At 47.0% G+C, this 127,792-nt stretch overlaps 1 protein-coding gene across 1 annotated transcript; it reads right to left on the bottom strand.

Annotated features, from left to right (window-relative positions):
* Positions 1-5,847: 5,847 nt before the first annotated feature.
* Positions 5,848-55,477, bottom strand: GPR137B (G protein-coupled receptor 137B). Its single transcript, XM_055147229.1, has 7 exons — positions 54,867-55,477; positions 30,142-30,191; positions 18,948-19,170; positions 18,143-18,292; positions 14,132-14,260; positions 9,903-10,027; positions 5,848-8,871 (listed from the first exon to the last, which is right to left on the bottom strand). Exons 1-7 carry the CDS (start codon positions 55,278-55,280, stop codon positions 8,760-8,762), a joined length of 1,203 nt encoding a protein of 400 aa, XP_055003204.1. The 5' UTR covers positions 55,281-55,477; the 3' UTR covers positions 5,848-8,759.
* Between the last annotated feature and the right edge of the window lie 72,315 nt (positions 55,478-127,792).

Consider the following 127,792-nt stretch of genomic DNA (forward strand, 5'->3'; position numbering starts at 1 on the left):
TATTTGAATCTGCAGATTCTAAACCCCAGCAGGGGACTTGGAAGCCAAGTCAGTCTTACAGTGAGTGACCCCATCAGTGTGGCCACATCCTAAGAATCAGGACAAATCAGGTTGGGAGTACAGAAACATCAGTGGCTGCCGTAAAAGTCTTCTGACCCTTGGATGCAAAGGCTTTCCAATCCCTGCTAAGATCCAAGAATAGAACCACAGATACATGGTAAGTACCAGTTTGTCTAGGTTAGAAGAGGCACTTGAGAGATGTTGAGGACATTCCCTTCACTTCATTTCTCCTCTGAAATGTTTCTTCTCTTTAGTTTATCTTCAGTCTGATGGCAATTCCCCTGGTTTAGCCTGATCCTTTCCAATTCTCTTCCATCTAGACTCTGTAGTTTAAACTGGGGGTTGCAACCCCATATGGAGTCATATAAATGAGATGGTAGTTGTGAAAAAAATTAGGAGTAATGAGTGGTTTCTAAACACACAGCAAACAAAACTAATTCGGAAACAATCATGCAAGAATTTGAGGTGTTTATTGCAGCACTAGCCCCTTGTTGTTGTTCTTGGGTGAACAGGATTGCAGGTGGGAAAAAAAGTAAGTAGCCCTGATCTTGACCATGAGAGGTCCTAAGAACCATCAAAACAGACCATACTAATACATCTCTTTAAAAAGGATTTTTTTAAATAGAAATGCACTTTATAAGCATGTCTCTGATTAGACCTAGTCTATCTTATTAAGATGAGCAAAATGTTACAAGTTTTGTCCTAGTTGGAAACCTTGAAAGTTTCAAATACTTAGACCCATTTGGTCATAAATTCACCATATAAAAAACTTATTCTAGGGGCCAGAGAGATAGTACAGGGTTCCAGGTTCTTGCCTTACATATGGCCAACCCTGGTTTGATTGCTGGCACTGCACAGTGATCTTCTAAGCATTGCCAGGAGTCACCCATGGTCACAGAGCCAAGAGTATACCCTGAGCATCACTGAGTGTGACCTAATCCACCCCACAGCCATCCCCACAAAAGAAACTTATTCTACTAATAGCCACTCTGTAAATATAAAAGAGCCTTTCTTATGAAGCATTTCTCATTCTGTAATTTTCCCAATGCCTATACTTAATAGGAATTAATGTTCAAAGCCAACAAAAATAGTTCTCTAGGATTTTAGTGAAAGGAAATGTGGAATGCACTAGCAAGGGTACCTGATCTAAGCAGCAAAACATAACCAGCAGTTACTACAATGTGCTCCATGCATTCAAGAAAGAATTTTCTTAACTGTAACCATCTGTGTAGTTGCTCCCTTATCCATGGTTTTTATTTTGAGCAACCATAACCTAAAAGTATTAAATGCAAAATTCCACAATTTAAGAACTAGCAGTTCTTAAATTGTGTATCATTCTAAATAGTGTGATGACACACCTAGATGTGAATCATTTGTCCAACATATCCACGTTGTCTCTAAGCTTTTCAGATCAGTAGAGTATCACTCTTCCGGTCTTCAAATAACCCTTAATAATGGCTACCCAGATGCAAGCTGGTGATGCTGGTAATTCAGATATGCTAAAGAGTGCATCCTTTAAGTGAAAGATGAAAGTTCTTGACTTAAGCAAAGAACAAAATTGTATGCTTATGTTGTAAGAATAAATCTGTGAAATTGCGATGGAAAAATAAATTGGCACTAGTTTTGCTGTTTAACATCTCAAGAGGCAAGTTACAGGCATCGTGCTTTGTTAAAGTGGAAAGTCATTTCATTTGTGGACGACAGAAATAAAATGTTCTGATTGACAGCAGTGGGGTGCATCATAATGCAGTCTATATGAAACTTCAGCAAGGGATCCCCCTAGCACCAGGCGACTTACTCCAAATAAGGGATAGATATTCAGGAATATGTTTGGATTATTTTGTAATTTTTAATTACTGGAGAGGGAGCCTTGGATATGATTCAGTGATTAAGTTCATGCCTTGCCTGTGAGGCTCTGAACTTCAGTTTCTAAAACCACCCCCAAAGTGACGGAATGATGGTGCCTAGAAATGGAAAAGCTGTCGAATTTCCCACTTAGTTGAAAATGTTTAAGGAGAGAGAAAACATCCATAGTAAGTCTCTTCAGCGGTGGAGATTTGGGTGATAAAATCAGGCTTTTATGGAAGAAGATGCCAATAAAACCATGATAAAGGCACCAGGGCACAGATTAACTCTGGTCCTATGTGGTACAGCTGCAAGACATGATAAAGCCAGGTGGCGAGGTCTTGTGAAAATCTCAGGAGCTCTCAAAAAAGCCAAAAAAAAAAAAAAAAAACAACTTCCCATTTAATGGCAGATGTACTAGAAAAAATGGCTGATACCAATTTTATTCTATAAGTGAAAAAAAGTGCTGGAAATGAAATAATTAGTAATAGGCTTTACCTGATTATTCTGAATGTCTGCTACAAAGATGTTGGGGGATAGTGGCAGAGACGGTTCAGAAAGTAGGGCTCCTGCCTTGCATGGGATTGACCCAGGTTTGATCCTGATATCCCTTAGGGCCCCTCAGCCTCTCCCTAAGTGTAGAGTCATGGGTAATCCCTGAGCACCACTGGGTATGCCCACCACCACCACCCCCCCCCGCGCCCCGCCAAAAGAAAAAACACAAAAACAAAAATGTTGAAGGGAGGATTTTTATCTCCAAAGGATTTCTAGCTCCATCCATTGGTCTACTATCACTGTTATTCTATATTATGAAAAACACATATAATAAATCCAGTTGGTTTGCCAGCACTATATATATCTAGCTGGTATATGTCAGCAATTGATTCAGACCACAATCTGAACTTAACATGACGATGCCATTCCTAGCTGTGGCAGTTCGGGGTCAAGTGTTTTAGGTTTTTTGAGTTACATGAGGCAGTTGCCAACTTTGTTCTTCAACCAACTGTAGAACTCTTCATTGTCAGCAAAGCCAAGAGCCACTGTACCAATGAGAGTTCAGAACTTTCATACTAAACAATTTACAACATGCTGTTATTTTGGTATATGTTTAGAATGCTGAAATGGTTTTCAAGTTCATTAAACAGTATTTAAAAAAGAAAATCAAAATGGGTTTAGACCTTGACCTGACACCATGCACAAAAGTCAGATCAAAATGGATTAAAGACCTCAACATTAGACCACAAACCATAAGGTACATTGAAGACAAGGTCGGCAAAACCCTCCACGATACTGAAGATAAAGGTATCTTCAAAGGTGACACGGAACTAAGCAATCTAGTAAAAACAGAGATCAACAAATGGGACTACATTAAACTAAAAAGCTTCTGCACTGCAAAAGATACAGTGACCAGAATACAAAGACTATCCACAGAATGGGAAAGGATATTTACACAATACCCATCAGATAAGGGGTTGATATCAATGGTATATAAAGCACTGGTTGAACTCTACAAGAAGAAAACATCCAACCCCATCAAAAAATGGGGCGAAGAAATGAACAGAAACTTTACCAAGGAAGAAATACGAATGGCCAAAAGGCACATGAAAAAGTGCTCTACATCACTAATCATGAGAGAGATGCAGATCAAAACAACCATGAGATACCACCTCACACCACAGAGACTAGCACACATCCAAAAGAACAAAAGCAACCGCTGTTGGAGAGGATGTGGGGAGAAAGGGACCCTTCTACACTGCTGGTGGGAATGCCGACTGGTTCAGCCCTTCTGGAAAACAATATGGACGATTCTCAAAAAATTAGATATTGAACTCCCATTTGACCCAGCAATACCACTGCTGGGAATATATCCCAGAGAGGCAAAAAAGTATATTCGAAACGACATCTGCACATGTATGTTCATCACAGCACTGTTTACAATAGCCAGAATCTGGAAAAAACCGGAATGCCCCAGAACGGATGACTGGTTGAAGAAACTTTGGTACATCTATACAATGGAATACTATGCAGCTGTTAGAAAAAAGGAGGTCATGAATTTTGTAGTTAAGTGGATGAGCATGAAAAGTTTCATGCTGAGTGAAATGAGTCAGAAAGAGAGAGACATACATAGAAAGATTGCACTCATCTATGGTATATAGAATAACAGAGTGGGAGACTAACACCCAAGAACTGTAGAAATAAGTACCAGGAGGTTGACTCCATGGCTTGGAGGCTGGCCTCACATTCTGGGGAAAGGGCAACTCAGAGAAGCGATCACCAACTATAATGTAGTCTAAGGCCACGCGGGGGAAGGGAGTTGCGGGCTGAATGAGGGCTAGAGACTGAGCACAGTGGCCACTCAACAACTTTATTGCGGGCCGTAGAAGCTAAATAGAACAGAAGAGAATGCCCTGCCACAGTGGCAGGGTGGGGTGGGGGGGGAGATGGGATTGGGGAGGGTGGGAGGGATGCTGGGTTTACTGGTGGTGGATAATGGGCACTGGTGAAGGGATGGGTTCCCAAACTTTGTATGAGAGAAGTATAAGCACAAAAGTGTATAAATCTGTAACTGTACCCTCACGGTGATTCTCTAATTAAAAATAAATAAATTAAAAAAAAAGAAAATCATGGAAGGATTACCACCTCTGCAGCAACACGAGTTACTAAGGCACTTTTGATTGTAATATTCTTCCGAAAGATTTTGCAAAAGATTTTATCGCATACTAGTCATAGATTTTATGACAATTTTATTTATTTTGCTAAAAGGTAGGATCTAGCCCTTATGCAAAGCTTTTCTAAATATTATAAACCAATATTTTGGGGTTTCTTTTTTGGGGGGCCACACCCTTGGTGCTCAGGGCTTACTCCTGGCTCTGAGCGTAAGGATGACTCCTAACAGGGGTTAGGGGACCATATATGGTGCTGAGAATCAAATCAAGGCCAGCCACATGCAAAGCAAGCACCTTAACCCCTGTACTCCCTGGACCAATTTTTGATGGAAAAAAAGGGTCACGTGGTGACAGTTATGTGCTGGTGAGAATTATGTGGTGCAATACAATTGCCTGTTAAGGATCCCCACCCATAGTTTCCACTCCACACACCCAGACCACTGGTAATCAAGGATCACCTAAAATGCCTCCTCTTCTGTAGCACTGGAAGGTCAGCAGTAACCTAATACTACATTGCTGTGATTATGTCATTCATCTTCATCTCACCATGTACTCCTTGGTCATCTCACATCACGAGAATGGTGAAGACAGTACCATCAAATATTTGAGATACACATGCTGGGGGGAAAAGGCAGCTCAGATAGAGAAGGGAACACCAAGTAGAGGATGTTGGGAGGACCCATTCGGATTGGAAGATGCGAACTAAAAGTAGACTACAGACTGAACATGAAGGCCACTCAATACCTCTATTGCAAACTACTACACCCAAAAGGAGAGAGAACAAAAGGGAATGCCCTGCCGCAGAGGCAGGGTGGGGCAATGGGGGATGGGGTGGGGGTGGGGAGAGGGATACTGGGATCATTGGTGGAGGTGAATGGGCACTGGTGGAGGGATGGGTAAACGATCACTGTATGAGTGAAATGCAAATACACAAGTTCATAAGTTTGTAACTGTACATCACAGTGATTCTCTAGTAAAACAATTTAAAAAAACAGTAACAGTAACAATAAAAAACTTTGAGATATATTCACATAACTCACTACCATATACTGTTATAACTGTCTTATTTTGTTGTTAATTTTAATTCTTACCATGCTTAATTTATGGATTACGCTTGGTCACATGTAGGTAGGTCTGTAAAGGAAAGAAGCTATGTATGGGGTTTGGTGTTGTCTGGTTTGTGGCATCCACTGGGGTTTGGAATATACTCCTGATGAATAAGGACAGACTACTAACTGTATTGAAGAATCAAAACATACGACAGTTCACAGCTATGTGTAACACAGTTTGGATATTTTAATCAAGAGCTCAATTAAATTGGTTAGTTATAAGGAGAAAAACAAAGGACACACATAAACTATAAAATCAGTTAAAATTCTCAGCCAACTCCATAGGTGGAGAGCGACATGTGGACATCCAACAGATGCACAGAAATATTCATACGTTGTCTATTAGTGTTGAATCAGACATAATGATAGTGATCTTCAGTGACACTGTTGCTTCTTTCAGAGTTAAATTTTAACTCTGAAATCATCAGGGTTTTAATTTTACCATGTTGCTTTAAAGAGGACTTCTGGGCCTTGTAAAACCAGTAATTACCATTCCTTGCCTTCTCTGAGCATTTATTATTTTACATCAGGAGTAGCCTTGCCGGTGTTTTTAGCAGCACAACAAGTAAATGAGGTGACTGCAGGAAATTTTAATTTCCTTCTGCTTTCTATCCCTGCAACAGGCCACAGAGTATACCTGGATGTTTACTATGAAAGATTGTTCGATAAAATCCTAGTGGGATTTTCTTATCAATGTTAATAGCACTTGTCTGCTAGCAACACTTTTTAAAAAGAATAAGGGAAAAAAATAGGCACTTAGGACAGTTTTATCCTTTCCCATAAAAAAAGGTCAATAGCAGCTTTATTACCCAAAATAGAGCTTTTTATTCAGTTAACGCCTGGTCTTTCTACTCTCCTGTCAGCAAAAATAAAGTCTATGTAACAATCACATGATTTTACTGACTCTTTTTTAGCATGCTTTAAAATATTTTTTTTTTTTTGCTTTTTGGGTCACACCCGGCAATGCACAGGGGTCATTCCTGGCTCATGCACTCAGGATTACCCTTGGCGGTGCTCAGGGGACCATATGGGATGCTCGGATTTGAACTCGGGTTGGCCGCGTGCAAGGCAAACGCCCTACCCGCTGTGCTATCGCTCCAGCCCCTTAAAATATTTTTGTATCTTCAGCTGATTTGAGAGGTTCTGTCTTTTTGTTTGGTTTTCAGTTTGGGGGTCACACCCAGCAGTGCTCAGGACTTACTCTTGGCTCTGTGCTCAAGGCTAACGCCTGGTGGGCCTGGGAGACCATATAGGGTACCGATAGTCAAACCCAGGATGGCCATGTGCAAGGCAAGCCGCATTACCTGCTGTACTGTCACTCTGGTCCCATTTGAGAGTTTGAGGCTCTTGTGCTAAGTGGGTCTCCCTTTAAATTCTTGTATTAATGACCAAGATCTGTGATGTGACCAGTAAGGTGTCTTGAAGCTATTTAGAATAATAGCTTACAATATTTTGAGACTAACTGAATAACCCACAGTAATAATACTTTGCTTCCATATCTCTGTTTCCCTGATAGTAACTGTTAAGTGGTGAGTGACTCAAATTCTATCTACTGAAAGTTCATAAAAAAATGTTGGTGTGTGGGATTTTCATGTGAGGTAAAATTATTCTATGCAAATAACAAGTCAACCATAATCCATTTAAAATTTGGGATTCCCATTTGAAATATTATCAAAATAAACAGAGAATTGTCTAATCTCTCTGAAATCGATGTCTGAAGGCAAATTAATCCTAGAGAACCAAGTGGAAAATAAAAAGACAATTTTAGTGTGTTTCATCATATAGATAGGATTTAGCAATGTAAGTTTCTTCTTGTTCGTCCCTTCGTCTGTCCCTCCCTCTGTCTCCACAGGTGAGATTTCTTAGCAGAGCAAAATGACACTTTTCCCCTGGAAACAGGACTTCCTCTGGTACCTTATGTGTTTGGGGAAAATTAGACAGAGCTGTAGAGGCAGATTCTACAACTGCAGAACTGAAACTCAGGCTTGGGGAAATTCATATTTCATGACAAATGTTTTTCATTTAAATAAAAGATGGCTTATAAGCAATTGTCTGGAACAAGTCCTTTTAAATACCTAAAAGTCAGGAGTCATTAGAGAAGAAAATGCTTTCCTATTTTAAACAAGCAACTTCTAGGAGGCTGCTCTCAAGAGTTAAAAAAAAAATTAAAGCCATAATATTAAATGTGATTGAACAACACAAAGGAAATCATTAGATTCCATAAATTATTAGGATTCCAGAATTTTAGCTCAAAAAAAAACTTCCATTATTAACTTCTTTTAGGAAACATTTTCTCTCTGAATGTAATAACTGTGAGTAATTTGAGGGTAGTTCTGCTGAACTTCGAGGTAATGGATATTAGATTTCAAAGGGCTGAAAAAGTATGCAAAAATCTCTATTAATATAGTAGAGCAGGTTTTAATAGCTTAGTCAATTCTCTCCATCAACTTATTATCAACTTACTGAAGCATACATATTCGTGACCTGTGAATACCAAGCTTTTGGCAAAATTCAGGATTCTTTAAGGCCCAAATCTGAACCTTAAAGAATTTTAAGGAGTCTGTTCCCTTATAATTTGCTGATATTCCATTAGGCTTTAACACTGGAGTTGCAATTGGCTTTCTAGTATCTACCAGTGTGGAGGTGAGATTCTCAGAAAAGGCAAGGATCTGAGGAATTCTTTAATCTAAAAGCCTCAAAAATCCACCATCTTTTCTACTTTTAAAGTGAATTATGCATAGAAGTTTGTGCAAACTACAACATGTATTTCAATAACATTCTCAAAAACACCTAATATAGTTTAGCATTATTATTTAAGTTATATAAAATACGTCTTTATAAAAGTACAGGTTTTTTTTTTTAAGTTTAAATTATACCCACTGAAATAGGTAGCCGGGCTCGCTTTTTAGTACTAAAATAAGGCTATATCGATCTAAATTATTGCTTGGTCCTATGAAGTCATTACAAACTTGTAACATAAAAAAAAAATCCAGTCCTATTTCTTAAGAGAAAGTGCCCTAAAATTTCAGCTGTCATCGTCAGTCCTCTAACGAGTGGCCCAGAAACCTGGGAACTGACACTACTCGCGACTTGCTTTATCAGGATCCAAAACTGAGTTGGCTGGTAAAGTCCCAACTTGGGCCGAGAAGCTGTTCGTTTGTTGTCCCCAGTCATAGTAGTCAGGAGCAAAACTAGGAAAGAAAACAAAAAAGAAAAAGTTCAGTGACTTGAAACCTTGTACTTTTCTGGATGTCAGGTTTATTTTTGGGCTTTCTCTAAACTACAAACCATCACTGTATCACTGTCATCCCGTTGCTCATCGATTTGCTTGAGCGAGCACCAGTAACGTCTCCATTGTGAGACTTGTTATTACTGTTCCTGACATATCGAATACGCCACGGATAGCTTGCCAGGCTCTGCCGTGCGGGTGAGATACTCTTGGTAGCTTGCCAGGCTCTCCAAGAGGGATGGAAGAGTCAAACACGGGTCGGCCACATGCAAGGCAAATGCCCTACCCACTGTGCTTTATACCCGCTCCACTTTATAGCAGAGTTTTTAAAAGTAGCTTCTTCAAGTAGCAAGGAAGCTAAAAGTCTGTCTGCAAAAGTCTACCAAACACTGAACACTGGAGAACCCAGATGTAAGAGCCCTAACCCAAATATTCTGTGGAAGGAACTGTCTGGGCAACAAGCTGTATCTGTATCTCCTCGAAACGCTGCATAGACTGTTTGGAGCCTCTAGCACAGTGAGCAGAGTCCTGCGCGAAGAGCCTGAGAACCTTAGGAGCTTTTATCTTTCCCTCGTGCAGCCCAAACTCCGGGGGAAGAGTCCAGCACCCAAGCTCTACGCTGCTGCTAGGGCTGTTCGTCTCACACACTCAGTGGTGTCGGCTCCTTTTCTCTGGGGCTCACCCTACCTCCAGCTCCAGAATTTTATTTATTTTATTTGCTTTTGGGGTCACACCCGGCGATGCACAGGGATTACTCCTGGCTCTGCACTCAGGAATTACCCCTGTTGGTGCTCAGGGGACCATATGGGATGCTGGGATCCGAACCCTGGTTGGCCACGTGCAAGGCAAACGCCCTACCCGCTGTGCTGTTGATCCAGCCCCATAGCTCCAGAATTTTTAATGAAGGAATTTTCTTTCTATTTTCAGATCTGGTTGCAGTCCTTGCCCCTCTTCAGCATGTCTCTCTCTTTCTCGAGAGAACTCAGGCCTTACCTTCCTTGGAGCCCCTGAGGGGCAATATTCCATGCGAGGTCATCATCACTGTCATATCTTCTAGGGTTGTCAAAGAAATAGGATCGGGGACTGAATCCATGACTTGGGACCATTCCAGGGCTGGTCTGAAAAGACAGTTACTTTTTTCAGCCTACTTTCAGGAGCTCTAGCTGCTCGTTATTTGAGCAGGAGACTAAAGAGATTTGATGCAACTGGATGAAGGTTGCATCTGTTTGACTGAAGTGTGTATGTGTGTACGCGCGTGTGTGTGCATGTGTGTGTGTGTCTGTCTGTCTGAAGGATGAACCCAGATCAAGTATTCTATTGCCAAGCAATATCCTTGATGAGATTTTCATATATTAACTTTTTCTTTTATCAGTAAGACCAAAATCTTCTCATTGTTTTAATTATTCTTTCAAAGTCAGATAATGGCTAATTTGAGCAAACTAAATAATCCCAAATTGGTTATAAGTCTGCCTATCTTTATATGTCATTTCTTCTGTTTTCAATTCTCAAGCTAAGTGCACCTCAAAAAAAGTCAAATGACTGGTTCAAGTAAGCAGATCAGAGCTGTATTATGGCACCCAAATCTTGCATAAAATCAAGCAGTTGATATCAATACATTCCTTTGACATCCTATGACATCACTGGTGATCTTTTTATAAGTTAACCAATAGGGTGCTGGAGAGATAGTAGAGCAGGCAGGGTCCTTCCTTCTCATGTGGCTGATCAGAAAAGGTTTCATTTCCCAGAACCACATACAGTCCCCAAATCACAGCCAGGAACGAACCCTATGCGCAGGGCCAGGAGTAAGCCCTGAGAAGAGCCAGCTGTGGTTGGTCCCAAAACTAAAAACAACAACAAAAATGTTAACCAATACAGGGGAAAGGCTATTATATAAAAGCTGTGAGATAATTCTCTATGTGAATTCCTGCTTTTCAAAAACTATGTCTGGCCAAATATAGGTGACAAAGTGAATTTATATAATGAGATGTCCTAAAATTTATGACTCAGAGCTATGTCTATGCAAAAAATTCTATTGGACCCTTCCCTCACATCAAATACAGAAACTAACTACACTTAAGAGAAGTAAAAATTTCTGAGGATGAACTATGGGGGGAAATCTACATGGTCTAAGAGTTACACAAAGGATTTTTTTTTCTTTTTGGATCACACCTGGCGATGCACAGGGGTTAGTCCTGGCAGTGCTCAGGGGACCATATGGGATGCTGGGAATCGAACCCAGGTCAGCCGCGTGCAAGGCAAACATCCTACCCGCTGTGCTATTGCTCCAGCCCCACACAAAGGATTCTTAGAGATGATACCAAAAGTGTTGAGCAGGAAAAGAATAAACAGATTCACAGGGCTCCATCCAAATTAAAAACATCTGTGCCTCGGGGCTGGAGAAATAGCACAGCAGGTAGGGCATTTGCCTTGCACGCGGCTGACCTGGGTTCGATTCCCAGCATCCCATATGGTCCCCTGAGCACCGCCAGGAGTAATTCCTGAGTGCAGAGCAAGGAGTAACCCCTGTGCATTGCCGGGTGTGATCCAAATAAATAAATAAATAAATAAATAAAATAAAACCATCTGTGCCTCAAAGGATAGCGTCAGAGAAGTGGAGGACAGGGTCCTAGGAGGATCCGTGGAGGACCATCTGCCTTGCGGGCATGAAGCCAGGCGTTTACTTCCTTGCACAACCCGACAAGCTGTGTGCAATTGCAGTGACACTACCTGCCCTCTCCCTGTGAGCATCTCAGTCTAAGAATGGAGTGATGTACACAACTGAAACAAAGTGTATGCCCCCAGCCCACCCTACCATGAAAGCACTGCAACCGAATGCACAAACCCCAGACTGTGCAACAATGATTAACAAGGATGAGGGGACTGGTGGAAAGGGGATGGGGAAGTAAAACAGAAAGGGGGAAACAGCTTCTCATTTGTGATTATGCGTCCTTTATACTCAATTTACTTCCTCATGGTAAATTAGGGAGATACCATTCAGGGTATAAAAGAACCACGTAAGGGGCTGGAGCGATAGCACAGCGGGTAGGGCGTTTGCCTTGCACGTGGCCGACCCGGGTTCGAATCCCAGCATCCCATATGGTCCCCCAAGCACTTCCAGAGGTAATTCTTGAGTGCAGAGCCAGGAGTAACCTCTGTGCATCACTGGGTGACCCAAAAAGCAAAAAAAAAAAAAAAAAAGAACCACTTAACTCACTAAAGAAAGATATCAGTTTGATCCACTGGGACTGATGGAGGGCTTCAAGGTGCTTTTAGGAATATCCAAAGTCATAATTGTTCTTATAATTGGTATGTTAAGTTTTTATTTGCCTGTTCCATTGTGGCAACACTTGCACAAATGGTGTGGCTGCTTTAACACCATCAAAGCTCTGACACCAGCACACAGTTTCTTAAAAGAACCACCTGAGATTGTCTTTGTTAAAGCAATCAAATGATTACACTAAATAGAGGGAAATTCAGCTATTCACTTGTATATTATGCACACTTTTTTCCTTTTTTTCAGGTTTTGGGGTCACATCTGGTAATGCTCGGGCCTTACTCTTGGCTCTGTGCTCAGGAATTACACCAGGCAAGCTTGGGGAGACTATATGAAATGCCAGGGATTGAACCCAAATTGGCCGCATGCAAGGCAAATACCTGACCCATTGAACTATTACCTCTGCCCCCAGCACATGTTTTTTTCTTTGTTTGTTTTTTCCTTTTTGCTTTTTGGGTCACACTTGGTGATGCACAGGTCCCCGAGCACCGCCAGGGGTAATTCCTGAGTGCATGAGCCAGGAGTAACCCCTGTGCATCGCCGGGTGTGACCCAAAAAGCAAAAAAAAGATTTTGTCCAGGAAATCCCGTCACATTTATTTGTTAGATGTCCTGGTGTGGATTGGAACCAGGGTGGGTCTTGTGCCAGGCAAGCGTCTTAACCCCTCTACTGTCTCTCTAGCCCCTGAACTTAGCGACATTTTTTGTTTTTGTTTTTTGTTTTTGTTTGTTTTTGGGTCACACCCAGAGATGCACAGGGGTTACTCCTGGCTCATGCACTCAGGAATTACCCCTGGCGGTGCTCGGGGACCATATGGGATGCTGGGAATTTAACCCGGGTCGGCTGCGTGCAAGGCAAATGCCCTACCCGCTGTCCTATAGCTCCAGCCCCACCAGCACATGTCTTAATGGATCATTAGTAACTATTCAGAAATGCATAGACTGTATTATCAAGATAAGACAATAGGTTGTTTATTATAGCTATACTTTTTTTTTTTTAAACCACCTGCACTTTGCTCATACTGGCCCAAAACATTCACTATTCTTTTCTATAGGTAAGTCAGTGACTCAAAATTCTACTACTTGTTAATGTGATTAGAATCATTTATGGAGCAAAGTTCCCAGGAACTACCTCTCAACAATGCACTGTACCCCCAGAAAACCTATAAAGTTGATTGGCAGAAATGTGAATTAGGGAAATGATTTTTGATTTTAGTATTACCTACATTTTTATTTCCCTGAGTCACATTTCTGCCAACCAAGTTTATAGGTTTTTCAGGGGGTAGGTAGGGGTTTAGGGGTGAGCAGGACAGAAAATGCGAAGCCTTCTATTCCCATATCCCACCATTCATTAATGCCTGTGGAAGGTGAAATAAAGAACAGAATTACCATTCTGCTTTCCTGTGCTGGGGGAAAAAAAGAGTGAACTGATTCTTAATAAGTTTAGGCTAAAATACTAGTGGGCCCGTGCTGGTTCCAAAATATAGTTAATTACTATCTTTGGGTTTTGAAATTCAACAATCTTTTATGTAAAAAAAATTAAGCTACGCTAAACAGATATTTTCTTTACACAGAGAGAGAGAGAGAGAGAGAGAGAGAGAGAGAGAGAGAGAGAGAGAGAGAGTGAATATGTAAATAGGTGTGAGATAGTACAGGGGTAAAGGCATTTGCTTTATATGCAGCCAACCAGGTTAGATCCCTGATACCACATATGGTTCCCTGAGCAAGGCCAGGAGTGACCCCTGAGCACAGAGCCAGGGGTAAGTCTTAAATATCATGTGTGGCCCCAAACAAAAGTAAAAGCAAAAACAAAACTTCAAATAGACACATACATTTTTTAGATCACTATTAAATGAATGAGGCGCTACTAAAAAATCTAAGAAAAATTCTGATTGCTTTGTGATATGAATTATGTGGTACTTTTGGCTCAGATCAAATGGCTTACTTACTAGGTCCTTCGTGGGATTCCTCACTCGGAAGAAGTAAACTACTAACGTGGTAGGTAATAGTTCCCACACGAAAAGGACGACTCCAAACACTACGTATCCAGCATCTCCCAGCTGATTCTTCAAATCTGCCTGTGGTGAAGAGAAAAGAAAAAGAGGCACTAAGCCAGAAGCAGAGGAATTAAGTTTGACTCTTTCAAATACTGAGACTAATTTTATTTATTTTTTAAAGTTTTTTATTTTTTATTTTATTTATTTATTTTTTAATTGAATTACCATGAGAAAAGTTACACAGCTTTCAGGTTTAAGTCTCAGTCATACAATGATCAAACACCCATCCCTTCACCAGTGCACATGTTCCATCACCAAGAACCCCAGTGTACCTCCCATCCCACCCCCCACCCCCTGCCTGTGTGGCTGATGATTTTCACTTTACTTTCTCTTTACTTTGATTACATTAAGTATTTCAACAGAAAACTCACTATTATTATTTGGAATTTTCCCCCAACAATCAGACCTACCGAAAAGGCATCATTTGATAATTATTTGTTTTCCATTGCTGAGAATGAAGAGCATATGAGGTTTGGGGTTTCTGGTATTTTACTAAGTTCAGAGAAGTTTCTGCCAGAAGTCATATCACTGCAAACTCGTAGCTCCGGTTAGTGGGCCTTGTAAGATGGCGGTCACCACGCTGCCTCCAAAAGGAAAGGCCAAGAGAGGAAAACCTTTCCCTCCCGTGGCTGCACGGGGCCGTGGCTTAGTTCACAGTCTAGAGGCATTTCTGCAAGAAGCCGCTGGGTTCCGAAAGTAGTTAGTGGGCCTCCAGGATCATGGGCATTCAGGAACAGAGGAGCCGTTCATGTGCGACCCTACTAGGGGTCTCCGAGACTAATTTTAATATAATATAAATATATCCCCCTAAAATGTACATGCAAAAATAATGTAATACTAATGTTTCGGGCCTCAGGTGAGAAGTCATTTAAACCATGCAGATTAGATGGTTATCTTCCTCAACACATTCAAAAACAAGACACCTCCAATCTGACTATTTCACTCTCCAGAATCTTATGTGCAAATTAAATCTCTCACTTAAATTTAAGCTGACTTCAACAGTTGCATATGCCTCGATAGCATAGTTTGTTTTCCATCCCACATGAATAATACCTGCACCTTGTCACTTGTTTTCCTTGCACCTATGGATCTAGATATCTATAAATAAATATCCTCTTAAAAAAAGAATTTAATGATAAGTTTTAAACCCACCATAATTAAAAGCTCTTAACTGAGGGCCGGGCTGGAGCGATAGCACAGCAGGTAGGGCATTAGCCTTACACGCCACTGACCTGGGTTCGATTCCTCCGTTCCTCTCGGAGAGCCTGGCAAACTACCGAGAGTATCTTGCCCGCATGGCAGAGCCTGGCAAGCTACCTGTGGTGTATTCAATATGCCAAAAACAGTAACGACAAGTTTCACAATGGAGACGTTACTGGTGCCCGCTCGAGCAAACTGATGAGCAACGGGGTGACAGTGAACTGAGGGCCAGATAACTAATTCAACGAGCTGAAACATGCCCTGCAAGCAGCAGGCCCAGGTTCCAGAGCAATGCCAGGTATGGCCCAGAATTGAAAAAAAAAAAATAGTGTAATTTCTGAGTTGAAAGAAGAAATAAAATTATTTTGTTAAAAGCAAATCGGTGAACAGATAAGGAGTTTCATTTTTGCAAGTTGAAAAGCATTCTGCAAGAGCATGGTGTTGGGAGTTACCCAGTGTGAACTGTGTGTGAAAAGTAACCATTTAATGCTGCTGAAACATACCTCACAAGTGGCTCACAACGCAAATTATGTATTTATACAGAACAAAACCCCCTCTATTGTGAATGCCTCTCAAATACCACTATGAAACTGAGATGCTTATGTATTTGCTTTTCTCAAGCAGGGCATCCATGCAGCAGCGCTCACTCAACTTTCTTTGATTGTGTGTCTGTGGTATTGGTCTGGGTTCAGGCTGGTGGTGTCTGAATCCTTCCCAGCGACACCTTCTGAGCCTCTTCTGAACTTCATCTTCTCTTCACAGGTTTAACTGATCATTTTTCTTGCCTTCAGTCTTGAGTCAGCTCAAGTTTTGAAGACTGTTGGGATTTTAGGAGATCTGGGTCCACTGGCTATCCAGGACTTTTCCAGGACAGGCTAAGGAGTTTTTGGAATTCAATCCAATAAACTCCTATCAGAAAAGTATCCTTTCTTTATTGTGATTGATTTTCTCTGTCTCTCTTATTCAGTGAACATGAATTTATACAGGCAGGGACTGGAGCAATAGCACAGTGGGTAGGGCGTTTGCCTTGCACGCGGCCGACCCGGGTTTGATTCCCAGCATCCCATATGGTCCCCTGAGCACCGCCAGGGGTGATTCCTGAGTGCTGAGCCAGGAGTAACCCCTGTGCTTTGCCAGGTATGACCCCCAAAAATAAAAGCAAAAAAAAATTATACAGGCAAAGAGTGGGTCTGTTAATTCTGTATCCTCTGCACTTTGTCCAGGGCAAGAGACAAATAATTGGTATCTATCGAATGAGTGAGAGCTAATTTATTCCTTTTTATTTTGAGCTTCAGGAACATGGATGCCTGATGCTACTTGTTCATTTACTTTGCAATATGAGTTTACAGTATGATTTAAAAAAAAAAGTATTATGTTAAGGCCATTGGTACAATGAGCTTTATATCCTCAGACACTTTTGTCTACATTTCCTCATCTTGTTAATTAATATGCTCCACTAATTTTTAAAAAAAATTCCCAGTAGCCAGAGTGATAGCACAACAGGTAGGAGGCTTGCCTTGCAGGCCACTGACTCAGGTTCTAGCCCCCTACAGTCCATGATCCCCACCAAGAGTAACACCTGAGCACAGAGACAGGAGTAAGCTCTGAGTACCAGTCATGTGGCCCAAAGACTACCCCCCAAAATCTCCGTAAATTGAAACTTTAAGTATTTCCAGAAATCTAAATACTAGTTTAGATTTGTGTAGAAATTATCCTACGTAAAGAAACTTCTTACATTTATATGGAAGTAATTTTAACAAAATTATGTTTAACTTGGAAGTGCCCCAGAAGTGGTATAAAGAACGAGAGAGAGCCGCCAGGATGTGATCCCGGGGGGCACACGTGTGTGCGGCCTCTCTGCAGCTGCACAAACGTGACTCCAGATGCCAGCTAAATTTTTCGGCATGGGCAGCTCCTCGCAGAATGTCTCTAGACTGAGAACTAAGCCGCGGCCCATGCCCGCCCAGGAGGGGAAAGGCATTTCTCTCTTGCCTCTTCCTTGCCGGGGGTGAAGGACGTGGTGACCGCCATATTATGAGGACCACAGACAGGATTTATGACTGCAGCAATAGGACGCGAGGGTGCTCTTGGGAAGGTGAGTGGCACTGGCTCTTCCTGAAGACCTCATATCTCTTCACAACAGGTCTGACTCTAGTGGGGTACTCCTAACAATAATAGTGAGGTTTGTGTTGAAATACTGAATGTAACCAAAGTAAATGGAAAGTAAAGTGAAATTTATCAGTTACAAGGCGGGGGGGGGTGCAGGGGGGCAGGATGGGAGGTGTACTGTGTTTTTTTTCTTTTTTTTGGTGGTGGGATATGGTCACTGGTGAAGGGATGGTTGTTTCAGCATTGTATAACTGAGACTTAAGCCTGAAAGCATTGTAATTTTCCACATGGTGATTCAATAAAACAAAATTCTTAAAAAAAAAGAATGAGAGAGAGTTGAGAGAGAGAGTTGAGAGAGAGTTGAGAGAGAGAGAGAGAGGTATGTGTGAGAAAGAGAGGGGGGAGGGAGAGAGAGGTGTATGTGAATGTGTGCATCCATCCCACTTTATTTAGAAGTAAACTGAAATTATAATCCCATTTGACAGCTGAGATCAGATTCCACAAGATATTGCCCAGCTCAGTTGGAGAAGCATGTAGTTTCTCCTGCGACAGAGCACAGGCCTGCTGCCCAGGTAACGCCCGGCCCCTACTCACCTGGTCTGAGACATTGTACCAGTCATAATCAAAGGAGTGGACACTCTTGCTCTGAGAAAACGACAAGGTGAATAGGTTGTAGCAGGCTCGGGAGGTGTAGAGCAAGATGACAGTCACGCCGATGGCCGTCACTTGACACACAGAGGAGCCCTGGAAAAGCAGGAGCCATGAGAGAGACCCCAGCTCAGGTCCAGGATGCCAGGCTTAAACCATAGATCCTGATATGTCTGGATCACACAGCCACATGTGTGGCCACATAACACCTCCTAATTCCTCAATGCTGAAATTCCAGCAGGAGCACACTAAATTAGATGGGAAGGAAACATAGAAGCCAACTACACGCAACAAACAAAAACAGTAACTGACAACACACAGCTTAGTAAATTCTCAAATAAGGACTGAATAGTCCTATGATGAGATATAACAATTGCAACATGAAAAATTGACTATACATCTATACTTATAAATTTTGATACTAGAACTTTAATCAATCTCAACTCCAGAATCAAATCTCAACAGTTGTGGCTTTGTCTACATTAAATTTTTTTTTTAAGAAACTGTTCACAAAAATAAAATTAATCAAGTACCTGAAACACGGTTTAGTGCTAGATGAGTGTTTCTATTATTCACACAGCTTCTGAGCCCAAGACAATGCCAGTTAAACCACTCCACGAGTAAAATGGAACTTAACAGCTTAATCATTTGCAGGCAGAGCTGGTGCCTGATTGGTCGAGTCATGTTTGCAAAGCAGGAGAGTTTTCAGTACAAGCTCACTGGCGGGCTCTTGGCTGCATTTCCACCTCACCTTAGATTCCAAGTAAATGTTGGCCAAGGACATCTTCGAGATCTTGTAGAGACAGATGGAGAGAGAGATGGCACACAGCACAAAGAGCGTGTCATTAATGGCCACGCGCACGGATACGATGACTTTCCTCTCCCATGTCCCTGTCTTCACCAGCACGGCACAGGTCAAATTCACCAACAGGAAAATGAGGCTGATGAAGAGTGAGGCCAAGTAGAGGGGTAACCTGGAAAGGACGAGGGAGATCCGTAAGACTCTGTTCCCTGTGCGCTATGCGGCATGTTCTGGGTGATCTAGAACTTTCTGCGTAACTGCCAACAGCAGAAGATGCCAAAGGCAAGCACTTTCAAACACAGACTCTGGAGGTAGTACTTTCCAGATTCAAATTATGCACACGAGACGGCAGTTGTGCCCTTGGGAGGGCGGGGGATGCCCCCTCCTCTGAACCTCCTTTCCCTACGTGGTCTCCAGAAGGTGACTATGTGTTAGTGGCAGTGTCATGGTGCACTTGCCACTCAGGAAGACACAGAGGGAAGACTAGAGATCAGAGAAGGCTGCGAGAAAACAATAACCATCCTGCCCCCTAGAAGGCTCTGGAACCTCAGGGTCAGCATTTTGGAAAACAAACAAACAAAAAAAACCAAAAAAATCACTAAATTATGCTGACCTGCAGGCTACTTTGAGCACTGAGCTGATGTTTAGAAAAGACTTTACCCCCCAAAAATGTCACTGATGAGCAGAACACTGATAGAAACGCAACAGGAGTCAGAGACTTGAACACGCCTCTCTTACTGCTGGATAGAACGATGAGGCGAAAACTCGACAAGGAAACATGGTCCTTGAAAGAAGCAATGGAAGACATGGGCCTCATGGACATAAATAGGGACTTTAACAACGCCGAAAGTGGAATACACATTCTTCTCCAGTGTACATGGAACACTCCCCAAGACAGAGCACATGCTGGGTGACAAAGTCTATGTCCATAAGACCAAGAAAACATAAATCATGTCCACTATCCTCTTCAGACCATGATGCTCTGAAAATGGAAATGTATTACAAACAAAAATGCAGGAAGGTCTCAAATCACTGTATCACTGTATCACTGTCATCCCGTTGTTCGTCAATTGAAATCGGGCACCAGTAACATCTCTATTCCTCACAGCCCTGAGATTTTAGCAGCCTCTCTTTACTCATCTTTCCCAATGATTGGAGGCTTTTTCAGGGTCAGGGGAATGAGACCCATCATTACTGTTTTTGGCATATCGAATACGCCACAAGTAGCTTGTCAAGGCTCTGCCCATGCAGGAGGTCTCAAATTTATTTAATTTACTTATTTTTAATAAATTTATTTCTTTATTTTTAGGTCTCAAATATTTGGAAATTAAACAAAAAATAAATAACGATTTTCTTTAATTTTCTTTAATTTTCTTTAAGAAGGATTTTTTTTATAGCACTGATGAAGGGAAAGTCAATCTCACACCCCCTTCACTTGGGAACACTCACGGCACCTTCCTCCCCTAGACACAGACTTGTTGGGCTTCAAGACAAAGTAGTTTAAGCAACTAGGATATGTCTCCAAGTCCCAAACAGTGGCAAGTGATTCTGAAGCTACAAAGCAATACTGGTGTTTCCAAAAGCCAGCAGTTGCTAGGATACAGATGCCTGGGATCCAGGCTACCTCAAAATATTGTGTCATGGACAGGATGCATGATGGGGAGACAGGGCAAGTTTGGAAGCAGGGCTTTAGTTCTATTTTCTGCCTGCAGATGACAGGTTGATATAATAAACCTCCGCTGAGCCTAGCAAACCTGCATGGGATTCAATGTCTTGCATTTAGTAATTTTATTATCCACTGATAAAAATTCTCATGTCATTTTTCAGGACACATTCTATCAAAAGAATATTCCCTGCCCCTCACCCCTTATCTTTCAGCTCTTAGCTCAAAAGTCACTGCTTCCAAGTATAATATTCCTCAACTCTCTCCCCTGTGCACATATGTGTGCATGCGCTCTCTCTCTCTCTCTCTCTCTCTCTCTCTCTCTCTCTCTCTCTCTCTCTCACACACACACACACACACACACAAACACACACACACACACACACACACACACACACACACACACACACACACACACACACACACACCCTGGTCTCTCTGCTGTTTTTCATGGCCCTGCACCTGAACTCTGCAGGTGTGACATCAGTCTACAATAAAGTAAGTAAGCAGACAAAGTCTGCTGCTGCGTCTCAGGCAGTGCAGTCCAGGAAGACCAAGGCTGTGGTTCTGTCTTTCATCACCATTAGGCAGCAGGAGCTCAACAGAGGGGTTCCAGAGGGAGAGATACCCCGGCACTGCAGGGCCCAAGCAGCATCATACCCTTGGGACCTTGTACCGACCCATCAGCCCTATTGGCCGAGAGTAGGTGCTGGGGGCCCCAGGACCTCCCCCTGCAAATGAAGGGGGAAAGGGAGGGAGAAGAAGGAAAGGGTGAAGCTATGCTTTCTGCCTTCTAGAAGCATGGCATGAGCTAGGTAAGCAAGATCGGCCCCTTTCTCGGGGGCCCGGTGAAACCTCAGGAGCTGCATTTCTCAAGGGAGAAGAACTCCTCCCTCCCAGCCTGCGGGCCAGTTCCTCCTCAAGGTTGACTCAGTTCAGGGCAGAGGGGTGGTTCTGGGAGTAGCAGTAGGAGCAGGAGAGCCAGGGAGCGCGGGCAGTCCTGGGCCACCGGGTGGGCGAGGCCAAGGCAAGACTCCCCTGGTGAGGAGCTCGCACGAGGCTGGAGAGCGGAGGGGTGACAGCTATGGCCTGGTTTGTGCTTCAGAAAGACCATCTGGGGCACAGTGAAGACACGGATGGGACAGAACCTGAAGTGAGGGGAAAGGGTGGCCCTGACAGTGAGGGGGGTGCACATGGAGATCAGAACTAGGGGCCCAGACTCTGGGGTGCCATTAAAGGGCACAGGGACCTGCTGGGGGCTCAGGTGTGGCCAAACAGCCAGACTTCACCCCAGAAGTGTGAGCCAGATCCCAAGAGTTGTGCTGCAGGTGACAGTGGCAGGCAGTGCTCTGAGCCCTAGCGCTGAATTCCATCATCCCTGTACAGGGAGACACACAAAGCTTCACAGACAGAAACAACTCGTTTTGGAACAAGCAACATGAATCTGTTGTCACAAGCAGCCTCTTTCTGAGGACGCGCACAGGGGTCAATCCTTCCCAATCCACTGCACCCCCCTTGTTGGGGTCCCTGCTCTTCCTGCTGTGTGAAGGACCCAGCCCAGCTCCTTCTTCCCGGCCGGCAAGTTTCTCCCTCCACAAGGAGCCCAGATGTGGCGACTTGTCTCTGACATGACCTCTGACCTTTGGCTCTTGGGTAGGTTCCTCGAACATACGGACAGCTGTGCCGCTCTGGCAACAAAGCATCGTCCAGCAGACTACTCAGAAAGAGCAGCATGGCCCGGCCTGGCAGTCCCCAGCACCCCCACACCATGGCGCTGATGCTCGATGCTCTGGCTCTCTTCTCCACAGCCAGGGCTGCCCTGAGTCCTGTTCCTGTGTGGCGGAGTCGAGGATCTTCTCCCAAGAAGAAACTCTGCATTTTCCCTGGATCCTGGACTCCACCATTTCCGAGGAGTATTTCTCCCCGCGCTGAAACCTACTGTAAAGCCCAGCGTGTTCCCGAAGGGAGGGAAACGGAGAGCCAGGGAAACGCCTTCTGTTCGAGGGCCAGGTCCCGACTGCAGCTGGTTCTCTCACGGCCCAAGGAAAGAGACCTGGGCCACCTCGAGGGCCTGTGTGAGCCGGGGGAGGAGGCTGAGGAGCGGTTCCCACCGCGTCTGCTCTCTCCGGCGCATCAGAAGCGTTTTCTCTGTGACCTGCCATAGACACGCCACAGCTCTAGGGCATGTGGACATGGTGACAGACAAAAGCAGGATCTTTGGGGAATCCCAATTTCTGCATTTCGGTTCCTCAAAAGTCCTTTTTTGGGGGGAGCACACCCAGTGGTGCTCAGGGCTTACGCCCAGCTCTGCGCACAGGGATTACTCATGAAGGTGCCCCGGGGACCATATACGGTCGAGGAGATTGAACATGGGTCAGCTGCAAACAAGGCAAGCACATTACTAGCTGTACTTTCTTTCCGACCCCAGAGCCCGTTTGGGGTTGTCCTATATAATGACATATTTCTTATGCAATATATGACAATTTTTTTTAAAATAGGAGTTCTCTCTCTTTCTTTTTTTGAATTGTGGAGGTGGCGACCTCTACACACACTTAGGTGAAAAACAGGGACCTCAGCCTCATTTGTGTGGGGAGGACTAATCGTCTATCATTCCAATTTTAGCATCTGTGCTACCAAAGTGAGCACCATGTTTGTTATTCTTATGTATTAGGCTTATCTGTTGTGCTTTTGTGAAAACAGATGGAACCGTCCAAAACCTGCTGTCACCCGTCCCATCTCTGGCCCCTTGCTATTTGCACACACTTTCCCAGCCTCCAGGAAAAGCACAATCTGGACTTGCAGCTTTCCCAAGATGACTTGTCACGCGTGTTGTTTAAAATGCTACTGTGCTGAGGTCCATATTTTTTGCAACAAACTTAGTCACGTTTATTTAAAAGAAACATTACAGGGGCTGGAGCAATAGCACAGCGGGAAGGGCATTTGCCTTGCACGCGGCCGACCCGGGTTCGATCTTCAGCATCCCATATGGTCCCCTGAGCACCGCCAGGAGTAATTCCTGAGTGCAAAAGCCAGGAGTAACCCCTGTGCATTGCCAGGTGTGACCCAAAAAGAAAAAATAAATAAATAAAAGAAACATTATAAAAAAATGTGCAAAATTCAATTTTATGATTCAATACACAAAAAAAGTAACATGCATACTTTATGCTGAAATCCACATACAAAGCTAGTTGATTACATGACAGTAAAGGAACTGAAAAAACTGAGAACTGGCTTCTATAGGTTTTAAATATTTGCAACCTGAAATCAAAAACGTAAAAAATTAAATTTCTTTAAAGGGAAGTCAAGAAAATTAAATATATACCTCAAGCAGTGCTAACAATAAGACAGAGCCCATAACCTATTTTAGTTACCCTAATGTTAGAAAAATGTTATGTGCCTTTTGTTCTCAGCATGTGAGCGTGCTATTCTTACAAACTTTTGGGAAAGAGAGATGGCGCTCCATGCCAACAGCACTGAGCAGAGACACGTTGAACGGTTCCCTTCATAAGCCTGTAAACGAACAAAGGCACGCTCACTGCTCTAAGTTTGAAAGTCTGCACAGGAATTTCACCAGAGGTGGAAGTCACATGACCCTCAGCCTCTCATCTCAGTCCTCGCAGCCCTGAGAGCGAGACAGGACCCAGCACTGAGCACACACAATCAAACCTCAGGCTGCACCAGGCACAGGCCATGGCTGGGGCCCACTGCGTGTTCTCAGACACAGCTGTGTCATTACCCTCCATGTTCAGATAGGAGGAGGCATTCCTTTCTCCCTTTCTAAGGCAAGCTGTTGGTATTTAGGATTCTACTTAAATCCGGTTATAAAGTCAAAATAATTATGCATGCAGCCAACCTGGGTTCAATCCCCAGCATCCCATGTGATCCCCTGAGCCCCACCAGGAGTGATACTAAGCACAGAACCAGCCCCTGAGTACTGCCAGGTGTGCCCCCAAACCAAAAAAAAAAAAAACAACTTTTAAAATGCCACTGCAGGTGGCATTTATTCTTCTCCTGGAGGTGCTCGGGAGACAACATGTCATGTAGTACCAGAGAATGAACATGGGTCAGCAGTGAACAAAGCAAACATATGACTAACTGTACTTTCTCTCTGACCCAAAGGCTGGTATAAATTCTGATGCCTTTCTACTGAGCACGACAAAGCCATAAACGATGGCTAGAGGCTGGATCAGGAAAGTACCAGCACTCGCAGCCCGCATGGCTCCTGTCGTCCTTGTCCACTCCACACCGTCACCAGCGATGACAAACCTCCAAGTTCCCTCCTTCCTTGGGACCCAGAGACTACAGATGAGCGAGACAGAAGGCCCGACACCTTTCCAGGCTCGTGGACATCTGTCCTGCCTCCCAGAGCTGCTGCTCTGGGGAACCCTGACTCCGGTACGTGCCAGGGCAGCTGCCTCCCCTCCCACTCCCCCCCTGCCCTCACTCAGAGCTGCTCACTCCTTCTCACTCGGCTACTCTGCTCTTTCTCAGCCATCCCCTGGCTCGGCCTTCCTACAGCTCCCCCTTTTCAGACCTGAGCCCCCCTCATTTTCCTCTGTCTAAACTTGTCCCTGGAAAACCTGGCTTGAGGGGAGGGCAGAGAAATGGGGCGAAAAATGTAATGAACCAAACCCACAATAAGGAGAAAAAGCCATAAAGCAAACTTAGAAATACGATAAACGTCAACTCAGGGCCAGCAATGTGCTTCAAGCAATAAAGCACGTACCTCCTCAGGCATGCCTGAGGCCCTGGGTTTGACTGGACCACAGAGAAACACCCAGTGTGACCCTGGTGACACAAATCACTTGCTGGGAGTGGCCTACCACAACCATAACAAAAACTGTTGCACATCAATTTTGTCTTAGAAAATGGAACAATGGAACAGACATTTTCCCTTTGGGTTTGAGTTTTTTTTTTTTTTTTTTTGCTTTTTGGGTCACACCTCGCTTTGTTCAGGGGTTACTCCTGGCTCTGCACTCAGGAATTACCCCTGGTGGTGCTCAGGGGACCATATGGGATGCTGGGAGTCGAACCCGGGTTGGCCGTGTGCAAGGCAAACACCCTACCCGCTGTGCTATTGCTCCAGCCCCATACTTTTTCCCTTTGGGTTGGGGGCAAGGGCTAAGTTTCATACAATCAGCTCGCTTCCTTTCCACATGCCTAAACTTACAAACTCTTTTCTCTGTCTTCCACCCGCAGCAGTGGCTACATTGGTGGTGGGAGTGGGGGTAGGCGTCCGTGCAGTAGTGCTGGGGGAACTGAACCCCCCCACCTCCTGCCCTGTATTTTACAATTTGTTTCCGGTGTGCATAGAAAATGTTGGCAAGGGGGAAAATAACAGGTGCTAAACTTAATCATTCCCCCTTGGTCTGAAGCTTGGGAAAAGAAAAGCTAAGGAAAACAGAGAGCTTTAAAGGTGTGTGTGTGGGGGGGGTGTTAGGGCTGGAGGCAGGAGGGACACAGAAAAAGAGCCCATCACAGGGTGTGTTCCAATGAGAATGATGCTTCATACAGTGCCCCAAAGCTACTCAACCCAAACTACAGGCTGAGGATGAGAGAGAGCCAGGAGTGAGCAAAAACAACAAAGGAAAAGGAAATCAGGCGGCTGTCTGGTACCTGGGCAGATGAATTTGCAGTTGAGACCAGAAGGATGAGCGTCTGACTGATGAGCAAGTACAGAAGAGAAGACAAAGGCCAAGCAAGCCCCTCCCTACCAACTCCTGATGCTCCTGCTCTTAGGACAGAAGTCCTGGACACGAGGACGGAAGTGCAGGACCCAAGGCAGGAAGGACTAGAGGACCCGCAGCGAATCCAACATGGTGGTACTTGACCATCTCCTACCATGAGGGGGAAGGTAGTAAAGAATATAAAGACTCGTTTATGTTTCTTAAATAAGAAACATTTAAATTTGGCAAATATGGCAAATTTGCCAAAAGACAAATTTGGCTCATTTTACCCTGTATAGAGAGGGAAAAGAACTGAAAATGTTTAAAAGTCATAGTACTCGGAGCGATAGTACAGAGGGTAGGGTGTTTGCCTTGCATGTGGCTGACCCGGGTTCAATTCCCAGCATCCCATATGGTCCCCAAGCACCACCAGGAGTGATTCCTGAGCATCGCCGGGTGACCCAAAAAGCCAAAAAAAAAAAGTCATAGTATTCTTTTTTTGGGAGGGGGCGGGGGGGCAGGTGAGCCATATCCAGCAGTGCTCAGAGCTTACTTCTTGTTCTGTGTCCTGGGGTCACTTCGGCTAGGCTTGGGGGACCACATATAGTGCCAATGATCAAACTTGAGTCGTCTGTATGCAAGGCAAGTGCCTTCCCCACTGTCCTATCTCTCTGGCCCTCATCACAGAACTTTTAAGCATGCCCAGGGCTAACCAGGCCAGGACTAAGGCTCCGGGTACAGTGTGCACATGCAAAGCTCTGAATTCTACCCCAGGCACTAAGAAACAGACCAAACAATAAACAAATAAATAAATAAATAAATAAATAAAAGCAACAGGAAAAAATCAAAAGGGTACCACCAATTCCATAAAAATTCAAGCATAGCTGCTGTTAGTGAAAGGGGGTCAGGAAGTCAAACACTAAAGTGCTTCTTGGCCAGATCTGACATGGATCATCATCAAAGACACTGAACTGCTATAGGAGTGGCTCAGCATGAAATATTTAAACAAGTTTAGAGTAATGGCTTGCGTTTCAGTTCAAATGAGAAGTAACTGAATTATGGAAGCTAGTCTATTTCACTGTCACTGTCATCCCATTGCTCATCAATTTGTTCGAGCGGGCAGCAGTAACATCTCTCATTGTGAGACTTATTTGTTACTGTTTTTGGCATATCTAATATGCCACGGGGAGCTTGCCAGGCTCTGCCGTGCAGGCGCGATACTCTCGGTAGCTTGCCGGGCTCTCCGAGAGGGGCGGAGGAATCGAACACGGGTCAGCAACGTGAAAGGCGAACGCCCTACCGCTGTGCTATCGCTCCAGCCCACTAGTCTATTTAGAAGCCAAAATAGCGAAGAGTCTCAAGGAATAAACGATGGACTGAAATGTCTACTATGGCATCTGCTTTAAAAGAAATGGGAATTTAGCAGAGGAGACTGACATGTGCCTAACCACAGGATCTCCCTAGACTCGGCAACTAAGCCCTCGGATGTGAATGAACGGACTCCTTCCATAGAGGACTCCTGGTTTCAAGACACTGCCTTTCTCTGACCTGAGCAACTCACCTTCATAACTGACCCCTCTTCTCCCTTCATGTTCACAAGTCCCCTCTCAATAAAAAGAGTCGCACATGCCAGCATTATCTCCAGTTAATTGAGACTGAGTTCAAGAACCGGGGACCACACCCCATTCTCACATCATCTCACCTGCAAGATCCCAGCCCTCAAATGCTCAGAGGTTCCACATATCGAACAATCTTGGTGATCCAGGCTTTCATATCTCACTTTTATTTTATTCTTTGGTGTGGGAGGGACTACATCCCAGGGTACTCAAGGCTTCTTCATGGTTCTGTGCTAAGGATCACTCCTGGCATGGCTCAGGGTACCCATATGTGATGCTAGAACTCCAACCTAGGTCGACCCTGTGAAAGCAAGTATCCGCTGTACTATCATTCTCACCCCCATAAAACATGCTTTCTTGCAGTGGGGTCATGCAACCATTTCTGAGATCTAACCGGCTCTATAAGCCAATCAGAATATTCTTCCCCCACCACCACCTTCACTCAGTTTTTGTCCCCCCTCTATCCCTTACGTTCCCCCAGCTGACACACATTTACAGTTAAGGCACTAAGGGCAGAGATTATGGAGGTAAGAGAAAGACTACAGTTAGACGTGGACCGGAGCTGTTCACTGGGACCTGTAACTCAAACCTGCATTTCTCGGGGGCCAAAGACACAAGACAGCGGTTAAGGTGCTTGCCTTGCAAGCAGATGACCTGGGTTCAACCCCCGCCGTCACATACAGTCCCCCAAGTTCTGCCAGAAGTGATCCCTAAACAAAACCAAGACTAAACCCTGAGCACTGCCAAGTATGGCCCTCAAACAAAACAAAACGAAAAAACAAAAGAAAACATCATGAAGCAGGAGCCGTACAGCCCAGCCGAATAAGCCAAGGAAGCACAGGTGAGAATCATATCAATGGGGGCAGGAGGCAAAGCGAGAGACTAGGGGCCAATGAAGGGGGGTGGGGAAGGTCACAGCTGCCCAGCGACCAATTCGCTCCTCTTGCCACGGGCTGGATTATGTGCACTGGCATCATCACAGACAGAGCATATGTCCCTCGAGGACACCCACAGACCTCACGGTGCCCAGGAAGGCAAGAAAGAGTTACAAGTCGATTTCCTGGACTTGGCGGAGAGTCAAGTAAGCAGCAGTGGAGGAACTCTGTCTAACAGAGCGCAAAGTTCTAGAAAACAGCACTGCCACTGTGGGCAGCAGATAGGTGAGGCCTCGAGGCGAGGGGGGAGGAGCAGGGCTGGGGCAAGGCACCAGGACCTAGACGTCGGGGCGGCAGACTGCAGCCCCTAGTTCCTCAAACGCCTCCACAGCTTCCTACCCCGATTTCACTCCATTTGCCTCTTACCCACTACAGAGAGGCACAGGGCCCTTAGTTCTGAACAAGGTAAACAGGCTTTCTGTAGGCCCAAGGACTGGTGTTGGAGGGTGTTGACTCTAAGGGCAAGGCGGAAAAGATGTCAACACTCAGCAACACTTTGCCATTGTTACCGTTTGAAAAACAAGGTCCAAGATGGAGTTCTTCAGGCCAAGTCGTACCAAGACAATGCCCCAACTCTAGTCTTCGCCTCTCCCCGAAGTGGAATTTGAAACCCAACAGTCTCCGGTTTCCTGGTCACATGAGCGAGGTAATCTGCCTCCTCTGAGGGAAAGTGGTTCGGTTTCTTTTCCTGCCTGTTTCCCAATTGTAAAGACTTCGCTTTGTTTGTTTGGGGGCCACACCCAGTTGTGCCTAGCACTTACTCCTGGCTGTGGGCTCAGGGATCACTGCTGGCCAGGCTCGGGGACCATACAGGGGCCCGGGAATGGAGCCTGGGCCCGTCATGTGCGTGGCAAGTGCCCTCCAGACCCCAACCCTTCCATGTCGTACAGTTCCTCGCAGAGTCCTGCACTGAGACCACATGCTGCCCAAGCTACGAACCACGTTTTTGAGCCAAGGAAACCTTTCCCAAGAACTTGGTTGGATCTGGGCTAGTCTGTGTGTTTCTCGAGAAGAACATCCCCCATGACCACCCATCACACCAAACTCCCACAGGTGGAGTAATCTCTGGGCTAAGAGGGCCGGCGCAGGCATCGGGCTCCCGGCGAGCAGGGCCTCCAGGGAGGTGTAGATCAGGGTATGAACAGTGAGCAGGACGTGGGGGGGAGGGGCGCGTTCCCAGAGGGGCGTCTGGGCAAAACTCAGCTGGAGAAACAGGCTCCTGGGTGAGTCTCTCCCCATCACACCCTGCCAGGGATGACTTACCGGTACTTGAGTAACTCGGGAGAATATTTAGACTTGGCTTTGAAAATCACCTGCAACAAAAGAAAAAAACACAGAAGGTTGCGGATAAGGCAGAGTGACGCTCATGAACCTAAATCATTATTTAGGATCTTTTCCTTCCCACCAGGAGCTGGAAACTGCTTCTGATGCCCACAGGATTCACCAGAATGAAAAACAGTTTAGGTCATGCAGACTATCTAAAAAGCAAAGGTGTCTTTGAATGGCCAGAATGGGAAGTTTTTAAATATAAAAGTAGGACCAGAAAGATAGTACAGGGGTTAAGGCTCTTACCTAGTACACAGCTAACCCAGGTTCAATCCCCACTACCAGATCTGGTCCTCTGAGCACTGGCAGGAGTGAGCCTTGAGCAGAGCCAGGGGTAAGCCCTGAGCACCACTAGGTGGGGCGCCGGAACAAAACAAAAAAGCAAAAGCTTTATTTGTTAGCTGCAACCAAGGGTTTTTCTTATTTGAAACTTCCTCTCGGGCCTCATTAAAATTGTCACTGGCATCAATTAAAGTTGTTTGGATATAAGGCTTCCCTTCTAGTAAAGCACCAAGCTCTGCAAATACTTAAAATGTCTCTGGGCCGTATGAAGTATAAAACCCATGCAACAGATATAAAGAACTCATACAAATTAACAACAAAAAAAAATCAAACAAAATGACGGGGGGTTGGGGGGGAGAACTGATCAATGTTACTAGTTAGGGAAAAGCAAGTCAAAACCACAATGGCTCACAGCCCTGAGCATAACTTGTATTAAAAACAAATGTTGGCGCGGTGTCGAGAAAAATGAACCTGATACAGGGCTATTTGGGAATGTAAACTAGAATAGCTATAATGAAAAGTGGCTGGAAATTAAACGGCAACGAAAAGATGAAAATTTCCAATGTTCCTACACTCCCAGTTGGAGCCACGTACCAAAGGATGCTGAATAGAGGATCTGAAATAACGCCTGAGCAGTGCTGGGTGTGACCCCCAAACAAAAGCAACAACAACGGTGGGTATGAATGCACTGACTCACAAAAGGCGCTGGCTTCCCTATATTCACAGAAGCATATTCACAACTGCCAAGGTCTGGAAATAACCTAAACGCCCAGCAACGGATGGTAGAATAAAGCCGTTGTGGAATATTGACTCTGTGGAATACTGCTTGTATTGTTGGAGAGATGACATTGTGTCATTCTGGACCAAACAAGGTGACTAAGGGAAGTGAAATGAGTCAGGAAGTCAGGAAGTGAAAGAAAATTACCAGATAGTTCACTCTTCTGTAGAATATAAATAAAGAAAAAAAAAAGCCTATCAACACCCACAAAATAAAACTAACTCTTAGGCTGGGTCAAAACGATGCTGCTTCCCAGTCATACAGGGGGGCGGGTGAGCAGAACACTGGTTTGGAAGTGGGTTGGTATGTCGCTTACGCCTGGGGGCAAGTGACTCTGATTCTTGTACAGCGGTGTTATGTCACCACCCACCAGAAACACTGTAGCTGTATAAATCTAATGAAAATCCACTTTAAAAGGAAAACAACCAAAAGAGCGTCAACCCAATCATCTTCTACAGGGGGGCAGTGTTGGGGATTCTCGAGACCTTTAGCCCCTTGTCTACACCCAGGCAAACAGTTCCCAGTACGCAGTGTGGAGTGTGGGGCATGGCGGGGCTGGTGGAGCTAGGGGGAGGGAGGAGAAGAGATAGAAAGTGGGTGTCAACAGATCTGGCTGCCCAGAATCCACGGCGCATGGATGGGGCCACGAGGGGCCCACAAGAGGGGGGGCAGGAGGAAGCTGGAGCAGCCCGCCCTGAGCCCTGGGAGGAGAGAGGGAGGACAGAGAAAGGTGAGACTTTCCCCAGAGAGAAGTGGGTGTGCCTGGAGCTCTGCAGCCCCTACTTCTAAACAGGCACCACGGCACCATGGCAGGAAGCTCTGCCAAGGCCTTCTGTCTGTCTGTCTGTCTGTCGGTCTGTCCTGTGCTCGCCCAACTGTCCCTGTGCCTCTGGGCCCCGCATCCTGCACTCCCCATCCACCTGCCATCACTGATGCCGACCACACGCGCCCACCCTTGCCTCTGCTCTCTGCACTCGACGTGCATCTTGTCGGGGGGCTTCCTGGACCCCAGCGCCATCTGAGACGGGAGGCACAGCTGCCTAGAGAGAAAAGTGCCCGAGGGGACAGGCCTGAAGGGCCACAGGGAGGGCAGGGTGCGGGTTCTGGGAGGAGTTCCACGGTGGGCCCAGAGGGGGCGCTCGGGATTTCCAGGCAGGGGCTGGTCCCAGGAGGAAGCTGCATGGAAAGCCTCTGCCCCAGGGGAATTTAAACGCGGCCCAATAAATCCTATCTTGGAATTCAAGTCCCCAGCCATGTCTGCTGATGCGGATTGTCACCAAAGGGTAGGGACCCTCCCATGTGACTCCCTGGGCCGGTTCCCAGAACACATGGGACGCAGAAGCCATTTGTTGGCCACTAGGAGCTAGTTTTTGAAAAGACGTTTCATTCTTTGGTGAGACTGGAATAGGCGGGTGGACTATTGGCCTAATGCGTTTGGGACAGCCAGGCTGCCCTCAGAATTGGGTAATGGGGATTGAGGTGTGAGTCCAAAGCACATGGAAAGGGGAAAACAACTGCGCCCCAGAGACCACGCCCCGCCCCACCCCCCTCAACCCCCGCCACTGTACCTGTGGGGGAGTTGGCCAAGTGGGTGCCTGTGCAGGATTAAAGTCCCACTTCTGACACTGTCTTAAAACGTGCCAAAATCCCCTCTGGCCTGGGTGTTCCAGGGAAACCCTTGGTCAAGAGGGGGTGGGGTCTTGCAGTTCCCTGGGTCAGTTTTCTAAACACGCTGCCCCAGACCTTTCATTCTTGCATGGGCAGAAGTACCACCTGTTACATGCCCGTTCAAGAGGCAAATCCTGGGGCGGGGAATACCACGTTCCATATCCCGAATAGATTGACCTGCTGCCCACAGCTACAGCTACACCCGAAACAACACAGATGCAAGACCTAGAATCCCACCTTCACAGATGCCAACCTGATGGACCGGGATGAGCCCAGGATTCTGCATTTACGATGATGATGATGATGATGATGATGATGATGATGATGATGATGATGACGATGATGATTGCACCAAGGATCAAATCCAGGGCCACACATATGCAAGGCATGTACTCCACCACTGGGCTTCATCCCTGACCCAGGAATCTGCATTTTACTAAGCTCCCCACTCCTTGTGATGCTGAGTCATCGGGCCCAAGGCCCACCTCACTGCAAGAGAATGGAACTGCCCAAAACGTTCTCCAAGAGCCTTGCAATCACTGCTTTAGAGAGACAGAAACAGATGGTCGTGGCACTCTGCAGAAACCCAAAGGGCCGGGCAACAAGAGCAGAGATGTGGGCAGCCTGACATGCACGAAGAGCCTGCATACAGGCACGTACCCCACCCCATAAAATAAGTGAAAATAAACAAAGGGCCAGAGCACAAACAGGTGGTGTGAGGACAAGGGCCTGCCTTTAGGAGCACTGCCTTCAGCACTGTCAGACGGGTCCGTGGGGTTTGATCTGTGACAGCTCCTCTGGGATTTCTGGGCAGACTAAGGAGGGAAAAATGTTCTCAAGTCTCCTCTTTTAGGAACAAGGAAGGGATAAGCAACCAAGTCCTGTTGCAAACTACAAGACGGGTTCCCGCCACACACCATTTCAGAAGAACGCTCTCTGTACTCTGAAACAGTATGTCAGAGATGGTACTTTTCAGTAACTGAAGTCCGCAAGAACATCTCAGTAAGCAGAAGAAACTAAAGCTATTTAAAAAGTATTTGATGGGGCCGGAGAGACAGCACAACGGGTAGGGCGTTTGCCTTGCACGCAGCCGACCTGGGTTTGATCCCTGGCATCCCATATGGTCTCCCCAGCACTGCCAGGAGTAATTCCTGAGTGCATGAGCCAGCAGTAACCCCTGTGCACTGCCGGGTGTGACCCAAAAAGAAAAAAAAAAGCGTTTGGTGTTGTTAAGGAAAAAAACACAAATGCTGGGCTGAAGCAGTAGTACAGCAGGTAGGGTGTTTGCTTGCACACTGCAGCCTGGGTTCAATCCCGGGCATTCCATGTTTCCCTGAGCATTGCCAGGAATTATGCCTGAGTACAAAGCCAGGAATAAGCCCCTGGGTACAGTGGGGCGTGGTTCAAAGAACAAACAAAAATGCTATTTAACAGTTTTGCTGCATTTGTGGGGGCTTACTCAGGAGCAGTCAATTTAAGCCAGGGCATGAGGTTGACACTTTTTTTTTTTTTTTTTTTTTGCTTAGGGATCACAACAGGCAGTGCTTAGTGGCTACTCTCAACTCTATCCTCCGGAAGGATGCCCAGAGGTGCTTGAGGGGCAGTGACAGGGACTGAATGTGGGGTGCCAGCACATAAAGCATGCACTCAGCCCATTCAGCTGCCCCTGGCTCCAGTGCCGTGGGGCTATGCTTACTCAGTACCGCCCACTGGTCCGCCCAGAGATGACAGTCCCCTTCCAGCACAAGATGGTCTCAGCCCTATGGATTCAGCTCTGTGCAAAGCACCATTGAGAATGAAAAAATAAAATAAAATTGTAGCACTATAGCACTGTCGTCCCATTGTTCATCGATTTGCTCGAGCGGGCACCAGTAAGTCTCCATTGTGAGACTTGTTGTTACTATTTCTGGCATATTGAATTCGCCATGGGTAGCTTGCCAGGCTCTGCCATGCAGGCGGGATACTCTAGGTAGCTTGCCGGGCTCTCCGAGAGGGACAGAGGAATCGAACCCAGGTCGGCCATGTGCAAGGCAAACGCCCTACCTGCTCTGCTATTGCTCCAGTCCATGAAAAAATTTAAAAAAAAAAAAGACCAGATCTGCCTTCAGTGTGTCCCACTGAATACTGACAGAAGAAACTATGAGAAAATTATGCACACCAGAAAGCCACGGCTGGCTGCAGCACAGGGAGCTGATGAGCAAGCAGCGGGCTCGGGCTCCTGAAGGCAGCAAGGCAGGGCCGGTGAAAGGGGTCACGGCACGCTCCAGGCAGGCCCGGCTCACTCTGGGCCTCGGCCATGGCAGGCTGTCCAGCCTGGGTGACCTATCGAATAATGCACCCACCCCAGAGTTGCCAGAGAGCGGAGCCACTTCTCACGAGCCTCCTAAAAGCCATGTTCCTCGGTCTTCACAGACCCCACACCTGGTCAGTGGGACGGGCGTGGGGATGGACACGAGTCAGATATGGGCAGGACACGCTCTCGGCCAGCCTGGTGCCAAGAGGCCTTTCCCGCAATGCGTGAAGAAAAGGCGTCCAAGCCATTAGCGCCAGCGGTGGGTCAGTCAGTATCGGAGTCACAGTCTTAGCCACCAATACCACCTGTCAGAACTTACTGAGGGGCCAGAGAGAAAGCACAAAGGGTGGAGCATGGACGAGACCCTACGTTCAATCTCTGGGACCACCCGGACCCACACGCACCAAACCATTAAGCCCAAATTGTAGGACCCAGTCTGGCTGACCCCTAAACACCACTAGGAAAACCCCTATCAAAAAAATGTATTCAGAGGCAGAGTTTCTCAAGGTGTTCCCGTGGAACTGGGAATCAATAGATGGCACTAGAATTAAGTGTCTTATGCCTCGACAATCTTAGAAACAAGAGGGAGAAAGTTCTCAAGGTGTCAGGGCTGGCGGCTGTGGTTTCATGAACTCGAGGCATGGTTACTTGCTCCTTATAAAACTCTTAAATAGCATCTTTCACCTCAGGGCTGCAAGGCAGCCTTCAACAGTCTTCCTGGATGCCGAACCAGGAGACATTGGTGCAGAGAAAGAAGGTCACACTGGTGATAGGATTGGTGCTGAAATGTTGTGAGATGAAAACAGCTGTATTATGAAGAACTTAGTAAGTAACAATGCCCTAATATAAATAAAAATTTTTGAAAAGAATCTTCCTGGATGCCTGGTGCAGCGCCAAACCAAAAAATAAGGTGGGGGGTGGTGCAGTGAATCTTCAGCAGGGTGAGGGTGGTGTGTGTTTCCCCTCTGTCCACCACGGAACCGGTTCAGTTACACTATTTTGCACTAGGCATTCTTGGAGTTCTGAAAAGGCGCCCATGTATGTAAGGAGCTTTCAAGTCCTGGGCGGGCAATAGTTTTCAAAACCCATCTGGACCCCTGAGTTTCTCCAGGCTTCCTGTGAACTGAGTTCAGAAAACAGTGTCCTTGGTCTCCGTACGAGTAATGGAGTAATGAAGACCCTGGACAGCCACTGCCCCCAAGCAGACAAGAAATGATGACAGTAAGGCAAGTCTTCTCCGTCTTCACCCCATGACCAGGGGCCGTGTATATTACAGAGGACCCCGGGCTGGGTTTTCTACCCAGAAAGGGACTCAGCCCTTTCCCTCCAACGACTGAGATTTAACTGATTTATGTATGTATCGTTCGTATGCATGCAAGGCAGGGCTTTCTCCCCTGACCCGCACCCCTGGCTCTGGTGGACTGTGTCTGAACGTACTCAGGAAGTTCCACCCACCGGTCATTTCATCATCCAGTCCACATTCCAGCCTGGAGGAAAGCAGGCAGCTTCAGCAAAGTCACAATCCGATATATATATATATATATATATATATATATATATATATACATATATATATATTTATATAAAATCATCATCTGGTCCTCTCAAGCATCTTTTAGGGAAGGGGTGGGGAAGGAGAGCCAGGGGTGGAGGCAAGGATGGCATCCTGGCTGTGTTCAGGGGCTACCCTTCCTGGCTCTGTGCATAGAAGGCAAACTCCTGTACAATCTCTCCAGCCCTTCGAGCTGTCTTCTGCAAAGTGGGTGATAACCACCCCTGCATGGGTGTGGGGGATACTGCACAGGAATGATGGGCATCGGAAGTTCTAACATCAGGTGGGACCGAGGGACATTTTGTTTATTCACTAAAAGACAACAGATTTCAAAAGGAGCAATCAGTTTTGTTTTGTTGTTGTTGTTGTTTTCTGAAAAGTGGGTGGTAGAACAATTAAGTTCGGGGATCCTTGCCTAGGCTAAACCAACATCAAAATCAAAGCGCTGACCTTGATTTATAAAAGCTCCCCTGCGCTACATAATTCGCGTCCAGTGTCTTGACTTCTGCCTGGCCTGTTCAAGCTGTGCTCAGAACCTCTTCCTGGAACCTGCAGGTTAATCTTTAAACTGAAGTTCCTTCAAGCTGCCCTTCAATTCCTGGCCTTTCAAGCTGGAACTTCTGGCAAGTGCAGGATGCAGAGGGTCAGTGCCCGTTTGGCCCCCAGTAATTCAAGTACACAAATGTCTGCACAGACCTTTTAGTGAGCTAATCCCAAACTTTCCGACCCACCCTTCACCCCCCACTTCATCTATGCCCGTGAGGATTGCTCAGGCCCAGAACTGCAGCGGACCCTCCTTTCAGACTAAACCCTACGCCCTGCCCCTCTGCTGGGGCAGGGACTGGGGAGGCTCTTATCTGGCCTCCCCTGGCCGCCAGCCTGGGCTGGCGCTCACTAAGCTCAGCAGGAAGAGGACCAGGAGGACTGGGAGAAGGGGGGGCAGAGTCAGCGGCAGCTGCGGTTACTCCTTCAGATCTGACAGTGCTACTGACTCGTGTGCAGTCAACCGAACGCCCAGAAAGGAAGGGATGGCGGGCAGCTGTGAGTGGCCGAAGAGCCAGTGAAGCCAGAGAAATTTTCCACCCCGCAGACGGGGCAACGGAGTCCGCATTTCACCGACCCGAAGCGCCACTTCTGAACCCGGGAATCGTGAAATCAGGGAGAAGCCGGTGTCCAACCGAAAAGAAACTCACACCCAGGCCCCACACATCCCTAGCATGCAGAGGGTGAAGGTGAGGGAGCACCTGAGACTCCAACCCGTCCTCCACAATGTGCCCCTGTGAACATCTCTTCCCCCCCCCGCCCCCGCCCGGCCTCTGCCCTGTCTCTGGTTCTTGAGGATGTTCCTGTGTGTTGATTCATGTTCCACCGGTTCCTCAGTGGACAGAGGGGACACCACCCCCACCCTGCCGAAGACTCGCTCCACTCCCTCCCACCTTACTTTGTGGTGTGGGGCTGCACCAGGCATCCAGGAAGATCCTTTTTTAAAAAAATTTTATTTATATGAAGGCCTTGTGACTAAGTTCTTCATAATACAGCTCTTTTCGTCTTACAACCTTTCAACACCAATCCTACCACCAGTGTGACCTTCTTTATCTGCACCAATGTCTCCTGGTCGGCATCCAGGAAGACTGCTGAAGGCTGCCTTGCAGCCCTGAGGTGAAAGATGCTATTTGAGAATTTCATAAGGAGCAAGTAACCATGCCTCGAGCTCATGAAACCACTGCCGCCAGCCCAGGCACCTGGAGACTTTCTCCCTCTGACCCACACCCAGTTTTACTCTTTTTTTTTTTTTCATTGGAGTTTTAAGCCACAGCCAGCAGTGCTCAGAGCTTACTCCTGGCTCTGCACTCAGGTATCACACCTGTCAGGCTGGGGGGGATGGGGCAGGTCACATGGGTTGTCGGGGATCAAACCTGGGTCAACCGCATGCAAGGCAAATACCTTATCTGCTGTACTATTGCTCTAGCCCCACTCATTTTTACTCTTACTGTCCCAACTGTGTAATCAGATTACAAGGGCCGTGTAATCCCAGCAACGGCCAATATCCAGAGATTATAAAACCAAGCTTCCAGAAGAGAGCCATACAGAGTCTTGGGCACCATGGGCTTGATAGACCCATGCTCTGAACCGCAAAACTGCCAAGAAGGGCCTCTGGGTCTCCTAAGCACCGTCTGTAAGATTCCAAATAGGTAAGTAAATAAGAGGGCAGGTTAGGTGGGGGTTGGAGACACAGATGACCCTGAAGTAAGGGTTGAGGGAGAATGGAAAAGCAAAAGTGCATGATTATGTTTATTTGGTGGGGAAGAGATCTCCTCAATAGGGCTCAGGAGCCCAGGAACCAGCCACATGGGCCTGAGGGTTCGACGTCAGGTACAGGGTACGGTGACCTGACGGCTGTGAGGTGGCAGGGGTCTCACACGCAGGACCCACGCTCCAGTCCCCTCTGAGCTCCCCGCAGGAGGATGCTCAGGACACAGTGGAGACAGGGGGCAGGGAGAGGGAGTGGGGTGGAGATGGTGGCTCCATCAGACCATAAAGTGTCCCCAGCACCAAGTCCCTCAGGGCTCAGTGTGGCGGCCACGCTTTGCACACCCCTCCTGGTCGCTGCCCCGGACGGCTGGGTGGGCTGAGGGCACTGGGCAGGACCAGGGCCAATCCTGGGCAGTCCCGCTCAGCAAACAGCAAGGCAAAGGAACGGGCCCAGGTCAACCCGTGGGCCAAGGAACGCGGTTACCGGAGTGGGGAGCCCTGAGCTGAGGGCTCTGAGGCCGGAGGTAGAGGCACGCTGCACTTCACTTCAGAGGTGGAGTGGTACCCACGTTTGAACCCGGCCGCGTGGCCTCTATTTCCAAAAGGCCCCGCCCAGAACTAAGGCCAGCGACAGGAGCTACCGGCTCCACGCAGCTCTGGGCCCAGTAAGTGCTGCAGGCGTCTCTGGGGTAAAGCAGGGAGACCCCCAGCCTGGCTGAAGGAGGCCGCAGAGGGACGTCTGCCAGGGGCGCCCCACCCCGCCTGTGTGGGGGCTCACAGTCCCTCCCCGCGTCCAGGCCCTGTCCACACCTCACAAGGATGAGGAGAGCACCCAGAACAGCACGGGACAGAGGCGAGGCTGGACTCTGCCCCCTGCCCCTAGTAAATCACCTTCGGAATGTCTGGGGTTCGCTCCTGCCCATCTGCCTGGCGCTTCCCGACCCACTCAGCCTGCTCTTTGCTTTCCTGCCGACAGTCCTCTTTCCTGCTCACGCTGGCTGTTTCTGCCAGAAATACCCCAGGATCTTCTTTGTGGCTATAGTTATGCACCCCCCCCCCCACACACACACCGCCCCGCTTCCCACATGCACTCTTTCGCCCACAGTGAAACCAACCACTTCTGTCCCCAGAGGCCTGCCTGTGCCGGGTGAGTGAAGCCGTGGGTCACACTTCCACTTGACTCAGAATTTCTCTGCCTGGAGCTGTTGGTTTTGTACATATCCGACCCCCACCGAGAGTTCTGCGTGTATCCAAGTCCCCACTCTCGCTCACCCCTTCTGGCAGTGCCGCCCCCCCCCCCCCCAGAAGAGAGTGGGCATTCTCCAATCCCTCGCCCTAAGGGAACCCAAGCCTCACAGCACCTCGGACAGAGGTTCCCAGGGGACCCCCCGACACCCTGCAGGGTTTTGACACTCAGCCAGAAACTCAACCACAGACCAGATGCAAAGGGCCCAGGATTCTGTTTCTCTCTGCCTCGCCCACCTATTCTGAAATATATGTGCATGCAAAAGCATTCGGAAATGCTGCGCGATGATGGTAAGTTTGCACTTATAAATAGCTCGCCTCTCCGGAGAGAAAATAGCCAGGACAAGCTCAGTCAAGCTCTGACACCACGCTTGCGGCACTTAAGAGTCTCACACGCAACCGTTTTTTGTTGGTTTTTTCTTTTTAGATTTTTTTTTTAATTAGTGAATCACCGTGAGGGTACAGTTACAGATTTATACATTTTTGTGCTCATGTTTCCCCCATACAAAGTTCGAGAACCCATCCCTTCACCAGTGCCCATTCTCCACCACCAGTAAACCCAAGGTCCCTCCCACCCTCCCCAATCCCGTCTCCCCCCACCCCACCCTGCCACTGTGACAGGGTATTCCCTTTCGTTCTCTCTCTCTGATTAGGTGTTGTGGTTTGCAATAAAGGTGTTGAGCAGCCACTGTGTTCAGTCTCCAGTCTACATTCGGCACGCGTCACCCCCAGCCCCCCCCCCGCATGACCTCCGACCACATTTTACTTGGTGTTCCCTTCTCTGAGTTGCCCAGAATGAGAGACCAGCCTCCAAGCCATGGAGTCAACCTCCTAGTACTTATTTCTACTATTCTTGGGTCACACGCAACTGTTTTAAATACAAAAGACACCGTCGGGACCCCAGGGAGGGTTCAGAGCCAAAGTGCCTGTTCTGGTGGCCCTGAGACTGATCCCCAGATCCCGCTCCCAGCAGCAATGCCGTCTGCCTGCAGCACATGGAGAAAAGTAAGGGAGTCCTGGCAGGAACCACGCCACCAAGACGCAGAAAGACCACAGGTGCCTGGTGCACATCACCCTCAGACCAGGTACTCACAGCACTACGATGCAAGAGCCACCCCCGGGGCTGAAGCGATAGCAAAGTGGGTAGGGTGTTTGCCTTGCATGCGGCCAACCCAGGATCGATTCCCAGCATCCCATATGGTCCCCGAGCACCGCCAGAACTAATTCCTGAGTGCAGAGCCAGGAGTAACCCCTGAGCATCACCGGATGTGACTCAAAAAGACAAAAAAAAAAAAAGAGCCACCCCCAGGGCGAGTGGGTACAAGCATGTCTAAGGGATGCAACCCTCAGCAAGGGCAAGATCTAGAGTTCAAACACAGCAATCCAATGTGTGACCCCCTGGTGTGGACCACAACCAAACATAAGTGACCCTCATTGCAACAGGGAAGGGGGGGTTGACACAGTGACCCCAACTGTCTCTCCCACACACTCACCACTCACGCAGGTCTGCACATGTGTGCACATGTGAGCATGTGTGTGTGTGTGTGTGTGTGTGTGTACACGCATGTGTTCATGTGCAACAGCATCCCCTTCCGGACCTGCTCATGTCCTTCCACCTTGTGCGTTCACCCATCTGAGTTGGTCAGCAGGTCCAGACAGTGACACACATACAGCACTAGCTCACACACTCCTACCAAGCCTCCTTCCTTCCACTTCTTCCCCTCGGACCCCCTTTCGCCCAGGAAACGGATCATGGGCAGGCGCCCCCAGAAGCACCTTGGCTGGATGCGTTGACGTGGCTGACTTTCTCATCACCTATGCCTTAGGAACCTTCTACTGCTTTCAATCTTTTTGCAACCAAATGTAGTTCAAGCAGCTAGGCTGGAAGACTGCATTTCTCAACGAGGGGCCATGTGTCCCCCAGGGTGTGTGTGTGTGGGGGGAAACGGCATGAGAGTAGGGGTCAACCTGCAGGAGGACATGATGGCCTCAGGAAACCAAGTCAGAAGTGGTTACAGACTCAGACTGGCTCGTCTGGACTTGAATCTTGACTCCACCAACGACTGGCTGAGCGCCTTTGAGAAAGCTGCCTAACCTCTCTGTGCTCCGTGTGCCCTCTCTCCTCGGGGTTCGGCAAAGACTCGGTGGATGAGCACATGCAGCACACTCAAGTGCACAGCGCCTGGCTGGCAGCATGTGTGTGTTCTGTGTCAGTGTCGTCGGTCCCAGCCGCGACTGTCGGTGCTCCCTGTGGGTTCTGGAACCAAGATTCTAAGTGTACCACTACTAAACTGTGCTCGCCGACGCCGTCTTGACCTGAAAGGGACCTGCGTGTTCAGAAAGCTCGGGAACCGCGGATGCGTTCACTCTTTGCCCTCCCGGGCCCTCGGCACTGCCCACTTCCTGACATATGGGGAAATGAAGCCACTCCAGCCCCTGGCCTCCCTCCCAGATGGCAATCGTCAATCAGCGACCCCAGTGGTGTTCCCACAGGCTGAACATCCTCATTCGCCAGAACAAAAGACCCAGCAATCAGAGACTCCGCATCCCTGGGCAGGATTCCTCCCTTTCTGCCCAGTCCCTGACGAGCAAAGCACAGCGCCATGAGGACAAGCACTGCAGGCCAACTAACAAAGCAAGACCATCACTTGTTTGCAGCGACACTCGTGGTTTTGTTTGTTTGCTTGTTTTTTGGTTTTTTTTTTCTTTTTGGGTCACACGTGGCGATACTCAGGGGTTACTCCTGGCTCAGGAAACCATATGGGATGCTGGGAACCGAACCCGGGTTGGCCGCATGCAAGGCAAATGCCCTACCCGCTGTGCTATTGCTCCAGCCCCGACACTCGTGTTTTCACAGTGTCCTTCTCTAGATACACCTGGAACCTGGTCAAGCCTAAAATCTTTGAACTTACATGTCAGTACTAAGGAAAGTCACTGGTTCTTTTTTTTTTTTCTGCTTTTTGGGTCACACCCGGCGATGCTCAGGGGTTACTCCTGGCTCATGCACTCACGAATTACTCCTGCCGGTGCTCGGGGGACCTATGGGATGCTGGGAATCGAACCCGGGTCAGCTGCATGCAAGGCAAACGCCCTATCCGCTGTGCTATCGCTCCAGCCCCCAGTATGGTTCTTTTTAAAACCGGCCTGGTGTAGGCAAGACCAGGCTCTCAAAGAGACGGAGTACGTGACTATGTCATAGCCCCATTAGTAAGTGTTCCCTGGGTCCCCCCAGAGCACTGCCTATTTGATATAAAAGTAAGTTTGAAACATGGGCAGGAGAGATAGTACAACAGGTAAGGTGCCTTACCCTGCACGCAATTGAACAGGGTTCAATCCCCAGAACTTTGTCCCCTGACCCATGCCAGGAGTGATCCCTTAGCTCAGCACCAGAAGTACTGAATACCGATGGGCGAGGCCTCCCAATTTTTATTTTTACTAAAATGTTTATGTATTCTAGAGAGAGAATCATGGTGATGTCGGAGGGAGTGAAGCCCTTAACCCTCTAATAGAAACATTCGACATTGTTGTCATGGGGGTGTTTATCACTAACCCAAGGGGCACCTGGAGGCATTTTCTGTTTTCCCTGCTCAACACAAAATTTCACGAAGCAGGAAACATGTTTGACCTTCATGAGGCTACACGGTGTATAGGAAACTGACCATTATAAGCATGTAATGAGGGCCAGAGGGATACAACAGTGGGTTGGGCGCTTGCCTGGCATGTGGCCAACCTAAGTCCAATCTCTGGCACTTCCTATGATCCCCATAATTAATTAAAGTTTTTTTTTCAAAGTTTTTTTTTTTTAAAGCATGCAATGAAGCGATTTCGATGATCATCACTAGGTGGTACCCACCCACAGTGCCATGTTACTCAACTTGTCCAAGAAAGAAGGCAGCCATACATGCTACAACATGGATGAGCCTCGAAAACATCATACTAAGTGAGAGGAGTCAGTCACAAAAGGCCACTGGTTCTGATTCCTTTCATGAGAAATATCCACTATCAGTGAATCCACACGCAGGGGCGCCAAGGGCTGGGGCGTGGGGAATGGCTTCGTGGTATGGACGACCTTGGAGTCAGGAAATGTTGGGAACCAAAATCCAGAATGCGGAGTCCGGGCTGGAATGCTGCCTTGGAATGCTGCCCCTGACGGGGGTCCTGTACCTGCTTTATCTCTGCTCTCCCTCCTGGGAGAATTCCCCCCAGAGAAAACCCTTTCCTTATGTCCATCCCGATAAACTAACGCCCTCAAATATATAAAACTAATCCAGACAGATCAAGATAGGTAAGCACCTGACCAAAGAATGTGCATCCTTTCCTTTCAATAATTACTGGTTCTGAGCAATAAATACTCCATGAGACAGTCGGGACTCTCACTCCACGAGCTGACCCTGTGCTTTTTTTTCTCTTTGCTGTCGATTTTCTTAATTCTCGTGGCATCCCTGCTTCAGGCCTGTCCATCCAGGGTTGGTCCCTAGCCATGAAAATGCTCAGGAACCAGAGAGGTGCTAACACATGAAGGCAGGGCTGGGGAGATGGCCCAGCAGGCAGGATGCTTGCCTTGCACACAGCCAACCCCAGTTTGAACCCCAGCACCACCTACAGTTCCTAGAATCCAGCCAAGAGTGATCCCTGCGCCCGGAGCCACGAGTAAATCCTGAGCGCAGGCCCCAAAAACAAACAAATAAATAAATAAATAAATAAATAAATCACACCAAATTGTTCATATTAAAATTAACAATTTTGTGTTACACAAATATCACTCAATTAGGAGAGGGGGACGATTTTTTTTTTACTAATTGAAAGAGTGAGTCTCAACTGTCCCTTTGACTTTCTGTTAGTCTGTCAAAGCCGACAGGACCAACTCCAAGAGGGCAAGAAGTGCCCTGGCTCTGTAAGAGACGAATAATCCTGATGAAGTCTTGCCTGGTGCTACCCGGTGACCCACATTCTATCCCTTGCCTAGCCACCAGCCACATATAGACCCTCACGTTATCTGGCAAGCAATAAATTGACTCTACTGAGGTTAGTTGGCTGGGGAGAGCATCAAGGGGTGGGAAGCAACCGGGCAGGGACTATGGGGACCCCTGTGCTTTACTGGCTATGTCCCCTGGCAAGTGCATCTGCCATGAACGGGGGTGGCTTGACAGTCTTGAGACATGAAGCCTGTTCAGGGCTCCCAAGGGCATCCTGGAGAAGCTCCCCTGGGTGCCACGGGTGGCAGACCACAGAGTCCTTCCCAGCACTCAGAAGCACTTGGGGCAGCAATCCCAATGCCCCGCCTGTGCCCGTAGAGTCCTGGGCAGGTAGATCACAAGAGGCACAGGCCGATCTGTCCTGCAGAGCTGGGAGTCAGGCCCAGGGCCTCACCTGTGAAAGGCTCTACTGCTGGCCTACAACCCTGACCCCAGAATATTAAGCAACAGTCTAGGGCTTCTTGTTGGGTTGTTTCTGGTGTTGACGGAGATGTGTTCACCGAATGACTCTCTAAACCCCTAGACAAGGGGCCACACCTGTTTCCAACTTCCCAGAAAGATCTGTCCCATCCCAGAATAAAGGTGGAGTGCAGTGAAAGCCAGTCCTCACCTTGCCCCGGGGAACTCTGAAGCCGGCTATCTGCTACTGGATGGCTGGAGCTAAGCACCATTTGGATATGTGTTGTTTTTTTTTTAAAGAAAGCGTTGCAAAACACACACACACACACACACACACACACACACACACACACACACACGCACACACACACACACACACACACACACACACGCAAAGACCACGTATGTGGCTCACAAGACCTAAACTGACACAGACATCATCGCCATTGCTTCTATTCTTACAGCCCTCCAAGTTCAAGCTCAGGGAAATCAGCCCATCGGGAGAATCAAAAAGCACCTGGACCTCATCTGTCCCTGAAAGTTCACAGGTTTTGAATTTCAGCCACGGCACAAATATGAAGTAAAATATGTACAGGCCACCATAGGTTTCTGTGGGTGCCTCCCGGCTGTGGTCTGCGTGGCTGGGGAAGCTGTTTCTCTCCTGAGAAAAGTGGCCCACCAGAGAGTGAGGGCGAGGTCCCCCGCCACAAACCGGGAAGTGGTTCCTCCCCTCTCCCTGGAACTGTGCTGTCGGCAGAGCAGCTGCAGAAAGCAGTTCTCGGATCCCTCGGTTGGCTGTTCTCAGAACTCCAAGAACAGCCCCGCGTGGTTGCTGGGGAGAGTAGCCTTAAAATGGGTGAATGTTCTTGCTTCTCCATGCAGCCTCTGGGCCCCGCCGCCCCCCATCAGCTCCAGGGACTGGAATGAGCAGAGCCTTGGTGCGGGCTCCCAGCCTCCCTGCAGAGACGCGGGAAGACAGCAGGGCCCAGGAGCCTGCGGAGCTCGAGCCGTGGCACACACTTGGCAAATACGACCTATGACTGATGCTTGGCACTGCATGGCGCCCCTGCACCCCTGGTCCAAATCTCACAGGCCTGAGCACGTTTAGAAGGGGCAAGTGTGGTCTCTGTCACAGGCAGAGGTGAGGGGGAAGGGACAGAGGCACAGCACAACCCTGTAGGATCCAGAGTCTGGGGTCCCGACCAGGGTGCAGAGCTGCCAGTATTGCACAGAAGGTGCCGATCATCTCAGCTCCTGGTCACGGGCAGCGGGGCTTGATCCTGAGTCCTCTGTGAGGGGCCTCGCTCTTCCCAGGAGTGCTGCTGGCTCGCCTGGAGCTGCCAGGGAGGGTGTTGCAGCAGCGACCACAGGGACAGAGGAAGAAAGCAAGTGCTTAGGGAGAGATCTTGGGGAAAACGTTCAAAATTACAATTAAGATGCTGCTTCTGGGAAGGTGTGAGGAAGAGCAAGTGAGGAGCTTTTACAGGGTCCTGTGGGCACGAGCAGACAGGTACACACACACACACACACAAGCACATGCATGCATGCACACAGACACACAGACACACACACACACACACAGATCCGGTGGTTGTAGGGCCACACTGAGTACCACGAGGAGCCAGTGCCTCTGTCTGGGAAGCCTGGTGTGGAGCACTGTGGCACGGTCACATATACGCTCTGCCCCACGGTTGTGTGTTCCCAGCCACGTAATGGGGAAGCTGGGAACTGGCAAAAGGCTGCCCCAATGGGCATCGGCTTTTTAGACTTTCACAATGACCAAGAGGCCTAGAAGCTTTCCCCCACAACTCGAAGATTAAGGCCTATATTTTGTGAACTTTCCTTCCCTCCCTCCCTCCCTCCCTCCCTCCCTCCCTCCCTCCCTCCCTCCCTCCCTCCCTCCCATTCTTCCTTCTCTCCCTCTCTCCCTCCCTCCCTTCCTTCCTTCCATCCCTCCCTCCTTCATTCCTTTCCTCCCTTTCCTCTTTCCGTCTCTCCCTCCTTTCTTCTTTCCTTCTCTCCCCTACTCTTTCACTCCCTCCCTTTCTTTCCTTCCTTCCCTCCCTCCCTCCCTCCCTTCCTTCTTTTCATTCCTTCCCTCTCTCCTTTCTTCTTTCCATATCTCCCTCCTTTCTTCTTTCCTTCTCTCCCTTGCTCTTTCCCTCCCTCCTTCCTTCCCTCCTTCCTCTTTTCCCTCCATCCCTACTTTCCTTCCTTCCTTCCCTCCCTCTTTCCTTCCTTCCTTCCTTCCTTCCTTCCTTCCTTCCTTCCTTCCTTCCTTCCTTCCTTCCTTCCTTCCTTCCTTCCCCCTTTCCCTCCTTCCCACTCTCCTCCCCTCCTTCCTTCTTCACCAATCTTCACCACCTCATTGTTGACTTCGCGACAGTGATGGGGGCTTGCACGCATGCCAGAGTCACAGAGTCTTAACCTGGTCGCCCACAGGGGTCACACTCCTAGTTGAGGGGCACTAGCTCGGGTGGTAGTGCTCACAGCGGCCACTGCAGAGCTCACACACACGTTCACCAGGGGTCACCCTTTATGACCACGGCACTCCCATTTCTTTTCCATAGTTGCAGCACTCCGCAGCAGCTGCACCCCTTTGAGGTGCTCCCCCCCAGCTGCCTGGGGTGCCATGAGAAGCAGCTGGTAGCGCCGAGCTCAAAGCAGCACACAGCCTATGCGGCCACCCCAGGGACTTGGACTCATGAAGGATGGCTGCAAGTTGCTCAGCGGCCTGCCACAAGCCACCTCGAGACCTGCCTGCTGAACTAACGCAGCCACCTCCCTCTTACTGGTGGGGGGGGCGGGGGGGCGGCGCCTGAGGCTAGATTTCCGCTGCCTCTGGGTTCTCTATCAGCCAGGATGAAGCCAGTGCTGCGAGGAGCTGGGGTTGCTGATGGCAGCACACTCCAGAGCACCCAGGCCTCGTGCCAGCTCCCCATGCCAGGCTGGGCAACCTGGGACCATCGACTCAAATCCCCTAGGTCCCCGCGGGCTCGTCGACCAAACCAAAAGGCTGGGCTCTGCCCGCTCTGAGGCTCAGGTATCGGGACCTGCAGCAGCTGAGTCCTACCCACTCTCCAGGGGATGCCCGGGGTCACGAACATTCCACAAGCATCAAATCGGCAACGAGCTGGTCCAGAGCCACTTGGAAGCCACGGGAGGCTGAAAGGCGGCACCGGTGCTGGGGGGCGGGTATGGACTTCGGGTCTGGGCTGTGGGGTGTGAGCAAGAGTGGGTTCTGGGCTGAGGCAATGTACAAAGGTGGGCTTGTCACACCAGCATGGAGTGTCCCGAGTTTGGGAGGTCTGCAGCCGGTCCTGGGCACATTCCCTGCTCTCCCCAGCCCCCAGGCCCCACTTCTGACTCACAGGCCCTTGTCAGCCCACCAGGAATGTCCAGGATCTCCCCCCCTCCCCAAGAGCTCCAACCCCTCCCCTGAACCCAGGGCTGCCACAACCACCTTTGGTGCATCTTCCTAGTCTCCCTCACAGGAGCCCAACTGCCGTGTCCTGCCGGGTCATCAGGCCTGCCTCTCTCCCACCCAGGAGGCCCGCTTCTCCTTGTCCCCTCTCACGCCACTCTGGAATGCCAGAGCCCAGGGGTTGGGGAACAGAGCCGACTCCACTCACCACTGCTAGGGGCCCCATGAATAGGAGTTTCCCGCCTACACGTGGCCTATGGTCTCGGGACTCGAGGGCTTACCTGCCTTTCGCCAGCCAAAGCCTGTTAAAAATGGCAAATAAAGGGAAGAACAGGCCCTGGAATAGAAGGTTCTTTCCAAGCCTTGGCACGATCCCTTCCCCAAGCATCAGGATGCTGAGTGGCGGCTTAGATATGCCCCAGAACAGGCACTGAGAGGCCCACACTGGAAAGAGGTGCTCAGGCCCGTGTTCTAAGAAAAGCCTTGGGGTTGGAGCGATAGCACAGCAGGTAGGGCATTTGCCTTGCACGTGGCCGACCCAGGTTCTATTGCCAGCATCCCATATGGTCCCCTGAGCACCACTAGGAGTAATTACTGAGTGCATGAGCCAGGAAAAACCCCTGTGCATCGCCAGGTGTGACCCAAAAAGCAAAAAAGAAAAAAAGAAAAAGAAAAGCCTGAACTCGTGGGGCCACACACCTAGAATCCACTACACGGGCCCGTCCACATGCCACGCTCAGACCCACTGAGAGTGAGCAGCCCCACCCACCGAAGCAGAGGCTGGCGGCCCATGTCACAGACCATGCGACAAGGCGGAGAGGTGATGCAAAGTTAGCAGCCGACTGGCGAGTCCCTGCTCCCCGTGGGAGATGGGGGCCTGACTCCAGCTCAGCGAGTGCCACAGGAATTTGTGGCCTTCAGGGGAAAAAGGTGACTGAACCTCTGCGCCTCAAACTGATGCTTGCTGAGCTGGAAACACACAACCAAAGGTCTGCAGGAAGGTGGTACCAGCAGTGGCTACCCTGAACCCTGGGGACAGGACACAGAATGCGGGCACAGGTGGGCACCCCAAGGAGAGAGCTCGGTGTCTGTGTATGCCCCGGGAGCAGGACCCGAGAGGGAGGCAGGAAGCAGGACGGCAGAGGCTCCGGAGCCCGAGGTGAAGCGGACCCCCATGATGCAGACTCAGGCACGTGGAAGAGTCACTCATGCACACGCCCCACACCCCAGTCACTCAACACACACCCTCTTTAAAAAGGGGAGAGAAAAAAATCCTGTTCTATGCCAGCACACAGGTAAACGTTAGTGACATGCTGAGAAAAAAAAATTTAAAAAACATAGGAGACATTACTGGTGCCCGCTCGAGCAAAGTGATGAGCATCAGGATGACAGTGATACAGGATTTAAAAAAAAATTTTAAAACGGTACACCCTCTTCTCTTTCCACAGGGCCAGCTCAGACGAGCTAGATTTCGAAGATAAGAAGGGGCCAAGGCAATAGGACAGTATGTGGGATGCTTGCCTTGTACACAGTTGATGTGGGTTCAATTCCCTGGCACCCCATCAGGTCCCCTAAGCCCTGCCAGAAATGGTCCCTGAGTGCTGACCAGGAGTAAGCGCCGAGGACTGGCAGGTGTGGCCTAAAACAAAACAAAATCAAAAAGATGAGAAGGAGCAGCTGAGAGTGCAGACCATCCTCACAGCCCCTTTCAGCCCAAGCCCTGGAAGGAGAGCTGGAAGGAGGCAGAGAGGTTTCAGTAGGGTGTAGTTTAATAGCCGAGCGTGGTAAGACAGCTGTAGAGTGAGACCGGAGCGGAGCAAAGGAAGACAGAAATGAATGGAGTTGTGAAACAGGAATCTGGGAGTGGACGGTGGAACTCCAACAGCATCTGCTTCATTTTCTTTCAGCCTCAGCCGTGAGTCCTTGTGCTCTGCCCAAAGTGCTGGCAGAGGAATATGATCTGGACAGTGGCCCCTGGGCTGTGGGCACTTTGCACAGAAGAATTCAGCTCTCCGAAGCAGGGGGACAGGAAGTACACATCAGTTAGGTGAGGGGGTGCCCCAACGCCTGGACCCAGAGGAGTCCCTAGCTCAAGGGACTTGAGGGCAGAACCACACCTCTCCCAACAGCCTCACACCAACACCTGGCCGAGGGCTGATGTCCAAATGCATAATGCACGCATGATGGCCAACATTGACGAAACAAACCACCCCATCAGAGCTAAACAGACAGCTTTCCAAAGAAGACATACAGATTGCCACCAGGGGCAAGAAATGCTGCAATGCATCCCTGACTATCAGGAAGATCAAGGACGATGAGCTGATCATCCCACACCAGAGAGAATGGTCCATTTCGGGGTCTGGAAACCAGGGATGTGAAGGGGAGGTTGGGATAAAGGAACCTTCTATTCACTGCTGGTGGAGTGTAAACTGGACCACCCTTTATGAAAAATGTTATGGAGACTTCCTCAAAAGGCAAACCAGAAAAAAATCATATGATCTAATGCTTCCACTTCTAGGTATCCACCCCCAAAACACAAGAAGATAAATTTAAAAAGATACATGCACAGCTCTGTTCACTGCAGCACGAGACAGTGACCAGGATCTGCACACACTCAAGCGTCCAATGACAGACAAGTGGATAAAGAAGGGTGTGCTGGGCCTGGAGAGACAGTATAGCGGGTGGGGTGCTTTCCTTTCATGTGGCCGACCTGGTTCAATCCCCAGCGTTTTTATGGTCCCTAAGCATTGCCAGTAATAATTCGAGTGCAGAGCCAGCAGTAAGCCCTGAGCATCATGGAGTGTGGCTCAAGACCAAATAATGAGACAAAACTGTGTATACACACACACACAAACACACACACTGAACTACTACTTAGCTACATAAAGATGAAATCTTGTGTTTTACCTCTACTTGGGCTGGAGCGATAGCACAGTAGTCGGGTGTTCGCCTTTCACTCGGCCGACACAAGTTCAATTGCTCCAGCCCTCTCGGAGAGCCGGGCAAGCTACCAAGAGTATCAAGCCCAAGCGGCAGAGCCTGGCAAGCTACCTGCGTGTATTGGATATGCCAAAAACAGTAACAATAAGTCTCTCAATGAGAGATGTTACTGGTGCCCACTCGAACAAATCGATGAGCAACGGGATGACAGTGACAGTGACCTCTACTTGGTTGAAACTGGTGGGTTTCATGCTAAAAGTCCCAAGGAGAAAGAAAAACAGATCATCTCACATACAGGGGAGAGTAAAGCAAGGGGAGAGAAAACGTCCAAAGGGAACAAACCCTTCAACTAAGGAACTGAACGTCATCTGAGGCAGATGAAGGAATGAATGAATGGGAAAAGTCTCAGGATCCACGACGGAAGGAGGGCAGTGGCATTTTGGTGGCACATACTCCGAAATCACAGAAGCGTGTACACTCTTGTAAACCAATGAAGATTCTCCCACTTCTCAGAACCGCCTTCCCCTTTATTCCCATCCCAGCTGCTCTCTGACCCCTGCAAAGTTCCCTTTTCTCAGAAGACTTGGGTCCCATCAGTCTTCCAAAGCTGAAATCTATGCTCCTTCACCATGAGCTTCCATGTGCATCCTTTCAAGCAGGAGGTTCAAGGCAGAGGGCAGAAGGCTGGGCCTGCGTTCCCACCACAGGAGGATGCAAATCCACCTGATGCTCAGATGTCACAGATGTGGCTGTAACCTTCAGCGAGTCCTTGAACCCCCCCAGAGAAACTGGGAGAGGACCAATTCTTTCGACAGAGGATGGCTAGGAAGACAAACTGAATTTGCAGGAAACTCATGAATGGCTTCACTCTGCCAGGATGAGGCTTGAGATAATGCTCCTTTGTCAGCCACCCAAAGAATACAAAGAAATTAAAAAAAAAAAACCTGAGATATATAAAGATGCCAGGGCAATAGCCGGCACCACTTGTCTGCAGTGATGTCTGATGGGTCACTTTCTCCCTCACTCAGCATTTACTCACCAACCAGCAGATGGTGAAGACCAGTCCTTCATCTAACTGTGAGTAAGGCAGGACTGGCATGTGACCACCAAGTCAGAATAGTTCCCCATGCTGCCCGTCCCCAGAGAAGAAGGAACAACAGCCAAGATCTCCGGGGGTGATGGGCCTATTACTCAGTCCTTGACGTCACATCAACCTATCAGACGTTCTCTTTTGCTGGAACTTCTCCTTTCGATCCTGTGAAAAAGCCAGTGGTTTGCCTGAAGTGGGTTTCAGGTGGAAAAGTGGCATTTGGACAAATAATCGCATTACTGGTGGACAGAAAAACATGCTGATGCACCCATCTTACAAGAAGGCTTTGCTATAGATCTGCTATGATTGCCGCAGCAGCTAATTTGTACCTCTACTACTTTTTTTTTCTTTCTTTCTTTCTTTTTTTTTGTCCTAGTTTTATTTTTGGATTGTGCATTGTGAGAGTAGAGGAATACAATTTTTTTTCCTTTTTGGGTCACACCTGGCGATGCACAGGGGTTACTCCTGGCTCATGCACTCAGGAATTACTTCCGGCGGTGCTCAGGGGACCATGCGGGATGCCTGGGAATCGAACCTGGGTCGGCTGCGTGCAAGGCAAATGCCCTACCCGCTGTGCTATCTCTCCAGCCCCTCTACTACTTTTTTAACCCAAAATATTCCTCTAAATTTTCAGCGAGGGTCTCCTGCCCCACCTGAACAATCTTCTTTCTGTCTTTTCAAACTTTTTTCATGACATTTTCTTTTGGTGCATACGGTCACTGTCAAAGGAATAGCATATTGCTCCCCCAAGGCTCTTAATTACTCTCCCCAAGTGGCAAGGCTGTGCCTTCCTCTCTGGAGAGACCGGAGGGATGGAGCCATTTCAGCTCTTGGAAAGCTAATGAGACTCAGAGATGACCACAAGCACGATGAGGATGCTCCTGCTGGCATGGCAATCACACTTTGGTGCGATCACTTTTGCAAAGCCCTAAAGTTTAAAGACTCTTGGTCCATGAACTCACAACGGTCACAGCGACAAGTCAACTGACAGGTTATCCCATTAGCTTATTAACAGTTTGCCTCATTAAACAGCTCTCGGATGCCCGTAAAAGAACCCCCGTAAACTTTACGGCTTTTATTTCTTGCAGCCTCTCACACGAGTCCAAACAGCAAAGCCAGACCTGCAGCGGCCACAGCCCAGGAGCGGGGTGGGTGTCACCCCAGCCAGCTGTGGAGCAATCGTGTGGAATGAATTAGTAAGCCGGAGTTCAGCAGAGTTCCTCGGGCTGCAGGTTCCAAACATCTCACCACAAACCAGCGCGCCCCTGCCTTATGCCATCACTCCAGGGGTAAGAAAACGCCCAGGTCCCGGCAGCACCTGGAGGCTGCGCTCAGTGGACCTCACTAGGCGAGGGGTGGGAGCATGGGATGAGGGGGGGAGAGAGGAAATTGCTGGGCTCAAGTCGTTCTGCAGGTCACAGCTCCCTTCAGCGCCAGCTCTGAAGGTGGCATTACCAGCCGGGAGAGGCTGCGGCGACGGAGCTGGCGGCAGAGCGTCGCGCGCGCAGCCCTCGCCCGCCTGCGCCTTCTCGGTCATGGGAAGAGGGTGTGACCCGGGAGCACTGCAGGTGGGACCGGGCTGGGAAGACTCCAAAACCCTTTTCCACGCGCTCTCACGCCCCGGGGCAGAACGACCCGCACTTTCCCCCCTCCCCCCCGCACCCCATTACGCCCGCTGCCATCGCATCCCCGGCAACCAAATCCAGGTGGCAGCCCCCCGGGGGCGCCGCCCGCACGAGCCGTGCCCGCCGCTCACTCTCACCTGCGTGAAGTACAAGTTCATCAGCGTGAGGGTGAAGAACTGGAGGCACACGGGGAAGCAGTAGAGCAGCCAGAAGACAAAGGGGCTGAGCGCGTTGGCCGCCACGAAGTCCCTGAAGTAGAAGGAGAAGAGGACGGTGCGCAGGGAGGCCCAGAAGAGGCAGAGGAAGAGGAAGACGCTCTGGTAGCTGAGCCGCTTGTGGCGGTAGCGCAGCACCAGCCAGAGCTGCACGTAGATGAACACGAAGAGCAGCGAGTAGAAGACAGTGTAGACGATCGTCAGGCCGAGCTTCACGTAGGGGGGCACGGCCGGGGTCAAGGTGGGCGGCAGCGTGTCGTTGCGGAGAGGGTCCCAGGGCGGGGCCTCCATGGGGCCGGAGGCGCTGCGGCGCGGCCGGGGCCGCTCGGGCCTCATCGGGGCTCGCCCCCGCCGCCGCCGCCCCCGCGGGGGTCTCCACGCATCGCGCTGCTCCTCCGGGAGCCCGGCGACTGGAGGAAAGAAAACAAGCCGCACTTCCTCCCCCGGCACCACATGATTCACTGGGGCGGCCTTTGTCTGCGATTGGCGGCGCCGCGCCCGCCGCCCCCGCGTGCCGGCCGGCCCCGCGCGCCCCCGCCCCGCACCGCGCGCCCCCGCCCCGCCCCGCGCGCCGCTGCCCCGCGCGCCCCCGCCCGCCCCGCGCGCTCCGCCCCGCGCGCTCCCGACCGGACCCGCGCACTCCCCCGTGCGCCTCCGATCCGCCCCGCGCGCCACCCGGCCCCGCGCACGGCCTGCACCCCTCCCACCCGGCCCCGCGCACGGCCTGCACCCCTCCCACCCGGCCCCTCGCGCCCAGCGCCCCAGGTCCGGTGCGTACCTCCCCCCACCCCCCGCCTCCCGGGGTCCCCTTCGGCCCGCACGCGAAAGCCAGACCCTGGCAGGCGCCTCCCCGGCGCCACCCGAGATGGTTCTCGGGCCTCGCGCTTTCTTGTTCCGCAGTTCTGTCTTTCATTTCTGAAACAACAAACTTTGCAAGTCCTATTTTTGTTTTGTGTTGTTTCCCCCCTGTGGCTAAGCAATAAAAGTGGATGATTCTATGACCCGGTCGCCGTTTTTTCTTGGCGGGGCGGTGGGGGCTGGAGGGGGGGGTGGCGGTGAAAGCGGGGATGTTTATTGCTAAAAGCAGAAAATTCCGAAGACAAGGTTTGGGTTTGGGTTTCTGAGGTCAAGTGTGCAAACTCACAGAGGAAGAAACTGTCCCTGTGGCTGCTGCCTAGTCCTGGCTGTGAGCACGACTGTCTCCCCGGTGCAGGGCACCCCGTGCAGAGCACCCTGCGGAAAGCGGCGCGGGGGGGGGGGGCGGGGGGCGGGCAATAGGGTGCAATGGATTGGCTGCAAGCCCGCAGCCTACTGCCTCATCTACACTCCGACCACCTACGTCAGGGTGGGACTCCGACCCCCCACACCACCGAGTCCCCGAGTTCGCTGTCATCGAGAGGGTCCCTGCTCTTCCCCCTAGGGCAGGTAGTCTGACGTCCGCGCCCCAAGGTCGCTTCTCTCGCGGCGCGGGGTCTGTGCAGTAAAGAACCCCGCGCGGCTGCTGCAGGAAGCGTGTCTAGAAGAACGGGACCCGGGTGTCCAAATAATCCCTGGTAATTTCTTACGATTTCTTTTCCCTCCTTTAAGTCAACAGTCCGCTTCCTGCCTACTTGCATATTCTTTGACTTAAAGCAGGGTCCCGCAGAGCCTAGAATCAGCTCTGATGTTGCTCTCAATTAACAGAACGTTTACACACACTACGAACGTATTTCTGACCCTTCTCAGGTCGACACCACCTCTGGTGTCATACCCCAGTTCTTCCTCTACCTTCCTTCCTTCCTACCGCTATTTCAAGTGAAAATATGGCATTGTTCCCCGGCCCTGGGATGTTCCCCTGAATTTGTTCTGCGCTGAGCAGCCAGCATTCTCTTTCAAGGGCGTCAGCAGAACTTGGCGTCTCCCAAGTTTAATTTCCTTTTTTCTTTCTCCTTCCAAAGCTGCTACCTCACTTACATCTCTGACATGTCACGTAAGAGTTGTGAAGTCATGTTAACCCTTGTTAACTGACCTCTGCCTAGAAAATTCTTTCCGCTTGTTCCTCCAACAACCTAGTCACCCCTGATGGGACTTCTTTCTCCAGAAAGTCTCACCTACCATCCACTCAGAATTCAGTGCACCACATGTGTGCTCACAGAGCACCCCCTTACACTCATTGGTCACCCGACTTGTTTATAAGTTTCCTGAGGCTAGAAAGAGCACCTTGCTTGTAAGTCTCTTGCCTGGGCTTGCCTGGCACCTTTGAAAAATAGCACTGTAGCACTGTCGTACCGTTGCTCATCGATTTGCTCGAGCGGGCACCAGTAACGTCTCCATTGTGAGACTTGTTGTTACTGTTTTTGGCATATCGAATATGCCACGGGTAGCATGCCAGGCTCTGCCATGCGGGCGAGATACTCTCGGCAGCTTGACGGGCTCTCCAAGAGTGGCGAAGAAATCAAACCCAGGTTGGCCACGTGCAAGGCAAACGCCTTACCCGCTGTGTTTTCTCTCCAGTCTCCTTTGAAAAATAGTTTTATATTTTGTTTTTCTGCTGAAAGAATACTGATAGTCATCTGAGGCCCACTGCTTCTTCCTACTTTGCAGGGCCTTGGTTCATCAGCCTACCTCTTAATCCAGGATGCCTGCTATACTGCCAACTATTGTTTCCACCTCCCAACCTGGCATGAGGGCCTAGGAGCTAGGGCCTGACCAAAGGGCATTTGTCCGCTCCTGTTATGAACCTGTCCCTGAAACGCCACACAATGCATCCACTTGTACCTTCTGGGTGGACCTCGGTTATCTTAATGAAAACAATTTGTGGCATGGAGCCAAGGTTGACCTAAGTCTGAACTAAGATGGGAAGTCAACCTTGCCAGATGGAACAAAGCAGCTTTTAGAATCTTTTGCTTATTGGAAATAATAATAATAATAATAATAATAATAATAATAATTTTTAAAATCCAGGGGATTTCTTTAAGCTATCTGTTATTAAATGTATAATCATCCATTACCATCATGCTTTATCTTCTATATAAACTGACCATTTAAATAGACCAGTTAAATACACCACTCCTGTAGTGTCCAAGTTCAGGTCTAAAAATTGGCTGGGGGTACAAGATTGTCAGTGACTTAAGTCGGGCCACTTTTGTTATGCTTCTGTACTATGCATTTTGTAGGATCATAGAGGACTGCCCACCTATTTTGGTCTTAGAGACTCACCTCCTAGCCAAGTAATTTTTTTCTACGGAAAGCTGACGTGCAGACAGTTTGATTCCCAAATTTTGGGGGATGACTTCCCAGAATGAGACTGTTTTCTGCAGTGACCTCACCTTTCCCGGCAATTATGCCACTGCACCCAGGATCCTGACAATGAGAAAGTGTCTGTTCAGTGCCACAGCCCTCAGCAGAGGCCCTGATGTGCATGAAGTCACAGTAGTGCTTTTAAAAATGGTGACACCAGGGCTGGAGCGATAGCACAGCAGTTTGCCTTACACACGGTTGAACCTGGGTTCGATTCCCAGCATCCCATATGGTCCCCTGAGCACCACCAGGAGTAATTCCTGAGTGCAGAGCCAGGAATCCCCTGTGCATCTCCGGGTTTAACCCCCCACCCCCAAAAAAGAGAACAAAAAATGGTGACACCTTCTTCAACAATGCTTGGTAAAGAGGTGTTTCTGATCCCTTTGGGGGCATAGAATTAGGAAATTGGTGGATGGGCAGTATACAATATGTCCATTGAAACATTCCTATTTTGTTGGATCCCTATTTCTACATTATGCCAAAGAAAGTCTCCTGGTGTGGATCATCAGCTTTGGTTCAAGCAGGCTAGCAAACAGAATACTTCCCTTGCTCTAGGAAGCACTCTGAGCTCTTGGGAAGAAAACATCCTGTTCCTCCCTCCTTAGTTGAGTACCCTCAGGCTTGAATTCCTCATGCATTTCCAAGAAGTTTGCAGATAAAGGTAGTTTATCTTGTATTACTTTGTATTATGTATTATTTTTATCTTGTACGTATTTGTGCAATATTTTTGGTGTATGTTTCCTCCAACCAGGTTTTACTTTATAACATGAGGGAATATGTTGAGCCTAGCTCTAGTTTGGGTATGAAACACTTCTTAAGTTGTGACGCAGATAGGGACATGGATTCCCCTGCAAAATGCCACTTCCTCAGCAAGAACAATACAGGTGCTCCAGCCAGGGAGAACAGCTTCTTTACCCCAGCAGAAGGGGGAAATTCCTGAGACAAGGACAGACTGTATGCAGTGCTCAATCTCAAACGATCCCATTTTCCATTTCCTAGTCCCATTCTTTCCAATGAGTCCCTTAAGTATTTAGGAAAGACAAAAGAAGGCGGTCAGCTGAATAGATGTTGTAGGTCAGAAACCCACAGGACCTTCCAATTAGTCGAGTTGCAGTTGCAAAAAACAAACAAACAAACAAAAACCCAAGATATTCTTTTAGTAATCACTAAAAGTCCTGGTTTCAGCCGATGGCTTGAACTAGACCTTAAGCCCCTGCCCATTCATTTCCTAAACTTTCTCACCAGTAGTATCAACACTGCACCCTACAGATTTCATATTCTTGGTGTCCTTCATACTGTTCTCTGGAAGCAAACATATGTTTTTAGCAGCCTTAAGGTCAGTGGGTACCTCAGTGCTCTGAGCGACCTTCACTATAAGTGGTCACACTTGATGCTTTGTGCCATGATGGGTCTTAATACCATTTGATTTCTCTTTGTTCTTAGATCCAAACAGATCAGATTACCCATCTCACCCCAACCCATACACACACACACACACACACACACACACACACACACTGCACACACACGCACTCAAACAAACAAACAAACACCCCATTTCCTGAGATGTCTTGCTGCCATTTCTGATGTCATATCTGCTTGGGACACTTGGTGGCAAGCAACAGAATAAACCTAGGTTAACTTTTTAAGTGTTAATTTCAGTTTTTAGACGTTTTCCCTTCCCCTTTTTGGGTGTCGCTGTGATGAGCACACGTGGTACATGCTGGGTTGTGGTGCTCGTATACTTGGTTGTAGTGCTTACCAGCATTTGTACACTTTAATCTCGGAGCTTGCATACACGCATGCTGGGGATCATATTTCTGCTTACAAGTGCTCCTTCAGGGTCCGTGTAGTACTCACACATGTGTTCTGTGGGGATCACCCTCCCAGAGGTGGTGCATATCTTCAGCAGGGAGCCCACATGTCATTGCAGTGCTCAGACACACCTGACCCCAAGGCGCTGGAGACTTTGTGCTCTGCTGTTGGGAGAGCCTCCGCAGAGCTGTTGGGATTGTGTTTGAGTGCAAGTGGGTGGCACTCATGATCTTAAACTTGTAAGGCAGGAATTTTTAAGCCACACCCACCCCTGGGCCCTGGTGACTTTTTTTAAATCCTGGTTTCAAAGAGCAGAACTGGTCCTTAGTAAGAAGCTTGGCACTGGAGGGGGTGCGGGGAGGTGGGTCAGAGAAGGGACCACTATAACGATGATAGAGGAAAGTGGTCACTCTGGACGAGGTGCTTGAACAGAAGTAAAGTGACATGCACGATACCCTCTCAGTAACAGTATTATAAACCACAGTGCTGGAAGAGGGCACCTGGGGGAGGGAAAAAGGAAAGGAAGGGGAAATGCCTGCCATAGAGGCAGGCTGTGGGACAGGAGGGAAACTGGGGACTTCAGTGGAGGGAGGTGGTCATTGGTGAAGGGACTGGCGTTGAGACATTATACACCTGAAACTCAATCAAGAATAACTTCATAATTAAAGGTGGTTCAATAAAAAGAAAATTTTAATTAAAAACATTTTAAGTGCATCCTGGTTTCTCCTTCTCTCAGCCTTTGTGCTTTTCTGTGTCCAAAATTCCTTTATTTGCTTTTGTTTTTGTTTAATAGCCATCTAATAGCCTTGTTCTCCCTCTTGGAGAACCTGACAAGTTACTAAGAGTCTATTGCCCGCAAAGGAGAGCCTTGCAAGCTCCCCATGGCGTATTCATATACCAAATACAGTAGAAGATATATACATACCTCTCGGAGAGCCCGGCAAGCTACCGAGAGTATCCCACCCACACGGCAGAGCCTGGCAAGCTACCCGTGGCGTATTTGATATGCCAAAAACAGTAATGATAGGTCTCATTCCTCTGACCCTGAAAGAGCCCCCAATCTTTGAGAAATATGAGTAAGGAGAGGCTGCTAAAATCTCAGGGCTGAGTGTAATAGAGACGTTACTGGCACCCGCTTGAGTAAATCAACGAACAACAGGACAACAGTGATACAGTGCTTTTATTTTTGTTTAGGGGGCCACACCCAGCTGTATGCAGGGCTTACTCCTGCTCTGTACTCAAGAGTTACTTCTGGTGTGAGTGACTCCTTAGGGGACCATATGGGGTGCCAGGTTCAAACCCGGATCAGCTGCAGGCAAAGAAGTGCCCTAGCCTCTGTATTATCTCTCCAGCTCTCCAAATTCCCTTTTTTTAATTTTTATTTTATATATATATATATTTTTAATTTTTTATTGAGTCACCATGTGGAAAGTTACAAAGTTTTCAGGTTTAAGTCTCAGTTATACAATGCTCGAATACCCATCCCTTCACCAGTGCACATATTCCACCACCAAGAATCCCAGTATAGCTCCACCCCGCACCCCCACACCCCTAACCCCCCCACGCCCCTAGCCCCCCCACCCTTAGCCCCCCCGCCTGTGTAACTAATAAATTTCACTTTACTTTCACTTTGATTGCATACAATATTTCAACAAAACTCACTATTATTGTTTGGAGAGTCTCTTCCCTAAAGTCAGACCTGCTGAAAAGGAAGCATTAGATAATTTGTTTTCCATTGCTGAGGATGAAGAGGTATGAGGTAGAGTGACCACACTTAGCGGCCTCTCGGTTTTGGGTTTCTGTATTTTAGTATTTTAGTAACTAGTCCCAGTCATCCTGGATTTGGACCCACACTAATAAGCTCATCTTTTGCTAATATTAATAAAATTTGGTATATTTAATTAGAAGAAAATGTGTTAAAAGATACCATCATGAAGCTCATTGGTTATTCACAACTCCTGGAGGTGTTTCAAGGCTAAGAAAGAGGAAGACACCCCAAATGCTTGTCTGTTTGTTCATTGTGTGGCCACACCAGTGCTGGACCCTGGAAGCTGCCTGTGTCCGTTGGGATTGAAGTGATTTGCTTAAAGCCGAAATTCAACTGCCCGACAAATCTGCCCAGAGCCCTGGTTCTTTCAGGCAGTTCTAACCTCTAAGTCTATTGACTTGGATATTCAGACTTGTCCCCTCATGGCTGGTTATAAGATGACTGTCAGAGCCCATGAAGTAGGACATAGGAAACTGGGAGAAGACAGGTGAGGCAACTTCTATATGAGGTTGCAAGAGTTTTCCAGGAGTTTCCAACAGAGCTTATCTATCTCCTCAGTTTGTCATGATTCCTGACTCATCATCTAGCACGCAAAGGAAGCAAGCACTGTTGTTCATCGATTTGCTCAAGCGGGCACCAGTAACGTCTCCATTGTGAGACTTGTTGTTACTGTTTTTGACATATCGAATATGCCACAGGTAGCTTGCCAGGCTCTGCAAAGGAAGAAAAAAAAGTTAAAATTTGGCATAAGCAACCTTTAAGTGAAGGGGCAGGTGAGGGAAATGAAGTAGAGAAGATATTGAATGATGAGTCCCTTTTCAGAAGGGATTTTTGCACGTCATTGGTTGCATCAATTTCTTCCCATTCAGAATGTGTATCAGGGCTGCATGGTCAACAGAACCTAGGCTGTGTGCAGAACGTAGGCAATAGTTCCTGCCAACATGCAAGCCTGGCATCTTTAGCTCTACTCCAGAGGTAGGACACTGCTGGGGTAGGAAGGCTGTTCCATGGCTGGGAGATCAAATGGCGACAAATACAACCCCATGTTGTCATGCAATTCCCCAGATGATTGCATGAGCATAGTTAAAAGTTTGGAGAAAGGTCGATAGGCTGGCATCATGTATGCTGGCATCAAAGATACCTTTGCATGCAAGGTATCTGAGCTTGATCCTTATTACCACATGGTCCCCTGGGCACTGCTGTGAATGATCTCCAAGCACTGAACCAGAAGTAGCCTCTGAGCACAGCTGGTGTGGCATCCCCAAATATTTTTAGAATGAATTCTTTTGAGAAATAAATATATATTTGCATGACGTTATTATTTTAAAAATCATCTATTGTGGGACTCTAAGTTGACGCCCACAAACGGTCACCGGCTATTTAAGCTTCCACACGGCCATAATCCAGACACACATGTGCGCATGCACACACACACACACACACACACACACACGAATCTTGGAACTAAGCAGTTTGCTGCAGAGATAGATGCCTCTGGACTTTGTAATAGGCCACTCTCAAGGGGCCACTCCAGACGGGAGCAATATTTTTGGAATACTGTCCCTCTGCCTGCCCCCTAGGAATCCCAGAGGTTGCCATCTCCTAGAACTCAATGAAAGCTCCAGGTATGTGGTGGCAGTGGCGGCAAACGCCAGGCCTCATGGGACAGGGGAGAAGCCGGCCGTTCTTCCCCTCACCCCCCCACCTGCCCCAGTGGGGCTCAGACGATGCCCACAAACAGCCACCAGCTACTTAAATTCTTACACGGCTGTGATCCGGAGACACACACACAAATCTCGGAACCAAATAGCTCACTGCAGAGATCTCTCCAGACCCTAATTATTAAAAATTTTAGAATTCCTAGAGTGCACGGCTGCTCTCAGGGCTGTGCAACATTGTATTTTATCCATAAGAAGCAATACAAAGCAAATTGTCTAGCATTGCCTTTTTGGTAAGTTTGAGTGGTTGTGTGACTAGTGTCAAAATATCAAATGTAACCAAAGTAGAGAGAGAGTATTGTGTAAATTGTCTGCCACACAGGCAGGGAAGAGATTGGGGGTAGGGGATACCGGGGACTTTGGTGGTAGAAAATGTGCAATGGTGAAGGGATGGGTGTTTGATGATTGTATGGTTGAAGCTCAAACATGAAAGCTTTGTAACTGTATCTCATGGTGAATCAATTAAAAAGGGGGGGGGAATAAATAAAAATCATCTATTGGCTGTTGTAAGAAGTTGCTTTAAGTGTTTATTGTGTTAAGAAGGAGGCAGGCCAAAGACATTTTTCTTCTGTTTCTTGGCTAGTTGCTAGGCTCTAGGCTTCTCTCCCAGTTCTGAGCTTCCGGTTCTGAAAGAGCAGCCAGATGTCTTGGTCCCCCAACCCCTGCCCCCGCCCCCACTGCATCACTGCATCAGGTCTGCTGACCACAGCCACAACCCCACCCAGACCTTAGATGCAGAAAAACATGTCTGTCTGTATTTCCTTTCAGAGAACTACGATTTCCAAGGTGGTAAAGAGTTCATTTCAAATCCTTGCTGTTATTTTCCTGGGAAAAAGTATTTTTTGGAATACTATTTGGTACTGCTAATTCCAGCTATAGGAATGTATAACACTTGGAAACAGTACACCCCACTATGATATTCACAGAAACTCCAAGAAGTGACTCACTAATCAGGAGGATCAATAGGGCTTGCCTCTTAGGTAATCAAAATAATTACATTTATATAAAAATGTCAACAGAGAAAGTACTTTGGCAGTTTCAGTCACCACAGAATTATTATTTTCTATTTTAAAGATTTACCCTTGGAGTTCAGGGGTTGGCTCAGTGACTAATAGCACTTGCTTTGTGTGTGTGAGTACCTGAGTCCAATCCTGGTGCTGCCCATATGCACAGAGTGTGTGATCTGTTACAATGAAGCAGGTGCTTGCAGGTTCTACAACTAAAGTGCCGAACCCCCAGCATGCACTATAGCTAAAATATGTGCAAGAACTAGTGACCAAAAGTACAACCTTGATGAGCATTGCATAAGCACTGCAACAAAAGTATGTGACTCTTTGGCTAGGACTGGTCTCTGTTACACAACCAGGTGCATACAAGTGTCTGACTCCCAGCACGCACTGCGGCTCAACGATGGGCAAGAACCAGTGGCTAAGAATATAATCCTGAGAGAATTGCGTAAGCACAACAACTAAAGTGTTCAACTCCTGAAGAGGATTGTACACCAAATGTAGTAGTACTGCAAGCAGATGGGCCACACCTGGCCAGCACCATGACCAAGTATGTACGTCATGACAACATCAAAGAGAAGGTGTTGACCTTAGCCTCTAAAACCTAGCTGCCTCTGGATTTCATTTCTCCAAGACTTGCTTCAGCCTAAACAATGCTGTGTCCCCTGTTGGCACACCTAGAGGGATGGAAAATCATAATTCCTTACTGTGATCAGCACATATTAAATGTTTGACCCATTATTGAATGAACAATTGATTTACTGGTTGTAATTTTTGTTCTTTGCTACTTGGGGGGAGTCAATATTTCTTGAGGAATTTTTAGTCTCAGTTGCAATCTTGAACTTTTCCTGTTATGTGTTTCAATGGTTTTAGGATTGCTAAAGACAGAAGGGTGATTAGATGGCATAGTATTAGGGGAATAAGATATTTTTATGCATGCTAAAGTGATTCTTCTGTTAATTCCCCTATTTCTTTTTTTAATACAGTTAAGCAACTTTATGTATTTATTTATTTGCTTTTTGGGTCACACCTGGTGATGCACAGGGGTTACTCCAGGCTTTGCACTCAGGAATTACTCCTGGCGGTGCTCAGGGTACCATATGGGATGTTGGGAATCGAACCCGGGTCTGCCGCATGCAAGGCAAACACCCTACCCACTGTGCTATTGCTACAGCCCCAAATTTCCCTATTTCAATGGATAAATCATTGTGAAATATGAGTGATTTATATGTCTCGTAATCATACTTGTAATCCTTAAACTTACCATCAAGTTGATCATATTTTTGTTTTGTTTTGTTTTGGGGTCACGCCCAATTCCTAGCTCAGTGCTTCCTACTTAGGAATAACTCCTACCAGTAGTTGGGGTACCATTTGCGGAGCCAGGTTGACTGTACTACATACAAGGCAAGTGTCTTACCCACTGTAATATCTATCCAGGCCCTAAGATCATATTTTTCATTTTTTTTTCTTTTTGGATCACACCCAGCGATGCTCAGGGGTTGCTCCTGGCTCTGCACTCAGAAATTACTACTGGCAGTGCTTGGGGGACCATGTGAGATGCCAGGAATTAAACCCGAGTCGGCGACGTGCAAGGCAAATGCCCTACCCACTGTGCTATCGCTCCACCCCCTGCCAAGATTATGTTTTTAAAATAGCTGTTTTGTATCATAAAGATCAGCCATTTCCAGAGTTTTTCTGGATCAGTGATTTTTCAATAATTTTCCCATGAATGCAACTCTCTGATCATAATCCATTGTTGGAATGTTTTTAATTGCCCCCTCACCCCAGCTAATAAGATTTTAATTTGGTCAGGTGGTCCTAGTGGGGTGGCATACAAACTCTGAACCTGTGACAACCCTGTAAGGGCATCTAAATAAACAGATGGTATAGCACCTCCCAGGCTGGGCTACTCCTTTAAAGAATGATTCTGTAAGCTCACTAAAACTTTGCTACTAGGTGGATCCAGGATAAAAAATAGAGCAGTATTCACTTCCATCATGGTCAAGGACATGGAATATTGCCTGCTTGCCTGACAGCAAAATGAAATTTTTAGTGACGAACGCTTCATAAGGCATTTACCATGAGATATTGCTCAAAGCAAGTCATACTATGTGGTTTGCTCAAGTTTCTAGGAGGAAATGTTGGTCTCTTTCTAGAAAAGTCTCTTGAGCAGCCTGCTCTTGGTCTGTGTTTTCCTTCATATCAGATTCCTGTTTTCCTCTCCAGACGCAGTGCTGCGAAGAGCATATGAAAAGGAGGACGCCAACACCACCATGGCACCTGGCTGTATCTCCGGGCTGAGAAGAACAACATTTCTTTTTTTTTTTTTTTTAAATTTTTATTAAATCATCATGTGGAAAGTTACAAAGTTCTCAGGTTTATATGTCAGTTATACAATATTCAAACACCCATCCCTTCACCAGTGCCCATATTCCACCACCAGAAACCCCAGTATACCCCCCGCCCCCACCCCCTACCCCCTACTGTATAACTAATGAATTTCACTTCATTTTTTCTTTACCTTGATTACATTCCATAATTCAACACAAAACTCACTATAGTTGACATAACTCTCTCTCTCTCTCTTTTTTTTTTCTCTTTTTCCTTTTCCCTTTTTTTTTTTCTTTTTCCCCCTCATCCCCCTTCCTGCGCCTCATAGTATGGTGTACGCCACGCCACGTCGGCCAGCGTGGGGCTTTTGCTTAGTTCACAGTCCAGAGGTGGCTGCTACATTAAAAACCTTCAATATTTTCAACAAAAACTTACTGTTATTATTTGGAGTTTCCCCCCCAAGTCAGACCTGTTCAAATGGAACCAATTCACATTGCTGAACAATTATAAATGTTAAGTTGCGCGGACGCAGCAGCGTCCGCGCGGTTTTGGATTTCTGTATAAAGTCCAGGGAGAATTCTGCCAGAAATTACATAGCCCAGCTCACAGTCCCAGTGCATTGCTGTAAGAAGTCTCTGAATTCAAAGTCTTTAGGCGCAGAGGGTCCGATTCGCGCTCAGCGGCTCCGGGTTTATCTGGGCCGAGGGCGTGCCGGTTACGCCCCCTTCCCATGAGTTCCTGGGAGCCCCCAAAGTAAAATCCGAATACCTGTGGGTCTGGAATCAGAAGATGGCGCCTGCCACATGGTGCCGCCAGCCCGCCGCTTTCCATGCAGGAAGACAGGGTTGGGGGGGGGAAAAATCCACCCCCAGCAGCACCGAGTTGTAGCCCAGTTTGGTGTCCCAATGCATTGCTCTCGGGTGCTGCGCTGGATGCCCGAATGTGTTACATCTTTGGAGTCAAAGTCTTTAAGCGCCGCAGAGGGTCCGATTTGCGCTCAGCGGCTCCGGGTTTATCTGAAGAACAACATTTCATGTCAGGAAGGAGTGGATGGTGGTACACAGCCTGTAAAACTAAATGCTGTTATCCCACCACTGGTCGCCCTGGCACACATGTCTAGGCATTGCGAATGGCTGGAAGATCTAGGCCCAACCATGGAAAAAGACTGGCTAGAGAGCAGCACAGGCACACCAAGATTGCATTAAAAGTTGTCCTAGAATGGCAATTTGTGCTGTTGGTGCAGCTTAAGACTATTCAGTGCTGAAAATAGTCTTAAGAAAAGACTATTTTTTTCTTAAGAAAAGACTTAAGACAGAAAGTCTTAAGCTTTCTCCTTAAGACAAGCGGAAAGGGCTGGAGCAATAGCACAGCGGGTAGGGAGTTTGCCTTGCACGCAGCTAAACCGGGTTCGATTCTGCTCATCCCACATGGTCCCCTGAGCACCGCCAGCCAGGAGTGATTCCTGAGTGCAGAGCCAGGAATAACCCCTGAGCATAGCCAGGTGTGACCCAAAAAGCAAAAGGAAAAAGGAAGAGAGGAGAGGAGAGGAGAGGAGAGGAGAGGAGAGGAGAGGAGAGGAGAGGAGAGGAGAGGAGAGGAGAGGAGAGGAGAGGAGAGGAGAGGAGAGGAGAGGAGAGGAGAGGAGAGGAGAGGAGAGGAGAGGAGAGGAGAGGAGAGGAGAGGAGAGGAGAGGAGAGGAGAGGAGAGGAGAGGAGAGGAGAGGAGAGGAGAGGAGAGGAAAACACCAGGCTGTTTTCACTCAGGGGGCCCCAGAGGGAGGCAGGTAAGAGCCCTCCCCACCCCAAAGGACCCAGCCCTGACAACTGACCTCCACAACTCAACTGCTGCCACACTTCAGGGCACTTTCCACACGCTCTGGCCGAGTCTCACATATGAGTAAAAATATTCCTAACTTATTTATTTTTGTTTGAGCACCACCCCCCCACCTCCTGCCCTGATGCTCAGGATTTACTCCTGTCTCTGAGCTTAGGGATCACTCCTGGCAGGGCATACGGAATTATGTGTAGTGCTAAGGACCAGTTTCAGGCAAGACAGGTATCTTTATCTGCTGTCTTTCTGCTCCCTCTTTTACTTATTGTCTCAGGAAGCAATAAGGAAAAGGAAGGGTATTCAGATACCCTTTTCCCTCGAGTTTTGGGTTATATATTCATTTCCATATAAGAACAATCCTGCAGTACAGTTTTTTTTTCTTTTTTTTTTTTTTTTTGCTTTTTGGGTCACACCGGGTGATGCACAGGGGTTACTCCTGGCTCTGCACTCAGGAATTACTCCTGGCAGTGCTTGGGGGACCATATGGGATGCCGGGGATCGAACCTGGGTCGGCCGCGTGCAAGGCAAACGCCCTACCCGCTGTGCTATCGCTCCGGCCCCTGCAGTACAGTTTTATATAATGAGAATAGAAAGGTCATTTTTTTCTCTTACACTATGATCAAAGACTTCCCAGTTTCCCTCTCCCAGTATTGCATGGTCCCCTTGGTAATGCTGTGTGTGGCCCCAAACAAATAAAATGTGGCCCCCCAAATAAAGCTCTTTATTAGAGGCATACAGGGTTTCTGTTTCGAGCCACTGAAGTCACTCTTGCAGGCTTGTTGTCAGACTGGGAATATGTCTGTGGACTTTGACTCTGTGAGCAATCGGGGCATCTCAGACTTGCCTGCACAGTGATTAGCCCTGGCAGTTTATAAACTGGATACACATAGTTACACAGTTTTTGTGACATTTATGTTGCAGGGCAGCAAGAGCTTTTATGTTACCCTCATACCACAAAAAGAAATACAATACCACAGCCTTCAGGGTTCAGGACTCAGCCACACCCAGAGCCTCCTCTGCGTCTTCCCTTGTGAGCTTCCCATAGTGACTCCTTTGTTCCAAATGAGAAGAGTGTTCCTGGGAACTGCCTCTGTCTGTTTCCTTCCATCTAAAGGCCTGAGAGAGGGGGACAAAAAGGAAGCAAGGAAGGTGAGCCAAGGGACTCCGAAAGAAGAGGTGGCCTGGGCAGGAAGGGTTTGGCCAGCAGAGGCCTGAATTTTGGCATATGCCCCGGAACAGACCCTTTCAGAGAAGTTAAACTTGGTTCGACGGTCTAGAAGCAGATCGTAAACCGACTGCTTACTAATAGTACTCTCAAAGTGTGAAGTCAGCACCAGAGGTTCTAATTCCAGAAGTAAGCAAGGTTTGATGTCTTCTGTTGAACGAAGAATCAAGAAACTCATGCTTTCCATAGTGAGGTGCCCAGAGCAACAGACATTTGTTTGCCCACAATCTGGGGCCTGGAAGTTCAGTTTCATCAGAGAGGGAGAGACGTGTTTAAGGATGAGGTTGCTCTTCATGGCGGGTAGATATGTGGGTATCCTGGGAGCTCTGGGGTTTCTTAAAAAGTCACTAAGTGAGGATTCCCCAGTGAAGCAGCTGCCTTCATAGATCAGATGATTGTTCTGAAGCATCCAGGCCAAATCAGTGCTGGGTCCCAACCTGTTCTGCATTGTCAAACTGCCCTCAAGTTCACTGAGCTTTAGAAGATTGACTGTTCTAGGAAGAAGTTTGAAGTTCCTGAAGTCTGGTGGTGTTGCCATTGTTTACATAGTTTCTGGCAAATAAATCCATGTGTATTGGAGATATTTTTTTGACTACACTTATCGGAGTAACACTTTGCTATTTGTGACATGAAGCAGTGGTCATAGCAGTGATCAAGAAAGCAGCTGATCACAGTTTACAATAACAGAATCTGGAAAAAACCCGAGTGCCTGAGAACAGATGACTGGTTAAGGAAACTTTGGTACATCTACACAATGTAATACTATGCGGCTGTTAGAAAAGATGAAGTCATGAAATTTGCATATAAGTGGATCAACATGGAAAGTATCATGTTAAGTGAAATGAGTCAGAAAGAGAGGGATAGACATAGAAAGATTGCATTCATTTGTGGAATATAAAGTAACAGAATGGGAGACTAACACCCAAGAACAGTAGATATAAATACCAGGAGGATTACTCCTCAGTTTAGAAGCCGGCCTCGCATGCTGGGGAAAAAGGCAGCTCAGATAGAGAAGGCACCACCAAGTAAAAGGTGCTAGGAGGGCCCGTTCAGGATGGGAGATGTGGGCTGAAAGTAGACTACAGACTGGACATGATGGCCACTTAGTACCTCTATTGCAACCACAACACCCAAAAGGAGAGAGAGAGGAAAAGGGAATGCCCTGCCACAGAGACAGGATGGGGTAGGGGGCAGTATGGGGTGGGGGGTGGCGGGAGGGATGCTGGGACCATTGGTGGTGGAAAATGGGCACTGGTGGAGGGATGGGCACTGGTGGAGGGATGGGCACTCGACCATTGTATGACTGAAATGCAAGCACGAAAGTTTGTAAGTCAGTAACTGTACCTCACAGTGATTCACTAATAAAAATTTAAAAAAAGAGAGAGAAAACAGCTGATGCAGCCTAAGAAACTATGTCTACTTATAAGCTCTATAACACTAAATGAATAGCATCTCCAGTACACCCCAGCCATGAAAAAAGGAGGGAAAACATTTTTTCTTTTTATTGGCTGCTTAAGTTTCATGGTAAAGGACTGTTTAATGATAAAAATGCACTACAAAACCTTCAGAAAGGAATAAAAATGTTTATGGACTTTTAAAAAAAGTCACTAAGGGGGCTGGAGCTATAGCACAGCAGGTAGGGCGTTTGCCTTGCACGCGGCCGACCCGGGTTCAAATCCCAGCATCCCATATGGTCCCCTGAGCACCGCCAGGAGTAATTCCTGAGTGCAGAGCCAGGAGTAACCCCTGTGCATCTCTGGGTGTGGCCCAAAAACAAACAAAAACAAAAAATGTCGCTAAGTTCAGGGGCTAGAGAGACAGTAGAGGGGTTAAGACGCTTGCCTGGCACAAGACCCACCCTGGTTCTAATCCACACCAGGAGTGATGACTGAGCACAGAGCAAGGAGTCTACGCTGAGCACGGCTGGGTGTGACCTACCTTTCCCCGCCTTCCTTCCTCACCCCCTCCACATGCTCCCACAGTCACTAAACTCTGTCAAGACTTTAGATCCAATGATTCCCTCAAATACCATCTTATGAATCTGGAGTGGGAAAAGACACAATTCATTGCATAACCCTGGCTCCAGGAGAGCAAGGAGGAAACCTGGCAATCAGAGGGCTCAGGCGAGCAGGTAGAATGGCGTGGCAGGCAGTCTGTGGGTGGGTGAGGGGCTGCACTCCCGTGGCCACAGTTAGAGCCCAAAGGCACACAAAGGGCTGCGCTGGCCTCACACCTGTCCCAGGGACCCAGCCGAGCTTCCGCGTAGGGCATCTTTCCTGAGAGCCGGCTCTGAGCCTGCAGCCTGATCTGTGCCCCCAGCAGCAAGCAGAGTAGATGGCAGACCAGACAGCTTTCTGGAGTGTGAGGGCCCTGGAGAAGCCGGAGGGCAGGGGCCCTGCCCATCACAAAGCTAACACAGCTGGTGCGGGAAATAGGTGGCCCTGTGCTTGGTCTGGGAAGAACAAGGGCTGTGTCCACACTAAGCCATGAACCTCCCGACAATGGTGAAAACGAAAAGGAAGAAGGACATTTAGCATGTGTTGGAAGGATCCTGGCTGGCACTGCTCCCGACTCTGCACAGTGACGTGCCCATTGGCTGTGGCTCCAGGGCTGGGTGTGCGGTGCAGGTCCTTCTGTCTCCTCCAGTCTGACACCCCCATGTAAGCTGAGTGGTGCAGGGGCACAGGGCCCTGAGGGGCAGCCCTGGGATGCAGGGGCCCCAGCGCAGGGTTATGCTGTTGAAGTGGGAAAGGGGTGTAGAAGAGTTAGCAGCCCTCCCAGGTCAGGCAGGGACTAGTTGATCTAATGGGGAAAGAGAAGTGGGGTCTGGGATAGAAAAGCACCAACAGGTAGAGGCAGAGCCCGCACAGACAGGTGAAAACCCCATTGCCGCCCAAGCCCTGGTGGCTCCAGAGCCTGGCAGGAAGGGCCTGATTTTTTTTTTTCCTTTTTGGGTCACACCGGGTGATGCACAGGGGTTACTCCTGGCTCTGCACTCAGGAATTACTCCTGGTGGTGCTCAGGGGACCCTATGGGATGCTGGGAATCGAACCCGGGTCGACTGCGTGCAAGGCAAATGCCCTACCCTCTGTACTATCGCACCAACCCCAGGCCTGATTTTTAAAACCAGAGTGAGCTAAGGGGTTGAAAAGCACAGGGCATTGTGCTGAGGGCAGAGGGTGGAGGAGGAGGGGAGAACAAGAGGGCTTGGGGTATCCTAAGGTCACCAAACAAGAAATGGAGTCAGAAGGGTCAGAGATGAAAAGGAAATTGCCTTGGGGGAGACTAATTAGGCAAAACAACCAACAGCACTCATTTTTATCTTTTTTATTTCCTTCTGTTTCACCATTTATATTGAGGTACTGGGATTTACAATACTGTTAGCTGTTCTACTTTTCATGTGTCCGTCGTCATTTCCTCACCACTCCTATCGCCTAATGCCTGTGTTGTCATCATCTCCGGTTCCTTTTCCTTTTTCTTCCAGGGTGCCAGGGACAGAATCTGGGTCTGTCACATGCAAGGCAAGCACCCTACCCACAGTACTCAGTAGCCCAGAGAGCCCCAGAGTCCGGTTCTTTCCACCAGTGTCTTAAGGGCCCCTCCCAATCTCAGTTCTATAGGCAAAATTTATTTTTAATAATAATAATAATAGGTATTATTATTATTATTATTATTATTATTATTTGCTTTCTGGGTCACACCCGGCAATACCTAGGAGTTTCTCCTGGCTTTGCACTCAAGAATTACTCCTGGTGGTGCTCAGGGGATCGTATAGAATGCTGGAAATCGAACCCAGGTCGGCCGTGTGCAAGGCAAACACCCTATCTGCTGTACAATCGCTCCAGATGATTTGGGTCATTTGTTGTTCCCTTACTATGTACCTTGATGGCCCACTTATGGGGTGTGTGGGGGGGGTGGAGGGGTGCTCACCTTCTGAATTTCCACAAAAAAGTCAGAAAAAGACACTTCTGGACATAGAGTCCATTAATTCCTTGGATAACTCCATTATTTTATATAACTATTCTCTCTGAAGAGAAGGCTCAAAGAGGTCAGAGCCTCCCCTAAGGCAAGCTCCTTGAGAAGCTGTGGCAACTCTCAGCCACTCCCCAGTTGGCCCAGGACATAATCGTCACCCACATCTTCCAAGCCATGGTGAACCTCAGGCAGCCAGACTCAGCAGAGCAGGTCATTTTCCGAACTGCAGCTTCCCTGTCTGGCTGCTCTTCTTTACTTAATATCCAGCCAGGAGCCGAACTTTGGTCAGCCCCGCCCGGGCGGCAGGCAGGGCCTGCAGAGAACTGATTCTCTTCCTCTTCGCTAAGAGCTGCTGGGGGGTGAGGATGCCAGTGCAGGGAGGCTGAGAGTGAACCAGCAAGCTTCCCCGCTGAGGATGGACAGAACATGCAACACCAGGCAGGTCCTGAGAATTCAGAGGTCAGGCCTGGCCTTGAGGAGCTCAAGATACAAGCATACATGCAATACACACACCTACATACTCTCACACATGCTCCTGCATGCACATATGCATGTGTACATACACACAGCCGCACACAAATGCATAGACACAGACATGCATATGAGCACACACATATATGCATCTATACAGGTGTGTGAGTGCATACACAGATGTGTACACACATGTACACACTACATGCAATACAAGTGCATGCACACCTTTAGTGAATACATACACTGCACATAAACAAACATGCACACACATATGCATATACCTACACATGCACAACACAGGGCAGCTTGAAAGAGATCCAGTCTCCTAGTGGAAACTCAATGTCTGAGGATCACTGAGTGTTAGCAAGGTGAGGGTGACAGCTCTGATTCAAGGCCTGTCTGGAGGCTGGTGGCAGAACCCTGGCCCTGGAACATTCCTCCTGAGCTATTGTGGCCACAGGAAGAGGGAGGCTGGAGCCAGCCTACAGCCACAAAGTAGGAGCTGCTGAGTGAGGAGCTTCATCTCAAGACCCTGAGCCAGTCATATGCTTCTCTAAAGCTGAAACGGGAGAAGAGTTAGACAAGGAGTCAAAAAGCCCAGAGAGCATGGAGACAAGATGGGCTTGAGAGGTGTCAGGATAAAGGTGAGAGCCTGCTAGGTGCCAGGCTTTTACACCGACTCCTGGTTCACGGCTCCCAGTGGCCAGGCCATGAGTTGAGTTACCATGCCAAGCGCAGCAGGAGAGCCTGGGGTGGGTGGTACTCTCTTGCTCCTGCCCTCTAGCACCCCACTTTCTAGGAAGTCTTTCTCAGGTGGCTGGTACATCTCTGTGCCCACAGGGTCTGATGCTAAAAACTGGAAACAAAGAAAAGTTCTCCAGTTTGTAATATGCTCATGAAGTGAGGGGTAAGTGGCAAGTATCAATTTAGTAGGGCAGACAAATTCAAGTCCCATGGTGGGGTGCAGTTGGAGGGGGTACTTAAGCAATGCTTAGGAGCTGAGTCCAATCAGGGTGATACTCAGCCAACTATGCTGGGCAGTTGAATACTCAGACCCAGAAGTGCTTGGGGTTACCAGGGTCAGACCTGGTAACGCTACAGTTGGGGTGAGGATTCTGGGGATCAAACTCAGGGGCAATCAAATTCATGATCTCTGTTTTTTTGAAGGGGGTTGGGCCACACCTGGAAGTTCTTAGGGCTTGCTCCTGGTTCTGTATCCAAGGATCATTCCTGGAGGTGCTCAGGAGGACCATATGGGAAACCAGGATTGAACCCACCCAGATAAGCCCCATGCAAGGCAAGTACCACCTGACCCGTGGTACTATCTGTCATTGTCTCATAGTTTGGGAGCCTAAAGTCCAAGATCCAGGTAAGGTTGTCAATTTCTCTCTGACTTACCAGTGAATTCTCTGGGTGTTCCACATGATCTTCCATTTATGTGTGTCTGAGCCCTAATTTCTCTTGGACTGAGGAGGTAGGATCTGAAGCAATGCTTAGGGGCCTGAGTCCACTCAGGGTGATACTCCGTCAACTGCAGTAGGCAGTTGAATATTCAGATTCAGAAGTTCTGGGGGGCATCACCAGGGTCAGACCTGGCAGAGCTGTAGTAGGGGTGAGAATGCTGGGGATTAAACTCAGGGCCTTCCACATGTAAGTCATGCATTCTGGCCTTTGAACTATCTTCTTGGTTTTCTACTCTCCCTTCCTTGTAAGGTCCAGGGTCAGATTTGCCCACCCTAATGACCTCCTACTATCCTAATTACCTCTTGAGACCCTCTCTCTAAATACAATCATATTCTGATGATCAGGGTTTCTACATATGAATCTCAGTGGGGCCAGGTTCAACCCATAGCATAAAGATGGACAGTTGTAGGGAGTAAAAATAAAGTTTACTCCCACAAAATATATCTTTTTGGCAAAATATTTATTTCATGGGAGAAGCTGGGTGGTGGTTAGCTTTTACAAGTTTTCTTAGGGCGGGGGATAGGGCTCAGCTGTAAAACATTTGCCTAGCGAGGCCCTGGGCTCAATTCCCAGCACCACAAACTAACAAACAAAAGCCTTCCCAGGTAGCCTTCCCTCCTCACTTGCCTTCCCTTTCTCTTCCTTCCCTCATTCTTTGCCTTAGCTGAGATTTTTTAAATGCCCCTAAGACCATGTGTGCAAGTTACTCAATTTTTCTGGTCTCTCCCTTAAGTACAAGAGGTAAATGTGTTACTCTTTAACTCTTACATTTTCACTTTCTTTTATCTGTGTGCCAGGTGTTTGTTTGCTCATTGGTCTGACAAGCCTCGGAGGAGCCCGGTGGGTATGGGATGATGTCCTTTGTGCCGAGGCCCAGCCCATGGGCCATTTGAGGTAAACTGTGGCTTGGAGGTATATGCATGCAATAATAAGTTCTAGTGCTCATGGGCTTCTGGCCTAGTGCCAGGAACTGTCCTGAGAGCTTCTCATGAAGTGACCTAATTTTATTCTTGTAGCCATCAATGAATTAAGATTTCCCAATAAACCATTTACTTCCTTTAAAAAGTAAAAACGAAGCAAATGTCCAGAGGAAGGGGTTGGTCTTGGAATGGAGCAGGAATGATCCAGGCAAATTAGAACTGTGTGTAAAGAAATGCGTATCCAAGTCATTTTGAAGGTCTAATTGGCTCTGTTCAGCAGTTCTTGAATAGGCCTGTGGAGCAGGAAGACAGCATGAGGCCGGTGTGAAAGGGAGGTTTATAGGGAGTGAGATGAGATTATCAGCAAAATAAAAGATTTTCAGGTAAAGTTGCCTTCTCTTAGGGGACATCAGAGGGTCTGACCTAGCAGAGGATCTCACTAATGCTGACAGGAAATTCCAGACAGACAGGTTTGAAGTTCAGCTTTGGGGAGAGGCTGAAACTTGCAACTAGGTTAGGTATTAAGTCTTGGAGCTTGGCTTAAATAACTCCATTTTGGACCTGTTTCTTTTTAATAATTGGACCATGTATTGCAATGGGCAGGTACTTCTGTCCGTTTTGAATGCATGTTGTAGAGTAAGATTCCTTTTTGTCTTTTTTGTATTAAAATATTACAAGAGATTCCTAATCCCCCTTCCAATTTTGAGGAGTGGGGGATGTTGCCATCACCATTGTCAACAGGCAATTTTTGTGTCCTGGAGAGATGGTGCTGGAGTAGGGCACGTGCTTTGCATGTGGTCAACCCCAATTCAATCTCCAACCGTACATGGGCTCTCCTGAGAACCACCACGAGTGAGCTCTGTGCATGGAATCAGGAGTAATCCCTGGGAGTGCCGCTGAGTGCTAAAGTACAAGTACATACATAAACACACACACACACACACACACACACACACACACACACACACCAATTATTAACCAGAAGCAGGTATCCCAGAATTCAGTTCAGCTCTGACACTTGGCACTTACAGATCAGTCAGATGCCAGGTGCTGGGCTTAGTCCTGCAGGATTATCTTCCTGCTAGGCTGTTCCTTACATTTCTGATTTACTGACCCCACTACAGCTGAGAGCACCATGACGGCCTCCTTAAGTCATATTATGTGGAGAGCCTCCATGGGACCGTGCTTCGTGAACACCTGTTTCTTGTTGGTTGCACCGTGCTTTGTGAACAACACCTGATGGGGAATCAGGATGTCTTGTCACGCTCACAAGTTATGGCTGGTTTATCAGCTGCAGACACTTGAGGGCAAACAAGCAGGGAGAGGTAGATAAGGGGGGAAGTCACCTAGCTAGTCGGTTCCCCCTCATGCGTCCCTCTTTCCTCCTCCTCGTTCCCCCTCGTTCCCGTTTCTTTCCTAATGCATGAGAAAGTTCCTGAATAAATCGCAGCCAGAAGGATCTCCGAGTTGTGTGTTTCTTTGCTGGTCGAAGCGGCATGCGACAATATTAATTTGCTACCATAACTCACAGAACTCAAAAGAAGCATTTTACTTACTAGGTCATTGGTTTATTACAAGAAGACATAACTCAGATGATGTCAGATGGAAGAGATAACACAGGGCAAAAGTTAGGGGAAAGGGTGCGGCGTTCCCATGCTCCCTTTTCCTGAATTTCCCTATGTTCACCAGCCAGGAAACTCTGAACTTCATTCTCCTGGGGGGTTTCATAAAGGTCTCATTATGCAGATATGATTGTTGAGTTTATTGGCTATTGGAGATCAATTCTACTACACACCCCTCAGCTGCTCCTAGAGGCTGAGGCGGAGACAGGACTGGAAGTGCCAACCCTCCAATCTCAGGGTTGGCAATGAGCTCCCCCACCCTACCCTAAGAAGCTTTCAAAAAGTCACTTCCTTAACGTAACCAAAGACACCTTTATCACTGTCAACACTTAGGAAATTCCCAGGATTGGGGGAATTGTGGGCCAGGAACTCTGGGCAAAGTTTCTATTTATATAGACATACATGTCATAAATTTGAATATAGATTTATTATACAAATAAATATATAGATCTATCTAAAGTTAATATATAATATATTTTGATCATCTGGGTGATATTCCTATAAATCATGATACTACAAATATCCATTTGTTCACCAAATTCGTCAACTGAGATCTATTGAAATTTATTCAGTATTGGGCACAAAGCAAGTTAGCTGAAAAACTCATAGGTATTATTAAACACCGAGCCTATAAAGGAAATATTTTTACATTTGCTTGTACAGGCACAAAAAAAATGCTGGAATGCTGCAGAGGGAGTTTAAGTAATGGTTAGCTTTAGGTGGGAACTAGGCAGATAGTGTCAGAGGAGTGAATGAAATTTTCACTGTATACCATTTTTTAAAAATTTTTGGGTCACACCCAGAAATGCACAGGAGTTACTCCTGGTTCTGCACTCAGGAATTAATTATGGGATGCTGGGATTCGCACCCAGGTTGGCCACGTGCAAGGCAAACACCTTACCCGCTGTGCTATAGCTCCAGCCCCTGTATACCATTTTTATATTGTTTTACATATTGTTTTTGTTTTAGGGCCAAACCCAGTGGTGCTCAAGTCTTAGTTCTAGCTCTGTGCTCAGGGATCACTCCTGACAGTGCTCAGGTAACCATTATGTGGTGCCAAGATTAAAATGAGGTCATATGAGTGCAAAGCAATCGCTTTATCCACTTTCTGTATCTTCAGCCCATATTTTGACATTTTATTTATTTATTTATTTTTAATATTTTAATATCTTATTTATTTTTGAAGAGCAGCAGTGTTGGCCAATACGGCAGAAGCTGGGAAAAGTATTCGTAATGCTCAACTGTCCTTCGCCCATTACAAGATCAAGATGACTGCCTTCCAATGTCCTGATGGATCTATCACATCTTTCAGAAGGGCAATGGAGAGGATTATTCACGACTTCTTCTCAGATCTCTTTGACAGCCACGTCCACCTGTCCACATACCAAATTCTGCAGGATGGATATGTTGTTCCCAACGTGCTCCCTTCTGAAATCCATCACACCATTTTGTCAGTAAAGACACGTACAGTGCCCGGTCCAATCAAGGTCAGACCCAAACACCTGAAGAATCTGCCGCCAGTACTCATCAATACACTGGCCCAGCTCTTCACATGCTACCTGTCTGTATGCAAGGTTCCATCCCATTGGAAAACCAGCAGGACCATTCTGTTGTACAAGAAGGGAGACATTCACGACATTGGCAATTATCACCCAATCTGCCTGTTGTCCATCATCTACAAGTTGTTCACTCAAGTTATCCTGAATAGAATAGGTAGAACACTAGATGAAGGACAACCATGAAAGCATGCCGGGTTCCGAAAAGGATTCAGCACTATTGATGATATCCACACAGTGACCAAGCTCATTGAAGTTTCATGAGAGTTCAAGATGCTGCTCTGCATAACGTTCACTGATGTAAAGAAGGCCTTCGATTCTGTTGAGACTGAAGTGGTCATCGAAGCCCTAGCCAACAGGGCATTCAAACTCAGTACATCAAAATCCTCCAAGAGCTGTATTACGGATTCACCACCAGGATCTCACCATTCTACAAGGAAGTGATCGACGTAAAGAGAGAGATTCAGCAGGGTGATACCGTTTCACCAAAACTCTTTAGTGCCATCCTCGACGACTGAATGGGAAGGAATGGGAGTGAAGATAGACAGTCAGCAACTATACCACCTCCGCTTCACTGATGACATCATTCTAATAACACCCAACATTAGCCAAGGGCACAAATGCTGGCCGACTTTGACAGCGAGTGTGGAAAGGTCAGACTACAGCTGAATCTCAGGAAGACAATGTTCATGGAAACTGAACTAGTCCCTGACATTCCATTTGCTCTCAATGGAACGAACATCTCCGAATGCAACAGCTATGTGTACCTGGCTTGAGAACTCAACATGGGGGACAACTTGGCGCCAGAACTGCGCAGGAGGAAGAGAACAGCGTGGAACGCCTTCAAGAGTGTCAAAGAAGTGGTTAAGAGGACAAAGAACCTCCGGCTCCGGGCGGGCACATCTTTTCAACTCCACCATTCTTCCTGCACTAACATATGCCTCAAAGACCTGGGCCCTACGCAAACAGAATGAGAACACTATTCGGGTATCCCAAAAAGGAATCAAAAGAGCTATGCTTGGAGTATCATTCAAGTGGGAGAAGGAATCCGGAGTTCCAACTTCCATCGACAATCAAGAATCAGGGGTGCAGTCTCCTTTGCCAAGGCATCGAAAATCAGTGGGCCAGACACGTAATGTAATTTAGAGACGACCGCTGGACTAGAGCTGTTACTGACTGGACTCCATGGGACGTCAAAAGACCAAGTGGCTGCCCAACTACGAGATGGTCAGACTTCTTCATCAAAACCCTGAACAAACGGTTTGAGGCTCTTCGTGTTCCTGGAGCGAGCAGATACCATTGGGCTACACTAGCACACAACAGGGGTGAATGGAGACATTACTGGCACCTGCTGGAGCAAATCAAAGATCAACGGGATGACAAGTTATACAAGTGATTTATTTTTAAATATTTACTTATTTATTTTAAAAGTTTTAGCTCTCCTGAGGGTATGGTGCAGCCAGCAGGCCAACCTGCACCTGTGGGGCGAGTGCATCAGCAGCCTGATGGTGACTTCAGGCTTCCTGATACCCCACAATTGCAGTTGTGCCTTTGGCTGAACCCTAACAATTTGGGGCCAAGTTTACCGAGAAATTAAATGACCAAAAGTTAAGTATGTGGGAGCCATACCTGCAAACCACCTCAGGCTCAGCTATACAAGCTCATTTATTGACCTTATTTCAGAGACCCATAAATCTCAAAAGAGATCGGAAACTGCAGTTAGGGCCAGTGGAGTGGTGTGCTGCGGGTGAGCGGGCATGCCCTGCAGGGCATATGCCAATAGTTTATTTCTCTGGAAAAGATGGAAACAAGGGCCATGATCCAGAGACACACAAAAGAATCTCCTAATAGAGCAACTTGTTGCAGAGATGCCTTCAGACTTTAAGCCAGGCCGGCTTCACTGGGATGCCTCTGACAGGGGCAGGCATTGTCCCTCCACCTGCCCCCTAAAAACCCCAGTGGCCACCAACTTCCAGAACCCAATGAGAAATGCAGGTAAGCTACGGAAAACTCCGGGCCTCAAGTGCTTGGGAATCAGCTGGTTAGTTTCATCCTCCCACCACCCCCCTCTTCTGCTCCGCCCTCCCCATGGGACCCTGGAGGTAATGCCCACAAACTGCCTCTGGCTGCTACTTAAGCTCCTTGGCGGCCTTGATCCAGAGACATACGAAGGAGTCTCCGAACTGAGCAGCTTGATGCAGAGATTTCTCCAGACCCTAATTATCTGGAATTTTTGAGTTCCAGTAGCCACTCTTGTGGCAGCATAACATCTTATACTATTTATAACACGCAATACAAAAGAGAATATGGGGGATATTGTCTGCCATAGCGGCAGAGAGAGGGGTGGGAAGGGGGAGGGGAAGAATACTGGGGTTCTTGGTGGTGAAAGATGTGCACTAGTGGAGGGTTGAGTGATCGATCATTGTATGACTGAAACTCAAACAGGAATGCTTTGTAACTCTATCTCACAGTGATTAAAATAATAATAATAATAATAATAATTTTTAAAAATACAGTTAACATTCTGAATAAAAAATAGTAATGTGGAGTTCATGCCCAATTTAATCAGATTAATCAATGGCTGAATATATAGCAGTACTCCTACATTAAAAAAAAAAGATTTTAAGCTCTCCATCAACATACTGCTATGTTTCCCACAGCTTCTTATGTTTATTTACTGTCCAAGTACAAAACATTTTTTTTCATCACTTCCAAATTTATTTATTTGGAACTTATATTGAGGGCTTAAGCCATTTTGATTAATGGGACTTTGAACTGAAGCATCAAATTATTGATACTCAGGGATAGTTGGAGGTCTATGCTATTTGCTGCTTGTATTCCATTATTAGGACTGGAACGATAGCACAGTGGGTAGGGCATTTGCCTTGTACACAGAAGACCCGGGTTTGATTCCTCCGTCCCTCCCGGAGAGCCCAGCAAGCTACCGAGAGTATCCCATCCTAATGGCAGAGCGTGGCAAGTTACCAATGGCGTACTCGATACGCCAAAAACAGTAACAACAACTCTCACAATAGAGACATTACTGGTGCCCGTTCAAACAAATCAATGAACAATGGGACGACAGTGCTATAGTGCTACATTCTGAAAAATGTTCTTTTAGGGGATTTCATCATTTTGTGACTGTCACCAAGTGTAGTTATATAAACCTAAATGATACAGCCTTAATGCCCAAGCTATCCTATTGGGACTACCATCTTGTATGGAGTTTTGCTGATTTCAAAACTGTGACAGAATATATGGCTGTATAATAGTCTATACTGCTTTCTGTGTGACTAAGACGTTCTTGGGAGAGAGTTAGGACAAAGTCTACAATGCTGCTTACTATGCCTCTTTACATGCATGACATTTTGAATGAACAAACATAGAAAACCCACAAAGAGAAATTTCATTTTTAATTTTTCCATCACTGTCACTGTATTACTGTCATCCCATTGATCATCGATTTGCTCAAGCGGGCACCAGTAACGTCTCCATTCATCCTAGCCCTGAGATTATAGCAGTCTCTCTTTACTTGTTCTTCCGAGCAGTGCCACAGTGGAGGCTCTTTCAGGGTCAGGGAAATGAGACCCATCATTGTTACTGTATTTAGTATATAGAATATACCACGGAGAGCTTTCTAGGCTCTGCCATGCAGGCAGGATGCTCCCAGTACCTTGCCAAGTTCTCTGAGAGGGAGAACTAGACTGTAAGAGGTCACGTGGCCGCAAATGCAGCCATGTTGTTTTCTAGTCTCTGGATCTTGGCTGTTTATGGATTACATAGCAGCGCCAGGGGCAGTTTATGGATGTGGATGCCAAGCTACTTGAAAATAGGGGGTCTGGGTGGAAGAGGCCCCGTCCTGAGCAGGCTTAGAGATCTCAGCCGCAGGTCCCACACACCTGGTTTCCTCTGCTGGTTTCTTCATGCATGAGGCTCAAGTACAAAACATTTTAATAAACCCTAAAATATCAAGAGGACAAGACAATGCCTCCCCTTCCAAGACAATCAGTATGGAACTTAGGCTCTAGAAACAGTGGCCATATGCACAACGATCCTGAGACACAAGGCTGCCTGATTTCATAAGCTGAACCTACAAATGGTGGCCTGGGGTTGTGGTTCAGTGGCAAAGCATGTGTATTTTTTTTTTATTGTTTCACCTTGAGATGCAGTTAGGAAGTTGTTCATGATTGAGTTTCAGTCATGCTCATTCCAGGAACACAAAGAGCCTCAAACTGTTTATTCAGGGTCTTAATGAAGAAGTCTGACCATCTCATAGGTGGGCGGCCACACGATCTTTTGACATCTCGTGGAATCCAGTCAGTAACAGCTCTAGTCCAGCTGTTGTCTCTAAATCGCATTACGTGTCCAGCCCGCTGATTTTCGATGCCTTGGCAAAGGAGACAAACTGATTCTTGATTGTTGATGGAGGTCGGAGCTTCGGATTCCTTCTCTCACTTGAGTGAAATGTGATACTCCAAGCATAGCTCTTGCAATTCCTCTTTAGGATACCTGAATAGTGTTCTTATCCTGCTTTTGTAGGGCCCAGGTCTCTGAGGCATATGTTAGTGCAGGAAGAACGGTGGAGTTGAAAAGATGTGCCCAGAGCCGGAAGTTCTTCATCCTCTTAACCACTTCTTCGACGCTCTTGAAGGTGTTCCACGCTGCTCTCTTCCTCCTGCGCAGTTCAGTGTCAGGTCATTTGTCATGTTGAGTTCTCGACCTAGGTACACATAACTGCTGCATTCGAGACAGGGATGAATGGAGACATTACTGGTGCCTGCTCAAACAAATCAAGGAACAATGGGATGCCAAGAGATACAAGTGATACAGGTGAGTTTCAGTGATACAATGTTCCAACACCTGTCCTTCACCAGAGTACATTTCCCACAACCAATACCCCCAGTTTCTCTTTCCCCCACCCCCACCCCACTATCTCTTTACTTCTGGGCATTATGGTTTGCAATACAGGTACTGAGAGGTTATCATCTCTTTACCTACTTTCAGTACTCAGTTATTGTTCACAGCGATCATTTCCAACTATCATTGTCACTGTGGGCCCTTCCCTGTCCTAACTGCCCTCCCCCCCCATACACACACGTCGTAAACTTCTAACCACACACCATCCTCTTGGCCTTTGTTTCTTCTAATACTTGGGTATAAGTCTCATGCAATTTTTTTTTGTGGGGGGGTGCTGGAGCGATAGTGCTGCAGGTAGGGCATTCACCTTCCATGTGGCTGACCCGGATTCAATTCCTTCGCCCCTCTTGGAGAGCCCAGCAAGCTGCCAAAAGTATCCTGCCCACATGGCAGAGCCTAGCAAGCTACCCGTGGTGTATTCGATATGCCAAAAAACAGTAACAGTAAGTCTCACAATGGAGATGTTATTGGTGCCCACTCGAGCCAATCGATGGGCAACAGGATAACAGTGACAGTGACTATGTTTTTCATATGCCACAAATGGGCGCATCATTCTATGTCCCTCTCCTTCTGGCACATTCCACTCAGCATGATACTTTCCATGTCCATCCATTTATAAACAAATTTCATGACTTTGTTTTTTCTCGGTGACTGCATATTCCATGGAGCTGATGTGCAATGGTTTCTGTATCCAACCCTCTGTTCTTGGGCACCCAGGTGTTTTCCAGATTCTGGCTATTGTGAGTGAATAGGGCAAAGCACAAGTCTTGATTGCCTGTCACCTGAGTCTGATCCCTTATGCAAGAAAAGTAAAGAAGAGAAGAAGAGATGGGAAAAAGAAGAGAAGAGAAAAGAAGAGAAAAAAGAAAAGGAAGGAAAAGAAAAGGGAAGAAAAGAAAAGCGGGGAAAAGAAAGGAAAGCATGGGAAAGGAGAGGAAAGGGCATGGAAGGGAAGAAGAGGAGAGGGTAGGAAAGGAGAAGAAAGAAACCGAAATGTTTTGAGATTCTGGACTATAGAGAGGTGAGGCAAGGATAGCGTTAGAGGTGCTGCGGGTGAGATTCCAGGGAAGAGTCTACGTTTAACTAAGGAGGTTACCTTTTAGCTTATCAATTCAGGTCTCACTTCTAGAGTCATGGCAGGTTCTATTTCTCTGGTTAGAAGGCTCACACTGGTCAAAAGGGCAAGCCCAGGGCCAGGGAAACCAGCCAGATCATTCTTGCAACATTCCAAAGAGTGAGGATGAGTTTTTGAACCTGGAGGAGGAGAAGCCAAATAAAAAAAAAAGAAGAGCACTCATAGGAGGAGACCCAGGGTTAAGTATGTTATAGCTATCCCGGAGGGAGACCATTTTAGAAGGAACAGGAAAACAGGATCTCTTCCGGGCGCAGACTGGAAGTCAGACACGACCCGAAATTGCGCACCGACAGGCCAGGTGGAGCCGGTTCCGAGCAGCCTGGGCTGAAGCCAACCGAGTGTTTAGAAGAAAACAGGAAAGGGAGATGAGGTGAGAGAAATAGACTTGTTTCCTTACCTGACCTTTCGTAATCAGATCTTTACGAGACTGTTGATTCAAAGCCTCTCCTGAGCGCTGATAAAACAAAGGCCTGGATGACTGGGAGATAGGGAGGTTGCACAAGAGCGCTGGGAGGCTCATCCCCGCTGAGCTGTGCACTTACAAATAGTGGAAATGAGTCCTCTTGTATTTTACTACAGGTTTTATTCATCTTGTTCATTATAAGGGCATCTCGCAGTGGTGCTGGGGTGAGCCTGGGGTCCACTCCATGGTGCTATGGGAAAGGAGGAGCAGGAGGACCACAAAAAGCAGTGCTGGGAGGGGGTCAGGAGGTGCTGGGCCAGAACTCAGGGCCTTGCATGGGCTTCAGCACTGGGTTATCTCCCAGCACCGTGGAAGGGAGAGGGAAGGCAGGAAGGAAGGAAGGAAGGAAGGAAGGAAGGCAGGCAGGAAGGAAGGAAGGAAGGAAGGAAGGAAGGAAGGAAGGAAGGAAGGAAGGAAGGAAGGAAGGAAGGAAGAGAAGGAGGGAGGGAGGGAAGGAGGGAGGAAAGAGGGAGGGAAGGGGGAGAAAGGGAGGGAAGGAGGGAGGGAGGGAAGGAAGGAAGGAAGGAAGGAAGGAAGGAAGGAAGGAAGGAAGGAGGAGGAAGGAAGGAAGGAAGAAAGGGAGGGAGGGAGAGAGGAAGGAAAGAAGGGAAGGAAGGGAAGGAAGGAAGGAAGGAAAGAAGGGAGGAAGGATGCTTAAATTTTTTTTTTTAATTTAAAAACTAACTTAAAGAAAATGATAGCATTTTCCCTCCTCAGGACTTATTCCTGGCTCTACACTAAGGAATCACTCCTGTCCATGTTCAGGGAATCATGAGATACAGTGATCAAACCCAGGTCAGCTGTGTGCAAGGCAAATGCCCTATCAGCTGTGCTATCCCTCCAGCCCCAGAAAATGCTAACATTCTATGTGAGTGTTATTTCTTTTGAAGACTTGGAGAGAGACACCTGGACTGGCCTTCAGCAGCAGAATGGACAGGAATAAGACTGAGTCACAGCAGGTGGGGATGTTGAGAAAGCACAGAAAGAAGGGTACAGGCTTGCAGGTAACTCATCCTAAATCCAGTAAAGATGCAAGTGGCACCGTCTGGGGGCAGGCGCCACCTTATCTGAGGTGCCCAATAAACTATGGGCATAGACTGGGGCAGGGAGGCAGGAACACTGCTGTCCTGAGCCCAGGGCTATGGGCGCTCCTCCCCTACAGGATTCTGGACCACAGTCAGCAATGAGATCCCAACACTGTTCCTGTTCATGGAGAAGAATTTGGAAAATAGAGGAAAACTAAAAAAAATAAAAACAACAACAACAACAACAACAACAAAACATCTGCTGCTGCATCACAGCCTGAACATACTGAGTTTTATCATATAACTCAAATAAGTATTTTTGGGGATTGGCATAGTTATTGATGGCAACCTGGAAAAAAAAACAAAGTAGGAAAAAGTGATAACACAGCGGGTAGGGCATTTGCCTTGCACGAGGCTGACCCGGGTTTGATTCCTCCGTCCCTCTTGGAGAGCCCGGCAAGCTACCGAGAGTATCCCGTCCACGCGGCAGAGCCTGGCAAGCTACCCATGGCGTATTCGATATGCCAATAACAGTAACAAGCTTCACAATGGAGACATTACTGGTGCCCGCTCGAGCAAATCGATGAACAACGGGATGATAGTGCTACAGTGCTACAGTGCAGGAAGAAGCAACGGCAAATCCCCTGTCTTCCTCTCATCTAGTATGTGCAAGTCCCACAGCACCAACATACAGTGCTTCCCTGAAAGTTCTTGCTACTATCTCTGGATCAGGCCAGGTGCCAAGCATGGGGGTGATCCCTTCCGGTTAAACTGAAATGCCATGTACAAAGGAAACGTGTGGGTGGGACCATTCCCATCCCTTGGTGGGCGGTGGACTCCCTTAGTAGCTCTCCATTCTGCATGCAGGGAATGGGGCCACCACTGAAATAGCATTTGCTCCGCAGCCATCCCACTATCTGCAGTGAATTCCCTCGATGCTGTGCTGTCCACAGATTTCTCACTGCTCCCACTCAGTCCCCATGTCTGCTCAACCCACCTGGGTCTGTTCACCCTGAGCCAACTACAGTCCAGAGCATTGCCCTAGGCACAGTCCTGAAACCGTGTTTCTGAATTTGCCTCCTTCCCGAAACCATGCTCTGAACTCCCTCTCCCACGGCCGCTGCTGTGCTGGGTTTCATCAGCTCAGGAGCTGTCCCTGCCCCTGTCTGAGCTCATGTCATTAATGCCTGAGCTGGATCACATCAGACTCTTAGGTGCTTGCTTGACCTTGTGAGTGGAAAACTGGGCATCGATGAGGGGTTGTGGAGGAAGGTCAATGAGCATCATCTTGCTCATCTTGTAGGGTGGTTGGCTTATTGAAGTTAAAATAATAGCATGTTGGGAACAGGGTGATAGTTCATCTGGTTGAGTGTCTGCTTTACCTATCAGTGGCCTGAGTTTGATCCCAGCCACTGCCTCATCCCCCCTCCCTCACACTACCAGGAGCAACCTTCCAAGCTTAGGTCCAGGAGTAATGCCTGATCACCGCTGGCTTTGACCCAAGAGGAGGAGACAGAGCAGGAGAAGGAGGAGGAGGAAGAGATGGAGGAACAATAGTAACTTTATAATTGGATATAGATTTGGGCAGAAATCTGAGGAGTCATGGGTGTCGGCCTTGCCTCCACAAGGTCCCAAGTTTGATCTTCAGCACTGCAAGACCCTTCACCAACACCAGCGGTCATGGTCCTGGTGACCCCCAGCACCACTGGGCCCAAGGGGTGCTACCTAGCTGGATCTAAGGACTAAATCATCTGGCCTCGTTAGCCCCCACAAAAGTATTTCAAATTGTATATCTAAATATTGCCTGTCACAGAGCGAATTCTCATTCCTTGCACTCACTTCCATATAGAGATCATCTTGAAGCAAGAAGATAAAATCCACTGGAAGGTTCAGGCCTGACTTTATATCCATCTCCATCCTGTATACCTTGGCAAGCCCTTGTGGCTGACAGCTCTCCTAGGTTCCCACTGCATGCCTGAAACATGGCTCCTCTGAATAGGAAGGTGCTCTGTGTACACTACTGGCACCTTACTGGTCTTCAAAGACTCACAAGGAACCAAAGAATGTCAAATTCAGTAATAATCATCCTTGCTACTGATTGCCTGTGAATACAATACTTATGAATATTGGGTTAAATAAAGCATGATATTAAAACTCATTAAATTCATTAAAACTCATCTTATTTCTTCATTGAATTTGTGAGTTTTTTTTTTTTTTTGTAAGTGTGTGGTGATGGAGATTTAATCCAAATCCACTGAGCTACATCCCTGGTCTTTATCCCATTATTTATTTTTAGTTTTTCTTTCAACAATACTGTGAAAAAATACTTTGAATTATATTTGTGACTCACGTTTGTAACTTGAGTTATTCTCCTACTAAACAGCTCTGCTTCTACTCTCAGAATAATCTAGACGTTTATGTTAATTTATATATAAATTCATTCACTGTGTAAGTGTGTTTGTGTGTGTGTGAGAGAGAGAGAGAGAGAAAGAGAGAGAGAGAGGATCCTCATGATGATTTATTGAGCCAGAAGGATACTACAAAGGGTTAAGGCACTTGCTTTGCACACAGCAGAATCAGATTTGATCTTTGATCCCCTGCACCCCATATGGTCCCCCGAGCACTGCCAGGAATGATCTTAGAGCCAGGAGTGATCCTTGAGCCCCACCGCAAAAAGTACCATGCAGAGCACTATTCAATCTCCAGCACTACATGGTCATCTGAGATGACCTGAAACAATCCCTGAGTGGAGCTGGGAGTAACCCTTGGGCACCTCCGGCTGTGGCCCCCAAACTAAACAAAACAAAAGTTGAACTCTTGGAAGGTTTCTAAGAGAGGAGTCAATCTCCCATAGCTCCCGAAGAGGGTTCCAGGTGAGACACTGGTCACATAGCAGAGTCAGATGAGGCCCCAGCGTGGGGAGGACACAGTGCCACCACTGATCCTTTGCTTCTCTCACACTTCCCGGCCCAGACGCAATGGCAAGCATCTAAGGAGCCCAGGATCTGTCTGCTGAAGCAGGAGGTGCTTCGGATTTCCTAACACATTTCTAAAAAAAATAAATAAATAAAAGTCAACAAGTGAGTTAAGAAAACATCCACTTGGCACATGAGAATTCTGAGATGTGCCAGGAGGCAAAATCTTTGCATGAAAGCAGACAAGCCCATGTATGAAAGAGTCTTACCTGATCTACCTCAATTCAAGGGGGGAAAGACTTCTATTGCAGGAGCAAGTCTTTGAGGAATTATGATTCACCCTTGGAAACTTCTGTAAAACTTAGGTGGTGGAGAAGGCAGGTGAGATGAGAATATAACCCTAGAGACTACTGATCGGAATAAAATGCTTATTTGCACCAAAAGCCTCTCAAGCCAAAAGTCAAAGAAAACAAGCAAGTCAGTTGAACATTAAAAAACAGGGGGAAAGAAACAAGGAAAGAGTCCCACACTGAGGTGAGTAGATGCATCAAAAAGCCCAAAGGATAATTAAAGGTGAGAATCTAATTACAGAGCTTTTCAGTTTAGACAAATAATCCAAAGCTTGCACATACATTTGCAGAGAGAAAGGAAGATGCCAGATTTAAAGAAGTCCAACTAGTTCAGTTACTTGGTCTTCCCAGGCCACTATTTCCTCACCTAGAATGATCCTGAAGGCTCCTTTCCACCTAAAATTTAGAGCTCTGTAAGATAAACAGCTAAATTAAAACGCTTTGGGTTTTTTTTTTTTTGCTCTTTTGGGTCACACCTGGCGATGCACAGAGGTTACTCCTGGCTTTGCATTCAGGAATTACTCCTGGAGGTGCTCAAGGGACCATATGGAATGCTGGGAATCGACCGCGTGCAAGGCAAACGCCCTATCCGCTATGCTATCACTCCAGCCCCCAAATTGAAACTTTTTAAATTGTACTGGTAAGTCTAAGTTCTCATAGGGCATTTTGGAAGAAAAAAAGACAGAATTATGTTCGAGTAAGAAAGGAAAAATCAAAATCCTCCAGCTTGCCTCCCAAGGAAGAAGCTGTAGATGATTCTGGCTCTGATAGGTACATCGAAACACAGACGTGGATGGGGATGCAGATATGTCAAGGAGAGTGATTTTGTCAAATTTTGCTATTAATTTTTTTTTCAAACAAAATACTTCAGGGTTGGGGTGATAGCAAAACCAACCAAGCAAACAAACAAAAAGCCTGGAATGGCTGCCTTGCTCGCATGCTCAGGGCCCTGAGTTTGATCCCTAGTATCACATGCTTCACAGAATCTCCAGATGTGGTCCCAGTGGCCCTTAGCACCACATTCTTGGGTTCCAATACTGTCAGGCCTGCACAACTGGACATAAGTATCAGGTGCGTGATCCCTGGGTTCCTTGAACAGTGCTTTGGAGACACCCCCAAGAAAAAACAAAACAAACGAGGGACCAGAAAGAAAGCATAGTGGACGGGGTGCTTGCGTCCATGCAGTCAACCTGGATTCAATTCTCTGCACTGCCAAGAGAGAACCCTGAGTGCAGAGCCAGGAGTATGCCCTGAGCACTGCCAGGCATAGCCCCAAACAAGGCAAAACAGACGAAGGATCTTTTTATTTTATTTATTTATTTATTTATTTTTAATTTATTTTTTTTTCTTTTTGGGTCACACCTGGCGATGCACTCAGGAATTACTCCTGGCGGTGCTCAGGGGACCATATGGGATGCTGGGAATTGAACCCGGGTCGGCCGCGTGCAAGGCAAACGCCCTACCCACTGTGCTATTGCTCCAGCCCCACGAAGGATCTTTTTAGTCAGAGTTTTGTTTCAGAGTCATCGTTTGTGATAGCTGCCGTGTCTTGTGTGGAGTTTGCAGAATGCATCCGGGTACCAGGCCAGTTTTGGAGCATGTTATAATGCAAGTGTTCCAGATGGGAAAGACTAAGGAAGCTGAGGGGTAAGAAAAAAAAAGTACCACGCTTTCCAACACAGAGTGGTTTGTTTTGCTTTTATTTACACAACTTTATAATCTGCAAAATGGTTTCTTTTTTTTTTTCTCATGGCTATACAGCTGGCACCATGCTAAGCATACAGGAAACACCAATGAATATTATTCAATAAATGAAAAAGAAGTAAGCAGTCTCTTATGCATGTTGTAAACTGGGCTTGGACAGGCCAAGTCATCATTTTACAGATTGTTCAGGTTCCCCATACCCTGGGAAGCATGCTGCATAAACCCATCTGATTGGAGCTTCCAACCTGCAAAGAATTTACGTGGGATTTAGTCCCACTAGGACTGGAGCGATAGCACAGCAGGTAGGGCGTTAAACTTGCATGTGATCGACCCGGGTTCGATTTCTCCGCCTCTCTCAGAGAGCCCTGCAAGCTACCGAGAGTATTCCACCCGCACGGCAGAGCCTGGCAAGCTCCCCGTGGCATATTCCATATGCCAAAAACAGTAACAACAAGTCTCAGAGTGGAGACATTACTGGTGCCTGCTTGAGCAAATAGATGAACAATGGTAGGACAGTGCTACCGTGCTGCAGTTAGTCCCACTAGAGAGGTGGGATTCAGGTGCAAATCAGCACAGTGCAAATCATCGTGAGGCAAGTCAGTCCATGGGTCCAGAATCCAGGACACTTCCCACCACTTCCCACCCCAGAGGACCCATTATTTGGGAGTAGGGGGAGGGTGCAATCAATGACATTTTTTTAACAGTAACCATTTACTTATTTTTAAACATTTTTATTAAAGAACTGTGATTTATAGTTATTGATAGTTGAGTTGTAGGCATATAATATTTGCCTAATAATATTATGCCATAATATAATTGGGCTGGAGCGATAGCACAGCGGTTGGGCGTTCACCTTTCACGTGGCCGACCCGAGTTCGATTCCTCCGCCCCTCTCAGAGAGCCCGGCAAGCTACCAAGAGTATCGAGCCCGCGCGGCAGAGCCTGGCAAGCTACCCGTGCGTATTGGATATGCCAACAACAGTAATAATAAGTCTCTCAATTAGAGATGTTACTGGTGCCCGCTCCAAAAAATCGATGAGCAACGGGATGACAGTGACAGTGACTTATTATAAGAATAATTGATGTTGACCAATCCCACCACCAGCGTTCGGGTATTTCCATCCATATCCGCACCCCAATCCCAGCCCCGGCCCCACCTGTCAGCTTGGCAGCACATTATGAAGCCTCAGTGGTTGCAGCTTAGATCTCATGTTTTCAGTGTTGTTGAGTCAGGCTGAGTTGCCGGTATGTGGCGACACCCCTCACCCACATCACGGTGTAACTGATGCCCCATGCCTGTTGACCCATTTCTTCCCTTCTCTTCTCCACCCCCCACCCCCAGCCCCCACCACGCTGATTTCTTCCACATTAGTGTCTACATGTGTGCGTTGCAGGTCAATGTTTAATGTTCAGTGCTTCGGGAGGTGGGCTGTGTCCTCTGACTCCCCTCCCCACCTCTGTAGGGTCTGAGGTTACCTGCATGATGGTGTCACTGGACACCGCGCTGGACGTCCACAGGCCTCAGCGCCGGCAGCTGGCGCTAATGGAATACTCTGCTTCCTATTTCTGTTCAGTGTTCACATTGTCATGTGACTAGATCTTGAAGATAAGGGACTTGGGGCTGGCAAAAATGCTTAGCCCTGATGCATTTTCCCCCCTATCTGTTTCCCCAGCACCTTAGTTCTCTGGACTTGAGTCTTTGGAGATAATCCTGCCACCTCGTTTCCCTTTCCTTCTCCTCTTCCGTGTCCTATTCATGGCCCAGGACACAGACAGGGGCCTAGGAGAGAGGGTAGAAGGATAGTGTTATCATTTCTAATCTTTTATTTTATTTTATTGGGCTAGACTAGGTGGTGTTCAGGGCTTACTGCCTGGTTCTATGTTCAAGGGTCACTCCTGGCAGTGCTCAGGGAACCATATGAGATGCCTGGGTGAGTGCCCTACCCCCTGTATTATCACTCCAGCCCCTCAAAGTTTCCCCAAGAACCTAGACTTTGATGGGGTACCACAGGAGTGCAGGTGGGCTGGAGGGGAAACACGGGAGGTTAGGCTGACCTCCAAGCCAGCTGGAATGGTTCTCTCCCCACTAAATAGGCACCAAATCCATGAGCAGTTTAGAAAGCTGGAAGTTGCTAGTTATACTAATCAGAACTTTGAACTTTGGGAACAATTCTCTCCCCCGACTCACCCCGACATCTCACTGGGCATTTTGTGTTGTGGAGCTAACCTAGAGTGAGTCTGTGATGTCAAAGAAACTTTTCCCCTTCCTGATGAAATACACCAGGTAAAACTCAGTAGATGGGAAGGAAAGTAAAGAAAAGGCAGCCTTTGGCGTCATCTCCTGGTCATTTCTGTTACTGCGTGCCATGTACGAACTGAATGAAAGACAAAAATGCTGTTTTCTTCTGATATACCATCTACTACAGAGTCTCCTGCCCCTGTGCCTGGCTGTCTTCACCAGGGCCCCTTGGAGGGGGCGGGTTAAGTTTTCCTCCCTGCCTGGAGCAGTGCCCCAGCAGCCGAAGACCTCTGGAACCCAGCCACAGCCATGCTCAAGGCCACTCTTCACAAGCTTGGACAAGCCTCACGCATGAAGGAACCAGCAGAGGAACCCAGGTGTGCAAGGCCCACGGATGGATGAGATCTCCTAGCCTGCTCAGATCAAGACTGGGCCTCCTCCACCCAGATCCCCCATTTTCCAGTAGCTAGGCAGTCACACCCAGAAACTGCCCCTGGTGCAGTGTAATCCCATCAATGGCCAAGATCCACTGGCACTGGCACTGTCATCCTATTGCTCATCAATTTGCTTGAGCGGGCACCAGAAATGTCTCCATTGTGAGACTTGTTGTTACTGTTTTTGGCATATTGAACACACCACGGGTAGCTTGCCAGGCTCTGTGTGTGGGCAAGATACTCTCGGTAGCTTGCTGGGCTCTCCCAGAGGGGCAGAGGAACCGAACCTGGGTCGGCCACGTGCAAGGCAAATGCCCTACCACTGTGCTATCTGGCCAAGATCCAGAGACTTTAAAACAAAGCTCCCAGAGCGTGAGACCTCCTATTGTCTAGTTCTCCCTCTCGGAGAACCCGGCAAGCTACCGAGAGTATCCTGCTCGCATAGCAGAGCCTGGCAAGCTCCCTGTGGTAAATTCAATATGCCAAAAACAGTAACCATGATGGGTCTCATTCCCCTGACCCTGAAAGAGCCTCCAATGTGGCACCATTGGAAGGACGAGTAAAGAGAGGCTTCTAAAATCTCAGGGCTAGGACGAATGGAGATGTTACAGTAGGTGACTGCTCAAGCAAATTGATGAGCAACAGGATGACAGTGATACAGTGATACCATCTACTTAGAAAATCTCTTATAAAAATTCATTTCGACTTTTCACAGAGAAGGCACTAAAAGTGGGGAAGAAAACCACTGCCACTCCCAAAGCTGAAGCCAAAGCAAAAAAAACTGAAGACCAGGAGAACACTGCTGAAGGCATCCATAGAACGCACCAAGACCCGCACCGCACCCCTGATAATGCCCAAGACTTCGGCCAAGAAAGCAGCCCAAATATTACCCAAAAATGCCCACTGGTGGAACCAGCTGGCTGACCCTGACACCATCAAATTTCCCTTCACTCTGGAGCCAGACCTGAAGACAGAAAAGAGCAAGCACACTTGTCGGGTCCACACACACAGCATCCAACAGTCTGTGAAGAAGCCTTGAAGATTCTGACATGATCAAGGTCAGCACCCTGATTCTGAGGAGACAGACTTAGGGATCTGGGCTCAGATGCCTAGGACGTTACCAACAAAATTAGGGTCATATAAACTGAGGCAAATACTGAATCACTGTATCACTGTCATCCTGTTGCTCACCAATTTGCTTGAGCGGGCACAAGTAACGTCTCCATTGTGAGGCTTGTTGTTACTGTTTTTGGCATATGGGATACACCATGGGTAGCTTGCCAGGCTCTGCCGTGTGGGTGGGATACTCTCGGTGAGCTGGAACGATAGCATAGCGGGTAGGGTGTTTGTCTTGCATGCGGCCAACATGGGTTCGATTCCTCCATCCCTTTCAGAGAGCCCAGCAAGCTACCGAGAGTATCCCACCCGCAAGGCAAATACTAAATACATATTTTTTACTATAAATAAAAATAAACATAAAAATATGGGTTCAGTAAAACATTAAACATGAACTTCTTTCCTACAATAACATAGATCAAATATGCTAGCTGATTAACAAAAAATTTGTTTTGGCCATACCTGGCTGCATTTAGCACTTTTCTTGAGCACTCCAGGAACCATGTGTGTGGTGTTGCAAATTGAACTAGGGTGAGCCACATGCAAAGAAAGCACTTCAACCCCTTAACTATCTCTCTAGTATATCTAGTAGATATCTCTTCTTTTTGTGACCTTGTTTGGGGGTGGGGACACCCAGCAGTGCAAGGCTTACTCCTGACTATGTATTCAGGGATCATTCCTGGCACTGCTCAGGGTACCATATGGGGTGCAGGGGATCAAACTGGGCACAGAACTGGGTTTGGCTGTGTTTGCTATTTGTTTTCCTTGTGCCATGCTTAGAAGATCAGGCTTCATCCATAGCAATGTCAATGCATCACAAGGGTTTAGGACTCACCATGACAACAACACAGAGGGCTTGACTGAACCCTAAAAGCTGGTATTTCTCCGTGTGAGAACAAATAAATATACAGGCCTGGGAGATGGAGAGAAGGATGCAGAGGTGAGCAGTGTTTGGAACTTGTGATCCAAACACTTGGCTCATGTAATAGTGAAGAATTCAGATTTTATTTAAAAAAAATTATTGAGTCACTGTGAGATAGTCCCTTACAAAGCTGTTATGATTATGTTTTAGTCACACACTGTTCCAGCACTCAGATATTAAAAAACCAACCGATCCAAGATTCCATTTATTTCCATTATCTCCCTGCCCTTGAGAATCTATACTTCTATTTCCTTTTTAACCAAATGCTGCTAACAAGAATAATGGAAATGTTAGGGAAATGTTAGTGATTAGTATCATATTTGGCACATAGGATGTATTTCATAAATGTTTTTTGGTTGTTGTTGTTTTTCAGGCCATACCTGGTGATGCTCAGGAGTTACTCAGGAATCACTCCTCGCCATGCTCAGGGGACCATACGGGATGCTGGGGACTGAACCTGGGTCAGCTATGTGCAAGGCAAGTGCCCTGCCACTCTAAAATCACTCCAGCCCTCAGTGTGTTTCATAAATGTCTGCTGTAATTCTCACGGCTAGTTTGGCACAGGAGAGAAATGGAAGGTGATGGGTTAGTGTGTGAGTGTGTATGTTGTGAGTGTGTGTATTGTGTATGTGTGTGTGTGTGTGTGTGTGTGTTTAAGAGAATGGACCTGAACTTAGTGACAGAGCAAGTAGGGGAAATAAAGTGTCATGGGCCAAAAGGGAATCCAGGAAGAAGTGCTCACACACCTGCAGGAGAAGAGGAAGAGTTTCTGGCTGGGAAAAACTGAGTTTTAAATACCTATGGGACATCAGTGGAAGTGTCCAAGTGCCATGACAACAGAGAGTTACAAACAGGATGTGGAGATGCAGGGGTTTCATTGCACAAAAGAGGAAGTTGAAGGAGCCAGATAGTACAGGGGTTATGACACTTGCTCTAGTGTCATATTTTGTGCTATTGCTGGCACAAAATATGGTCCCCTGTGCACCACCAGGAGTAATCTCCAAGCACATCTGGGTGTGAACCAAAAGCCAAAAAAAAAAAAAAGAAGTTGATGATGGAGGGCTGGGAGTTGGGATAGTGCCTGAATCATTTGGAGAGAGATTCAAATAGAGGTGAGAACTCAGGATTTTCACACAGGGGCTGGAGGAAGAATGCCAGTGAGGGTGCAGGGGATTATAAGGGAAGGAGGAACAATGCCTCTGAAATGTCCACTCTGAAGATCACCCCCAAAGAAGAAGAGATCCCTCAACTGGAATCCACCATGTTCTTTTTTTTTTTTTTTTTTTTTTTTGCTTTTTGGGTCACACCCAGCGATGCTCAGGGGTTACTCCTGGCTTTGCACTCAGGAATTGCTCCTGGCAGTGCTTGGGGGACCATATGGGATGCCGGGGATCGAACCCGGGTCGGCCGCGTGCAAGGCAAACGCCCTACCTGCTGTGCTATCGCTCCGGCCCCCACCATGTTCTTTCTATTGAGCAGTTTCCTGAAACTAATTTTAAAATTTATTTTAGCCATTATTATTTACACTTTTACGATACTGCCAATAATACCATTTCATGCACCACACCTGCCATCGGAGTGCTTGTTTTGTTCTGCCATTGTCTTGGGGTTCTCCTCTAACCCCTTTCCACCTCAACATTCCCGTCTCACTTCCCGTGTCTCATTTGGGAAGCTCCGTTCCATAACCCAGTTCTTAGATTCTGTTGCGTTTGACCATTTCTCGTTTCCTTACTATGTTACTATGGTTCTTTACATTGCACATATGAGAGATCATGTTACGTCTGTCCCTTTCCTTCTGCCTGACTTCACTCAGTATGATCCTCTCCAGAGCCACCCATGATTTGGAAACTGCATGATTTCAACTTTTCTGATGGATTAGTATATATATGTATGTATGTATATATCATAGCTTCTTTATCCATACATGTGCATATAAATATGTACAAAATACATATTACACACACACATATATATGTACAGTTTCTTTATCTAATCATCTGTCTTGGACATTAGGACATCATCTTGGTTGTCTGTTCCCAGATTTTGGCTATTGTGAATAGTGCTGCAATGAACATAGGAGTTCAAATGTCATTTCTGTTATTTATTTATTTGTTTGTTTGTTTATTTATTTATTTATTTATTTATTTATTTATTTATTTATTTATTCTTTCTGGATCACACCCAGCATTGCACAGGGGTTACTCCTGGTTCATGCACTCAGGAATTAATCCTGGTGGTGCTCAGGGAACCATATGGGATGCTGGGAACTGAACCTGGGTGGGCCGCGTGCAAAGCAAACGTCCTAGCCGCTGTGCTATTGCTCCAGACCCTCAAATGTCATTTCTGACTAGAGTTTGGGGGCCCTTGGAGCAGAGGCTAAGAAGTGGAATTGCTGAATCATGAGAAATCAGTTCTTACTTTTGGGAGAGGTTGTTCATATTGTTTCCTAGAAGGTCAAAGCCGTTGCCTTTCCACAAGCAATAGATGAGGGGTTCAGACCCCACCTTTATGAGCAATGTGTATTCTTAAACCGCCTCAGTTTTTCCTTCTGTCTGCCTTATAGTCAACCATTGTCACCCATCATTTCCCTGCCCCCCGTCTATGTTTGCTGGGGGGGGGGGTGGGTTGTGCTGGCAGAGATTCAGCTCTGTGCAGAGAGCAGGTCTGTGGGAGGCCGTGCAGGCGTCCAGCCAGCCCGATGTCCTGTGCCGCCTGCCAGCTCTGCAGCGCTTCCTTCCCCTCCCTTCCCCTCCCCCAACCAGACCGTCAGGAGTTGGGGAAGTGAATCAGTTAATCTGGCCTGGAAGGAAGGAAGTGTTGGAGGGCTGTGGGAATGTAACACAGCTGCTTTACAATGTATCTGGCGTTGCAAAAGATACTTGCATTGCATTTAACTTTAGAGTCTGCCTAGTTTTGGATGATTACTGTAGATGTTTAGGGCCAGCAAGAAGCCATATTTATACAATTCAATGGAGCCAGGCTAGCGTGTTGGTGGGGAGGAGGTAAATGAACAGGGACCTTCAATATATGTTCACACCCTCAGCGGGTTGTTGTGGGGTGGTGTCTCTCCTGTCACATGTCCCTCTTTCCCACCATAATGGAAGAGCACCCTAATCTACACAAGATGCTCTATGTCCATGGAACCCTGTCCCCAAACAAAAAACTGGGTTGCTTGCCTCTGATGGCTCTGTACCTATAGGTACCTAGTGTCGAGTGATGAGGATGATGGCTAACAAACAGCAAACATAGCCCTGAATATGAGTAGGACAGACAGTGTTCTAAGCATTTCCATGCGCTAATCCATCCTTCTAAAAACCCTGTGAGGTTGGTACTACTCTTAGCCAATAGGACAGTGGAGGAAACTGAGGCAGAAAAATGACTTGCCCAAGATGACACAATAAACAAGGGAGTGGGAGAAAGCATTTGAAGCCAGACCCTGCCCCAGAGTCCAGGCTCACAGCATTTCTGGTTGCTGTAGCTCTTCATACCCTCATGTGACTCTACTAGTTTTGCAGAACTGTTTTAAAGCATGGACTTTTCCAGGGACCAGGAACATAACACAGTGAGTAAAGCTCTTGCCTTGTATGCAGGCAATCTGAGTTCCCTCCCCTGCACTGCATATGGTCCCCTGAGCACTGCCAGGAGTAAGTCTTGAGCAAAGAGTCAGGAGAAGGTCCTGAGCACAGCCTTTGTGGGCCCTGAACCACAGTTAAAAACAAATGACAGGGCTGGAGCGATAGCACAGCAGGTAGGGCATTTGCCTTGCACGCGGCCGACCAGGGTTCGATTCCCAGCATCCCACATAGTCTCTGTACACCACCAGGAGTTATTACTGAGTGCAGAGCCAGGAGTTAACCCCTGTGCATCACCGGGCGTGACCCCCCAAAAAAATAAAAAAAATAAAATAATAACTAAGTAAAAACAAATGACAAACATTTCAGTTGGGGGTGCAGCTCAGTGTTTGAGCACTTGCTTTGCATGTGTGAGGCCCCGAATTTGATGCAAATCACTGCAAAATAAATACATTAAATAAATATGGAGAGGCATTCTGGTGAGCAACGCGGCCCGGACAATGCTCTGGACCCGATTCGGGGCCAGCAACACCGGGGGGCCGGAGGGAGGAGGTGCCGCCAGCACACCTTCTCCGGATGGAACCCCGGCGCCACTGAGCAGCAACTAACACGGCTCCAGGATTCGGGACTGGGACAGATCCGAGCCGCGCGGCCGCTAACGCCGCCGCGCGACCTTTTCTAAAACCTGAAAACATACAATCTTTGAATGGAAAACTAATTATCAAATGCCTCCTTATTAGGGCTATCTTGTTTGGGGATATACCTCCCACAACAATAGTGAGTTTTGTGTTGAAATATGGAACGTAATCAAGGTGAAGAGAAAATAAAGTGAGGTTCATCAGTTATACAGTTGGGGTTGGGGCGGGGGGCATACCGGGGATTTGGGTGGTGGAATGTGGGCACTGGTGAAGGGATGGTGTTTGAATACGGTATAACTGAGACATAAACCTGAGAACTCTGTAACTTTCCACATGGTGATAAAATTTTTAAATAAATAAATAAATAAATAAAAGAAAAAAATAAAACAGGGGAAAAAAATAAAATAGTGCTCAGAGGCTCAGGGCCAACTAAAAAAAAATAAATAAATAAATATGGAAATTTCCCATAGAAATTTCCTGTGGCCATTGAGAGGAAGAGGGCCCGCGTGCAGGCCTGAGCGTGGGTCTCAATCATCTGTAGTTTGGGATTGCGCACTGGGTTCTGGTGCTCACACACTTGACCTCAGCTCTCCTGGAATCCATTCCTTGAGTTGTGGTCTGCACACATGTTCTAGCCGTTGGACTTGTAGAGGGACACTGCGATGCTTGCCCAGGTCTTTCTCCAATTCACAGTGCATGCACATCGTTTGTCGCCAAGGGCTGCACCCTTCAGTGGTTATGGCACATGCACCTGGTTATGCCACCAGAGTACTCAGACAGCAGGACTGCCAGGATCTCACCAGGCTCATGCAGTGGCACCAGGAATCAAACAACATCCAGTGCTCTAGTCACTGCACAGTCTCCTGACCCAGAATATTTTTTCAACCTTACCCCCTTTGCTCTTTTCATTTCCTTCCCATAACTAGCTTTCCCAAGATCCTTCTTTTGCTAATTCATAGGCATTGAACTAGCCTATCAATTAGTCCCCTTCAGGTTGACTTAGGTGGTCTTCTGTGCCCTGGGGACTCCCAGAAACTACATTCTTCCAAAAATTCCCTCCTCTGATCCAGTAATGAATTTGCTTCCCTTGGATTCTTCCTCCTAAGAAGTGTGTCTCTAAAACCAGAGGGAAGACCAGAGGAAAGATGATGGAGGAGATGGAGGTCAGGTCAGGAAGCCACTGGAACTGGACAAGAACAGCACTGAAGACCAGTAATGCAGGCGGTGTGATGAGCTCCCAACGTGTCTTGTGGGAGTACACACTGGTGCACACACTTTGGAAGACTGTCAGTGTCAGATTCTTCGAACTGTTCAGACAGGCTTATCCACAGATAGATCAGGCTTCTTCCAATAGGTATCACCTTGGTATGTGGAGCTAGACCTCACGGCTCTCTGGGGAAAGTGTTACTAGAGAGGAACTGGAGAGACAGTGCAATGGGTTGGGTCCTTGCCTTGCATGAGGCCAACCTGAATTTGATTCCTAGCACCTCATATAATGTCTCACTGACAGTGATCCCTGAGCACAGAGCCAGGGGTGAGCTCTGAATGGGTGTGAGCCAAAACTACCCCTCACCAAAAAATAAAAATAAAAAATAAATAATTTCCCAGAATGCAGAGCATCCAGACTGAGGGTAGCATTTTCTATATCAGAGAACCTGGCTATTAGAGGCTGGAGAGATAGTTCAACAGGTAGGGCACTTGCCTGCACATGGCCAATCTGTGTTTGATCCCTGGCTCCTGTGGTCCCCTGAGCCCACCAGGAGTGATCCCTGAGCAGAGGCCTGAGCCACTTGGGTGTGGCCCCCAAACAAACAGGAAAACCTGGCTATTGGCTGGAAACAACTCAGAGTTAAGGTTTCGTTCTGTGAAGTTATGTCCATCAGGGGCATCTCTTTGATACCCAGGCCCTCACCCCTTCCTTAGCTCTGGTCAGATGCCCTTTGCCCTTCTCGCTTTAGAATAGAAAACCATGTAAATTCTCTGTCACTGTCACTGTCATCCCGTTGCTCATCAATTTGCTCGAGCGGGCACCAGTAACATCTCATTGTGAGACTAATTGTTACTGTTTTTGGCATATCAAATACGCCATGGGTAGCTTGTCAGGCTCTGCCGTGCGGGCGAGATACTCTCGGTAGCTTGCCGGGCCTCCGAGAGGGGCGGAAGAATTGAACATGAGTCGGCTGCGTGTAAGGCGAACGCCCTACCCGCTGTACTATCACTCCAGCCCCATGTAAATTCTCTATAGGTATGAAATTAAATTTTTCTTTTTCTTCTAATCTGTTTGATATCTATTTATTTGCTCATCCAGCTCCAGAAGGACCAAGAGGAGCAGGGAATGTTTTGTTTAGTTTTGCTTTGCTCTGGGCCACCACCCACGATTACTCAGGTGTTACTCATGGCTGGAAGATCAAGGATCATTCCTGGCAAGGTTGGGGTAGTCATCAAAAGTGCTGGGGGTCTAACCTGGGCCGGCTGTGTGTGAGTCAAGCATCTTGCCCACTGTACTATTCCTCTAACCCTGGATGGGGGGGAGTTTTACCTATGTCCCCATAAGAGGTTTTTTTTCCTTTTAACAAAATAGGGCCCATATCCAGTAATGCTTGGGAAATTATGTGTTACTGAGGATCAAACTCAGGGCCTCACATATTCAAAATATGTGAGACTATCACTTGGACCACATCCCCCACCCTCAACAATTTCTTAACAAAGTTCAATAAACGTTTAACACACAAGCTAGAAATTCTTCTCCTGGATATTTTTTGCCCACGGGAAATAATAATACATATTAATATAAAACTTATATGCAAACATTTATATTGGTTTTATTTATTAAATGATCAAAATCTAGAAAAAACCCAAATGTCCATCAACTGGGGAATGATAAACAAAATTAAGGGAGGTGGGATGGTGGCAGAGAATGCTAGTTGTTTTGCCACACCTAAGATATGCAGGGGTTATTGCTAGCTCTGGGCTGGAGCAATAGCACAGCGGTAGGGCGTTCGCCTTTCACATGGCTGACCTGTGTTCAATTCCTCCGCCCTTCTCGGAGAGCCCATCAAGCTATTGAGAGTATTGCACCCGCATGGCAGAGCCTGGCAAGCTACCCGTGGTGTATTGGATATACCAAAAACAGTAACAATAAGTCTCACGATGAGAGACGTTACTAGTGCCCACTCAAACAAATCGATGAGCAACGGGATGACAGTGACAGTGACTCCTGGCTCTACACTCAGGATTCACTCCTGGAGTCTCTCCCTGGACCATACGGGAGGTCAGGGATTGAACTTCGGGTCACCCTCCCCACTGTACTATCACTCAGACCTGAGCATTCCTTCTTTGTTTTTATTTCTAAATTCTGTTCTCCTCCCACTCCAGTCCATTATTGGGGCAACTAATAACTGTGTTAGCTTGTGCAAGGATCCGCAAGGTGGGGATGTGGGGAGAGATGCGTGTAGCTCAATTCTACCCAGCCGTTGCCTGTCTTCTACCCAGGTTTGGCAGAAGGTTTACATTCTAGCCAGTGGAACTGAGTGGAAGTGATACATGCGACTAAAGAGTCACATCCTTCTGAAGGAAGTTGGCTGTCACTCACTTCCTCTGCCCCTTCTTGAGACCCGACTTAGGGATAACACTTTGATGCAGACAAGGAACCCAGCGCGAAGCTGGAACTTCATGGAACCAAGGCACCTGCCCAGCCTGACCCTCTCCTCCAAGCCCTTCCAGAAAGACAAAAACCTTCTTTCTTATTTGAGTTACTAAAGTTTGAGGTCTCTGTGATGGTAACTGATCCCCTCTCCTAAGCAATACAGTGTCCTTGGAGTGGTACTCTACAAATAAAGACAATGCACACATCTCTCGTGCTTCTGTGTGCTGAGCTGCATCCTGTGCAGTAATTCACTTGATCTTCACGGGCACTCTGACAGTCTGCCTGTGAGATGCAGCCACTAATGCCATCTTGTTCTCCACAGAACTTGCGGTCTTAAGCCTCTGCTTCTACCTTGCTCCTCATCTTAAGAAATGTTTCAATAGACATAGTGTTCCTATTAAACCAGATGTCAATCTCACGTGAGAAGAAAAGAACAAATAACAGACATCTTTCTGAGGGAAACTCTCCAACAGGGTGAGGGGACCTAGAGGCTCCTCTCTTGACAGAGGACAGGGATGGGGGGTGGGAATCGAGGGGGGAGGGGAGGGCGGGAAGTGCTCAGGCAGTTCACTGCAGTGCTGCTGGGTTCAGGTGGTGCTTGGAAACAGCCAAGGTTAAACCCAACAGAGTTGGTGCTTGGGGATCACTCCTGGCCACGCCAGGAAACCATGTGGGGTGCCAGAGATCAAACCCAGATTGATTTCATGCAGGCTCTACCTGATGTAACAGAGCTCCAGACCCAGTGTTGAACATATTTACATGGAATAGATCTCAATAAAAAATAGCTGGCGAAAATTGATTGAAAACTCCACATCAACTTTCTTTGCATATGAACACTTTTATGTATATATTTAAAAGTAAACAAAAATATTAAATAGAGGATTTTAGCAGGTGCGTGCACACACACACACACACACACACACACACACACACACACACACACACACACACACACCAGTGCCAGGACTGAATTCTGGATTCGTGATCATGAGATTATCTCCCCATCTCCCATGTCTTTTGGGGCCCTCCAAAGTGATGTCCAAGAGCCCAGAAGCCCGACCCAGTGATTCTCAGCTAGTAGACTGCACCGTTGAGTACTGCCCCTGGGGACTCAGTGCTGCCAGCACCACTGCATCAGCACTCAAAGGGCCTTCACAGCTCCAGCCAGCAAAAATCAGGGGACCAGATGATGCCAGGGAATCTATTCCCTTTACGCTAGCTTCCTGGCACCAATGACAAATGTCTTATCCCGAGTCCCGTCACACAGACCGGAAGGGCAATCTTGCCCAGCAGTGTTATCTTTAGTATTACAAAGGACAGATCACCAATCCTGTGAATGTCATCAAACCACTGGCGTCAGCAGGACTCTGTGTGATGCTGTTTTATTAATTGATCAGCCCCAGGAAGAAAACTAAGCTGCAGGGGAAGCCTCCACGCTGCCTTTACAGGGGCACGAATGCTTTTTGTCATTCAGGACAATGGAAGTTTTGTGCTTCAATTCAAGGCCTCTAAGTAAGGATAGCAAAACATAAAGGTGACAGAGAAGGGGCACATTAACGTCAAATACAACTGGGGAGGAAAAAGCAATTCTCCCGGGCCTCTTTGCTCACTCCTTAAGTGTAGGAGTGCAAGGAAGCTTCTCTTTAACAAGACTGAAGCAAAGGCTGGATTTGAGGTAAGTGGAGCAGATCAGGACTGAAACATCCTCCTCTTCAGAGGCCAGCTGAGCTCCTGCTGTGTCGTCCAAGCAACTGGTTGAATTTATTTCTCATTTTTCATCACTTGTTTTTGCCATAAAATATCTTCAATGTAAACTGGAGAAAAACCAAACCCTCTCCTGGGCCATTCCTCCCCTGAGACACTCTTGCTCACTGTCTCTTTACATTGTAAATATTTAGCATTCTTGTTCTTGGAAGAAGATAAGTTTTGTCTTTTATAAACTGTGCTGAGCTTGGTGACAACCCCCCCGGGGTGTATGTAGTACCATATTTAGACTGAATTGAGTGGGCACCTCACTGTTTTAGTCACAGATCTCCCAACTGGAACAAAGGACTTTTACTCTATATAGTTACCAGTTTCACGATGAACAGGGAACCCATAGAGTTCTTATTTATGTAAGGACAGAGAAAATATGTTATTTCTTCATTCACTGTAGGTGGGGACACCATTGGCTTCAGCCACCATAGAAAGCAATATGAAGATATCTTCAAGAAATAGGAATAGGAATAAAACTCTCATATGATCCAGCAATACTGCTTCTTGGAATCTATACAAAAAAGCACTCACTCAAAAAGATATATACAGACCTGTGTTTATTGCTGCACTTAATACAGTAGCCAAGTCATGGAGACAGCCCAAATATCCAACTACAGATGAGAGGATCAAGAAGTTATAGTCTTTGGGGCGGGAGTGATAGTACAGTGAGTAAGGCTTTTGCACATGGCTGACCTGGGTTTAATCCTCGGTTCCCACCACCAGCACCACCAGGAGTGATTCCTGAGTGCAGGGCCAGGAATAAGGGAGATGGGTATGCTGCTGATGGGTGTAGTGCTGGAATTTCACACATACGAAGCCATCATTAACAATAGTATGAATCACAGCATCTCAATCCATTTTAGAAACTCGTTTAAAGACAAAGGAAAATATACGTTTGTGCATAACTATATATAAGCTCCAATCTGGCAGATCTTAAGTGAAAAGAACATTTTAGAAGGGGCAAGCTGTAATACAGCAATTAGAGCACATACCTCTCATACAACGGATCCAGGCAAAGTTCCTGACACCTGAGCATCACCCTGGAGGTGCACTACCAACACTGTTGTGGCCAGGTTATCCCAAGCCCTGCAACACAAAATCAGCCTGGATTCCTCGGGCCCTTTCATTGAACCACAAGTTTGGTAAGTCAAGAAGCACCAAGAGGGCTCTTGGACCAAGTGGCTCTGCTTTGGAGATGCCCTCCCTCCCAAAGGATGCTTTCCACCTTAGAGTACTGATGGAAAATAATGTTTGGTTTCAAATATTCATCTTTATGGCCTGTGTGCATCCTGGATTTAATCCCTGACATACACCCAGGTTCATAAATTTACCAATTCATGACAATTCAGTGTAGTTTTATTTATTTATTTATTTAATTAATTTCTGGGGGATTGCCAACTCAGTCAGGCAGTACTTAGTGGTACTGGGGCAACTATGCAGGTTGGGGGTCGAACCAGGGCTCTGACACATAAAACACACATGCTAGTGCTTTCAGTTTTGTTTTGTTTTGTTGTTTGCTTTGGGGCATACTTAGCTGTTCTCAGGGCTTGGTCCTGGCTCTGTGCTCAGGATTACTCCTGACAGAGCTGGTATTGAAGTGCTGGGTTACCCATGAGATGCCGGGGATCAAACCCTGGGCCGAGTAGGGTTGTATAGACCTGTAGGAATTCACACAAAGGGGGGTACGGTGCCACCCTGCAGGTCAACCTGTACCTGAGGGGCGAGTGCATTAGCGTCCTGATGGTGCCTTCAGGCTTCCTGATAACCCAAAATTGCCACCTGGACCCCAACAACTTGAGACCAAGTTTCCTAAGAAATTAAACAACCAAAAATTAGGTATGTGGGTGTCACGCCACAAATAAACTCCAGTTCTGCTATACTAGCTCATTTATTGGCCTTGCTTCAGAGACACATAAATAAATCTCAAAAGAGATCAAAAGCAGGCCATTTAAGTGCATTAATGGCCATGATTCAGAGACTCACAAATGAATCTCAGAGGAGAGTAGCACGCCACAGAGATGTCTCCACACCCCCCACCAGGCTGATTTCACCAGAGTACCTTGGAGGGGGCAGGGGTGTCCCTCTGTCTGCCCCAAATGAACTCCAAGAGCTGCAACCCCCAGAACCCAATTGCCACCCAATTGCCATCACAGTCAACCTTCACAGGTTCGTCTTGAGTCTCCCACACATGAAAATGAATTTGCTGAAAAACCCAGGTATGCAGAACCTGTGACTGAAAACTCCAGATTTCACAGAATGGGGCATAAACAACCTCCCCCCATCTCCCCACCCTTCCAGTTTCCTGACAGTCATGCCCAAGAATCGACCGCCATTCTGGGTGCATTAACAACCATGATTTAGAGACTTGCAAGTGAATCTCGGAAGAGCGTAGCACACTTAGATATGTCTCCAGACCCCAAATATTAAAAAATTTTAGAATTCCAAGAGCGTGAGGCCACTTTTGAGGCTGTGTGACACCTCATGCTATTCATGGCAAGCAACACAAAATACATTATCTAGTATCTGCCTAAGGGGCAGGCTGGGTGATGGCGGGGAGATTCAAAGTAATGGTGGTGGGAAGGTGCAATGGTGGTGGGATTGGTGTTGAAATGTTGAATGTAAACATTATTGTGAACAGTTTTATGAAAAATTTTAAAAGTTTAAAAAAAGTAATGCGGAGTTCCTGCCTGCTTCGATAAGTTTAACCAGTGGCTGAATAAATAGCATTACTCCTACATAAAAAAGAGAAATGCACACAAAGGCCCAGAGGAGGAATAGTTGAGAGGCTCAGGAAATGGGGCATAGAGTGAGCAAATCATCAAGTGTGGGGGTGTCTGACCAAGGAGGGGCTGGGAAGATTTCAAGAACACTCCCCTCCCCCCCATTACAGAGCATGTAGCTTTATGGGCCAGTGCCTCGTGAGCACAGTTTTGAGGCAACTTTAGTCTGTGACAAAGCTTTCATTAGTTTATAGTAAAACTGTACCAACTGAAAAGTACTCAAATTAGAGATTCTATATTTTCTATATTGTCACACACACCTGTACACTCACACATATTTATAGGAAGTGAGCTGAATTAAGTTTGGAGGGGGAGCACAACAGTGCTCAGGGCTTAATCTTGACTTTGTACTCAGAGATCACTCGTGGCTGGCTTGGAGGACCATGTGGGGCACCAGAAGAATCAAACCCAGGTCCACTGAGTCCAAGGCTAGTGCTCTACCTGCTGTACTTTTGCTTCAGCCCCTGTCATCTGATAATAAAATGATCTGTCATCCATACATGATGGCCTTTCGGTATATGTATTGCAAACCATAATGCCCAAAAGGACACAGAAAGAGAGAGAGAGAGAGAGAGAGAGAGAGAGAGAGAGAGAGAGAGAGAGAGAGAGAGAGAGAGAGAGAGAGAGAGAGAGAGAGAGAAAGAGAGAGAGAGAGGAGGGAGGCTGACCCTTAGGCAGTCTGAGGCAGGGGTGGCATGGGACAGAAGGAGGGATACTGGGGACATTGGTGGTGGGAAATGTGCACTGGTGGAGGGATGGTGTTGGAACATTATATGACTGAAACCCAATCATGAAAGTTTTGTAAACATGTATCTCAAGGTGATTCTGTTAAAAAAATAATAATAATAAAAATTTAAAAAATGATCTGTCATGAATAAAGTGATAATAATAATAATAATAATACTAGTAATAATAATAAGTTGGTAATTCAAGGTTCTCCCTGTAATTTTTTTCCTTCAAAATGGCATCCTCAATCCTGGAAATTCCACAATTCTGGAAATCACTGAAAAACAATGGGAGAGTTGCAAGGATCATTTTGTTCTTTGGATGATTAAAGATGGGTCAAATGGAGATTTTCTGGGGCCAGAGTGATGGTACAGTGATTAGGGCATTTACCTTACATGCTGTCGACCTGGGTTCAATCCTTGGCATTCCATATGACCCCCCAAACCCTGACAGGCAAGATCTCTGAGCACAAATGAGGAGCAAACCCCAACTACCAACCAGTATGGTCTATAACAACAACAACAACAACATGGAGACCTCTTTGAATCCAGAAAAATTCATGCGGACCCCAGCACTCATGGTCCTATTCTGGTCCTATTTTAGCACATAAAGCAGCTTTCTCAGCGGGAACTGACCCAGCCATTCCATGCAGCCAGTTCAGGCCTATGGATGACTTAGAGCAAAGCCACCTGGGCTCCCTTCCTCTAGATGCACACTGACTCCCCGCCCCCCCCCCCCCCCCGCCGCCTCGCCCGCCCAACCACCCCCGCTTTGGAATGGGGTGTCTTTCCTTCCCCAGGAAGTGGTTTATTTCCCTTCCCCAGCACAGATCTTGAAAAATAGCAACTAAAAACTATAACTCTATCCCAGTTGGACCTTTCAAAGTCAGAAAGGCCCTTTCATCTCTAATAGGAAATCCACGAATTTTCCCTCTGTTTCAAGTCTAAGAGGTTACCCAAATGTTCTAGTGGAATTTCAACTTTCCTTTGAAAATTCGCTTCTGGATAATCCACCAGTTTATTTCCCCCTCTGGCTTTTTCCCCACTGGCCAGGAGCACTGACAAGCTTTGGTAAATTCATGGCACAAACTCAAGAGAACCAGAAAGAATGATTCCAGACAGACATTGATATTAGAAATAGACTTCTTTCTTTCTTTCTTTCTTTCTCTCTTTCTTTCTTTTCTTTTTTTTTTTTTTTTTTTGCTTTTTGGGTCACACTTAAAGATGCTCAGGGGTATTTTCTGACTCTTTGCTCAGGAATTACTCCTGGCAGTACTCGGGGGACCATACACGATGTTGGGGATTGAACTCAGGCCGGCTGATGCAAGGCAAATGTCCTACCAGCTGTACTATCACTCTGACCTCAGATCCTTACATTTTTTTTTTGTTTGTTTGTATTGGTGCTTAGGGCTGACTCTTGGCTCTGCACTCAGGAATCACTAGTGACAGGGGTCAGGGCACTATATGAAATACCAGGGATCAAACCCAGGTGGGCCGTGCGCAAGGTAAGCTCCCTACCCACTGCATTATCTCTCCAACCTCAAATTCTATTTTTTTTAATTGGCAAAAACAGGATAGTATTTGAGCTCAAGAAATGAGACAGTGTTCAGAGACCAGGTGGAGCCCCTATCTACTTTCAAGCAGATTTTCACATGACAAAAGAACATAGTCTCCCACCACCACAATGACAAACTCATATGCAACATATATAGACACATGCTGACCTCTGATGTCACATCACTCCCCCTCCTAGTCTGGGTCTAGTCACACAGGCTGCCCCAGGGCCTTTGAATGCTCCCTGTGCCTGGAAGTCTCTCCCTCTGTTCCTCAGAGCTCACTCCTTGATTTTCTGTACTCTTTTGTTCAACTGCCACCTTTCCAGGAAAGCTTTTCTGATCACCAAGCTAAAATTCACACTTTCCTCCGACCACCACATTCTTTTTTTAAAAAATTTATTAAAAAAATTTTTTATTAGTGAATCACCGTGAGGTACAGTTACAGACTTACAAACTTCCGTGCTTACATTTCAGTCATACAATGGTCAAGTACCTATCCCTCCACCAGTGCCCATTTTCCACCACAAATGGACCCAGCATCCCTCCCACCACCTCCATCCTATTCCCCCTCCCCCCACCCCACCTCTAGGGCAGGGCATTCACTTCTGCTCTCTCACTCCTTTTGGTGTTGTGGTTTGCAATAGAGGTATATTGAGTGGCCATCATGTTTGGTCTATAGTCTGCTTTCAAGGTGCATCTCCCATCCTGAGCGGATCCTCCTAGCACCATTTACTTGGTGATCCCTTCTTTAACTGAACTGCCTTTCCCCCTGGTTTGTGAGGCCAGCTTCTAAGCTGTGGAGCAATCCGCCTGGTACTTATCTCTACTGTTCTTGGGTGTTAGTCTCCCATTCTGTTACTTTATATTCCACAAATCAGTGTAATTTTTCTATGTCAGTCCCTCTCTTTCTGACTCATTTTACTTAACATGAAACTTTCCATGTTGATCCATCTGTATGTGAATTTCATGACTTTATCTTTTCTAACAGCTGCATAGTATTCTACTGTGTAGATGTACCAGAATTTCTTTAGCCAGTCATCTGTTCTCGGGCACTCGGGTTTTTTCCAGATTCTGGCTATTGTAAACAGTGCTGCAATGAGCATACAGGTGCAGATGTCATTTCTACTATACCTTTTTGCATCTCTGGGATATAATCCCAGAGTGGTATTGCTGGGTCAAATGGAAGCTCAATTTCTAATCTTTTGAGAATCATCCATATTGTTTTCCAAAATGGCTGAATCAGTCGCCATTCCCACCAGCAATGAAGGAGAGTCCCTTTCTCCCCACATCTGCGCCAACACTGGTTGCTTTTGTTCTTTTGGATGCGACCACCACAGTCTTAAAGTCCTCTTCATCTCAATTTTCCCCATAGCACTTAATTATTCCTTCTTAGATTGCCAGAGTTTGTTTTATTTGCTTTTTGTTTCTTCTCAATTGGAATGTTAATTTTGTGAAAGAGCAATGCTCATCCTTTTCATTCACTGTTATATCCCTAATGCCTGATGCTAGAAATAGCAAATGACAGTTGAAGGCCCTAACCAGCCCATGCTCGATTTTGTAGAGCCAACAAGCCAAGAATGGTTTGTGCATTTTTCAATGTAAAAAAAAAAATTCCACATGACCAGCCTTTTGGTAAGAGAAGTTGCTTCAAGAGTATGAAGCAACTGCTGAAAACAGTATCTCTGAGATCACAAAGCCTAAAATATTTACTATCTGGTCCCTCACAGAGTTCTAGCCTAAAACAATACCCAGCACATAGCAGATGCAGAAATAAAGGGCTGATGAGTGAATGAATGCATGAATGAACAAATGATTATCAGTTTACTTTCGATTGAAAGAACTTAAATAGGAGCTATGTGTTAAAATAAATGTTGTTTTCAGAGTGATGTGTCTCTTGGAGAGATCATGTGGGTATTTCTTTTGTTTATTAGAGAATGCAGAATGAAGAAAGAGGAGGGATGGATAGGACAAAGTGAAAGGGAAAATAAAGAGAAAATAATATAGAGGGAACTATATGGAGGTGGGGGATGAACATGAGTCCTGGGCATCAGGGATACTGAAAGGTCACTGTTCCTCTTGGAGGCCGGAGACCAGTCAGAGCCCAGTAAAGTGTCTCCTTCACTTGGTCTAAAGACATTCATTAACCAATGGATGTGTGCAAAGCCCTCAGCCAGTTCCTAAGAGGAGAATTTCAGAACTACTTGTAAAAATGCCAACTGACTAGGATCTGATGGGCTTCATAGATGGGTCTCAAGTTTCAGCCCACATCAAGATCACTGGAGGGTCTGTTAAAAATGTGATGCCCAGGGGCTGAGAAATAGGGCAGAGGTTAGGACACTTTCCTTGCATACAGTCAGTCTAGATTCAATCACGGCCACCATGTACAGTTCCGTGAATACCAACAAAAGTAACCCAGGAATGTAGAGCTGGGCTGGGAGTAAGTCCAGAACACCACCAAGTTTGACCCACCAAGACACACACACACACACACACACACACACACACACACACACACACACGAAGCCTACCACTAAACTTTTTGATTTAGTAAGACTGAGATAAACGAACCCCCCCCCCCCGCCACTGGCCCAGGGTTCGATACCTCCGTCCCTCTCAGAAAACCAGGCAAGCTACTGAGAGTATCTCGCCCGCACAGCAGAGCCTGGCAAGCTACCCGTGGTGTATTGGATATGCCAAAAACAGTAGCAACAAGTCTCACAACGGAGACGTTACTGGTGCCTCTTGAGCAAAATCGATGAACAATGGGATGACAGTGCTACAGTCCTAGAGAGATAAACCCCCAAAGTGTGCTTTGTTGTTTTTTGGAGGGGGCATTCCTGGCAGTTCTCAGGGGACCATGTGGGATGCCAGTGATTAAACCTAGGTTGACTGAGTGCAAGACAAGGCCCTATCTGCTGTAACATTTCCCCAGCCCTAGGAGCATGTGTTTTTAAGTTTCCAAATGGCTGCTTCTGCTGGTGTTTCCACATTTTGAGCATCACTGTGTGGGGTTTCCTCTTCAAAGAGACCTTCCTCAATGTTCTTATTCAAATAATATGCTCCCCTCTTCTTACAGCACCCGCTCTCTCCTCTCCCTGTCCCCATCCCCAGCGGACCATTAAGGTGTTTGTTATGTATCCCCACTTTAAGGAAGTGTCATGAAGAGGGACTTTAAATTTAACATGTTCCCTACTGTTTTCCCCAAACTGTGAAACCTAGTGGCTACTCAGGAAATAGTTATGTAACAAGGCAGGCATACACTGCAGAATGAAGAATTATACAAAGCAGAGTCTCGGCTCTGTGAAAGAAACAAACCCAGTGAGAAATTCATATTTAGGGGCTGGAGCGATAGTACAGCTGGTAGGGCATTTGCCTTGCACACGCCCGGCCTGCCTGGGTTTGAGTCCCAGCATCCCATATGGTCTCCCAAGCACCGCCAGGAGTAATTCCTGAGTGCATGAGCTGGGAGTACCCTTTTGCATTGCCAGGGTGACCCAAAAAGAAAAAAAAAAAGAAATTCATACTTAACGAAACAGTCAGACACATCTGATTAGGACATTGACTTAGATCTAGGATAATGAAGAAGACTCCAACCAAAGTGGAGCTAAGACTGAACAAGTGGTCAGAGTCATTATTATGATCAGATGGAGGTAGATTAGGATATAATGAGAAAGTGGGTCAAAGCAGAGCAGAGCTTTGATTGATAGTGAAACTGGCCCACCCTACCCCCACCCTCGTGCATCCGAAAGCTAAACACTTACACCAGCCTTGGCAAGAAGGGAAAGGCTTTTGTTGCAGGGCTACATTCAGATCTGCCTCCATCTCTCTCTTGGGCACTCACTACTTTATACAGGCAGGAGGTTCTTAAAACTTCTGCACAATATAAGGTAGCTGTGAATGAAGGTGATAAGGACCTCGAGGAAAAACAGAAAATCTCAGACTTAATAGAATGAGGTGTTTTTATCTCAGACGAGGATTTAATATCCCCATGGTGAGACACAACACGTTTTACAAACTTTATTTTATTGAAGTACTTTTTTGATCATTGTATTAGACATAGAGTGTCAATGAGCAATATAAATTTGATTATCTTGGGCCTGCTCTGGGGGCAGGCTTGAGGTGTGGTTGAAAATGGGGACAATGGTGGAGGAAAGGAAGGTGACTGTGGTGGTAGGATTGGCATTGGAATATTGAATGCCTGGAACAAATCATCATGTACAACTTGGTAAACCACTGTGTTTTAATAAAGTGGGAAAAGTTAACATAAATTTAAAAAAAGAATGAGGTGTTTTAATAAATTTCTTCAGAAAATAAAACTGCTATAGCACTAAATTTCGGCTGGTTGTTCTGGAAAGTAAAAGGCAAATAGGATGGAAGAGGGAATCACTCATGAATTGCCCCCTGATGGTGCTCAGGGGACCATATGGGATGCTGGGAATCAAACCTGGGTTGGCCGCATGCAAGGCAAACACCCTATCACTCCAGCCCCCTCACCCTTCTTTTTTTAATTTTTAATTTTATTTTATAAAGTCACTGTCATCCCGTTGCTCATTGATTTGTTCGAGCGGGCACCAGTAACATCTCTCATTGAGAGACTTATTGCTACTGTTTTTGGCATATCCAATATCCAATTTTATAAAGTAGTTCACGGACTGGCTTAATAGCACAGCGGGCAGGGCATTTGCCTTGCATGCGGCCGATCCAGGTTCGATTCCTCCGCCCCTCTTGGAGAGCCCGACAAGCTACTGAGAGTATCCCACCCGCATGGCAGAACCTGACAAGCTACCCGTGGCGCATTCAGTATGTCGAAAACAGTAACAACAAGTCTTACAATGGAGACGTTACTGGTGCCTGCTTGAGCAAATCGATGAACAACAGGATGACAGTGCAGTGCTACAGGTGGAGGCTGGGAGACCAACACTAAGGTATCAATGAGGCAGTTTCCAGTGAGTTCCCTCTACTGACTTGAAAATGGTCATGATTGGGCGGGACTAGTGCACAAGCTTTGTTTGCTAGAAACCAGGATTCAAATCCAGGCCACCAGCACCACCAAGCATGACCTTCCTCCACCCTTACTTCCAGCACTGGGTGGAGAGTAATCCCTCTGCTGAGTGTACCCTCATACACACACCCTAAAATAACCTCTATCTCAAAGCTTTTTTACAAGTTCTTTCCTCTGAGCTTGAGCACTCCAAGGGTCTCCAGATGTGTCCAAATTTATTTACTTACTTATTTAGTTAGTTTTGAGACCACACCTGGCAGTGTTCAGGGTTTACTCCGGGCTTTGTGCTCAGGGATCACTCCTGGCAGGCTTAGGGAAACATATGTGGTGCCGGGAATTGAGCCTGGGTTAGTCATTGCAATATAAGTGCCCAATGTACTTTTTTTTCTTTTATCTGTGTCTAAGTTTATTCTTTATAAGTTATATTGGGTGACTTCTTTCCAAGTGTTTTATCTCCTTAAAGTTCTATACTTTTTGAGGGGATTAGGACTTCACCATCTGAATTTGAAAGGCAATAATTCAATCTGTATGTATATATTTATTTATTTTAGTGGCTGATCCGGGTTTGATTCCTCTGTTCCTCTCAGAGAGCCCAGCAAGCTATCGAGAGTATCCCGCCCACATGGCAAAACCTGGCAAGCTATCCATGGCGTATGCGATTTGCCAAAAACAGTAACAACAAGTCTCACAATGGAGACGTTACTGGTGCCCGCTTGAGCAAATCGATGAGCAATAGGATGACAGTGACAGTGACAGTTACTCTGACCTCAATTTACAAAAGAAAGGCATTGTCCTCATCTATGCCAACCAAATATTATTATGGTGCATTGATTTGGGATCTGAAGTCATTCCAAAAAGGAATGATTCAAAACTTGTGGTGCTCAAGGGACTATATGATGTTCAAGGTCTAACCTAGGTTCTTCAACATGCAAAGCATGCATTCAGCCTATTGTGCTAACTTTCTTAAGCCCCTGCTTTTGCATACACAAACTTCATCATCATCATCATCATCATCATCATCATCATCATCATCATCCCATTGATCATCGAATTTCTTGAGCAGTCTCAGTAACGTCTCCATTTGTCCAAGCCCTGAGATTTTAGAAGTCTCTCTCTACTCATCCTTCCAACAATGCCATACTGAAGCCTCTTTCAGGGACAGAGGAATGAGACCCAGCTTGTTACTGGTTTTGGCATATTAATACACCATGGGGACCTTGCCAGGCTCTCCCATGTGGGCAGGAAACTCCCAGTAGTTTGCCAGGTTCTCCCAGAGGGAGAAATAGGTTATAAGATATCACTTCCGGGAGCTTGCTTTTAGATCTCTGGATGCTGGCAGTTGACAGGATTACACAGTGCTGGGGGCAGTCCCTGGGAGTGACCGCCTAGCTACTGGGAAATGGGAAATCTGGGCGGAGGAGGCCCAGTCCCTATCTAAGCAGCCTTCAAGGTCTCAGCCCCGGGTCTCACACACCTGGGTTCCTCTGCCAGTTCCTTCATGTGTGAGGTTCATCAGAACATGTGTAGAGGGGCCTTGAGCATGGCTGTGGCTAGGCTCCAGAGGTCTTTGGCCACCAGGAGCTCTGCTTGGGGTGGGGAGGGAAGCTGGAGCCCATCCCCTCCAAGGAGGCCCCAGGGAAGACAGCCAGGAACGCTGGCAAGAGACTCTCTGCATCGCTCTCTTCTGGGAGCTTGCTTTTAAGTCTCTGGGACATAAAAAGTCAGGGACATAAAATTATCCCTGAAGAAATGGGAGAAAACCTGCAACTTTATTACAGGTGACTGATTTATTTGTATAGGGGCCAGAACAGGTAGGACATTTATCTTGCAATAGCCAAACTGAGTTGGATCCCCGGCAGCATATATGACCCCCCAAGTACTTCCAGATGTGATCTCTGAGCACAGAGCCAAGAATTAGTGGAGGTTGGTGGGGGGGGAGCTTGGAGCACTGACAGAGATTGGGGTTCTTAGGCTGGAGCAATCTTCCTTTAAGGGATTGGTCCCCAACTGTGTTGAGTTTGGCCCCTCACTCTGACTCCATTTGCATCACAGATATTTAGGGTGGGTGTTCAGGTATTCCTTGGGGACACTTGTAGGTCACTGCTGCACCCTCCCTGGGTGTGGTTCCCGATAACTACTAAGCTTGGTTCATGGCTCACGTATCTGCTTCCCCGTCAGCTCCAGTAGGAGGAACTTCCCAGAAGTTTCTTTTGGGGGTGGAGTGGGGTACATACCCGGTGATGCTCAGGGCTAACTCCTGGCTTTGCACTCAGACATCATTCCTGGTGGTGCTCCGGGGGCCATATGAAATGCTGGAGGTTTAACCCAAGTCGGCTGCCTGCAAGGCAAGTGTCCTACCTGCTGTACTATCTCTCCAGCCCCATGTTTCTTTCTAAGTAAATATGGAGAAGATTTTTCACCAGCACTTACTAGTTTTCAAGCCTTTGGGGAGCACATGTGCTTTATAGGGGAGATCCTCTTTCCCTTCGGACATTCAAGCCTTAGTAGGACATGGGGCAAATGGCCTTGCCAGGATTTGTCTGGAGAGAGGGTTCAAATGTCCCTTCTTTATCTGCCTCTATTGTCTGCACTTAATTGTCTTTATTCAGATGGATCTGTCCATGCCTGAGGAACGGAGAGTTAGTAAATCAAATGGAATGGGCTGTCTTTAGGAAATTCCACTGTGATAAGAACTATCCCATTTGGAACCAGGGGAGAAAGGCCACTCCTAGGATCCCCATCAATCATTGTCCATCTAGGCTGCGTACCAGATTATCTTTCAAGTTTCAATCAGCACTTGCCTCTCCTGCCCCCTTTGCATGTCCCAGCACACACACACACACACACACACACACACACACACACACACACACACACACACACCCCGCCCTGGGGCGTGGGGGGTCTTGGGAAGAAGATTCTGATTCTACCCACTTCTTCCTGCCTCCCCCTCTGTCAGCTCCTCCTGCTGGTAATCACTGTTCTGCTGACAGCTGGCCGAGCTCTCCTGTCCCCGACTCCTGGCAGCTGAAGAGGCGATCTTTACGCAGAGAAATCGCGTTCATTCCAAAGCCGATGTCTCCCGCTCTCAGGAGAGCAACCTCTTCAGCTGAAGAAAGAGAAGTTCTCCGGTGTGGCGCTGACCTTTCCTAGCTCAGTCATGAGGAGAACCCCAGATTGAAGACCTGGCATGGTCTCTACCGAATTGGGGGTTCCTGGGACAGCACTGACTCTGGATTTCCTTTGTGGAAAAGAGACGAAATTCCTCTGGCAAGGGCTGGAAGAGGGCGCAGTAGTTTAATGTGCACGGGGCAAATGTGAGGCAGTTTAATGGGTGATCCCGATGACCCCACAACTTGTGATTCCTTAGAGAAAGGGCGTGGTGAAAAAATCGGGGCCAGGGAGATTAGTCAAGTAGCAGAGCACATGCCCGACCTGTTGGATTCCTGACAGCTGAATTGTTAGGCTGCAGAGGCAGGATGGGTCCAGCTGGGAAGAGCCCCTGGGAGAGCTAAACGTCAAGCAAACAAAGTCTCTGCCTTCGACCCTAACTTGTGTAAGAGTCCTGTGTCAACCCCCCCCCAGTCAGCAGCTCTCCCATCTTCCCTCTGGGATGCAGGGTTCTGCTAAGTTTGTCCCTGATGTACCTTTCCAACCCCATTTCTCCACTTGCTGACTCCCAGCAAACCTGGCTGTTTAGTGAGTTCCCTGGATTGTGACCAGGAGATTCTCGTTGCCACTGAAAGGATGATTGTGGTTCCCAGTGGATGAGGAACCATGAACTGGAGCACCCCCGAAAGGAGTATGGAATAGGGGTGAGGCTTTGAGGATTGGGAAGGAGAAAACCTTGACCTTCTGTGGACCACCAACTAAGACCAAAGAGAAATCAAATCAACCTTGCAGTTCCACTGTGACTGAAATGTCATCACGCTCAAGATGAATGCAACAAAACACTTTTTCCTTGTAATTTGACTGATACTGTAGAAGCAGTAAACCGGAGGAAAGATATGTATTTCCTTTGCTGTGATATTAACCATTACTAGAACATAATAGAATCTGTAAGACTATAATATATGCATTTCTGAAAAATCACCACAGAAAGGACAAGCACAGTGTTTATGGAGGAAATGCGGAAGGGAGAGAGAGAGAGAGAGAGAGAGAGAGAGAGAGAGAGAGAGAGAGAGAGAACACTTCATCAATGAAAATTTTAAAACAACATAGGTACATAGTAAATATGGTAGCCCAAGTTTAGTACATGTTCAATGGTGAGAAATATATTCATACTATAACAATAGTATAAAAAGCCCTCGGAAAAAGCCCTGAAGCTGGCTTGTACTGGATGTATGTGTCTGACTCCCAGAGCCACTGCCTGTGTGAGAGAAAGGGAACAGAACAAGAGAAGTAGTGAGTGCATTGTGAGATAAAATGAGAGGAAGAGGACAGAAGGAAATACAAGGTGTAGAAATTAGAGAGTGTAGAGTTGGGACAATGGATCCCCTGAAAAGGCCACTTTGTTAGTATGAAGGGGAGTAAGCAGGATATCTGTGATCCAGTCGAAGTTGACAGTAACCTCACATGGGGTTGGGCATCACTCGTGGTTCTGGCAAGAGCTCAGCATGTGCATGCTTTGTGCATTCCTACATAGCTCAGTGCAACTGGGTGCGGTTTTTTGGGATCCTTCTGGTGTGTTTTGAAGGCAAAGTTTTGAACAAACAAATGCAAAAGTACATGGTGCTGAGATTGTTCCCTAATGTATCATGTGGGAACAAATTTTATTTTGGAATAAATAAGTTAGCAGAATTGACTCCTTGAATTCTGTGAGATAAGAATAGAATTTGGCTTATTTCTCCCCCATTTCCTGCTAGTGTCCCATTTGGTCTTGTGTTGGAAACTGTGTTTCTCAGCTCTTACCTGCTAGATATCCCCAGCACTACGTATTGCCCAGTGAGTACTTAGAGTACTTTCTAAGTATTGCTAGATGTGGCAATACAGAGCACTCTATCACTGTATCACTGTCATCCCGTTGCTCATTGATTTGCTAGAGAGGGCACCAGTAATGTCTCCATTGTGAGACTTGTTTTTACTGTTTTGGCAGATCAAATACGCCACACGGGTAGCTTACCAGGCTCTGCCATGCAGGCGTGATACTCTCGGTAGCTTGCCAGTCTCTCCGAGAAGGGCGGAGGAATCAAACCCTGGTTGGCTGCATGAAAGGCAAATAAATGCCCTACCCACTGTGCTATGCTGGAGGTATGGCAATACAGAAGAAAAAAAAAAAAAGAAAGAAAGTTAAGAATAGAAACTGAGAAGTTTAAGCATTTGGGGGGGCGGGTGTCACAATGGCAATGCTCAGGACTTACTCTTGGTCTGCACCTGGGGCAGGCTTTGGGACCATATGAGATGCTAGAAATTGAATCAAGGTCAGCTGCATACAAGGAAAGTGACCCACTCGTTGTCCTATATCTCTGGCCCCCATACATGTAAGCTTTTGATTTTAGTGTAATAATTTTCTTGTACTATTGTCTTGGGCTGGAGTGATAGCACAGTGGTAGGGCATTTGCCTTTCACTCGGCCAACCCATGTTCGATTCCTCTGCCCCTCTCGGAGAGCCTGGCAAGCTACTGAGAGTATGGAGCCCGCACGGCAGAGCCTGGCAAGCTACCCGTGGCATATTAGATATGCCAAAAACAGTAACAAATAAGTCTCACAATGAGAGATGTTACTGGTGCCCGCTCGAACAAATTGATGAGCAAGGCGATAACAGTGATAGTGACTATTGTCTTGGAATAAACATTGTCTTATAATATGACATACTCACAAAAATGCTCTGATATGGGTTGGGAAAATAATTCAGTAGTAGAGCACAGTATATAACTTGCATGTGTGAAGTCCTGGGTTTGCACCTCTCCAAACCCCTGAAAAAAACTTTCTGACAAATGATTTTGTATAGAATAAAATAGAAGAAAATGAATGTTAAATGAAAAAATGTAAAGCAGTGATTGAGATTAGAATAAAATATATGCAGATGTTCTACTTATGCTGAGAAGATCTTATCAATGTAATGTTTTGTCAATAACAATGATAGTAATTCTGGTGCCTAAGGGAATATTATTAAGTAATTTTACTTTCTAAAAAATTCAGTGGAGAAATCTGGCAGACATCATTTTAATCAATTGATCAAAGTTAGCATGATCAGGGGCTGGGGCAATAGCATAGCAGGTAGAGCATTTGCCTTGCACTCGGCCAACCCAGGTTCGATTCCCAGCACCCCATATAGTCTCCTGAACACCGCCAAAAGAAATTCCTGAGTGAAGAGCCAGGAGTAACCCCTGTGCATCACTGGGTGTTACCCAAAAAGCAAAAAAAAAAAGTTAGTAAGATCAGTGGCACTGTAGCACTGTCGTCCCGTTGTTCATCGATTTACTCAGGCAGGCACCAGTAACGTCTCTATTGTGAGACTTGTTGTTACTGTTTTTGGCATACTGAATACGCCACAGGTAGCTTGCCAGACTCTGCTGTGCGGGCGGGATACTCTAGGTAGCTTGCTGGGCTCTCCGAGAGGGATGGAGGAATTGAACCCGGGTCGGCCATGTGCAAGGCAAATGCTCTACCCACTGTGTGCTAGCCACCCCTCTCAGAGAGTCTAGCAAGCTACCAAGAGTATCTCGCCCATTTGGCAGAGCCTGGCAAGCTACCTGTGGCATATTCAATATGCCAAAAACAGTAGCAACAAGCCTCACAAAGGAGACGTTACTGGTGCCCATTGGAGCAAATTGATGAACAATGGGCCGACAGTGCTATAGTGCTTCTATTGGGCTAGAGCGATATCGCAGCAGGTAGGGTGTTCGCCTTGCATGAGGCCCAAGTGGGTTCGATTCATCCGCATTTCTCAGGGAGCCAGGCAAGCTACCTAGAGTATCCTGCCCGCACGGCAGAGCCTGGCAAGGTACCTGTGGTGTATGTGATATGCCAAAAACAGTAACAAATCTCACAATGGAGACATTACTGGTGCCTGTTCGAGCAAATTGATGAACAATGGGATGACAGTGACAGTGAAAATGAAGTGACAACTGAAAATGATTTATAATTAGGATTTTTTTTTGTTACTATGGGACATTATTTTGACATTTGAACTCTGAATAAGATCTTTAAGTTAAGTTACATAATTTGGTAATACTGTCAACAGCCTACTTTTGGTCACTGTATTGTGGCTATGTAGAAGCATTTTCGCAGTTTTTAGAAAATATATGCTTAAGTTTTCCAGAGTAAGGGGCAGCAAGCTTGTGACTTGCCATCAAATAGTCTGATAGCAAAATATTTAAGCATGTGTGTGTGTGTGTGTGTGTGTGTGTGTGTGTGTAGAGAGAGAGAGTTACATGTGAGTATGTATGTCTGTGTACAGAGAAATAGAGGCAATCAGGGAGAGACATAACAAATTAAAACAAATATGATAAAATGTTAACATCTAAGGTAATGTAAGTAACCATAGCTTCAGAATGTTTCCAAAATTTTGTCTTCCTACTTTATTTTTCTACTCTGGAGAAACTCTTTCTTGAACACATCTCTTTCTTTCTCTCCCTTTACATTTCTCTAAACAATAAAAGCTATTTTGTGTCACAAAAATAACCCCTTTTTTCCTGTCTTCCTTATTCATTTGGATGGTCGGGAGTCAAAGGAGTACAAGTCTCATGGAATGACTGCACTCATTTGTGGAATATAAAGCAACATAATATGAGATCAACATGTAAGGACAGGAGAGACAAGGGTCAGGAGGATCACTCCATGGATTGGAAGCCTGCCTCAGGTGCTGGGGGAGAAGGCAGCTGGGATAGAGAAGGGGTCACTAAGTCAATGATGATGGAAGGGATCACTCAGGATGGGAGATGTGTGCTGAAAGTAGATGAAGGAGACTCAGTATCTGTATTGCAAACCATAAGGCCCTAAAGTAGAGAGAGAGTAAGAAGGAAGGTGCCTGCCATGGAGCAGGGGGTGGGATGAAGTGGTGGTGGTGGGAAGGATACTGGGAGCATCGGTGGTGAAAAATGCACACTGGTGGACGGATGGGTGTATGACTGAAACAATCATGAAAGCTTTGTAGCTGCGTCTCATGGGGATTCAATAAAAAGATTGTTTTAAAAAATAAAACATATTAGACAATATAGAAAGGGGTACTAGTCTAAAAGGCAGAGGGTTTGACTTTAAAAGAAATGACAACTACAAAATGTAGACAATTGTGGATGCATTTGCTATTGAAGGTTTTCAAATTATTCCTGCAAATATTTGGTAAAATGTTAGCATTTGAATCTGGGTGAAGGGCATATGAGAATATCTGGTATCATTCTGGCAGTTTCATGTGAATCTGAAAATTAAATCTCAAGATGTTAAAACAATTATGAAAGGCAAATAAAACTTGGGCAGTTAACATTGCTGCAGACATAATAAACATTTAAATATCTAGAAGAAAGTAAAATAGAAAACAAGATATAAACTTTATTTTGGAAACTGTAGTATCTTCCAGATCATATGGCTTGATACACTATCAGGAGTAGCTACCAAACACCAAGTCAGAAGTAGTGTCCACAATGGAGTTTCCCCAAAGTACCTTTTCATCCAAGTTTCCTTTGAATATACAATAAATTGAGCCCCAAAATCCTACTTGATTCTCATTCTTTGTCAGGGTAGTCATTCAATTTATGATCTCTTTATCTGAGATAGAACTGAGCTTCATGATTTAGGTAAATTCTTCTGGGATTGAAACACTAACATACCTAACTTTATATAAGACATTTGGTAAATAGAGGAATCTTCCATGACCATATGTGGCCAATGACCGAACCTCATCAGAGAGTGAGATTAAGGCAGAGGTCTCCTGCCCTGAATGAGATAACTGAACAGTTCTACAACTCAATTGCTCAAATAAACCAGTTTACTACAACAAAAGCTTCTAACTGCTTCCAAGCTGTTGTCTTCTTGTTTTATTCAGATGGCAGCAGTCAATGAAGGAGTACAGAGTCGTAAAAGCACAGGGTTTGACTTTAAAAGAAAGGACAACTACAAACAAACCTCAGGCAATTGTGAGTGTATTTATTATTGCACGTAGCCAATGATTTGTCAAAGCATGATTCTCAAAACTAACTTTTATTAATATGCACGCGGCACTGGGCTAGACACTGTAAACTCTGGAATAGAAAACCAGAATGTTATCCTTGCCGGAGATAACCAACTTCTTTCCTAAAGAGCATACACGGGGAGTGAATGGAGAAATAGTTCAACAGGTTGAGCTCAGACTTTGCATGCAGTTGCATCCTCAAGACCACCAGGAGTAACCACCAAGCACTAAATCAGGAGTAGCTCTCGAGCATCGCCAAACGTAACCTTTCAAGCCAAAACTGCAATAGTAATAATAAGAAGAAAGAAATAACTCACATCTGGAGAAAGTCATGGGAATCAACTAGAGAAAAATGACCCAATTATGATACACACAGAGGAAATTACTTGATCACACTATAAAGTTATGCTCTATGATGCTAATTATGACTATACACTAAACATATCTAAAATAAGAATTTCAAGGACGGTCTGGCTGTCATGTCCTCTAACCACTAGGCAACATACAGGGAGTGCAAGTTTATAAATCAGAATGGCAGATAGTTTACAGTATATGCTAGACAAACTTAGACAAGACCATACTGATGAAACATGGGAATATCACCACACGTAAACAGAACATGAACATTATGTATAAACAGTGAAGCAGTTTCTAGTGGGTGGAAATTGGGGCTGAAACCTCCCCTACAGAAGGGCAGGAGAGTGCCTTAGAACAAACATGCACTTTGGTTTCAGATACACTGAGATTCATATCCAGCCGCTCCAACCGTGTGAAACTAGACACACAATCATCTAACTTCAGAACTTCTCTTTTCTACACAGCTACCACAAGGTTACTTGTTGCACAAATTAATATACAATAATAATTTAATGTTAAAAGCATTATAAAGTATTATAAAACCTGGAGTAGGAGCAGACATTCAACAATCAGTACCTATGGTTACTCTCTGTGTATCTGTTAAATAATCACTGTTACTAACGAGTCTGGCTTCCCTGATAGACTGATAAATCACAAAGTCAGAAAATGGATTGTTTCTTGATGGTTGTGGAACTTCAAATTCCTATTATGCTGTCTGATTCATGGTGGAATCAGAATTTAGAGAGTGTGCTTCCTCTGTGTTTCTTCATGTGTTTCCTAGCCAATGTGGAAAGAATCCTAAAAATTACAATTAGGTAATCACAATGGCTTAATATTGCTTTAATAGACTTGGTTCCTGGCTCTGTAGTAAGGACCATCTTATTTCTTTTAACATGCCTTTGATGGTATGTCTGAACATCCCTACAAATGTTCAGAACTGTTCCTTTTAAGGGCTTATCAATGGCAGTACCAGGCCTCAGCCAGACTAGATTCCAGATACTACTCTGACCTGGCCCAGATGAAAGTTTCTCTTGCTCCTACTTAGCAGAGGAAAGTACCAAAGACCAAGAGTCTTAGTAGCTGAGCCCCAAGAGAGAGTCCCGAAAGAGGGATGGTGAGAGCATTGTGGGAACAGTCAACAGTTTAGGAGAACTCTGATAGAAAAGAGAAGGTGGATGAGGGCTTGGAAAGAGACTGGCAAAGTGCACACTGTGAATTAGGCAGTTGACACCTTTGCAGGTGACACTAGGGAACAAAGAGTCCTGGGATGGGTGGCACTGTAGTCAAGGTTGGGAGGAAACTTGGGGCTCAGAGTGTGACAAGGCCAGGAGGGAGCTGAAGGAAAAACCACCCGATTTGGTAATCGATGGCAAATATCAGTCTTGTCAGTCACTCTAACAAGAAAGGAAAATTTAAAAACCTAAACAATACAGAGACCACTTAAAGGAGATGGGGGGGGGTCCCTGGAACTGGGTCTTCTTGGGCCACTTGCAGGCTTCTGGCT

Source organism: Sorex araneus, chromosome 9 (assembly GCF_027595985.1).
Source record: "Sorex araneus isolate mSorAra2 chromosome 9, mSorAra2.pri, whole genome shotgun sequence".
NCBI lineage: Eukaryota > Metazoa > Chordata > Mammalia > Eulipotyphla > Soricidae > Sorex > Sorex araneus.

Excerpts from the sequence above, each read along its gene's own strand:
- GPR137B (XM_055147229.1), bottom strand. The coding sequence starts at position 55,280 with ATGAGGCCCGAGCGGCCCCGGCCGCGCCGCAGCGCCTCCGGCCCCATG. Across the intron at positions 30,192-54,866 it reads TGAACTTGTACTTCACGCAG|GTGATTTTCAAAGCCAAGTC; the intron begins GTGAGAGTGAGC and ends CTTTTGTTGCAG. Across the intron at positions 10,028-14,131 it reads GGAATCCCACGAAGGACCTA|ACCAGCCCTGGAATGGTCCC; the intron begins GTAAGTAAGCCA and ends CTGTCTTTTCAG.